The following is a 121,896-nucleotide window of genomic DNA, read 5'->3' as shown; positions in this document are numbered from 1 at the left end:
ATCAGAAAGCAGAGCAGGCTGAGGAAAGGGATCACAGTGGCAGTGCAGGGACAGTAATTGTGGCATGGCTGCCAAAAAGGCTGGCCCCCACTATGTTATATTATAATAATATACATCGGGGAATGCAAGTCTGTGATTCTGTAGCCAACAGGGGGATTTCCAGAGACACACACTTAGAAGTACCTAGCTACATTTTTACCTTTAGAAAATTCCCTTTAAATATACACCAGGGATGTGGATTAGAAACAGAATAACGCCTCAGCCACAGACAGCATCAGAGTAGGGAGCATTGCTGAATTTTAATAATTACAAAATTCAGATCTGTCAGCATATTCAACAAACATCTACTCCATATAAAAATATAAACATTCAACACATAATAAGAAAAATATATTATTTCAGGTGTTAAAGACTCTGGCACTTAATTGATTTTTTCTTTTTTTCTTAAGACTTGCAAAAACCGAGTTTCCATTCAAGATGCATGTTACAATTCCTTAAATAGCCAATGACTGCCTATGGGTTAAAGCGCAGTCTCAGTAGCCTTTGGGGAGGTGGCGAATACCTCAGGAACCTTGAACTGAGCCATAGAGACAATGGGGGAGATTTTCAAATGTACAGGGAGGACTAGAGATGGCCACCTCCCACTGACTTGCAATCAGAGTTAAATGTCCTTCTGGCTTTTAGGCCTTTGCAAATCTGCCCCAAACAGCTTGAATGATCACTTGCCGTGGCTTCAAAGGCACTGCTCCAAATCATATTGCACATGAAGTAAGAATCAAAGCCCATTAGACGTGGGCTTTCTTGGGCTAGTGATGAGAAGCGAATTTCATAGTTGAAACTGCTACATAAGTCATGGCCCAGAACGAGTCCCTCAGTATTCTCACCTAGAGACTACTGTCTGCTATGCCCAAGCTGATCTCCACAGCCACGCTGGACCATGTCAGAGACAGCCATTCACGGAGTGGGACTCAAGGTGTAGAGAGTTTTCAAGACCAAAGTCAACAACTGAATTACATCCAGAAGTAAAAAGAAGCTACCAAAACGATCTAAGAATTAATATAATATTTATATATGCATCCCAACCATTTTGCCCCAGATAGAGCTTCTGAGGAGCCCTCAAGCACAGGCCCAAAAAGATCACATTGCATTAATCTAAACTGGAAGTCACACAAGCTTAGAGAAGTTAGGGGCAGATCTGCAAGACAAGGGTGCATGTACCTGGCTAAGGGCTTTTCACAGTCACTGAGGCTTGCAAAGATTCTAGAAAGGTGTGAAGAACCAGGGTCTTCACTAATTTATATACTTGAGGGCAAAAAGGAGGAAAAACCCTCTTAGTAACATGGTCAGGAATTGCTCACTCTGCCATGGCCATGAAAGCTTCACCCTAGCCTCATCCCTGGGTGTGTTACACAGCAAAATGAAGGCCTGCCTCAATCCAGCTGGCATAGGTAACAATAGCAGCTGGAAATGATCAAACTTTAGCAACAGGAATACAAAACCTTCAGGGACTCTGGGTATATAAATGCTTCCTAATACTTGCTGTGTAGACACATCCCTTCTTCCAGCCTGGTTCTAGTGCACTGGTAATCTGATGTGTAGGCCTAGGGCCAGAAGTTACACATAAACCAGTTTAAGTGATCAGAAACTGGCTTAAGCCTGTAACAGAACAGAAGTTCAATGTACATAAACCAGTTTCAAAATGACTGAAACTGGTTTAAGATAAACCTAGGTGAATGTAGTATCAGACTTAACTGATTTGGGTCAAACTGGCTTATGAAACTTCTGTCTCAGACCCCTTTCTGATTCAATTTAAATCACAGCCCCCCAGCATTCTTTGCAGCCCTGGGCTGAGCTGGGCTGTCTGCTTCAGCAGAGAAGGGTTGGAGGAAGAGAGGAGGTAGGGGGAGGTAAGGACTACCCCCGCCCACCAAGCAAAGCCTGGGTGGGGGCTGGGGCCAGGGAGGGGGGTAAATTTCCCTTCCACCAAGTACAGAGCTGTCTTGCCCTGTTAAAACCTACTGCTGGCTGCAACTGTGGACTACAAATCTCAGAGGCACCTGTAAGCAGAAAGAGGAAGTGATGAGCAACCCTGCAGAGTCCTGCTGGTGTGATTCTGGGCTGTAAGTCTTAGGAGACCTTGGGGGCAGCAGGAAGAGGAAGCAAACACAACCCATGCTGGCTATGTGCCAGAGAGCCTTGCTTTAGCCCCCACCAGCTTCTGGCCTAAGCCACTGCAGGCATGTGGCTGCATTTCATGAATCAAAAGTGAATGTCTGTTCAGTTGTTTCTCACTTTAATCTCTGCAGTTTCTACTACCCTGCAAAGACTGAATCAATTCAGCCTTTGGCTTTTTGACTGTCTGTACTTAGCCTAGAAGACTGGGTGCTGAGTTGCCCTTGAGCACCAGTGCCTAGGGACTGAGGCCCATGTATCACTCTTCCCAGCATCCCACACATGTTAGAAAAGAAGTTTATGGAGTCTCTGACCCTCCTGCAGGCCTTTCTACCTTTCCCAGTGATATATGTATCTATAATCTGAAATGATCAGCTCCCCAGTTTTGGGATAACCCAAAGGCATTGTAGGTGACAGGAGATAATGTCTTTACATTTGAGTTCTGCTTCCTCTCTCCTTTGTCCTTGCAGTTTCATTAGGCTACTGTCTTTCATGACTGGAGCCCTGCGACAGACGGATACCAGACACTCTTCTGTCAAAGCCAAAGGGAGAGCTGGAGGAAAGCAGCAAAAAGGGCATGAAACAGAACAGAGCCCTAATCCCCAGTCAGAAGAAGCTGTAGCCCCACTCTGCTTAAAGTCTCCTGTTTTTTCTGACAACATTTACAATGAATTGGTGCTTTAACTGAGAGCAAAGGGGCAAGGGTGTGTGCAACAACAAAGGGGTTTAATGCAGCTGGGAGCCAGAGAGAGGGATCCCTGCAAAGAAAATGGAGTGCACATAGAGAAACTGAGTCCTTTGGCTAGTGGTGGACTTCATACAGTTCAACTTCCCCACTTGGTATGTGTGGGGTGGAGTTGGTTTCTCTACATTCTTAATGGCCATATGTGGACATAAGAACCCAGGCAGTAACTTTGGAGGTCATACCTCCTCCCATCTCTTGGCCATTTTCCTCCCCTCTCTTGGGGGCCAATTCCTCATTCTTGATCCCTCTGGGCAGAAGCAGTCCTAGGTGGGGAAAGTGATGACTCAGTCAGGACTCGTCTGGCTGGTGTTGAGCTGCAGTTTCATGCTGTCAGAGCTGCTCTGGGAGTGGGGTGACTTTCTGGCCTCCAGCACCATTGTCCAGTACCAGAGTAAAATGAGGAAGCCTATGGAAGAAGGATAAGATGGTGGGGGAGCACCCACCAAGCACAAGATGTCAGGAAAATGGACAGCACAGAAAACACAGGTCAACTGTCATATATATATAGAGAGAGAGGCCCACTTCCTCCTGCTCATGCCCTGCACAATAATCCCTTCATTGCTGTCACTTCCAATAGAGCACTCTAAGCACTCAGCAGCAGAGTCAGGCTAAGGGAGGGGTATAAGCAGAAGAGCAAGCTCTTGTTCATTGGCTCCTAGTGCCCTCATGTGGCTAGTAGGAATACAACATGGTCCTAGATCCTGCACACCCTCTCTCCCTTCTCACACACAAGAAGCCTAAAGGCCTTACAGGAGATGCACCCTGTTAGCATGGAGTGGGATTCTCTTTGTCAGCAATGAGCCCACTGCAAACTGGGTCTCCTCCTTTATCTGAGTGGGCAGGGGGAAGCTCCTCCTTGTAAACAACTTAGACTCCCGCACCTGGTACCTCAAAGGCCCATTGCCTGGGTTACACCTGGATGACTAGGTTGCACACTCACCTTGGAGGGAGTTGATGATGGTGAAGAGGTAGATTGTGACAAGCTGAAACGTTCCAGAGGAAAAGGAGAAAAAGGCCAGTGCCCATGGGAGACCCAGTACGAAGCTCAAACCGAGGAGTGTCAGGGCATGCTTAGATGTGTGGCCCCTCTTGTTCTGCCTGAGGATCTCCCGTATCATGGCAGCAAGCATGACTGAGTTGAACAGGAATACCAGGCTGAGAAAGCCAAGGTTCACCATGTTGTGGATCAAGGGTTTTGTGATCCAGCAGCTGGGGGGAGGAGAAAGGGCACATGGTTAAGGCCATGGGAACAGCAGCAGGTTAAGAATGGATCTGCCAGAATCTTAGGAAGACTCAGCTACTAGCACAGAGTTAAACATGGAAGGCTGGATCCGTAGCTGACATATACCAATATAGCTCCACTCAAGTCAATATACAGCAGTTACCCAATTGGTTAGTATTAACTATAGTGCATGCACAGTGCATATTTGAGAGCAGGGCGTTGCAGCAATTGGTTGTATCACCAGGGTCAAGGTGACTCATTTCCTAGTAATTTCCAATGACTTACATGGTTGTATTGGTAGATCTGTCCAAGGATTCAAATACTGCAATCTGGAATGGTCCGTAATTTGTCCAATCGGTAAGGAAGATCATAGCCACAAGAAAAGTAGGAAATCCTAGATGCCAAGATTAACATTAGTGAGTAGGCCTGTGCAAAACAGCTAATATTCGCTTCAGATTCGGCCAGTTCGGGGAACAGTGATTCGATTTGGCTGAATCTGATTCAGAGATTAGGCTGCTGCCGAATCTCCGAATCACCCAGGCCCATCCCCCGCTCACTCACGCAGCCAGGCAATGGCTGCCCCACCTGCCCCAGCTCCTGGCACTTTGAAAAAAAAAAAAAAGCCCCGACTCGCCAGGTGCTTCCAGGTGGCAAGGCAATCCCCACTGCCCCCCACTGCACCACACCATGTGGGGGGTTCTACACGAGCCCCCCTACTCCACCCCTCACTCTTCCAGTCTCTCCATGGCTGCGCCACCCAGCCCAGCTCCAGCCCTTTAAGAAAAAAACCCAACCCCCCTGGACTCACTGTTCCTGCCTGGTGGGGGGCAGGGGAGCGGGCGGGGGTGGTAGGGCCTGGCAGGGGTCCCCCATGATCCCCTCCCCTCTGTGCTAGCCCCTTCTCTCCCTCATCCCTACTTACCAGCTCTGAGTCCAGCTGCAGCTCCCTGCTGCAGTGGATGGGAACTGTCCAAATCAAAGCTATCCAAATCTTTTCCGAAGATTTGGAGAGCTTCAAAATCGATTCCGACCTTTTTATTGGTCCCCTGGTTCGATTCAAATTCAGGGATTTGGCCACCGAATTGGGCCAAAATCATCTCCAATTGAATCAGCACCCAAAGCTTCGCACAGCCCAATTAGTGAATTTCCCTAGCCCCGCTTTCTTCCCTTGGACTCTCCCAAAAGACTCCATCCCCCTTTCTACTTATAAGAAACAATATGTTGTTCTTTCATATCCTCAGTCTCCTTGGTGGTAGAAAAGTAGTAGTATGTGTGGTAGGGATGGATGGCACAATGTCTAGCAAACAAGAAAGCTACCTGGTGTACCATGCAGCTGTATGGTCCTCATATCCCTACTGCTCATGCATTTTAAGTCTGGCAGGTGTTACCAGATCATTTGTCTAGCCTCCAGGATGACACAGGCCAAAGAAACTCATCCAATAATTCTTGTCTTAAAGCTGGGCTGCAGTGTATCTTTTAGAAAGAGACTTCTGATTTTGATTTAGGAACTTCACATTATTGAGAATCGATCACACCCCTTGATAGGCTATTCTAAAAGTTAATGATGCTTATGCTTATAAAGGTGTGCCTTATCTCTACCTGAACTCCCAGATTTCACCCTGTTTTTGCTTACAAGAGTAAGGAGCCTTCTTCTATTAGAAACCTCCCCATTAAGTAATGTGATGAGATCACCACTTCACTATGGGAGAGAAGAGTCCCCTAAGGATGGCATATGAACCTTGGGCCCTGGTTCTAGTATTCTCTAGTCCCAGTGTCTCCTTCAAGCTTTTGGGCCCTGGCTCTCACTGTCACTTTGCCCAGTACATTCCTGACTCTTCCATACTCACCCCAGCCTACCAGACAGAGCTTGAGGATGAAATGCTCAAAATAGGAATTGAAGACCTCAACCACGAGCCTGTAGAGATTGTAGCCCTCAATACCCATCCATGTCAGGCAGCTCAGCAGGGAGAAGTGGAGGAAAATGGCACCAGTTTTACAGGCTGCTTCACTCCCCATGGAAGCCAAGTGTTCGTTGATGAGGAAGCTCACGTCCAGAAGGAAGATGGCCGAGAGCAAGTTTATGTGGATGCTTATGTTTACAGCATGGTCTCTATGCTTCTTCCTGGAAAAGGGAATGAGATCTTACCCCTGTGCCTAGCTAAATTCCCAGATCTGGCAGCCAGTGACACGCCATATGGAGACCCAGTACTTTGAATCAAGCACCAACCAGGGACACACAAGAGACCTGTGAGTTGGCGGCAGAAGCTGTGTGGTCAGTTCTTGATTCCATTTGTCTGTGACTAGCTTCTGAATGTTGTGGGTGTCTGCATTCACTCTCAATTCTCTGCAGTGGTCTTGGGGGTCACCTTGTCATTGGGATGCCTCATCTATTCTTTCCTTTGGATCATGTGTGTGGATGACATGATTTTGCCCAAAGATGCTACATAAGTTCTGAAGAAAAAACATCCCTTATTCTTGATTAGCCCCTCATCAATGCAGTAGCAAAGATCTATTTATGTCTGTACTTACTGTATAATTAAAAATGGCCAAGGTGATTTTCAAGATTATTAAAATGACAGGTCATTTTTGGGTACCCACATGGACATATTATAAAGGGGGCTGGTGTCGAGAAGTTGGGTCCTCAGCACCTTCTGGGAATCACTGTCCTTCCAAGTGTCTCAGGTTGGGACCCCAGAAATAGAACCATGCAAAGTCACTGGTCACTTTGAAAATCTTGGTCAATACTGTGTCTAGTGGCAAAACAGTAGGATGCTGCATTCATGGTGTAGTGTACTAGTCTAGTGGGAGTTCTCCATTCAGGCTGCTAGCTAATCCCCTCCCTTCAGCCACTGTGCTCTCTACCTGGAACGCAGGAAGAAGATGGTGAATACTGAAGCCACAGCAGAGATAATGCAGCCAATGTAGGTGATGATAGTCAGGTAATCCTTGTGGATATAGTCTATCTCTGGAGAGGACATCTGAGAATGGAGAGAAGAGGGAGGATGTATTAGAGGCCTCATGGGCAAGAGCTGGGGACTTTTTCTGTGACCATGTAGTGAAGATATAGACACCTAGAGGGGAATATGGTACCTACCATCAGTACAGCAAAATAGGTGAGGTGATTGCAACGGCAGGTTGTCTGTTCATTACCCTTCTCTGTGGTACAGCCAGTGTCATTCCAACTGCCAGAGCCATCTATGAATGAAAGGAGAATTTGCTGTTACTGGCATGAGCTTTCAGATAGTCAGCTCAGATCTATTTATTTTTATAGAAATTTGCTGATACAAGATGGCTGCCATAGACTGTGAAAAACTTGTAATGGGGCAAGGATGTCTCATGCTATGAGAGTGATAATCTAGGGACCATCACCATTCATATTCATGTGGGCAGAGGGGCCTGGGGGGAGATCCCTTGGAACATACATCAAGGGAAACAACCTGATATCGATTTCTTGGGATTCCTGTAAGTGCTGACTGCCTGAGATTGGATGAATATACAAGGAAGTATTGGTATTACTGTACAAGGCTTTGGTAAGATCCCATCTAAAATACAGTGCAGCTGTGGTCACCAATTTCAAAAAAGATGGATTTAAACTAGAACAGGTACAAAGAAACACCACTCAAGTGGTTAAGGGAATGAAGACCTTTTCTTCTCAAAGACAGGACTTTTTTATCTTAACAAACACAGATTGAAGGGGAATATAATTATGCTTTACAAATACATTTGTGGATTGAGGGATTCAACAAATACATTTGTGGATTGAGGGATTCCACTTGATTCAAGAGCAATTAGAGGTGACTAGATATTAGGCTAAAAACAAAATACTGGCACAAGATCAAATGGCTAGACACTGGCTATGAACACATTTTACACTAGCAATTAGAAGATTACTTCTAACTCTTAGAGGAGTGAAGGATTGTGATGGTCTCTTGAGTAAAATGGTGAGGATTTTTAAGATTTTAAGGTTGAGTCACGTAAGTTTATGGAATGGAAGGTGTAATAGGATAAAGAGTTCTTGGTTCAATAGTCAGCAGGTATGATGTATGGAATCAAATTACTGCAATCCCCACATCCAAGAATGGGGGTAACTGATATGTCTGTCTGTCCCATGATTCCTGGCTTTTGCTGATCACCCCTAGGGGCCAGGAAAGAATTATTTGCTCCTCATGAATGCTTCTGTCTTTTGGAGGATTTTATTGGCTTCTTCTGAAGGATGTTGGCTACAGCCAAGGCTTGGGGGATTTTTGACTGGCTTCTCTGACGCTTCTTCTGATAACATAGAAAACTCAGAGGTCCATGGCAAGTAGGTCTTGCTCTTGCTGATGGCCAAATCTGAGGTCAGGAAGAAATTTCCCTCTAAGTCATTTTGGCACATGCTAGGGTGGGTTTTGCCTGCAGTGTGGGGTGGCCATTTCCTAGGACCTTTTGGCTTATATTAACTATTGTTCTGTAAATGCATTGGAAAGGTGTTGGCAGAGCTCTTGTCACCCCTGCTTTTGTCCATGGCATACTGCAAGGAGTTTCAGGTACTGGTGTGTGTGTGTGTGTGTGTGTGTGTGTTGCACTGGAAATTTGAAGAAATCTTTGGGTAAATAGTTGTCTACGAATACAGGACACTGCACTTGATGGCCCAGGAGCTCTCTTTTCAATCCTACATTCCAATGAATGGCTGGGTTACAGAGGAGGAAAGACTAATCTTGCAGAGACTAGAAATGGTCATGTGGGGAAGATGGAGCTTGAGTGAATAATGCAGATTTGAAAAAGACAAAAGAGAAAGCAGATCGCTTCTCCTGTACACCCTGTCTTTTAATACAGGAATAAGTGGTCCTGGGATCAGGACAAGGCTCAATGCATTTTGAGATTTAGACAAATTGCAGTGATCACGTCTTCCCACAGTCACTCATTAATGCAATGCAGACTGTTAGATAAGGACAGATATTCATATGGTTGCTAACCAGACACTGGACTGATCCCATTCCCATACAAACCCATGATCCCTTGCAGGGATTCACAGTAGCTGGAACAGCAAGGATGTTAGAGTCTTGAGATTCAGATAGTAACACAACTGTTGACTTGGTCCCTTCTCCAACAGTCAGACTAAGGCACAGTCTACACCTCCAGAGTTTGCTGGCATAGCTACGTCAATGAGGGGAGTTGAAAGGAGAGGTCTTCTGGAGGTACTGTTTCTGCCATTTAGGGAGAAGGGGTAGTGGAGCTGCCAGAGACCCCACTGCTGACCCTACATGCTGTGTCCTCCTAGCAGACTCTGCCAGCAAAGCTGTGGAGGCAGCCCTGTAGTATAAACACCATTCACATCTATGCAGGCTGCAAACATGCCACCAAATCAACCCTTTAGCATTTTAAGCCTGGTGCAAACCACCTACAGAAGCCTGCAAAGCACCAGGGTATCTTTGAGATACTCACCGTTGGCATCCACACCCCAGAACACGCACTGTGGGGTCTCGTTCCTCTGAAACGAAAAGACCCTGGGCTGTGATCAGTGTGTACCTTTGAGCATAAATGGCACATGCCCCCAGTGGCTGGGGGGGCACAGCTGCACTGCCGCTGGCAGTGAGGTGGTGAGGGAGGAGGTGGGCGTGGCAAGCACTGACCATAGGTCATTGAGCGCCTTCTTGCAGGGGGTGCACCACCATGTGCAGGGGATGCAAGTGCACCTGCGTGCACCCCCTACGTGTCACCCCTGCCTTTGGGTTACTCATGGACAGGAAGCAGATAAAGAGGCAGGTGGGTCAGGGAATAAGGAGCTCCCAAGAAAAAAACCACTGGCTCATGTAATGTGGAATGGGGCCAGAAACCAAAATGAATCAGGGGGCAGTGGCACTGGGGTAGATGGTGAGTTGACAGGTCTGAGCCTCCCCCATGAGGTAAGCTGATTTTAGTGAGGCTGTTTCTCACACCTACCAGGAGCTGGTCATGGAAGAATGTGAGGACCACATTCTGTGGGAGGTGCGAAACCACAGTGTTTGCCACAGAGATGCCGATCACCTTTTCACCGAGGACACGGCTGCTGTTCTTGTCCTAGAATTCATACAAAAGGTGGTAACACTGCTGTGTGAAAGTGACACCCATCAAGCATGAACCCGGTGAGGGCCCCCAGCTTTTAGATGCAGAAGGCTCCGTTATCACCTTTCCCACCCCAAAGGCAATCTGCACACATGAGCTGCTCTCGTATGAAGGCTCTGGCTCAGCCAGCCAGGACCCATGCCCATCTATACCTATGCTGTTCATCACCTTCACAGATAATGTGGCAGCGACATAGGAGGTAGACACTGGGACACGAGATGACCTTTCAGTGATACTGGCAGTGGCCAGATTACAATCACCAACAGTTTATCTGCTCCAGTATCTGGGCTCTGGAGTTAGGACTGGATAATTCAGGGGAGGTGTAACTCCCACCCCATCCCATCTTACTGTGCAATCCTCTGCCATGTGGGTGGCAAGAGGAGGACACTGTTTCTTGAATACATCCAGAGATCACTGAGGCAGGCTCAAGGGGGAGATGAGAATAACAGACTGGAAGGACCTTGAATTTGGCAACACTGTTAAATAGTATTTATATGCAACAAGGCATGTGGTGACAATATTATTTCAGCAGAATTTCTCAGCAGCTTGTTAGGTATGGGGGTACAGGTATTAAGCTAGTCTGAATAGTTGGGAAACATGAGGAAACAAGGTAAAATAAGCAGTTTGTTCTCATCCTAGTTAGCCTGTTCTCAAGACACCCAGCATTAATGGGTGCATCTGCTCAGGCCTGGACTAGCCAGGGGTGCTGCCGGTCTGAACTGAGGAGCACTGGTAGAAACAGTAGGAACCCCAGCTGGAACAGTAGGTCAGGATGCTTGGGTAGAGCTGGATCAGAGACCAGGACGGGTGAGCAGGATGGTCTGTAACAGGTTAGAGTCCTTGCTGATTGGCAGAACAGATGAGCAGGCCAAGAACAGCAGAGGAGAGGCTATGGAGATGCTGTGGGCGGGAGCTACCATCAACATTCACAGCTCCATTTTCCACAGCTCTGTTCCCCCTCCCTTTTACCCATAAGCACCAGATTCATACACAGCCCTGACTCAAGCTGTCATTACCTGGAAAAGGGACTGGCTGTTGATTTCCACCAGGAGCACTCTGGTTTCAGCAGCCTTTCCTCTGCCCTTGGCTTTTGCAAAGACAACACTGGGCATATTCATTTCAAATCCACGAACCTTTTTACCCGCCTGCAAAAGAAAGCAAAGCAACTCCTACTATTAGATGAGAGAGCACATGGACAGAGTGGGTAGGCTGGTGGGTTTAACGTTGCAGTTAAAGCAATGATGGCAACTTGTTTTTTTGTTTTTTTTTAAATATATGAATATAGTTCCCATCTTCTGAGGGTATTTATGAGGGTCTTTATGGCTAAGACAGGCCTGAGGGCAGCACCACCAAGTAAGCTTGGGAAGGCTCCTGTCTCTCTGCATTGCAAATGCATCTGCCTGCCTTTTTGCCCCTTTTAAGATAAGGTCCCCTCAACTTCTACCCTCCTCCCTGGGATAAAAAGGGGTTCCCAAGCCTACTCCCTCAATTATTACCTCACCTCATGCAGGAAGTGGAGAGGAGGTTCCCTTGCCTACCCCTTCCCAAAACAGGAGCCTGGGGAGTGAGGAAAGGGGCTGCTCTGATTGTTGCCCCCACCCTCTCCACCTCCATGGCTAGCCTAGCTCAGGGCTCCTCAGAAAAGAAGTCATGCTTCTTGCTATCAGTCATGGATGCAGCAGTAGCCTTCCCACTGTGCTATTGATGAATCCCTATTTGCAGGATCCTGAGCACAGCATGCAGGTGGGCTCTGCTGGGACGTGGGAGTGAGGTCACCATGGGAGCATGAGAGATGGGACCTGCAGCTAAATCTCAGCCAGTCAGTGTGAGTGATGTTCCAGAAAGTGCTGTCAAAGCTGCTAGTGGCAGAAAGTAAAAGCCTTTACTTCCTTTTAGCTTCTTGCAATTGTAGTAGTCCCAGCATAAGAACTTCCCTTTAACTACATCCAGTGACCAGACACAGGATGCGGGTCAGCCTGGGATGTGGTCAGAATCCTGTCTCTGCTGCAGATTGTGGCAGCGATGCAGCCATCTCTATGAACCAGCATTGTGAGGCTCCTTGTCTGTTATGTAAATGTCTGACTTAGGCTGATGGTAGTGTGTGTGGGGGAGCGGGCTCTGTACAGCTTTATGATGCTGTAAGTGGGCAGAGATCATACAAAATCCTTAGTGCACTAACACTGTATCAGGAATGCAGACCAGATTCCAAATTGACATATTAGGCACCTAAGTAGCACTTGGACATCTAAGGATCTAAGCACAATCCTATTCCACTTTGTGTTTAAAAGATTTTTCAAGCGGTGGCTGAGTACTCCTCACTGCTTTACTGACTTAGTCCAGTCAAGGATGAAGCCTGGTAAGAAAAGCAGTGGCATTTCAGGGTCTTGAGCATAATCATACTTAAACCTTTCAGGTATGTCTATACCGTGTTCTCAACATGTCCTGGTAAGAAGGCTCCTTCTCACCAAAGCCATGTTGGGGACTATTCCTTGGAATACTTGAAAGAAGATCCTAGAAATGCCCTGGGAGTGGCTTCACCATAACTTACCAGGTTTGGAACATGGAAGTTGGAGTTGGTGAGTGGGGGGAATGGTTGGCAGTGTCATCTCAGTGCTCACTAAGGATGTGATGTAGTGAGATGTCTTTGTGCCATTTCAGTACTGCCTAGATGGAAAGGGATCTGGCCCTCCATAAGCAATGGAGAGGGAGGAGCAGTTGGAAACACATTCCATGCAGGTCTGCAAGCCAAGCAGTTGTCCCAGTCCATGAAATATCTACAAGTAGAGCAGTCTCTGAAATCTGACAGAGAGGATCTCATTGCTGGTCACTGGTGTTGGAAGCTTTGTGCCTACAAAAGCCTCTGCTCAGTCTCTGGAGTCTTGTTTGGGTCTCTGAGCGTGAACTCACTCCCTTCTCCTCCCTGGGCCAACCAGCACTCACCTCCCATTCAGATGTGAAGGAAAGATTCTGAGAAGCCTTGTTGGGTCCCATCTTCCAAACAATTGCAGATATTGTTGTCTCCTTGAAAGCCTTATTCTCTCCTTCAAACTGTACTTTTTCTAGCTTCCCTTCCAAATGAAGAAGTTTCCTGTTGTGAAGGAAGGAACAGGGGTATGTCGGAGATGTTAGGATGGAGAAGACCCTGCCAGTGTTCTGAGGGCTACAGTAAACTGAGAGAAGGCAAGGGCTTTGGTCAGTGCTCCCTGCCCCTGGAAAAAAAAAAATACTACCTTCTGGCATTTGAGGCTCTATAGAAAATGATGGCATGAGGCCATGAACTGAGAAGAGAGGGCATGGAGACATCTGTGTACTGTACTCACTTATATTGTGATCTGGAGCTGCCAGTTCTTCCAATGGGCATAATAGTATTCTTCATGAATTTTGCTAAGTTACTTAATTCATGTTCAATGTCATGTACTTGAACACCGTGGTCTATATTTTCAGGACCTGATGTAAAATCAAAGGAGACAAAAATAAATGCCATGATCAGCCAGGCCTTGGAAACTTCAACTGGTTGTACTTGGATAGGCCAAAGTTGGCAAGTACAGCCCAGTAAGGGCTGATGAGTTTTGGGGAAGATTTTCCAAGGAATGTAGAAGCCATAGGGCATGTCTACACGTGCATTTATGCCAGCTTAAATTTACTGTACAGTAAACGGGAATAGGCCACTGTCTACATGTGCAGGCATTGAAGTTCATTAACACTGTGTGTAAACTGACTTGGAATTAAAGTCAGTCCCCCCCACCATGAGTGTTACTGTGCAGTGAAGCATCTACAGATGCATTACTGCACAGTAACTAATTGGGCATAAACTTGATACCTGAATGATGCAGGTATCAAATTTACACTCAACTCGGCATAAGTCACCATATTTACTGCGCTGTACAGGTGTGCATGTGTAGACTTATGCCCATAGTGTACAGTAATTTCAGTTACTGTGCAGTATATGTGCACGTGTAGACATGTCTGTAGTTCCCTAGTGGGATTTTTGAAAAGCACCATAGTTTCAATGGGAGTTGGGTCCCTCTGCACTTCATAAACTCCCAGTAAGAGTTATTAGGTGCCTTCAGAGGCAGACTAAACTTCAGAGACCTGCTATTTTAGGGCTGAACCATTGGAGACCCCAAGAAGCCCCTGCTTTCTATACAGAGTGCTCTTCCTCTTCTCCTATCCAATACTTAGGGAAAGCTCCTGGGCTGCTCTCCAGAACATGGCATTCTGGAGGGCATCCCACCCTGTGACAACTCCCAGAGCTGGCAGGTTCTTGTGGGGCTGACCTATACTAGAAATTAAAGGATGCTACTGGTGTACAGAAGCATCCACTGAAGGCCCCATACAGCTATAAACTGAGACTTCCAGGGCTGCTGAAGCCAGCACAACTGGTCGTTAGACATGTAGCTAGGTATACAGGACATTTCAGATAGATAAGATGCTGCTTTATGGCATACAAAGCACTTGCAACCATCTTTTCTAAAGCAGTCACTTACTGCAGATGCTCAAGCAGAGATGCTTTGGGCCGGCTTTCCAGTGGCACTGAAAGCCTGCTACTAAGATGATCTTAAGTGGAAGGAGATGCCAGACAGCTTAGGAAATCAAGCCCAAAGTGTTGCATGTCGCACCCAGAAACAGAGGGAACCCAAACCAATGGCCAATTAAAAAAAAAAAAACCAACAACATTCTTGGCTTCTATACTGGTTAGACCTGGAAACTAATTACCTAACTGGAAACTAATTACATAACTAATTATGTTTCCTACCAGAGGCTCAGCTGTATTTCACATCACCTGGGGTTTCCCCATCCATAGATAGACTTAGCCAGCCCTGCTTAGCTTACAAGACTGAATACTACAGGAAAGTTGAGATAGAGCTGTTGATGGTTTTGCCTATTGAAAAGAATGTTGATTAGTTTTACCTTTGAAAGAGAAAGAGTAATTAACTGCATTGCTAAGATCATTCTTTTGACCCTTTTCATAGGTGTACGACACATTGAACAGTATGGGAATGCGAGACGAGTTCCTTGGAGGGTTTGCTCTTAGAGAGCGGAGGGAAGAGTTTACATTTCTGCTCAGTGTATAATTGCTTTTTCCATATGTGATGTTGAAAAGTCCACTTCTTTGATACCCATAGAGGCAGAAATGATAAATTCCCAAATGGTCTGGCAAAGGTTCATTGGTGTTGCCTGGTATAAATGGTGCTTTTATGATCAGTTTGTCAGCGCTGTTGTCAATGGTGATGTTCTCTTTGTGAAACTCGCCAACAAGATAACTTCTCTGTGTTTGATTTCTTTCGGCACAAAATTGGAAGTCCTCATCTTGGCTCGTGCTTCTGTTGATCCCTGTGTTACATAAAAGCACAGAAAGTCTACCTCAGCATAGGGAGCTCCATGCTCTACGTTGCCCCAACATTATACACCTCCTTAGTGCTCCCATGCTATGCTGTTCTATCAGTTATTATTTGTATTACAGTAGGGCTCAAGACACCCCAGAAAGACTAAGCCCCATCATGCTAGGTACTGCATAAAAGAAGTCTGCCCCCTCTGTGAAAATCTTAGAACTCCTATATATGTGGAAATCCAGCGTGTTGGAGCAGAGCTCCATCACATGTATAGGTACCCTACGTGGCTCTCATCACTAAGGTATACGAGTGCCTCACTATCTTTAACCTACCTCTACAACACCCCTCTGAGGCAAAGAAGTAAAATTATCCCCATGTCTGAGGTGGAGAATGAAGGCACAGTAAGACCCAGATGCTTGTCCAGGATGATCAAGAGAAGCTGGGACTAGAACCTGCTCTCATCTGGCTAAAGCCCTCCTCCATCCCATGGACTATGACCCTAATCCTGTGCAGCTACTAGCTCCTGAAGTGCTGTGTAGGAACACCCTGACATGTCCTGGAGTGAGGAGGCAATTCAGTCTCTGTCACTTTGGGTCTCAGGGAACTTGAAGTCCCTGTCCCTCTCTTGCATTGTCTTCACAGACACAGACACCCCGAGAGATCTCACCAGTATATTTCCAGATTTGGAAAGTGTGTGCCTAGCAAAGGCCTGGCAAGGACAGCCCCACAGAGAATCAGAGAGATGGCAAATCCCCCAGAATCTTACCTTGCAACAGGAACACAAGGGCCAGAAAGAAGAAATTCATCCTGGCTAGTTCTCTTTGCTCTTGATTTTCCTCAGTGGGAGAGCCTATGCTTTAGTACCTAGAAGGACATAAAAGTAAAGCAAGTTTTTATGCAGAACACCAGGAGTATATCACTCATCCTCAGTGCAGATCTAGAACAGACAGCAATGCCTGTACTTCTGTTTCTATAACCTCAGCCTTGTGCTTAGTTGCGGAATACCACCAGGTGGGGGGAAGTGACAGAGGCAGGAAATATAATCCTTTAATAGTCAGGCACAAAACTGAACTGTTATTCAGTGTTTCAAAGCTACCTGAATAGGAATATGGAGATACGGAACTACAGCTCCACATTTTCAAAAGTAAGTAAGACAGCCCGCCACCAGAGGGAGATCTGGGTTCTGAAAACCAGGTGAAATTTAATTGAGGAACAGAAACAGCTTCATACAATGAGTGAAACAAAAGAAAGACTGATCCTTTAAAAAGGTGAAAGATTATACTTATATGAGCCAAAGAGATCCCTATAGAGATGTCACAGGGCGGGGACCCAGGAGCGGCTGTGATCTCTCCTGGTGCCCCTACCGTGCCAAGTTAGCTATCCAGCACCCTCGTTCTCACCCGCTGTAGCCGTGCCTGGCCCCCAGACCCCTCTTCTGGGTCTTGCGCCCCACTGGGGCTTCTTGCCTGCACCCACACCGGGCTCCTCCCAATATTGCCCCCACTGGGGTTGGGACCCCCAAAACACAGCGCCCTCTCCGGCACCAGGAATCCCCACCCCCCACCGGGGAGCTCCTATGAGGCCTCCTCCAACCCCTTATAGCCTCACCCGGTCCTCCAGTGTAACAACAACCAAAACCATCAGCCAATCGGCCCCAACTCAAACTCTAGCCTCCTGGCTTAAAACATAAACCCTAAGCCCTCTGGCTCATCATTATTTCCATCCCTGCCAGGGCTCCTCTGCCTCGTATCCTCACCCATAAGCTGCTCAGGTCATCAGGCTTCCCAACTCTGCCTACTCCCAGCACAGCTCTCTCTTTCACAGCTGCCAGAGGGGAACTGCCCCCTTAGCCTCAGCCTAGGCTGTGTATATAAGCCAGCTGACCTCTGGGGTTGCGCCAGTAACCCACACCTGTCCTTCTTCAGGAGCAGGCACTTCATTGTCCTGCGACAAGAGGGCTGAATTAGCACTGAGATTCACTGCACCATGGTGCCTGCCAGCAAGCCAGACAGAGTGCATGTTTCATTGTAGTTAGTCACTGAACAAAGAAAGCTTTCTCCTCTTGCCTCTTACAGTTCAGCTTAGCATATATTATCTGCATCAGCAGCAGTAACAAAAGCAAACCAAAACTGAGAAGGTGTTTGGCTAAACTTAGTATTTTATTTTCAGGATTTTCATTTTTGTACTTCAGCGGGTTGGAAATGAAGAGCTAAACTGACAGCTAGCATGGATCAGTGGGACACTGGTGAAATCAACAGAGCATTGCTGACTACTGCCAGCTGAGGACAGTTTTGAGCTACTTTGGGTCTAGTAAAATGGAGTACATCAATGGAGAAAAATGTGAGGGAGTCACACTATCCATAAAGAAAAGAGAACAAGGTACAGACAAAATGAATAGCCTATGGATAGATGGAAGGAATGGCGTGTTCTCCAGAGAATGCATGAATTGTTAATGTTAGTGGACAGCTCTGGATGGCAAGTCCCTGCAGCAGCAGTTCTCTGTTTATCACAGAGCAGCCACATTTACACACACTGTCCTGCCAACAAGTCTTCATGCTAAATTAACAGGAACACCCTAGGGGCGAGAAGGGCAGTTTGGTTCCCATTGCCTGGTCCAGCCTTGGCTTCCCTTCTGCCAAGTCTGCCAGTTTCATCTGCAATTTGTGTAGCAGAAACTCTCATCATTGGGAACTTTGGTCTGGCTGCCCAACTTGTCCCATCAGCTAGTAACAGCAACTGGGTCCCCAGGCTGGACTGGGGCACCAGGATTTGATTCTCATTGAAACTAAGGCCATGTGCAGACATTACACTTTTACTGGTAAATGATCAGAAACTTGGAGGAATCTGACCGACCTGCCCTCTCCACCTACCAAAGGGTGAATGTGTGTGCCATTCACTGCCGATCTAAACTACGCCATTTACAGAAAACTATGCACCTTAAATTAATTCTGCCTTGAGCTTTTTGAATGTCTGTACCTAGCCTGAGGCATTTACACTTACCCATCAGGCTGCAAAAGTGACAGAAGGGGACCTTTGTATAAATGAGAATTGGATTCCTCTATTTCTCATTGCTAATATCCTAAACCAGAGATGGGCAAAATATGGCCTGCAGGCTGGATCTGGCTATTTCCAAGCCATTCTATCCAGCCTGCCGGGCCCCCTCAAATTTAGAAAATTAATTATTATCTTCCCCTGGCTGCCTGTCAAAGATGAAAAGGCACTAGAGGCAGCAGGACCCAGGGGGAGCCAGCAGCAGGACCCAGAAGCAAGGCCCGTCCTGCTCTGCCCCCCCTGCTACCCCCCCATTCCTAATACCATGCCCCCCGCCCCCCACCCAAGAGTGAAACTTAGCTAAGAATGCTGACAATGACCCTAGTCCTTGGTAGGAGTGGCAGAAGCATGGGGTGGGGGCTGGTAGGGGCTCTATGGAACTGAGCCAGGCTGTGCCAGCAGGGAGTGGAGGGAGTCAGCCCAGCTCCATAGAGCACCTGCTAGCCCAGGCCCCCTGCTCCTGCTGCCCCACCCTGGGCCCCCACTGACCCTGGCCCCGGCGCACCAGCTCAGGCACTGCGCTCCTGCCTAGTTGTTGCTGCGTTTCTGCTTCCTTGTACCTGCTACCGACACTTCCCCACTTCCCCCCACTGACACTGCTTGTCTCCACCCTGCCCCCCACCACCCGCCAGCCACTCCAGCATCATGTGGTTCCTGGCTGCATCACCAGAACCACAGGATGCAATAGGAGCTGGCCTGGCCCAGCCCCTGTGATTCTCTGCTGGCTCTATGCGGTGTCAACTGGGCCAACTCCTGCTGCGTTCTGCAGACCATGCAGCTGGGAAACATGTGGTGCCAGCATGGCTGGCAGGGCGGGGGGTGGGGAAGCAGTGGGCAGGAATGTAGGGAAGTGGTGGCAGACACGAGGAGGAAGTGTCGGTGAGTGGGCAGGCGGGTGCATGGGGCCTGTGCTGGTGTCCCAGGGCCAGGACCACAGAGACCCAGAGCAGGCAAGAGTGCTGGCAGGGGTTCTGTGGTGGCAATGAGGGAGAGGTATGTGTGTATGTGTGTGTTTGTGTGTATGTGATGTTTGTAGGGCAAGTCCCACATGCACGCCCCACCATACACACATGTACCCTCCCCTTGCACTGCCATAAACATGCACCCACACACCCCATACCCACACCCCCTCACACACTCCAGCCACCCTCTCCCTCCACAAGAGTAAGACATCATTTTAAGCTAGTATACAATCACTTCTATGTACACTATGCAAACACATGTAAGTCAGGACAAAAATATTTTTTGAAATCAAATTAATGAATGTTGTAGTAGACATTTGATTTTTAGACTATAATTTGGTATTTCTGGTTCCAAGACGACAAAACCCCTTGCTGAAAAGAGTACTTCCAGGGGCAAGAGGAGGGGCTTCTGGTGGCAAAGGTCAGGGGTTGGAGGGCAGGACTTCCAGTCCCAAGTTTCCAACCAGGGGGTGGGCGCCTGTCAAGGAGCGGGGCTGCCCATAGAGACCTCAACAGCTTGCCAAAACTTGCCCTCCACCTGAAATGATTGCCTGCCCCTGTCCTAAACTCATGAGTCCCCCTTAGCTATATTAAAGTCACAGAGCCTGATTTACACCAGTGCAAATCAGGTGTAACTCTCCTGGGGTTTGTGTACACAGAGAGGTTAGTCTGCAGTAAACAAGGGTACAAAATTACAATGCACTAGCTTCCTCAGCATGAATTGCCTTTGTGGATACTGTTAGGCCAGACTGACCCTGTAGCTTACTTGAGACTGAGGGCACCTACACATGTGCCTGACACCTACTCTGACACGTGCTAATTATCATGTGTCAGAGCAGAGCAGAGCAGACTCAATTAATTCCCCTTCTGCTAATTAGCATGCTCCAGCTGCCTCAGTGTCACATGTACCCAGTGCACCCACATTTCAAAATGGAGGTAAGGGCGCTTTAACTAAAACTTGTTGAACGAGCTTTAGTTAAAGTGCCCCCACCGCCATTTTGAAGTGTGGGATACTGAATACACGAGATTCTGCAGGTGCTTTAGTTAGAATGATTCCCAAGAACCGCTCTAATTAACTGCCCCACCCCCAACTGTGCAGCGTGTATAAAGACACCCTGAGTGTCCACATGGGGAGTTGATGTGGAGTAACTAATCTCATACCTGCCTTATCACAACCAAACTTCCCCCTGTGGAGAAACCATTGGGATCTGTGGAGACTCTGTAAAACTGGTAGCTCCATTAGATCCAGTGAAGTTCTTCCTTATCTAAACTGTGTTACTGAGGAGAAAATCCAACCTGTGGAACTTCTCATCCAGACATTAGAAAGAAGTCATATCTGTTGGTATCCCCAACAGATATGGTATCCCCAGTTCAGTAAGAACAGGAAAGTGGTTTTACCTCTGTATATGGATGGCACTGCTGAGACTGAAAATGAAAAAGTGTACAGTTCTGCTGCAGATGTACTAAAAGAGATGCTGAAAAACTGGAGAGGATGTGAAAAAAGAGCCACATAAACTATTTGACGGCTGGAGAAAATGCCTAACAGCAAAAGATTTAAAGAGCTCTTTAGTTCTTTCTGTGTTTATCAGAGAAAGTGACAGATGATTTGATTTGACAGTGCATACGTACTTTCTAGGGTTAAAATGCTGGGAACTCAGGGGCTTTTGAATGCTAGTGGTGAATGGCATAACAAGAATCAGCAGTTAGAAATATAGCAGAGAACCTCAAAATTTGATCTAAAATGCAAATTTTGAACATGGTGATTAATTACAGGAACAAACTGCAAAGGGTTGGAGGGTACAGACAGCTGTAACAACTGAACACAGTGTGCACATCAGGGGGATTTTGCTTTATTCTGATAATTCTGCCATATGCCCCTGTTGGCCTTCACATTGGCCTTCTATAACATCAAGAATAGAATTTGGCCTACGCCCTATAACCTCAGTCCTAACCCACTGGGGATTTGAAGTATCAATAATAGGAACAAATGATCATTCCATATACACATTATTTCTTGCATACTGCAAGTGTCATCATGCTCCAGTTCAGCCAGTGCTTCTATACGCAACATTTCTGCCACAGCTGTGTTTCTATGACTACTATGCTGCATTACATCTGATTTCTGGCTGGCTCCTATTTTTCCTTCCTCCTATTTTGATTCGCAGCAACCCTGAAATTATACTGAGACAAAATCAAGCACAAGAGAGGAACAGAATGTCCTGACAGCTGTGCAGTGGCTTATGCAAACTAAGCTGCTGGTTTCAGTCCCGATCCTACAGGACATTTAGCCACAACACAAAACCTGCTGCTGCAACTGGCTATAGTTTTCCTCTGGCTCTAGACAGGTTAGACTATAACTTTTCCTTCATAGGATTTTTCTTCTTCTTTTATGCAGCTGGCTATTGTCAGATTTGGGATTTGGGACTGGACTGTGCACTGGTCTTTTTTTATGCTCCTTGAAGGATGTTCTCTCTCTCTACAAGCTGTGCAACCTTATTGGTAACTTCAGCCAAGATGCCAAGTGCCAGTGGGCCATAGGGACACCAGCTGGTAGGTGCTAGGAAACCTTGCATTCCTAAGGGCAGTGAGCAATAGGAAGCCCCCTGTCCTCAAACTACCAAATGCCCTTTACAGGAAGACCAGCTCACGGATTCTTTGTCAGTTGTGCATGCCCGTTCATTCTTTTTTTCCTGTCAAAGAATGTGATTTTTTCCTCGAACACTTTTTCCCTTGTTCTATTGCTCTCGTTCTCCAAGGCAGCAAGGTCTCACAACAGGTTCTTTGCATCTTGTAGTGAAGCCTTGCTCTCAGATACTAAAACCAACCATCACAGTCTTGTTTATTGCTTGAAGTGCTGAAACATTTAACGTGAGTGCAACCTAAAAATGGAAGAGCAGAAGAAAGGAAAAGGGAGAGAAAGCAGTAAGCTACAGGCAGAAACTTTATACAGCCTGCTAGTTGATGGTGGGGGTTTAGGATTGTGACACCCCCAGAGAATATTACGGCTGTTGTTATTTTATTAAAGCAGTGGCCCAAAGCCCCAGCTGGGAATCATGATGCCAGATCCTCAAATTCCTAGATCCTCAAGGACAGAGCCCTGCCAGTTTGTTCTTTCCCTCACCTCCCACTCCTGCCTGCACAACATAGCTCAGTCAGTGTGTTACCTACTCCTTTCCCAGAATCTCACATCAGACTTTGCGGCCAGACCTCCTTTCCACATAACTAATATAAAACTTTGTTGTGAGGCTGTATTCATATTTTCTCGACTGATGTTCTGGGTGTGATTGGAATCCTGCTCACACTGGTGCAAATCAGGAATAACTCTCCACCTTGTGGATTATGTAATACATCATTACATAAAAATAGGAACTATATATGTATGTTGTTGCTGGTAACCTTGTATAAAGACAGACTTGCAAGGCCAAACTCCATGTTTTGGCTGATTTAAGCAGGAAAGCACTGAGTACATAAACTAGCTGAAATCCATTACCATAAAGAATGGCATTCAATGTCAAGAGTGAAAAAGCTGATAATTTATGAAGAGCCAATCCTAGTTAAATAGCAAATGTGGTATTATCTTCTTATAAAGTCTTCACTAATGGGGGCAGGTGGGAGGGGTGGAACTGTGGGCATCTTCATGATCCACCCCTTTCATTAACATATACTTAATCAAATTGTAGAAAGATGCATTCCATTAATTATTCTATATCTGTGATTGTAAACCTGGAGAAGACTGGAGGGGAATATTGTCGCAGAAACTGAACAACTAACAAGGACTCATGGGCTCCTGTAGTACTGTCTTCACCCATCCTCTCAGGGAAGAGTATGTTTTTGCATTTCCGTTGCCCGATCTGAATGCCAGTTAAATGTTTGTTTAGCTTTCCAATAAAACAGTCTCTTGAGAACAGACAGGAGTGCTCAATCTCTATTTCAGGGCCCTGCCCAAAAAAGTAAGTTCCCTTTGTCTCAGTTTGGGGACAAAGGGCTTCCCTGCAAACTCCATTGGTATCAGCTGAATTTTACTGGTAGAAATCCAATGAAATGGAAATTAGACCCATGCCCTCTGGACTCCAGTGAAATCAATGATAAAGCCTTTTGCACACTTCAGAAAAGCCAGGATTTCCTCCCTGTCTTGCATGAGGGGCCATCTGCCCTGTGGTTCACATGAGGATTCCCTGCTGTTTGGATGCCACCACCACCTTTTCGAAGCAGAATCACTAGCCCCTAGCTGAACCACCCTGCTTATAGCACCAAAAGCATCTGAGCCCTTGGCCCCTTGGATGTGCCTATGTCTCCCTTCATCTGCACTGCTGCTGGCAGGCTGGCTGTACCCAGAAGAACCAAGGCTTTATTATTAGTTTCGGAAAGAATGACTTGCACCCCCTGTCCATAGCATGATGGCACAGCATGCACATGAGGGATAAAGGGAAGAGGAATAGACAATAGTTAGGTAAGAGAGAAAATTTAAAACAAGCAAACCATGCCTTCAGCCACTGCTACACAGTGGTCTTTCTGACATTGCTAGTCTCCACCAGCACAGCAAAACCCCCCAGATTGCAAAATGTTCTGTTCAAAGAGCTGGCATTCCTGGACTGAAAGCCAGCAAAGTCTCCTTACTAACATGCAACCTTCACATGAACCAGATACTGCTTAACCCCTGGGGTGCATTACCCTGTAGGTTATTTTTAAATGCGTTTAATTTAGCTAACCACAAAGAAAAACAGTACTGATCAGCAGTGCAGACAGAAGCCACCCTATAGCAAGGCCACAGCTTGGAAACTCTGGCTTATTACAAGTGTCACTTTGCTTAATGCTGTCTCTCACCATTTTACTTTTCATTCCATCCAGGAAGAACACACATCAACTGCAGAAACTTCCTTAGCCTAACAAAGGGGTTTTGAACCCGAAAGCTTGTTTAAAAAATGTTCTGCAACTATTTAAGTTGGTCTAATAAAAGGTATCAGATTCACCCAAAGAACTTTGTCTGCCTATGTCTTTAGACCAACATGGCTACCACCTAGACCCCTGTCTCACTATTTGCACTATTAGCTGTGCCAGGATGGGAGGCACAGGACAGGCAAGCAGCTGTTTTGAAACAGTATTGGATAGGGAATGCTGGCTGTAAGGCTTTCCCAGGGAGAGTGCTGGGGGCAGGAATTGATCTGTCTGCTGAGTTCACATAATCTCTCTGGGTGCTTGCCCATGTTTCATCTCTCCTGTTACCATATTACACTTTTCCTGTGTCCACATGACAAAAATCACCATTAAGCTAGCTAAATAGCGTCTGTGTATCCATGTTGTCTGCTGATTTTATCATTTTAGATTTTTTTAACTGTGAAAATTTAAAACACCTCCGACATGTTTTATTTTTAGCTCCTGAATTTCTTCCGTGAGAGGTTTTTTAATCATTTTAAATTTTCAATGTGAATCTGACTCAGTCCCAAAAATGTGATTTTCCCTGCTTTGCAACTATTACGCCAACAGGTGCTGCTTGGGTTAACTCAGTAATCCATGGAAATCCATTGACTCTCTGTTGTAATACTTCAACAAGACTCCAGGGGCTAATCTTGCAAATTTTTACTGATTGATTTAGTTCAAGGTTCAGATTAATGAAAAATACAACTTTTTTGGATTTTAAAAAAAAATGTTCCCTGTGTTCGCATGTACTTCATGGCAAAGATCAAATTGTTGTGTCAGGCAGTTCAGCCCAATTAAAATTACTTTTTCCTGGACTGGGTTTTTGGTTTGGCAGAACTCATGGGGCAGGTCAGAAGTGAAGGGGACTGGCAGGGCTGGGAGGGTAGGGGTAACCCGGGTGATAAAGGTAATGATACCCCCTCTCCACTTGAAGGGGTTTAGCAGGTGCTAGTGTGCTATGGGAGGGGTAGCCGTTTATGGGGGAGCAGCTCTCCTCCTATGCCTTATAGAGCCGAGACCAACTGGAACTTAACCATATACCATTTAGGGAAAGAACAGGGTGAAATATAAACACATATGCAGGGGGCAAGGGGACCCTGGGAGATAATGGCACCCCCCCCTCCAAGCACCTGGGGCAGGGGGAGAGAGAAACCAGGGGAGCAGAGGGGAGTCACAGGGATTTTAGGTGAACATGCACATATAACAGAGACAAATAAAAAACAGACTTGAGGCGCAGGGTTCACAGGTTTCCCAAAATATGAAGCGCAGATCCCACAAAATTTAAGGCATAGGTATCCCAGTGGGGCAGGGTAAAAGAGGTGAAGGGAACCCACTCCCCAGTGGGGATTCCCTCTTGCAAGCACTTCAACCCTCTGGTGCTTTGGCTGGGAATTGAAACCAGGTCTCCCATGTGGCAGGCAAAAGCTACAGTGCTGACTCCAGCTCCAGGTTCTAGTGCCTCCAGGATCCTCCACGTGCTGTCTGCACACCAAGCTGCCTGGCTTCATGACCAGGGTGGGGGTGGGGAGGGGTTGGAAAGAAACCAAGCTGCCACCCGCAGCTCAGGGCTTTGATCCCTCCGGGACCCACTGCACACTGCTCCTGGGAGGGTAGGGGGCTGTGGATCAGGAGTGAAGGGCCCCAGCAGTGTATGATGAGGGCTGTGCTAAACTGTTATATGTGACCATTGCACCCAGCTCTGGGGTGTATCTCAGCCCTCCCCATATGCTGTTACAGCCGAAAGCTAGGGCTACCCCATGCCATGACTGTGGCACTGAGGGATACTCTTGGACACCCCTGACCACATGAGCTGGATCAGAAAGAATTTCCAGCTGTAATCCCAGCCCAAAGAACAGCTCAGTTCCAGGAAAATGAGAAAACTAGAAAAACCAGAGACACGGCATCTGGTGGCCCAAGAAAGATTTCCACCTTTAATGCCAGCCCAAAAGAAATTCCTTATTTGAGCCTGTATACTTAGTACAGTGGCCACGGGGAGGCTGTCAGTTGGCAGCCTTGCATGAACAAATCGGGCTTTGGGCTGGGCAAGTCTCTGGTCAGAGATGTCCAGGAGAATCCTCCAGTGTCACAGAGGCATGGTGTGGGGTGACCCAAGAAGAACTTCCAGCCATAATCCCAGCCCAAAACTGGTTCCTCATTCAAGTCCATATACTTAGTACAGTGGGCGTGGGGGGTGTCAGCTGGCAGCCTGGCATGCACAAACCATGCTTTGGGCTGGGCAGGACTGTGGTCAGGGTTCTCTGGGTTCGCTGTGTGGTGCACATGTTCCTTGACCTTCAGTAGAGGCAGGCAGCTTGAAATCCAGGAAGCCTGGGGCATCCCAAAACAGTGGCCACTCACTGTGAGCACAGGGTCCCACACAGCCACAGGCCTGGGCACAGTGGGGACTGGCAGGAAATTTTGCAAGTGAAATGTTTCTGGGACCTCAGAAATGTTGTGGGGTTCTTGACTGATGAACAGGCAAATAAAGTCCATGGCTCACCAAGTGCAAGTCATAAATAAGCAGGCTTTTGCCAATTCTGGGAGAGAACCCCAACACGTAGTACTGGATGCATGTGGTACAGGTCAGGTAGCTCTGGGTAATTAATCATGGAATAGGCCTTTGGCATACCAGAAGGTAATGCAGGAATGGGGATTTGTCTCTGTGGACTGCTTGCTAGGGCTTGGCTTCCTCTATTCCTAATGGGGTAAGCGACAAGAAAACAGTAATATTGCTGGCCCTAGAACAGTCACATCACAGAAATCTGCTTCTAGAAGAGGAAACTATATGGCTTATTGAACTGGGCTGGTGTCTGTTCAAACTCCTGGAAAGTCAGGTTCGGAAGTCTGCCTAAAGACACAGACTGTTGAGAGCTGTAATCTGAGCTGTGGGGGAACCAGAATTGACAATGAAATGATCCCTGAAAGTACAGGGATCAGGCAAATAGGGTTACTGTGAAATGCTGATAGGACAACTGCATTGTCAGATTTCAAGTCTCCCTGCAGAAAGCAGACCCAGCCAGGGTCCTTGGACTCTGCGGCGTAACAAGATGAAACCATGTCTGACTATATGAAAATAAAAATAAATAAATACAATTGCTCAATCAAAAAAAGCATGGTCACAGACTTTTCACACTTTGGGGTGCCTCTCACTTCCAACCTGCAGCCCCTGCCCCCCAGCCCTGCCAGTGCCCTCATCCAGGGGCCCAGCCAAAAATCAGCTTCATTGGAGCACTATTAATGCAGACAAATCAGTTCAAAGGGGGTCTGGATTTTTGGTTGTAGCCGTGTTGGTCTAAGGACACAGGTAGGCAGACTGTACTTCCAGGGATCATTTCTATAGTTGGTGACTAGAGAAATGTGTCCAAAAGTGATATCTTTTATTAGACCAACTGAGTAGTTGGAAAAAAAAGTTCTTGGCAAGCTTTCAGGTGCAGTCACCTTTTTCAGCCATGGGGAGTCTCTGCTGTTCTGAGACTCCCAGGAATGAGGGAAGCTAAAAGTGTAGCATGATGTCAGTGAAAATGTAAATAGGGTTGGCACTCCAGGATTTGACCAGTCCCTCAACTGGTTTTATAGGTTCTGTTGAGGAATCTTATGGTAATGTTTGGGAGGGGCAGGGGGATGGGAAGTGGTCCTCTCCAGTCCTACAGCAGGCACAACATAAAACATGATCATGCTTTACAGCCAAGCCACTACCCCCCAGGCCTGCTGGTGCCCCTCACCCCGCTCACTCCTGCTGGGGTGGCCCTACCTCTGGGATGTAACGTCCACATATAACAGTGCATGGGAAGGGCAGAGATGCGCCTAGCTCTGGGGTGTAGCAGCTCCATATAACAGTGTATGCGGAGGACTGAGAAACACCCCAGGGCTGGGTGCAATAGCCACATATAACAGTTTAGCACAGCCCACATCATTACAACCCAGAGCTGGGTGCATCACAGGACCCAATCCTTTCCAAGGGTGCGTGACTTTTCTCTCCCTGCAGTGGCCTGGGGGTTGTGGCATGAGCATGTGGGGGGGGGGGGGGTTGGTGTGGGCGACACCACCTACCCCTTCCAGCCCTGCCTGTGCCCCTCATTCCAAACCTGAAACCTCCTGCCCCACCAGCCCTTCCAGTTCCTCTCATTCCTAGCTAACCTGCAGCCCCCCAGCCTAGCTGGTGCCCCTCACTCCTGACCCACAGCCCCCTGCACTCCCAGAAAGGGCAGCAGTATGACTGTCAGGCAGACCAATGGCAAGCACAGTGTGGTCAAAGGGGGCAGGGACATGCTGGTGGGGGCAAAAATAGGCTTAGAAGGAACAGGAATACCAGAGAAGAGGGGCAAGCTTTGGGGGTAGAGGACAGGAGGGAGAACAAGTATTGAATGGATCTGGTTGTAGGCTGGGAGATATGACTGCAGGTGATGATCATCTGCCAATGCAGCAGTTAGAAGATTAACGATTAACGTGCAAATAGACTAAGTGATAAGAAAATTCCTCTCATTGAGCCTGGGCTGTTTCTTTCTTCACCTCAGCCTACACCATGCCCCTCCTGTGCAGGGGTCGGGGTGTTAGCTTATGCTGGCCACTGTGGGGGGGCGGGGGGGAGTTGGAGTAGGCTGATCATGGCCCCCCCAACTCCACTTTGGGGGAAGCTGTCCTGGGCATGGGGATACCCAAGGAATCTTAATCAACCTCAAAAACAACCTCAGGCCACCCCCATGCGGGTTCTTAGCTTTGGAAAAAATCCTGCTTTTTGACATGAGGATATAAATGACAGGAGACACAAGCAATGTTCCCTTTAAGGTGTAGCAATCCATGAGTGCTGCTTTGGTCCATGAGTGCGGCACTTTGATCCCGCCTCCCACTTTTGCTAAGCCTGGATCTGGACTACGCTAAGCCTAAAAACTAGAATCCTCATGTAATGGATCCTCACCATTATTCTCGGGGTTAGGGGACCACGAGGGGTGGAGTACCCTATAGGCAGTGAGGCTCCCATGCCCCCCTATAAGGGAGCATGGACACTGGATGTTGTCTATAGGCTTCATAGATTGTAGAGGCTGGAAGGGACCTTGCAAAATCATCGTGTCCAGCCCCCCTGCACCAGGCAGGGAAGATAACTGGGGGTCAGGGGACCCCAGGTTAGGGTTGGTCGGTTAGGATTAGGGTCCCATGGGGGCACAGGGGCCCCCTATAAGGGAGCATAGACACCCCCTAGACAGTGGAGGCCCCTGCAGGGGAAGCTGGGGCACCCTAGCAGCAGCAGGATCTCTATAGGAGGTAGGGGTGCCTATAGGCAGTGGGGCCCACATAGAGGCACCCTGCGGGCCCCGAGCCCCTATGGGAAGCAGGGCCCTACAGGCAGCACCCCCCGCTCACCCAGCTTGAAATGACCCCTGTAGCGCTCCACACTGAAGAAAGCACAGAAGGACATGGCTGCTCCCGGCTGCCCAGCCCGGCCCCCCACTCCAGCTCCACCTGCGCACCTCTCTGCAGCTGCCAGGGGCACTTCCGGACAAGGCAGTGCAGGCAGGCACGCGGGGCAGGCACAGTCCGGGCCGGGGGGGGGAGCTCCAGCTATGCGGTGTAAAAGCAGCTGAAAGGCAGGGAGTGGCACCGATCCGGCAGAGTAGCCCCAGCCCCCGCCTTGCCTTGGCACACCACAGCCCAGCTCCTCTCCGGGCGGGTGCGTGGTGTTAATAATTTACCATGCGGCATGGTATTAAATTGTGCATGTAGTAATGTTTCCATGATACCCAGATGTCAACACACAGGAGGAGGGGGAGGAGGAAGGGGAGGGGAGGGGGAGAGGAGGCAGCCAGACTCTTTGCATACCCATGTGTAGCCCTAAGTGTACCCCATACCCAGAGCCCAGTGCAACAAGCGTGCAGAAAAAGCGGGGGAAAGAATTGCTTTGGGACCTGGCTTGGGAAGGTGGGCAGCCCCTTTGGGAAGCCTGTGATACAGACCCCCAGTGCCAATCCAGGGTTGTGAGGGGGAGGCAGGCAGGCTCACTCTTGCAGACTTTTGCATGAAAAGATTTCCCTCCCCACGCAGCAGCGCCCCATGCAACAAGCGCCCAGAAAAAAGCGGGAGGCTTTGCAGGAGAGGCAGGCAGCACTGCTTATCGAACTCTTCTCATATGCCTCATAGCACATTTTTCTAGTTATAGCATAATAAGCTACTGTGTGGTAAACCACATCCACGTTAGTTTATGATGACTAATTAAGGAAGGAAGGAAAATTAAACCAGGAGCATTTTTAGCGGGTAAATGACAATTATGTGGACAAGTGTCCTCTATTTCTCTCATAGCCTTTCTTTTCTATACCTTCTCCCCTGTTACTTCTCTCTTGGGGCTCCTTTCTCTTCTAAGTCAGTGGTTCTCAACCTGTAAGATTCAAGGCACACCTCAAAAAATGCTGTGGGGAGGCATTGGTCTTTCACTTGTTTCTTGACCACAGAAAAATAATAGAAAATTATTTTGTTGCAAAGACTTAAGATCACAGTAGATTGAAGTATGTTAGACCCTCTGGATTCCTATATGAAGTCTTTGGGTTTATCTTGAGAATCACATGTAGGTGTCTGCACACCTAGCTACTAATAATTTGCAGCACTCCATGGCACCTTTAAAAGGATCTAGCATCACCCTGGTTAAGAATCACTGCCTTACATGTTCTTACATTCCCATGCAGTCCAACCCACAAACTTAATCTTCCTTCCTCTTCTCTTCTCTTTCCTCATTCTCTTTATTGTCAGGACAAAACTGTCCCTCTCTAGTTTTCATTTTTCCTTCTCTTGTCTAATATACAGCCAGCTTGCTAAATTCTCTCTCTCCATTTCTTTCTCTGTCCCTTATATTTGCTTCATCTTTCATTTTGGTTCCACAGGACTCCTTTTATACTAGGGTTCCCAAGGTTGTTAACCTTGTTACATATCAGCTGGTGCTAACAACAGCTGTGGGTGGGGGGATATTTCCAAAATTTTGCCAGGGCAGACACAACCTGTGGTGACTGAAGAACTAGTAAGTGATGATGTGAAAAGAAAAAAGATACTGACAGTGAGAGTCTACGAGTCAATTTAGATCAGGCAGTTTGTATGTATTCAGACCTGCTTAACTCTAATGACCAATTAATATTTGGGAGGAAGGAACACACTCAATACATCCTAGTGTTAATTAAAATAAAAGAACTCATGGTGAATAGCACTGATATGTCCAAGATGTCCTTGTAAGGAGGTGCTTGGTCCCTCAAGGGCTTGCAACTCAGCTGCAGGTGAAATAGTCTGCCTGGCTGAGAAGCTGGGAGCCAGCTGGAACTGATGCCCAGATAATGAGGATATAGCCACAGAAAGCCTTAAGAAGGCCAAGGAGGAATGTGGAGGAGTCCAGAGATAAAACTGTTCTCTTTCCTAACTTGGGTGATGATAGAGACTTTGGGTTTCATTTGCTTAGTGTGGCTTCAAGAACATTTCTGTGAAGAATAAATTGGTCTGAGAATGTGACAGCAGCACTGCCTGTTTTAGGTAGCAGGGTAATCAATCTGCTTCCTAAATACAACTGGGTCTTCCTGATCCTTCTAAGTAAGAATCAAGCAGAAACATGAAACCATTTAAGTAATACTTTCAGGGCTTTTGCTGTCTTTTTAAATGTCAGAGTGGTACATCCACTTTTTCTCAAAAATCCTTTCTTAGTTGATGTTTAGGGAACACTGGCTTAGTCCCAGATACATTGGTGCTGATTTTTTTCAGCCCATTATGCCAGGGTACATCCATTCTAGAATAATTCAAGTCTAGTGAAATGGGGAATACTTACTTACTAGTCAGAGGGGACCAGCAGGCACTGGGGAAGTCCCTGTTCCCCTGAGCACTACCAGGAGTGACCAGGAATAACGGTCACAAGCTGGCAGAGGGTAGATTCAGGCTAGACATCAGGAGGCGCTACTTCACTGTCAGGGCAGCTAGGATCAGGAACCAACTTCCAAGAGAAGTGGTGCTGGCTCCTACCCTGGGGGTCTTTAAGAGGAGGCTAGATGTACACCTTGCTGGGGTCATTTGACTCCAGTACTCTTTCCTGCCATGGCAGGGGATCGGACTCGATGATCTCCTCAGGTCCTTTCCAACCCTAGAAATTATGAAACTATGAATCAGGTTGAGGAATTGGGTTGTACCTCCTTTCAGAAGACTAATTGCATTGAGGGTGGGATTTTTAGTAGTGCTGTTAGATTCAATTCTGCTCCCAAGGAACCAAAGGGAATTTCATTGCTGACTTCTCTGAGAGCAATCAGGCAAGTGCTGAGGTTTCCAAAAGCACTCATGTGATCAGTTTTTGCTGGTCCCTTTTTCAGTGCATTTTGCTCTTAGGGTGTTTCCTTAGCCCCTTACATACTTGTACTATAAATACCTTTCTCACAGCTGACCTCACACTGAGAGCCAAATGCCCAGAACTGACTATCTACAACTTCTCCAACTTGTTCCATTTCCCTCTCCTGTCATATTCCTGACTTCTGGTCCTGCTTTCACCTATTATGCATCAAGACAGCTCTTAGAACCTGTTCCTTCAGGGGCTGCTGCTGCAGCAGCTTCAATATAAGCCTCATACCCTGAAATGGGGAAGGAAGATAACTTTGGTTCACTTGCTCCTTGGGCCCTTGTTGCTGCTCCTGTTGGATGCAGCTTGTTACTGAGACAATTTTGCTTATCACTGAGTGGGAGCAGGTCAGAAAAGCCTATTCCCATCCATTGTGTATGACACCTGGACTTCCCTGTTACAGCTTTCCCATAAGATTTGGTGTTACAAGACTGTGACAAAAGAAGTATCAGAGATTTGGAACTGATGCAGATGTAGATGTATGCAATGGTCCAGAAATACCACAAGCTGGGAAAGCTACAAGCAGTCAGTTCTGCAGGCAGTCAGCTCCTGCGGAAGTGGGGTTGGGCAGAGAGGCAGTATTTACCTTGTGTGGAGTGTTTGGGGCAGTTTGAATGCAGGGCTGTTAGCAACCACACCCTGAACTTCTGCAAGCCAGCAGTCTGTGGTCCCTGCTTCCTTCCAAGCTCTGTTATGCATCACAATTGAGGCAGGGTGTGAGGTATGCCTTGAGAAGAGAACTGGGAACAAGCTGTAGTTTTGAAGAAAAAATAACCTCAGAAAAAGTGCTTGGTTTTGGAGATGGTTTAAATCAGGGATGGGCAAAATATGGCTTGCGGGTTAGATTCAGCCTGCGAGGCCATTCTATCTGGCCTGCGGAAACAAATGTAGAAAATTAATATTTCTCTGCCCTTGGTTCGTGTCAAAAATGTCAGGAACCAAGAGCAGTAGGACCGAGGGGAAACCCAGCTCCAACAACAGCAGCACCTGCCCCCCGGCCCCCAGCTGGTAGCCCCAGCAGGGGTTTCTGGGCTGGGAGCACATGGCTGCCTGGGGGTGGGAAGCTCAGGTAAGTGGGGGTGGGGGACCCCAAGCAGGGAAGGAGCACAGTGTGAGGGAAGTGGCCTCTCCCTGCCCACGCCCAGTGCCCCATGCTGCAGCTGCTCGCAGCCCACGTGGGGCAGCAGCCTGTGCTCACTCTGGACAGCTCCATGCAGGCTGTGAGTGCCTGCAGCATGGGGCACGGGCTGTGGGGTGGGGGAGTTGCCACTTCCCCGCTGCACTCAGCTTTTCCCTGGGCTCCTTCTCTGCGCAGAGAAAAGCAGCCCCTTGCCCTCCCCATGGCCATCACCCCGCACTGCAGGTGCTCGCAGCCCACACGGGGTTGTCCGGAGCAGGCACAGGCAGCCCCAGGCTTGCTGCAAGCGGCTGCAGTGTGGGGCACCGGGCATGGGTTGGGGAGGGGCTGCTTTCTTTCCCCTTCCCCGTGTTTAGCAGCACCTTGTAGCCCAGCTCCACTCCCAGGCTGGCAGTGGGGCGGGTTACAAGCTGGTGCTGAGCGCAGGAAAAAGTGACCCCTCGCCCACTCCATGGCCAGCGCCCCACACTGCAGCTACCTGCAGCCTGCATGAGGCTGCCTGTGCCTGCTCCAGACAGCCCAGTGTGGGCTACAAGTGCCTGCAGCAGGGAGTGCCAGCCATGGGGCAGGCAAGGGGCCACTTTTGCCCATGCTCAGCACCAGCTTCTTCCCTGCTGGCAAGCAGGGGGTTGGGGCTCAGTGCTGCCCTCCGCCTGTACCGTGGGGCTGGGGGGCACTGGGTGTGAGCAGGCAGGGAGCCAGTGGGAGCATGGGGCCTGCACCAATGTCCCAGGGCCAGTGCTGGTGGGGCCCAGAGCAGGGTGGCAGGAGTGAGGGGTCCCAGCTGGCAGGGGCTTTATGGAACCAGGCCAGCTCCCCACTCCCTGCTGGTGCAGCCCACTCCGGCCCCACAGACCCCTGCCAGCCTGTGCCCCACTCTGGGCCCCACTGGTGCTGGCCCTGGGACATTGGTCCAAAGACTTTGGGATGTTGGTCCCAAGATGGTGACCAGGGGGCGGGGCACCTGTCAAGGGGCGTGGCTACCCATACAGCCCTCAACAGCCTGCCAAAACTGGGTAAGCAGCCCTTCACCCAAAATAATTGCCCACCCCTGGTTTAAATAGATTCTCTTAATTTAGGTGTTTCTCTGATTCACTGGAGCAGAGATGGGAGGAACCCTTTCTGAAGTTCCCCTCTGGGATGCCTAAAGTGGGGGCAGGGATCACTTGTGAGGGGCACAGGGCATCAGATGACTATACCATAGGGCAAAAGGACTAAGCCTCAGGGTCTCAAATAATTCCTCTGCCCAGCAGCTCCTTGTACTCATTCCTTGCTAAATTGGTGAGCAATGGGCTGAGAGAAGGAGCAGCCCTTCTCTGTGTTACCAGAACTGATGAACTGGGGAGCTGCAGAAAGGGGGTAGCAGTTGTTTCATGCTGCTCACAGACAGCCCAGGGGAAAGGGGCGGGGAGGTTGCATTTGGTGCTTCCCTCCCTGAAGGAGCATCAGGGAACTTTGACACCTTCTTTCTGGGCATTCAGTACTTTTTCTTCTTAAAGAGGCCTCTGTTGCATATGCCTTCATGCTAAAGCCAGGACAGGTCTCTGGTGACAATCCCAGTTGATTGTATGTGGGTCAGTCAATCCTAATCCCAGCATTTTGGACTTGAGTACAGGAGGCAGCTGCACTGTGTGACTGCCATTCTGGGACTTGACAATGATGCACGGGCACTGTGGATCCAGGGCAGGGCGGGTGCCTATCAATCTAGCTGTGGATTATCAAAACAGCAGTTTCACCACAGCTTAAAAAAAATATCAAGCTTTTAACAATTAACATTTCACCAAAACCGAAACCCCCAGGGATGGCCAGTATTTCCCTCTGAGAGGGCAATGTCTCTCCTGCCCAGAAGCAGCACTTTCAGCAGACTACCATTTTTCATTGTGAACAGAACAGTACATGAGATGTAATATATCCTGTGACAAGTTCTCAGGAGAAGAGGAGGATTATTTTTATCTACTCTACAATGTGGTGGCCAGTTATAGGAAAGGACTAGTCTCTGGCTCCAGAGATGGCTTCAGCTCTATTTTCCTATGCCCTTGTATCACCTATGCATGAGGTTGTTTCATCACTGTATAGGCACGTCAGTCTTGTTGGGAAGGAGGATGTAGCAACGCAGCTAAAAGTGCAGAGGTGCCTGGGGTGTCAGATGCAGGTTGCAGTGTGCCAGAACTCCACTGTCTGTATTGAGCCCTGAGTTTCTGTACCTACTACGTAGGAGGCTGATGAAGTACAGTTCATAGGCCCAGCTCTGAAAAGTGGTTTGTACATTCAAACAAGCACCTAACCGCAACACCAGAACTGAAGCCAACTTTCTACAGCTCAAAACACAAAACCTGCCAAGTATCTCCAGTACCCCACAAACTGCACACCAGAATCTATCAAAGACAACAAAACCCAAGTACCTGTGGGGGCACAGTCCTCAGGAAAAAAATACTCTGTATCCAGTCTCTTAGGCCTGATCCTAAGAGGGAACAAATGACAATGCAAACCACTTTTCAGAGCTGGGCCTATGGACTGCACTTCATCAGCCTGAAATTAAGGGGTAGACAAGAGGCTCCTTGCCTCAGTAGTGAACACAACCCTGTAAGTCAAGGATCAGAGTGAAGTGTCAGGTTTTATGTGGGCAACTCTGGATCAGGAGCCTTGTGAGTGATAGTCCTTGCTACCTGTGCCTGGAGAAACCTCCCTCCCTGACCAATGAAACCACTGGCTTTCTCTCCTCTGCTGCTTCTTCCTCACTCTTCCTGTCACGTTTTTTTCCTAGTCTCTCTCCCATTCAGTCTCTTTTTCCAGCCCAGTTTCTCTCCATGTGTTGTTTTTTACCCAGAGCTGATTCATCTCTTCATGTGCACCTCTTCTGCAGGAGCTGCAGAGGATTGGTGCTGCCTTGCTTCCATTACCCTATGGGCTGTTGCAAGGCTGTAGAATTGCTGGGCATAGGAGTGCCCTAGCTACATCCTTCTCTCTACCAGCCTTTCAATGCCTCTGTACTTACTTACTTATATGACAGGGGCTCGCAGAGGGGACGACAGTGTAGGGCTTGTCCGGCATCTCCTGTGCCAAATGGATGCTGAACCAGCTCCCGGATTCGCCAAGAAACGATCCCTCTCGGCTTCTGTGAGGTGGTTGTGGGCTTCTGCACTAGGGAGAATCCAACAGATCTACAGTGAAAGTTCAACTGGGACAGGAGAACTCTGACTTTGCCTGGTTCTCTGGAGGGTGTCTGTACAGCTCTGGTCTCTGATGGAGGGCTAAGCTAGCCCAGATTCTGGGGTCACAGAGGGCACAGAAGCCAAACTCCATGGGCCTGGTTTCTCCACAACTCTGCACTGGGTGCATTCCTATAATACAGTGGGTGTGAGACACTGCTGAGCCAGAACTGTGACATTTTGCAACCCCCACCCCCCCATGCATTTTGTACAATGCTACAATGTGAAATCAGTACACAGCTCTGTGATGGTGGAGAAGTGTGTCCCAGGGCTGGGGAGGGCCCCCAAGCAGCATGCATAGGATGCCACTTCATACTAAGAAGAGCCCCACATGCTTCTTGAGTCGCTCCTCCCAGCCCACAAACTTCCATGACTGCCTGGCACCTACTAACTTGGGGCTGGCTGCTCGGCATGGCACTGCTTTCCAGTTCTGGGCAGCGATATATGAATTTGGCTAGAAGCACCACAGTGTGTATGGACAGGGAAACAGCGGCACGAGGTAGCAAAGTGACCTGCCTATAGTCACCCAGCAGGCCAGTAGCAGAATTCAGAACAGAGCCTAGCTCTCCTAAGTCCCAGTGCAATGTGCAGCCTGCTGTCTGGTGCTGCCATCTCAGTGCTGTTTCTCCTCTCACTGCTCCTCCAGGCCAGGCTGTCTTTGCTTTTCCTTGGGCTGGGCTGGTCTCTCCCTTCCCCACTCCCTTGTGTCCCAGGGTGTCCCCTCATCTATCTCTCGGCCCAGGCTGTGCTTTCCTAAGGACAGTCTGTCCCCTGAGCTCAGAGCAGTCACAACCAGCACTCTGAGGCACCAGCTGCCAGCCTGCTGCTATCTAGATTAACATGCAGAGGGTGCAGCTGTGCAGCCTCGTATGGGAGTGCCAGACCGTTAACGTTTCCTTCTCCCAGAAGCTTTGCTGTTCTTAGAGGGTCTCTGCTGCCATGCAATGCCACTCAGTCTGAGGTCTGTGCCCCCAGCCCGCAGCTATTTCACAGGCTCAGACAGGACAGATCCTTCCTCCTCACTCTCCACAAGGCCACAGTAGGCCGTTTTCTGTATCCTGGCATCCTGAAAAATTAACATGGCCTCTTCCTTCTCACAACAGAACAGACAGCCTTATCTCTCCTCTCCTCCCCTCCCAGTCCACAACTGGGGTATATTTAGCACACACCTCAGCCTGCTATTTAGTTGCTTCAAGGACTGGTTTAGAACAATAGGGCATAAAAGTTCCTGCTTAGTCACAAGCAGACAGAGTACAGCGGGGTCCCAGGGGGGATTAAGTAACAAGAGGAGATGCAGGCTCGGATGCAGCCCCTCCCTCCCTGCCTTCCTGCCCCCAGCGGAATAAGTCCTGTGCTGCAAATGCAGCCCTGTAGCAGGCTGGCATCCTGGGGCCAGGCAGAGGCAGGGGCTGCTCATGTCATCTTTAGTCTGTTCTCATCTCACACTCGGTGGGTAGAGGTCGTTTAGCCTGGGAGGAGGCCAGCCACAGGTCTGTGCACCACCTCAATCCCACTCAAAATGTAGTCTTCTGCATTGGGATAAATTACACCCACTGAGCAGTGTCTGAAATAAATGAGCCTACTGGTGCAGTAGGGGTCCAGTTAGTGTGAGGAAGAGTGACAGGCTCTTGTTTCATATAACTATACATTTGTAGTGCTACAGCAAGGAATGTAACCGCCCAACGTGCAGGGTGGCAGCTACCACACAGAAAGAGACCCCCATTCTGCCCTCACTCACATCAGAATAAGTCAAGGGTAAGGACAGGCATTACAGATCCTGCAGGCGTCAGTGAAATTCCAATCACAGGACGTTAGCACCGGGCTGCCAAATCTCAGGCTCTTATCACAAGTCTAATGATCTTTAGAGTTTTTTCTTAAAGCCCCAGCTCCCAGCTATTACAAGGAATCTTCAGCCTTCATTTAAATGAAGTTTTCCATCCTCACAGTTACAGGGAAACCATTAGGGTAGTGGTTCCCAAACTCTGACAGACTGCATACCACAAATTCAAAATGATACAACCTTAAATACCATCAACAAATTTTCAGTTCAACCTTAACTACCACCAGCAAATGTTTGTCATATAAAGTAATTATCATAAATCTGTTAACAGATACCACTGACAAGTTGTCTACATACCTCTGGTGGTACCCATACCACAGATTGGGAACTACTGCCTGAGGGCTTCAAAGCCAGGAGGCAAATTATTGCCAAGTTGCCTAATGCTGCTCTGGAGGGAGCAAGGAAATGACTTATTTTTTAAATTCATTTTAAATTCCTTTAAAAATTATTCTGGTACTTTTAAAAATGTTATGATCTTGGGACATTTGAACACAGGGTGGGCAATAACACTGGGCTGTGGGTTTCATTTACCTAACTTTTTTTTTAATAGAGGTAACTCAGCAGGCAAGTGGCAGGCCAGGGATAGAACCTTAGTCTCCTGAGTTCCAGTCTAGGATAATATCTGCTGACGGGCCTCATAAGCTGGATGAGGAAATAAGTTTGTACGTATTCATTAAGTACTTTGAAATTCTTGTTTATTCTATAAATAAGGGAGAGGCAAGTGCCTTTATCGTGTCTCTTCTGAGATCCAATAATCGCCAGTAGAGCTGCTCAAATTTTACTCAGTGAGTTTGTCTTTTTATTTTTGCCTTCACAGAACATTTTTGGACCAGGCCTTAAATTTGCATATTTTTTGGAACATGCAAATAATCACAAAACAGCACAAGTGAACAAATGGCAGCTTGTGCAGTATGAATAATGTTGGCATTTAAATGTCAGACCAGGCCATTCAAGTTGCTAGTGGGCTGGAGGCACACTCATTCCATTGAATTATGCAGGCAGATTTTCAAGTGTCATACCCTGAATGACTCACAGGCACCTGAGTTGAACTGGAAATTCAAGAATTTCCAAAATATTTGTAAAATATTTCATTCCAACGTTCAGCCAACTCTAGCTTTTATGAATGCCCCATGTCATTAATATTGGTTTCTGTCTGAGAAGTGTGTCATGCATTATAGGCAGTGACATGCACATAGATACAGCCCACAGTTTGACTGGTATAAAAAATAAAAAAGAACAGACAGGTTTCCATTGAGGTTCAACACAATGTTTCTTGCAGACAGTGAGAAACCACCCATTGTCTTTGTTGGGAGCTGGCTTGGGCTGCTAATTAGCAAATGATAAGAGGCATGGAAAGTCATGCTTCACCTCCTGTGCTGTGAGCAGCACATACAGCGGAAGAGGTCAGATACAAGGAACTCTAGGTGCAGGCAGTTGGTGTCTGTGGCTTTTGAGAAGATGTTTGGTAAGAGTCCTTGTCTATGCACTGAAATTTTAGAGATCTCATTTCCTAAAATTCGAATAAGTGCATTGTTTAAAAATGCACCATTGCTTTCATCTTCTTTGAATGTGGAACTCCCAGCATTTTGCTAAGTGAGTTGTAAACACCATAGCCACTCTAAGTATGAGAAATGGAGTTGACTGTTGTAATTTCAAACAAGCAATTCTGTCTTCCACATTCTGAGGGGAAGAGACCTGACTTCTGTTCTTGCTTCTTACACAGCTTCCCTCTATGGGATTGGGCCAATCTTAATCTCTGTTTCAGTTTTCCATTATAAAATGGGGAGATTCCCTCCCTTTTCCTGCTGTGTCTATTTAGATGATAAAATCACAGGGTTGCAGGTAGCTTTACTGTGTGTATACACAATGCCTGCACAATGGGGTTGTGGTCTCAGTTGGTGTTTCTAAACTCTACTAGATTACAAATAACAATAAAGGATCTTTAATGAATTTACAGGGATAGATGACATTGTGTGGTGATAGTGCCTCACTAATCATTTGATATGCTATCGGAGGAATGGACTAGACAGACTCTTCCATCTTTGATTTTTTCATCTTCTAATTTGCAATGTAATTTTTTTAAGTGAACCAAACCAGGAAGTGACAAAAATAGCACCCCACTCCATGCACACATACAATCATCCATATTTGTCATGCTATGGCCACATGAACAGTAACATTATAGGATGAGCCCTGTGGGTTGAATTCAGCAGTGACTGCAGTGAAGATTTTGCTCAGGTACTGAAGTAGAATTATCAGCCATACTGGTTCATCTACCCACTAGACCTGCCCTACCCTCTCCTGTAAGATATGTTCCCTAAAGTTGGGAGACAGGGGCCATGAAAATAGTAGCACAAGGCTGGCTAGTCAGTGTCTTCCAGTGCTTACCACACTGTTGGGTCTCAAAGGGCTGCTTTTTGCAATGATCATTTTAAAAATGACACAGCAAATACGGCAGCATCTGCTGAAGTTGTGCAGCCATCATTAATGCTCAAATATCTCTCACTTTTAGTTCTCTAAGCACCTCCTGTGCGAGACTATTTCACTGAGGATCTGGACAAACAAGCAAGTTTGTCCAGGGGGCAGGTTTACCATGCCTCAGCTGCTCTGTGGTAACTGTACATGTGCCTATTCTTATTTTGCAGTAAATGGAAGTTAACTCAGAATAACTCACCCCTCTTTCATTCGGGGTTAGATAGTTGTAGTTTAACTTTCACCTATCACAAAGTAAACGCAAGCGCACTAATGGTTGTCATGGGGCAGCTGCCCTGTGGCAAAGCTCCACACCCAGTTAACTTGCTGTCATTTATGCATTTGTTCATACCCTGAGTTCATCATGCTTCTGTGCACTACTGCACCAGTTAGTACGATGTAGATCCCTCTTCGGTTTAGATGTTATCTAACAATAGGTTTTACCATCCCTAATCTGGCCAATAAAGTAGAAAAGAAACGTGACATAGCCTACCTTAGAATAGAACAGAACTAGCCTTCCCCTGGCTTTGTGACCTGGGTAGCGCTCCTCATAAATTGTGTAGTGTGCAGTCAAGCGCCTCTGTGAGAGATTTCTGGGGGGAAAACCTGGGTGCTATGAGAAAGGGTGTTGATGAGGCCTCTGACTTTCTGTGCTGTTTAATAGAAGCAGTTGGACATGAATATCTTGAGCTGGATCTGTCTGAGTTATCAAAGATGCTGTGACACTTCCTTATCAATGGGTATTAGTCTTGGTGGGTTTGGCCAACTTCCAACTTTTGTGTTCTCCTTACCTAAAATTCCCCTCTGGTTTAATAATTTACAAAATTCTTCTTCCTGTCCTAGACAGCTGGAAAGCACTGGTATGTACTTTTAAACAGCCACTGCTATTTCTTCTCCACTGGCACCTTCCTGAGGTGGAGCTATGAGGAAAGATGTAGTGAAGTGATCCATATCTACACATGCATAACACAGATCTAGGAGCTGAAGCCTTAATATGCAAGTGATCCATATTGATACATGTAGTATATATACTGGAAGCTGGCTTGGGCTGCTAATTAGAAAGTAAGAAAGAGATGTGGGAAAGAAATACATACAGCCTTACCTCCTGTGCTGTGAGCAGCACATGCAGCAGAAGATGTCAAGTATATGGAAATCTAGGTACAGACACTTGGTATCTCTGGCTTTTGAGAAGATGGTTTGGTGTCTATGCACTGAAACGTTAGAGTTCTCATTTCTTAAAATGCAGATAGGTGGGGTGCTTAAAAACACTGCATTGCTTTCATCTGCTCTGAATGTAGAAATCCCAGAATGCTGCTGTAAAGACCACAGCCACTCTAAGTACTAGAAATGAATTATAAAGGAAATAATTGCTGGCCATACCTTCCTACCATTTCTCTGTGTGTGTGCGTGCATGTGTGTGTGTGTGTGTACCGATATATATGTAAATGTGTGTGTGGATGTTTAACGTTTTCTTAGGTACTCATGGATGCACAAAAATGCTGTTTGTCTACTTTCTTTGAAAGAAAAGAGATACATAAATGCCAGTCACTGGTCAGTAATGCCAATAGGAACTTATATTTGCTCATGCAGAAAAGCAAAAAAAATCCCAAATACCACATCCACACACCCCAAAACCAACCACAGGATGGTTCTGGTGGCTTAAACTAGGAATCAGGATATCTGCCATGTATTCCCAATTTTGTCACGGAGTTGACATGTGTCGCTGGACAAACTACCTGTTAATCACTGTATGCCTCTGATATCCTATGCAAAAGACAAGGATAATGTAATGAGCCTTGTGAGACCAAGTGTTACCATCACCCTGTGGACTCTTGCAGGAGATCTCTTGAGAGAGTGTGTTCCCAGGTGGAACCCCTCTGAGTATATGCGTAGGTCAATAGTTTGGAAAGAGGAAGCTCTTTATGAAGCAAGCTTTGTTTTCCTTTCCTGAGCTGAATCATGGCCAAGCCCTGTTCTCTACTTTGTCTCCTGCTAGGTACAAAGGCACCCTTGTTCTGATCTTGGAAGTTGCAGGTTTGGCAAATCCAGGGAAACTTCATTTGAGTCCTTCCCCTTTCCTCACAAAAGTGTGTGATCCGGCTCTCACTTGGGTGGATGTTAATTAAGGGTAGTACCACCAAAATCACAGGGGAAATCAGCATACAGTATCTCAGGATCAAGGTCCAGAGCTGTCTGCATGAAACTGTGGAACCTTTGAGGATATTTGCAGTATTGCACACAAAACCAGGCCCTGTAAATGTTCTGGGGCTGGGTTAAACCAGTCCTGTTGTGCTTTATCGGCTTCTTTATAGTCTGACCAAGCAGATTGGATGTTTGTGGCATTTCAGTGAATGTGAAATTCTTAGGGAATGGCATAAACTCATATGACACCCAAGTACAAATGGTAATGTACCAGATGCCGCTGAGTATGGAGTGAGTCATACAACCTGGGGCCATGTATCAGACCCCACAAGAGCCTCTGTGCTCTTCAGTACAAAGAGAAAGGCATCACTTGGAAAACCTAAGATTTCCTTTGCAGAGTGGAAGGGAGTGGAGGAGGAAAGGGGATTATTGTTCCTGGGATCATTGACTGGCAATGCTGAGTGTTTGTCACAGCTATGATTTCAGTGACAAAAGCACTTGTGCTGCAATGGGCTGGGGGAAATTTCCCCAAGTGAAGATGATCTTCACCAGTCCCAACATACGGTGTGCCAGAGGCAGGAGAAGTGTATTAGGATGAAATGGGGTCTCCTTAGCACATTCTCCTGTGAAAAATCTGGGTTGAAGGAAGGCAGTTATAAATTCGACCACCTCCAGGGCTGCTCTAGTTTATGTTGGGAGGCCACTGAGTCCTGAAGCAACCCCAAGTCCCATCATCTGTGAACACAACCTCAACCCATTCAGCACCATGCAAGTCAAAATGGGACAGGGTAAAAAGATGGCTTTGAAAGTCTCTGACCCAGAGTTGCCTGTGCATCAGTCCAGCCCCAGTAGTAGCCTGGGGTCAGGTCTCTGCCTTTCTGGCTACTCTGCTATTTCCACAAGAGACTTGCTAACCTAACTCCATACAAGTCCTGGGAAGTGGAATGTGATTTGTAAATGATTATACACGCTTAGTTCATTATTAAGCTGCTTTAAGCATTTTTGTTGTAAAAGAAAACGAATGGCTTTTGACTCTTGCCATCATTTCCCATGAAAAACAACTTAATATTCATTCCAATTTTGTGCGCCATGTCTTTTCCTTCTTTATTGTTATAAGTTTTGCATTATTTCCCTTTTTTACCATCTTTAGTATTGGGATAAGGGAGCATTTCACAGACAGGTCGCCAATCCAAACACAAAGCAGGTTAAAATGATCAAAAAGTTTCTACCGTGTAACAGCTGTTCAGAAGCTGATGGGAAAGGAGTTGGCGGGTCTTAGACCACTTACTAATGAACAGGTGTTTGTTTGATGAAAAACACCACCCAAGTTGGCACTTTTTAGTTCCCTTGTTGGTGGTCTTAAAAGAGCAGCCAAAGATTAAACAGCCATGGAGGCAGAGCTCCTATCTCACCCTTTGGTTAGACTTCATGATCTAGCAGCAGCTTCTCTGCTGTTTCATTATAAGGAATGGTGACTGTTATACAACTAAGGAAAACTATCCATGGCAAAAGTCAGTGCTGCTGCAAGGTTTTGGAGATGCTAACACCCTTGAAACTAGGAGTTGCTAACACTCTCGAAAACATCAGCAGAAATTTCCCAACACGGCCACAGTTGTTTACAAACCTGTTGCTTTCGGAGTTTCTCCCTCCCCAACCCAATGCCTGCTCCCGTCTTTCCAAACTGCAGGATTAAGTCTTGGACAGCAATCAACTATGTAACATTTATAGGCATGGCTTGATTTATGCAAGAGCTACAGATCACAGCTCCAGTCACAGCAAAGCAAAGTGTCAACGAGAAGCTCTCTCCCAGCATACTCTCTACAAGGATCTGAACCACGCTGCTGGAACTCCTGAATCCCAGCCCCAGGCTCACAATGTCCCTCTCCTTTGTAACTTCTGGGTCTCTGGGACGATTTGTGTACCTTATGGCAGCTGTTCCTAGCAAGGCACTGCAATGTACAGGACATAAGAAAAACAAACACCAGCTATGTCCACAGTGCTTTGGAGCAGAGACCCGAGCTGGTCTCAGTTTCTGCTTGTCTCCTGACTTCCATAGGTAGTTGAATGCCCCTTTTAACCAGCAGCACTAGAACTAGCAGATCTTAGACGGACTGCTCTGTGTGAAACCCAAATGCTAGCTCAAACTAGTAGAGGCCTGCTGAATTTTTTCATCTAGAATTCCCTTCAGGCATGCTTTGGGAAAAACAGTGTTCCACTGAGGTGAGTCATCTGCTCTGAAGGGAAAGGTTGAGGAAGAGTGCTCATCTGAGATGGAAGCAGGAGGGAAAAATGCAGTCCCTCTTGTTAAGTCAGGGTGTGGGGGAACCCCAAAGGGCTCAGAGAAATCTCAGAGTGAGGGGCTCTTTGGTGCCAACAGCCCCTGACAATTAAGCCTAGTATGACTAATCAACACTGTCTGCTGAAGTGAACTCACAGTACAGTCATAGAAACTGGAGGTGGATGAGGCTGTCCATAGTAGGGAAAAAAATTGCTGCTAGGACTGGGCTATGTAGTCAGATCCTGCATGGCTGGACCAGACCATCTGATGACCAGCTGGAATGTGTGTAATGCTCTTTCCCAGCATGCATGGGCAGCAGGTGTGGCTTTGGCATGCTTGCCTGGCTCTGTGGTTAGGCGCCTAGTGCTCCCCATTAGTTGCTTGCACAACTGAGCCTGGGGGTTGTGGGAAGCTTTTTCTAATTTCATTTGTGTTTGTGGTGTTGAATAGGATCAGCTGTGAGCAGCTGTAAGTGTCTGGGGCAATTGGAGGATTCACAGCTCAGTAGTAATGGAGTTCATCCTGACCCTGGGGCTGGTCAAGCAGATTGAGTGGAGAAGGAGGACTGAACAGATTCAGATACAAGTGGAAACAGAGGTTCTCTCTCTAACACTGTCTGCATTTTCATTCCAAATACAACACCAGGAGCTACAGCTACCGCCATGCACAAGGTAGCAGGTTAGCTGGCAGTAATGCTGTGAATGTCCCAGCGTGGGAGAGAAGCCTGGCGCACCTCTTTGCGAGAAACAGTGTTGCATGGTGCAGGAGCTGAGAGGGGGCAGTCTCCAGCACCGGCTATGGGATCAGTGAAAATCTGTCAGCTGCCCAGCCATGGCGCAGCAGAGCAGCCCCCTCTCACCTCCTACCGCCTCGGAGCATCCTCATGAGCACTGCTCCCGACCACCTGCCAGCCCTGCAGCACTGCCGGGGGCAGTGCGGTATATAGCAGGCTCCCGCGACAGTCCCACCGGAGGCAGGGCAGTCGGCACGCTCGCGGCCCTCCCTGCTGCTAGCCCTGACGGCAGAGCAGAGGGGCAGAGGTGCCCCAAACGCCGCCGTGTGCCCAGGGCAGAGGTGGGGTGAGCTGGGGGCCCGGGCCCTGCGGCCGGGGACATTCCCTTCCTTGGTGGTTTCCCGGCTCGAGGGATCGGGGAGCTGCCGCGGCCGGGGCCGAGCCGGGGCGCTGCCCGGGACTCGCCCCGCGGGGATCCGCCTCGCCCCTCGCCTCCCCTCCCCCCTCCCGGCGAGCCCGGAGGCGCGGGGCAGCGCCGAGCAGGCCGGAGCGCTCCCTACCTTCTGCGCCGCCTTCAGCCGCGCGAGCCCCGGCTGGGGAGGCGTCGGGGGCGGGGAGCGGAGCCTCCTGGCGGGCCCGGCGCCGAGCGCCGAGCAGCACTTCGGAGAGCGCCCGCCTCGCGCTCGGCCCCGGACCGGGCTGACGGGCGGCGCTGGAGCCGCCGGGGAGCCGGGCGGGCGCGCCGGAGGCTGGATGCCAGCGCCAGGGCAGCCGCGTCGCCGTCGCCTGCCGCTGAGCCCAAGTGCCCGGCAGGAGGCGGGAGCCCGCCGGTCCGTGCTGCTCCCGGCCCAGGGGCGGGGGCCCAAGGGGGAGGATGCGAGCTGCCCGCCGCAGGCTTGGGGTTGCCCGCCCTGCTGCCCTCCCCCGGGGGCTGCATGGCCCAGCGGGCAGGATCCGGGGAGGGAGGGAGCGCCACGCCGCCAGGGCTGCCGAGCTGAGGAGCCCCCTTGTCATCCGGGCGCCACCCCCGCCGCTGCCATGCCCCGGGCGGCCGTGGTGGTGCGGCTCGCCCTCCCACGGCGGGGCCCAGCCGGCAGAAGCCGCTCCTGGCCGGAGCTGGTGCGCCCCGCACCCCGCCGTGGGCACGGACATCTCGGGCACGGTTATTGCGACCCCATCTGCTGATGTTGCCACCCGTTTGGGGTCAGGCCTCCCAGTTTGGGAACCGCTAGACAGACTAGAGGGTTTCCTAATAGGCTGGGGGCTGTGCTGCTCAGTTGGAGGTTGATGCAAAGAACAAATAGAACTTCTTTGGTATTTGCGTTAATTTGCTAGATCACACACAATTTGATATATATTGTGTAAGGAAACAACCAACCAGGCAAACATAACCAACAGGGTTTATTTCCTTAGTCTTGCAGTCACTAGGAGAACAGGCTCTGTTGTAGATTCACAAAACAAAACCTAGCCTTCAGCATCCTGAAAATGCTCCTAGGGCCTCACTGAAAGTTATTTCCATGCCTGAGTTCATGTTCATCTGAGTTAACCTTGCCACACTTGACATTGCTTGTACCTAGAGATAAGCACTCTGCAGAGCTGTGGTGTAGGAGCTACCAGGAGCCTGATCCTGAGGGAAGCAGAAAGAAAGAGCTTGCTGGTGAGGCAGGCCTGGTGCCAACAGGAGAGTGTGCGAGGAGCAGGATGGTGTTCCCAAGGGCAGACACGAGGAGTGGGTATAGTTGTTGAAGCAAAATGGAAGAAGTAATGGAGGGGCTCACTGTCATGAAAGCTGCCAGAGAGGCATTGGAAATTAAGAGAAATTAGAAGGACCAACATAAATTGACATGAAGGCTAAAATAAAATGAAGACACCTCTCAAAGGGAGTTGAAGCTCCATCTGGAGGCTTAGTGGGACGGACTGCCAGATGATCTGCCAGCCAAAATTAAAGCTTTGTTGCAGTAGCAGTTACAAAGAGCCTAGATAAATTTGTCAAATCCATCTGATCTCCACAGACAGGTGAAAAACCTAACCAGTCACTTGATTATGTGGTCCAGGGTTACCCAAGGAATAGAATAAATCAAGCACATTTTTGCCAGCTTAGAGATACTGGTAGAGATAAGCTGCAGCAAGAACTTCCGAAGCCAAAGATCACTATGAGGAGGAAGACTGCAAATCACATGAGCTGTAAGGTTGAGGAATTAGGTTAGTTAGTGAAGTGCAATGAGATGCAACATTTACAGTAATTTTTCATCCCTCTGCTTATGTGATAAAACCCCAGGATCTGTGAGGGAAAGAGGTCTGTGGGAGGCTTACTTTGTTCAATTTAACATGAAGTACAGACTACAGAAGTGGGCGGATAAATGTAGGGTGCTGCACCTGGGGAGAAGGAATCCACAGCATACATACAAGTTGGAGAGCTCTTCCCTTGTGAGCACAGAGGTGGAAAGGGATTGAGTCCAAGATGAACATGAGCCGCCAATGCCAGACCGCAGCCAGCAAAGCCAACCACAACTTGTTGTGCATCCAAAGATGCATCTCAAGCTGGTTCAGAGAGGTGATACTCCCCCACTATGTGACATTGGTCAGGCCACAATTGGAGTACTGCATCCAGTTCTGGGCACCACACTTTAAGAAGGATGTAACCTGCCTTGAGAGGGTTCAGAGGAGGGCCACCCGCTTGGTTGGAGGGCAACAGGGCAGGCCCTATGAGGAGAGGCTGAGGGACCTGAACCTGTTCAGCCTCAGCAAACAGAGGCTGAGGGGGGATATGGTGGCTGCCTACAAACTCGTTAGGGGAGATCAGCAGCAAATAGGAAGGGTCCTATTCCCCCCAGCAGCACCTGAGGTGATGAGGAACAAGGGCCAGAAGCTGCTGGAGAATATGTTCAGGTTGGAGATTAGGAGGCACTATTTCACTGTTATGGTGGCTAAGATCTGGAACCAACTTCCTAGGGAAGTTGTCATTGCTCCTACTTTGGGTAAATTCAAAAAGAGGTTGGATGAACACCTGTCTGAGGTTGCGTGATCCCAGTGTGTGCTCCGGCCAGTAGCGGGGGGTCAGACTAGATGATCTATTTAGGTCCCTTCTGACCCCTAACTACTATGAAACTATGAAGAAAGAGGGGAGCCCAATCTAGTTTGTGATATTTTGTAGTGATTGGAAAAATCATTATGCTTGCTTGGTAAAACCTGGGAGATTGGCAATAATACATAAATGAAAGGAAGCTATTCAGTTAAATGCTAATATTGTGCAAAAAATGGTCACAGAAGAAAGATATTTATAAAGTGAAGGCTAACTAGGACAGAACCTTTCAGGTATTGTCCCTTTTTGAGGAACAGAGAGACACCAAGTTGGAAATTTTCTATGATTCTATGAAAGCAAAAGTTGGAGTTATTGGATCATCTCCATGGTTCTTTTCTTTCAGTTTAGCCAGATGAGCAGTGATAATGGGAGTTTGGCTACTTCATCTGTAATAAGAGCTGTGAAATGCACTGGCTCAGATGTAGCACTTAGTAGGCCAGATGTTAGGAAATTGGGGTCTAACACTGAACTGCTGGGTTGCTGTCAAATAGCAACAATGATAGTGAACATGCAAACATCCAAAACCAGCCTCTGGAATTTGAGCAATACATGTATCTAGCTGAGAGAGTGAATGAGTTCCTAATCAGTTTGGATTTCCTTATGTCTAATAAATACCAGGAAAGGAGGCTTGCAAATTCAGTTTGTGGAAATTCGTTCTAAAGAAATGGGCAAGAAGGAACAAGTGTTTTATAGGCAACTGGTCTGCACTGAGACTTTAGCTCACCTCTAGCAGCAGAAACCATAATGAAATCTATGTGTTGTGATGACATTTCAGTGAGGAGAAAATTGAGGGTACCTAAGACCTGTTTTGAGGCCAAACTTCCCAGAAAAGAATTTCCATTGACAAAAGCAAAAACAAGCAACAAAGAAACAAACAAGCAACCACCCCCAAAAATGGAGATTGTGTAGGACTGACAATTCCTCAGACACTTAAAAATGTACAAAATGTATAGGGCTCTGCTCCTATTATAAGTTTCTTTATGAGTTTGCCAGTGGTACCAAAACTAATGTATAGGTTGGAAGAGAAAGGAAAAATACCCCCTAGTTACCAGAATGTAATTGAACATTTAGACTTCAGAAAGATTCTTGTGACTGCTTCAATCTTTATCCCTTTCATTTCAACACAAGAGTTTTTGCTTACAGACATGGGGCACATTTAGCAAAAGGACATAACAGACAGCCCTCTAAGAAGGTATCAGAAGAGGTAGTTTCAGTTTGGGCAGCCCCAGCACTGAGAATGTAGCTGTAGGAGCTGAGGCTGGAAGAGTTAGGACAATAGTGAATTCTCCACTGGAACAGAATGTACAAAGTCTGCCCCAACTAGCTGACTTGCCAGACAAAATGCATATATCGCAGGCATCCGTTGAAAGCAGCCTCTCCAGAATGGCTGGAAGGAAATTGGGCGGGAAAAATAAAGCTCCAAGGAGATTTGGACAGGAGTTAAAACTGTTTTGGGATGGTGCCAGGAAATGTCCTAACTACATAAATAGTTACAATGTGTAAACAGATTTAAGTGTTAAATTATTCCTTTTATTTTTTGTCTGGAAAATAAGTTACACAAGGAGACATCATCTTAAACTCTATCAAACATGATAGGAAAAGCTAATATACGGGTGAATATGTGAGTTGTTGTTTTGCTGAAATAGTTGCCATACCGTGGGGGAGAGGGAGTCACACTTTGGATCAGAGCCCTTGCTAAAGCCAATGTCAGGCACCCTTTTTCAGACAGCAGAGGAAGAAATTAAGCCTCCTTAGGTAATAACACAGTGAGGGCCACTGCCTGAGAAAACAGGCCACATGGTGGATGTCAACTAAGTTGTGTAGACTGTTTGCAAATGTGAAGTGAGAATATTGGTTTATACGGTCAGAGGTTAGAGGCAGAATGTCAGAGAGGAGCTGGCAGCACGACCCTGAGAGGAAACAGTCAGAGCTTCTTGCACACTAAAGTTGCTAGAGAGGCAGACTTGGGGGTTTCTGCTCAAGGAAACTGCCTGTTGTTTATGTCTGTTATATCCAAGGGATCAGGACTTTTCTTGCTTACATATTTTGTCAATAAGTAAGATTTTGTTTTTAATGTGCTTGCCTCATGTAACTGATTTCTCCTCCCAATGCAAACAGTCCTGCAAGGCTGTGGTTATTGATTAACTGCTTGGTTTTCACACAAAATACTCCCATAAACCCAGACTCAGGCACAGGCATGGGCGAACCAGGCAACTGCCTGGAGCCCAGACAGAAATGGGGCCTGAAAAAAAAATTACAATTTCAAAAAAAAGTTTTAGTATTGCACGTATATGGGACCAGCAATGTTATCAGTTGAGAAAGAACTTACAGACCACAATACCACATATGTGATAAAGACTTTTGCAACAAAAAAAATTATCTCTGGTGAAGGGGGGCCCAATACTAAAAGTTCACCCAGGGCTACCAAGAGCCAAGGTATAGCACTGCAGAAGCCTGCATGCAGGTTGCTCTCTAGGCCTGTGCTTTGAGACAAATTAGGGCATTAATCTCAAAGAGACAGACTGCTTCCTCTGGCTCAGAAACATCTTAACATAGCATCCCTTTCTAGCCTGCTTTGAAGAGCAGCATACACATAAGTCTCAAATGAAACCAAGAACTGATACAGGTCATTGAACAAAAATGGGCCTGGCTGTGATAGATATGTGAAGTAATCTAGACAGGGTGACTCAGGTGTTCTGTTTACCCTTTCTCAGAATAGAAAGAAAGAAAGAAAGACTTTGACTTTTAAGAGATGTTTATTCTGTGGAGGTGAGAAATAAGGGGCAGTAGAGATCATGTATAGGTTGGCCCGAAGATCTGGGTCTCAAGGTCAAGGCCTGGGTTCATGGCCTGCAAGGCCTGCTTGCACACTGTAGACAAAAATAAGAAAAAACACAAAGAACAAAAACAAGTATGTACATATATACAGTTCTGCCAGTGGGGACGCCTGGGAGGCCTCAGGACATCAGGGGTTGGCCCGCATGGACAAAGCCTGAGGTCTCAGCTCCCTGGATGCGCCCCTGCAACCTGAGCAGCTGGTGGCGTCACAGGGCAAGGAGCAGGTGTCCCACCTCGACTCAGCACAGTGCCCCCTCGACGGCCCAGTGTTCCCCAAAGGTGGACATCGTCTGCCGGAGGACCAGCACGCGCTCAAATTAAAGGGAAAGCAGCACCAGTAGGCGGAAGAGGTGAAGGGCGTGGTCCATCCCAGTCCTGGGGGGCCAGTTTCACCGGCTCTTCACGGTAGCCATCTTGGCCTGGCCCACCAGGAAGCTGGCCAGGCTGACTGCGGCCCGCTCGGTCGCCGGGTACGGGAAGGAATAGATGTAGGTGTCCTCTGAGAAGTCCCAGCCCAGTGCCTGCGGCAGTGCCCCAAAGGCAGCAAAGAGCAGCCGCAGTTGAGGAAGGCATGGAAAACGTCCTTGTCCAGCACCCCTGGGCAGAGGGGGCAGGCCGCTGAGACCACCAGGTCCAGGTGGCGCACAAAGGTGCCAGTGGCCAGGATGCCATGCACCAATCTCCACTGGAGGTCTCCGGTCTTCTTGGCGGTGGGTGCCTTGCACAGCGTGTGCCACACTGGGATCCCGGGCAACACCAGGCACTGCTGCCACACGGCGTTGGGATGGCCGGCCAGTACCTGGGCATGCAGGTGTGCACCACCCACACGTAGTCTCCTGCAGGGCAGTGTGCCAAAGGGGCAGCCCATGTTGCTTCCGGGGGGGCACGGGGATCCTCAATAACGTGTTGGGCTGGTCAGCCAGCTCACTGGCCACTGCTGGAATGACTGGCAGTGGAGGGAAGGCATCATCTGCGACATCTGCAGTGGGGAGGGCCTGGTGAGGTAGCCTTCTAGGGCAGTCGCTGCTTCTGTCAGGAGGGCAGCCCAAAAGGCCCGCAGAAGCCGGCCCATGGTGCAGACGGAGCGCAGTGCCAGCCGGGCAGCCAGGGGTTCAGCTGACATCCAGCCCGACTGAGCAGTGTCCAGGAGGTGTCCCAGGCGGGTGGTGTGCACCTCGATGAGAGCAGCCATGAGGCTGGCGGAGGCCAGTCTCAGCACGACATGCTACAGGGCTGGGTTGTGGGCTCTTGAAGCAGTTGTGGGAAACACAGGCACCTGGCCTGGGGACAGAGATGGAAGGCAGCTCGCCAAGCCCACACCATACTGTGGAAGAACGGGGAAAGGACTGCCCCATTCAGGAAGGTGAGGTCTAACATAAACAGCTCCTGGTCAAAGCCAAGGCCCCCCCACTCGGTGAAGGAACCAGCATGCCATCTGCCACCACAGGAGCTGGTCCTCGGCATACAGGAGCCGCTGGAGGGCTTGCAGGCAGTAGGCAGCCACCCTGCTGGCCAGGTCGATCAGGCCCTGGCCCCCCTCGGTGGTGGGCAGGTAAAGGGCAGCTCATGGGAGCCAGTGGTGTCCATCCCAGAGGAAGTCCACTAGGAGCTGCTGCAGTCTCTCGAGTAGCTCCGGCAGAGGGTCTGGCACAGTGCAGCGGTGCCACAGGGTCACTGCCACTAGGTTGTTGGTGATGAGGACCGCATCGTGGTAGGAGAGGGCAGACAAGAGCTAGCACCAGCACTGGAGGCAGGCCTCCACTCCCTCCATCAGGTCCTCTCAGGTGCGGGCTGCAAAGGTCGGTGGCCCCAGGAACACTCCCAGGGCTTTGAGGCCTTCTCGGTGCCAGGTGAGGCCCCCCAGCAGGTCTGGAGGTGGTTTGCTGGCCTGCGTCCCAAGCAGGAGTGTGTCACACTTGCCCCAGTTGATGCAGGGTGATGCGGCGAGCTCGTAGGTGCGTTGGCAGTCCACCAGGGCCTGCACACCCTCCTGGCTGTCCAGGAAGACTGTCACATTGTCCCCGTATGCTATCAGCCAGATCGGGGGGCTGGTGATCAGGCCTGGTGCCAGTGGCAGGGTTAAGCCGGTCAAGCAATGTCACAGAGTGTGCAACAGCGGTTTGATGGCCAGGGCGTACAGCATGCCCAAGAGGGGGCAGCCCTGGTGTACGCTGTGACACACCAGGAAGGGGGAGCACAGCATGCTGTTCACCTTGAGCAGGCTGGAGGCATCGTGGTACAGGACCCAGAGTGCTGTGAGGAAAAGAGGCCTGAAGCCAAAAGCCTCAAGGGTGCCGAGCAAGTACTGGTGGTCGATACAATCAAAGGCCTTCTCCTGGTCCAGGAAGACCAAGCTGATGTGCAGGCCTGGCACACTCCACAGCCATGAGCAGGTTATGCAACAGAAACAGGTTGTCCTGGATGGTCCTGCCCGGCACACAGCAGCTCTGCTCAGGCCTGATAATGGAGACCATGACGGTGCAGACATGGTTCACCAGCGCCTTTGCCAGGATCTTACAGTCGGCGCACAGAAGGGAGTTCTTAAGGCAGCCAAGGTCCCCGGTCTTGGGCAGCAAGGTGAGTACTGTCCGGCGGCAGCTGGTTGGCAGAAACCCGTCAGCAAGGCTGTTGTTGAAGACATGGAGGAGGCTGGGCCCAAGAAGGGGCCAGAAGGCTTTGTAAAATTCCATGGGCAGTCTGTCAGGGCCTGGGGACCTGCCCAAGGCAAGTCCCCCCACAGCAGCCTTGAGCTCTGCCGGGTAGAGTTCGCACTCCAGGGCCTCAACCTGCGAAGAGTTGAGGTGTGGCAGGTCCTTATGCAGGTGCTGAGCGGCCTCTGGACAAATGGGGTCAGCTGCAAACAAGTCCTGATAGAAGGCGATGGCATGCCCCTGCACTTTGCGTGGGTCCATGAGCAGCCATCCGTCCAGGGTCCTGAGATGGTCCAATGTCTCTGCCACAGCTCACCGCCTCTCCAGGCTGAAGAAGAAGCCGGTCGGGGCGTCGGCCTCTGTCAACTCCTGGCAGTGGGCATGTACCCACGCACCATGGGCCATGCCCTCTGCCAGCTCCCACAGGCATTTCTTGCAGGACTGGAGGCTCTCAAGGAGTGCCACATCATTGCCTGCATGGAGCAGGGCTGCCTCAAACTCCTCCACATCCTCCTCCAGCTCCTGAGTGCAGCAGTGGATCTCACTTGCCACCAGCTGGGAATACTGCTGGCAGAATGCCTGAATTTGGATCTTCCCCATGTCCCACCACAGCTGCCAGGAGGAGTAGTCTGCTCGCGTGGCCTCCCAGCTCCTCCAGAGGTGGGCGAAGCAGTCCCTGAAGTGGGTGTCCTGCAGCAGGCTGATGTTGAGGGACCAGTAAGGGGCCCATGTGCGTGCTCTGCCAGGCAGGCTCAGTTCGCAGCAGACCAAGGCATGGTCCAAGAGGCCCGACAGGTTGATGCAGCTGCTGCGCAATAACAGCAGATGGTGCTGGGCAATATAGATGTGGTCGAGGAAGGCCATGGCGATCCCACTGGCACTCATCTCTGCCCGGGTATATTGGCGCATGTCAGCGTGGAGGACCCACCAGGCATCGATGAGATCCGCCACCTCTAGCACAGTCCGCAGCTTGCGGGCCAAAGGCAGGTGCGGCTCCAGCCCCATCCAGCGCGTTGACAGTGCAGTTGAAATCCCCGCTCACGAGGAGCAGGTCATTGTTCTCACTGGCGTCATGCAGGAGGTTGCCCAGGGTCTCTAAGGAGGCTACCCTCTCTCTTCCCTTGGTGGGCATGTAGATATTGACAAGGAGCAAGCTCTGGTGTGCCAGGGTGATGTGGACAGTCAGCAGCCGGGGATGACCTCTTGTGCCACTGCTGAGTCATACTGCAGCTGCAGCGAGAGGAGGGTCGCCACTCCTGCACTGAGGTTGGTGCCATGGCTTAGAAACAAGCGGCCTCTCCAGGCAATGTGCCAGTCAGCTTGAACGTGCACATTGCTGTGCGTCTCCTGGAGGAAGGTGATCACCAACCGCTTCTGCCGCAAACCCTCCAGGATGGTTGTCTGCTTCACCAGGTCCCTGCAGCCATTGGTGTTCAGCGAGGCAATTGTGGAAACCGCCATGAGCAGGAGAATAGAGAGGAAGAATAGACAGGATACAGGTGGGAGAGGAGGTGATAGAGCAGGGCAAAACCACAGAGACAGAGGAAGGCCTATCCTTGCCCTACCCTATTCCATGGACCCGCCTCAGCCCCACACCTCCCTCACCCGGGTCACCAGCTTCTCAATCTGGAAGGCATGTTGAAGCGTGCCTGGGTCCCAGCGCATGAGCCTCGTCACGTCACTAGCAGCGTGGACAAACTGCACAGGGTCCGGACACCATTGCTGGATACTCTCTGCCACATTCCTCTGGCCCTTGGTCTGCTCTAAGAGCTTGAGGAGGCCTCCATAGCTGGGGGCCAACCAGGGAGGGTTCTCCAGCAGGAGCTGGATGTTGCCGATCAAGAACTGGTAGAGCTGTACTCTGGGAGGGGATCTACCGGTGAGACTGGTGAAAGTGCCCTCAACGGCCAGGCTCCCCAGCAGGCCCTCCTCAGTATCTGGGTCGAGGACCATCTCTGGGAGATTGATCCCCACTCGCTTGGGGGGGAAAATGTCATCCCACTCCCGAGGCTGCTTGTGGCGCTTGGAGGGCAGGCACTCCATCTCCTCCGCATTGGCCTTGGTGGACAGGAGAGTGGGCGGGAGGGTGGCAGGACCCTGTGCTGTCTCCTGTTCCTGATGCTGGGGAGGCAGGCACTCTTTCCCTGCCTTGCCACTCACAGGCCCCACGAGCTGGGATGGGGGCAAAGCGTTGCCAGACGTCTCTGGGACACCCTCAGTCATGGCCTGAGGTGGCGGGTTTTCCAGGGGGGCAGGCAGGGTGGGGTCAGGTTCCCTGGCTACATTTTCCCCGGCTCTGTCAGAGGCAGGCCCCAAAGGGGTAGGGGCTCCTTTAGAAGCTGCCTTTTGCCTCTTGCTCTTGGCTTTCTTGAGAGCAGTTGGCACCTCCCCCATAGGGGACAGGGCAGGCTGCTTGGAGTTTGCCACCTCCAGGTCCACCACCTTAGCTGAGGCAGGGGTGGAGGGGAGATCTTGGTTGCTCCACCTGATGGGGCCCCAGCGCCTAAGACACTAGCTACCCTGGGTGGAACTGGGACAGGGAGGGACTGGGAGGACATCTCAGCTCCTCCACAAGGTGAAACCCCCACACTGGGGAGAGGCCCTTCAGGCAGGGGGAGGTTAGAGAGTGGCTGAGAGCGGGCCACGGTCACACCACTCGGTGAGGCACTAGCACTCGGGCCACCAGCTGTCCCAGAGCGGACTAGGGCAGGCAGGGGGCCAGGCGGACCCCCCAGCCCCTCCACTGGGAGGGGCATCAGCCATGACAGGGGTGGGAGAAACCCAGGAGGACATTCCAGGCCCCCCCCCAGGTGACATGCTAACGCCAGAGGGGTCGATCCCCCCGGATGGAGCAGGGGTGGAGGGGGGCTTGGAGGATCCCCCAGCTCCACTCTTTGATGAGGTTCCCATACCAGAGGCGGATGCACCATCCCCCTGTGCAGATGCGGCAGCTGGTGCCCCGGTTGACTGCCCCAGTGATTACTGGGCAGCCAGGTGGGAGCTGCCGCCGCAGTGGCAGCATGAATTCCCGCCCTGGGAGAAGGAGACCACATAGGGCCTCCCATCCACCACGGAGGTCATGGAGAGAGGCAAGGTCTGGGTGCCACCCGTGAGGCGCATGAATGCCTGCCTCTGAAAGGACAGAACGTGCCTGAGCCTGGGGTCTCTGCTCCCCATGGTCAACCTGTGACAGGGGCTGGTGAGGACACCATAGCGCTCAAGTACTTTGGTGAGGTCTGGGTCTGGCAGGTGTGGGGGAACTTTGGAGGCCACCATTTGCATTGCCAGGGTCTCCAGGGGCATAATCAAGTAGTGGATGCCTGAGATCTCCAGCCCCGCTGCACACACCTCCCTCACCACGCTGGGAGAGCTCAATTATATGAGGGGCACTGAGTTTACCAGGGAGGTGTACCAGATGCTCTGGTGTTCCAGCAGGTCTGCCAGAGCTCTGGCACAGGCCTCCACCCTGACGCAGAGAGGGGCGTGAACCCACAGGCTATGGCTGAGGGGAAGGTCCGCAGAGACTTCCCTGTGCCAAGTGCCCTGGCTGTTGGCAGCCATCCCGGGCAGGACAGAGTTAACTCTCCCACAGAGGCTGCTACGGGGGGCGGAAAAAAGCCTCAGACAGAAACTAGGGACTGAGAAGGGGCTGAAAGAGCCCCAACATTGGCTTTAGGGGAGGCAGAGCAACCCTGCAGGGGCTGTAGTCAAGCCCTAAGGCAGGAGGAGATGGCAGAGACCAAGGTAAGGGGCCCTGCAGGGGGGAGGCAGCAGGAATCAAAGGGAGAGCACAGGCTGGGGGGGGCAGAGGCAAACGAGGCTGCCAGAGCCCAGGGGAAAAATCTCAGAAAGTGGGGGAAAGGGGCAGAGAGGGGGTCCCCAAGCACAGGCTGGGGAGAAGCAAGGTTTGGGGGGTTGGGGAGAGGAACGGGGGGGTCAGGGAGTGGTGGGGAATCCGCAGAAGGTACCTGAGCTGTAGGAGCTCAGAAGGGCTTCACCTGTCAGCAGCCATCTTGTAAGAAAGAAAGACTTGACTTTTTAGAAATGTTTGTGCTGGGGAGGGTGATGAATGGGGGGCAGTAAAGACCCAACAGGTTGGCCCAAAGGTCTGGGCCTCAAGGAAAAGGCCTGGGCTCATGGCCTGCAAGGCCTGCTCGCGCTCTAGAGAAAAATAAAAGAACAGGGGGCAAAGAAATGTATACTTGTATACATATATACATTTCTGCCAGTGGGGATGCCCAGGGGGGCTTCAGGACATCAGGAGTTGGCCCACACGGACAAAGCCTGAGGTCTTAGCTCACTGGACCTGCCCCTGCACCCTGAGCAGGTGGTAGTGTCACAACACAAGGAGCAGGCATCTCGCCTTGACTCAGCACAGTGTCCCCTCGACGGCCCAGTGTTCCTCAAAGCTGGGCACCGTCCACTGGAGGACCACATGCTCGAACTCAAGTGAAGGGTGGGCCCTTACCAGCAGGTGAAAAAGCTGCAGGGTGTCATCCATCCCGGTCCTGGTGAGCTGGTTTTGCTGGCTCTTCAGGGTGGCCATCTTGGCCTGGCCCACCAGGAAGTTGGCTAGGCTGACTGAGCCCTGCTCAGCCACCCAGTACAGGAAAGAGCAGATGTATGTGTCCTCTGAAAACTCCCAGCCCAGCACCCAAAGCAATGCCCTGAGGGCAGTAAAGAGCAGCCACAGCCGGGGCCAGTCAAGGAAGGCATGAAAAACATTTTTTCTATGCCCCTCCAGAAGGGGCAGCTCACCGAGGCCACCGGGTCCAGGTGGCGCACAAAGGTGAAAGTGGCCAGGATGCCATGCACCAATCTCCACTGGGGGTCGCCAGTCTTCTTGGCGGTGGGTGCCTTGTACAGTGTGTGCAACGCCAGGTGCTGCTGCCACATGGTGTTGGGGTGGCCGGCCAGTACCTGGGCATGCAGGTGTGCACCACCCACACATAGAGTCTCCTGTAGGGCAGTGTGCCAAAGGGGCAGCATCTGGCCTGGGGACAAAGATGGAAGGCAGCCTGCCAGGCCTGCACCATGCTGCAGTAGAATGGGGGAAGGACTGCCCCAGTATGAACAACTCCTGGTCAAAGCCAAGGCTCCTCACCCAGTGCAGGAATTGGCACACCAGATGCCACCATGGGAGGTGGTCCTTGGCATACAGGAGCCGCTGGAGGGCTTGCAGGCAGTAAGCAGCCACCCTGCTGGCCAGGTCGATCAGGCCCTGGCCCCCCTTGGTGGTGGACTGGTAAAGGGCAGCTTGTGGGAGCCAGTGGTGTTCATCCCAAAAGAAATCCACTAGGAGCCACTGCTGCCTTTTGAGCAACTCCGGCAGGGGGCCCAACACAGCGCAGCAGTGCCACAGGATTGCCGCCAACATGTTGTTGATGATGAGGGCCTGACTGCGGTAGAAAAGGGTGGGCAAGCACCAGTGCCAGTGCTGCAGGTGGGCCTCCACTCCCTGTGCCAGGTCCTCCCAGTTGCAGGCCACAAAGGCCGGCGGCCCCAAGAACACTCTTAGGGCTTTGAAGCCTTCCCGGCACCAGGCAAAGGTCCGGGGGGGACGTGCCAGCCCACATCCTGAGAAAGAGGGTGTCACTCTTGCCCCAGTTGATGCAGGCCAATGAGGTGAGCTCGTAGGTGCACTGGCAGTCCACCAGGGCCCGCACATCCTCCTGGCTGCCCAGGAAGGCTGTCATGTCATCTGCGTACGCTGTCAGCTGGATTGGGGGGCTGGTGGCCGGGCCTGGTGCTGGTGGCAGGACTAAGCCAGTTAGGCAGTGTTGCAAAACGTGCCGCAGCAGTTCAATGGCTAGGGCATACAGCATGCCCGACAGGGGGCAGCCGTGGTGGATGCCCCGATGCACCGGGAACAGGACACACAGCATGTCATTTACCTTCAGTGGGCTGGAGGCGTTGTGGTACAGAAACCAGAGCGCCGTGACGAAAAGAGGCCCGAAGCCAAAAGCTTTGAGGGTGCCGAGTAGGTAGTCGACCCAATCAAAGGCCTTCTCTTGGTCCAGAGAGCCCACGCTGACGTCCAGGCCAAAGAGCTCCGCAGCCATGAGCAGGTCATGCAGAAGGAACAAGTTGTCCTGGATGGTCCTGCCTGGCACACAGTAGCTCTGGTTGGGCCCAGTGACAGAGACCATGACAGTACAGAGCCGGTTCACCAGTGCCTTCACCAAGATCTTACAGTTGGTGCACAGAAGGGAGATGGGGCGCCAGTTCTTAAGGCAGCCGAGGTCCCCCCTCTTGGGCAGCAAGGTGAGCACCTCCTGACGGCAGCTGGTCGGCCAGGTCCCGTTGGCAAGGCTCTCACAGAAGACACAGAGGAGGCTGGGCCCAAGGAGGGGCCAGAATGCTTTGTAAGTTCCACAGGCAGTCTGTCAAGGCCCAGGGCCCTGTCTGAGGCAAGCTCCCCCACAGCAGCCTCTAGCTCTGCCAGAGAGAGCTTGCGCTTCAGGGCCTCGGCTTGTGAAGCTGAGAGGCACAGCAGGTCCTTATGCAGCTGCTGAGCAGCCTCTGGGCAGGTGGGGTCAGTTGCAAACAAGTCCCAGTAGAAGGCGACGGCATGCCCCTGCACTTTGCATGGGTCTGTGAGCAGCTGTCGCTCCGGGGTCATGAGATATTCCAAGGTCTTTGCCTTAGCCCGCTGCCTTTCCAGGCTGAAGAAGAAGCTGGTCAGAGCTTGGGCCTCCGCCAGCTCCTGACAGTGGGCACACACCCTAGCACTGCGGGCCACACCCTCCGTCAGTTCCCGTAGGAGTTTCTTGCAGGACCAGAGGCTCTTGAGGAGTGCCACATTGTTGCCAGCGTGGAGCAGGGCCACCTTGAGCTCCACCACATCCTCCTCCAGCTCCTGGGTGCAGCAGTGGATCTTGCTTGCCTCCAGCTGAGAATACTGTTGGCAGAATGCCTGGACCCGGATCTTCCCCACATCCCACCACAGCCACCAGGAGGAGTAGTCTGCTCATGCAGCCTCCCAGCTCCTCCAGAGGTGGCCCAAGCAGTCCCGGAACTGGGTGTTGTGGTGGATCAGTAAGGGGTATTCCTGCCCTGAGCCACTCACCCCACTGTGTCTGATCACCTTCCAGGCTCCATGTGCCTCCCTGGGGGCACCACACATCTGGCCTCCCTTCCTGGAGCACACCCACTAGCCTGGAGGTAGAGCTGCCACCACCCAGGGATGGGCTTGATTCTGGGAAACACAGGCTTAATAGCCCTCAAGGGTACTTGACTCACTTGAATAACTTGGGATGCTTCCCTCAAACAGAAGCACAAGTAGTGGTCTCCCTTAGTCAGCTGAACCAAGGGGACCCCAAGGCATAATCTAGGCCCACTCCCCCGTCTCCCACACTAGGTACAAAGGATAACTTAATTGGTTACAAGGAGTAGGGTTGGAATAGGGTACAGAGTTGAGTAGTATCAGAGAAATCCCATAAAGCAAACAGCGTGGCCGGGGTAGCCTTTGATCATGCATCTGAGTTGCTGCAAGCTATATATCTAGTTAGATCTCAGGTAACCTACTCACAAGTATCATCCAGAGGCAGGTGGAGATTCCCTCTGGAAGCAGGCAGTTCCTTGATCATGAGTTTTGAGAGAGAGCAAGTTTCAGATGGTCCAGCTCTTTTCTCTCTCTGAGTTTTCCTCATGGCTGCTGCCCCTTCCTCCTGGGCAGTCCTTAACTGCAGGGGACCTTATGAAAACTCTTTTAGTACAGAGATTGTGAAATTTTGTATATTCTGAGCAGGATTTCCCACCTCCTACAAGGAGGCATTTCACTGGAGCAAATTAGTGAGGTTCTGCCTAATATAAATTACATCCTATTGGTCTTAATTTTATGACCTCTTTTCAAACAATTCTAGAAGGCTCCAAATGTACTTAACAAAGTTGCAAGATGTGTAAAATAGTGGGGATGACTGAAACATCCTGCTTAAAGAACATGAAAATCACCCTAGTCAGTGTCTTCAATAAGAGGATACTGCTGCTGTCCTCCCTGTAGTAGTACCCAGTGGCTCCCAGTCAGGACTGGGGCCTTTTCTTCTGGGCTTTATATGAGTCAGTCCTTTCCCTAACTAATCCCCAGTTCTACAGAAAACAAAACAGTCCAGGACATGGTGTGGGTTTTTTTCATAATGCTTTAATTATAAAACACTTAAGGAGCAGCATCCTGTGAAAGGATCTGTTCAATAGTCTTCATTTCCATCCTTTGGTTCTGAGCTGGGAAAAGATTCCTCCTCCCTGTCCTTCACTCATTCTGGTGGGTTCTGTAGTCCTTAATGTGTGCTAGAATCTAACCTAATGGAATCAGGAAGAGTAAGAACACCACGATCAATCCAATGGCTTGGTCCTACCAAAGGGAGAAACCAGGGGGTCAGCAGGGTCTCGAGTGGCCTTCCCTGTGGAATGGAGCTGAACAGTGATATGACACTTTCCCACCAGAATTTAAGGTGTAACCTGTAATTAGCTTAAGGAAATGGTTCCTGTTGGCCCAAACTGCCTGCTTGCCTTACATTCTTAATCACTGTTGACTCAAAGTCATAGCTTTGGAAGTGCAGGGAAAGTAGTAGTGACTTGGATGAGGGGTTGGAAAGCACATTGTCCAAGTTTGCTGATGACACTAAGATGTGGGGCAAGGTGGACACACTTGAAGGGAGAGAGAGGCTGCAACTAGATTCAGACAGACTACAAAAGTGAGCAGATGAGAAAAGGATGGGGTTCAACGTAGGCAAATGCAGTGTGCTACACCTTGGGAGAAGGAATCCACAGCATACATACAGGCTGGGGAGTTCCCCTTTTGAAATCACACAGGCAAAAAGGGATCGTAGAGTCATTATTGACTCCAGGATGAACATGAGCCGCCAATGCCAGACCGCAGCCAGCAAGGCCAGCCATACCTTGTCATGCATCCAAAGATGCATCTGAAACCGGTCCAGAGAGGTGATACTCCCCCTCTATACAACTTTGGTCAGGCTGCAGCTGGAGTACTGCATCCAGTACTGGGTACCACACTTCAAAAGGTATGTGGCCAGCCTGGAGAGGGATCAGAGGAGGGTCACCTGCTTGGTGAGGGCAGCAGGACAGGCCCCGCAAGGAGAGGCTGAGGGACCTGAACCTGTTCAGCCTCAGCAAGAGGAGGCTGAGGGGGGACCTGGTGGCTGCCTACAAACTCATCAGGGGAGATCAACAGCAAATAGGTAGAGCCCTTGTCTCCCCAGCATCACCTGGGGTGACAAGGAACAATGGTAATAAGCTGATGGAGAATAGGTTTAAGTTAGAGATCAGAAGACAATATTTTACAGTTAGGGTGGCCAGAATCTGCAACCAACTTCCCAGGGAAGTGGTCCTTGCCCCTACCTTGGGCAAATTCAAGAGGAGGTTGGATGATTACCTGTCTGGGGTCTTGTGAACCCAGCATTCATTCCTGCCTGTAGCAGGGGGTCAGGCTAGATGATCTGTTCAGGTCCCTCCTGACCCTAGCTACTATGAAACTAATAGTAGTCAAATGGTGAGTAAAGAAGCCTGTTGTATACATGAGGAGAAACAAGGAAATGTGGGAAATTCCAATGGTTATCAGTCGCTTGGATTAGACAGGTTAATATCTACATTTCATGCCCAGGCTGGCAGCTGTGTGTTGGTGCATTTTTGTACTAGTGTTTAAGCTGGTAATCAGAGTAATCCTCAATCTATCATCTCACTGTAGCTCAGGGGTGGGCAAAATATGGCCTGCAAGGCCATTCTATCCGAGTGAATTTATCTGTCCTTGGTTCCTGTCAAAAATGACAGGAACCAGGGGCAGTAGGGCCCAGGGGAAGCCCTGGTGGGCTCCTGCAACAGCAGGATCCCCCCAGCCCCGCCCCCCCGCTTGGAAGCCCCATGGAGGGGCTTCTGGCCTGGGACCATGTGGCTGCCCAGGCGCAGGAAGCTCAGGTAGGGGTGGGGTGTGCGGAACGGCAGGGGAGGAGCTGGTGCAGAGTGTGGCCCGTCCCTTGGACGGCATTCCCTACTGCAGCTGCTCGCAGCCCGCACGAGGCTGTCCTGAGCAGGCACAGGCAGCCCCATGCAGGCTGCGAGTAGCTGCAGTGCAGGGTGCCGGACACCAGGTGGGGGCACTTTTCTCTGTGCTCCACACCAGCTTGTAACGCAGCCCTGCACCAGCTCTGGGCTCATCCATCGGGGCTGTGCATGGCGGCAGCAGCTGTAGACCCCCTGCTTGCTGAGCTTGGGCAGCGTTTGCTGCTGCTGCCTGCCTGGAGCTCATGCCATGGTAGGCTGCAGTGCAGCTGCTGCCGCCATGCGCAGCCCCAACAGGCAATCCCAGAGCTGGCGCAGGGCCCAGGCTGGCAGCAGGGGTGGGTTACAAGCTGGTGCTGAGTACAGGAAAAAGTGGCCCCTCACCCGCCCCGTGGCCAGTGCCCTGCGCTGCAACTGCTCACAGCCTGCATGGGGCTGTCTGTGCCTGCTGAGGACAGCCCCGTGTGGGCTGCAAGCAACTGCAGCAGGAAGCACCAGCCATAGGGTGGGTGAAGGGCTGCTTTTCCCCGTGATCTGTACCAGCTCCTTCCCTTCCAGTGAGCAGGGGTTCAGAGCTGTGTGCTGTCCCCTGCATGTACCGCAGAGCTCGGGGGGCACTGGGAGTGAGCGGTTACAGGAGCCAGCAGGAGCACAGGGCCTGCACCAGTGTCCCACAGCCAGTGCCAGCAGGGCCCAGAGCAGGGCAGCAGGGGTATAAGGTTCTAGCCATCAGGGGCTGTATGGAGCCGAACCAGCTCCCCTCTCTCCCTGCTGGTGCAGCCCAGCCCAGTTCCACAGACCCCTGCCAGCCTGCGCCCTGCTCTGGGCCCCACCGGTGCTGGTCCTGGGACATTGGTCCCAAGACATTGGGAGATTTGGTCCCAAGATGATGACCAGGGGACAGGACACCTGTCAAGGGGTGGGGCTACCCATGAGGCCCTTGACAGCTTGCCAAAACTGGGTAAGCAGGCCTCCGCCTGAAATAATTCCCCACCCTAGATGTAAGCCATGGCAAACTGCTCACATCCTTGTAACAGGTTATTAATCAGTCTTTGAAAAGATGAGGGGAAGTTGCCCATACAGAACAGTAAAACAGTAAACTCATACAGTCTCATGGGTGTGGTAAAGGCAGACTTGGCTATGGCATACAGATCCAATGCCATTTGCCAGAATCCTTGGACAGATTGAGAGTAGAGATGACCTTGGATGGGCCCAGGTGATCAAGTAAAGAGCTCATCACGGGCATAGGGTAAGCAGCAGAGGTGGTAATAGCATTCAGCTTCCGGTAGTCCACACAGAACCGGAGGGACCTATCCTGCTTCCAGATGAGTAGCACCTGGCTGGCCCAGGGACTCACTGAAGGCTGGATTACTCCTAACTCTCTCATCTCTGTGATCTCTCACTTTATTTCTTGCATCACCTTCACATTAACTGGGTACGGTCTGGATTGGATAGGGCAACAGCTGCCCATGTCTATAGAGTGTACTGCCAGGTTCATTTTACCTGGTTTGTTGGAGAACACTGTCTCAAAGTTCTTGAGTGCTGCAAGCAGCTTGTCCTTGTCCTGGGAGGGAAAACGATCTGGCAGATGGAGTTCCTTCATTACTGCCTCTCCATCCCAGTCACCATACATGACCAGCTCCTCTGGATCGTCAGGTGATCCTTCTGAGGAAATCCAGAATACTGCATCACTTCTATTAAAGTATGGTTTAAGCATGTTCATATGTACTATTTTAGCCTTTTTTCCCCCCTCCTGGTCACTATGTATGTTACATCATCCAGCCTGTCCAGGATGACATGGGGACATTACCAAGCTACTTGCAGCTTGTCTGTCTTTAATGGCAGGAAAACCATGACCTTATCACCTCGTTCAAAGGTACATAAGTGATCCTTCTCATCATACCAGGAACTTTGCTTCTTCTGGACCTGGGCCAAGGACTCTCATGCCACCTTCATCATATCAGTTAGCTTCTGACGAAAGCTGAGTACGTATTCTACCATGGAGGTCTTAGTGGAAGAGATTTTCCCTTCCCACTCTTCTCTTACCAAATTAAGAGGACCCCTGACTTGCCTTCCAAACATCAACTCAGATGGCAAGAACCCAGTGGACTCCTGGGGCAAAGAAAAAATGCAGAAGTTTCTCATCCCAGTCACTGGGGTTATAGTCCACATAGGCCTTTAGCATACCTTTCAAGGTCCCACTGAACCTTCTTACCAGCCCATTTGTCTGAGGGTAGTAAGCTGTGGTCTTGAGGTGTTTCACCCCACAGCACTCCCATGGGCACTTCATCACCTCCACCAGGAAGCTCCCACCCCTGTCAGCCAGGATCTCAGAGGGAAAACCCAGCAGAAAGAAGATCTTCATCAGGGCTTCAGGAACTGCAGGTGCCTCGGTGGAGGTCAAGGCAATTGTCTCCGGGTACCAAGTTCCGAAATCCACTAGAGTCAGAATGTATTTCTTTCCTCTACAAGTCTTATGCCTCAGTGCACCCACAATGTCTATACCCACTCTTTGGAAGGGTTGATCAATGATAGGGAGGGGCTGTAGGGGAGCCTTTCTCTTGTCCCCACTTTTGCCTGTCCACTGGCACATTTTGCAAGATCTGCAGTAGTCTGTCACATTCTGGGCAATTCTGGGCCCATAAAAGTTCACCTGCAGCCGCTGGTCAGGTAACCAGCACAAGGTAAATCATGAGCCATGGAAAGCAATTGTTGTCTGAACTTATGAGGTACTATGAACTGGTGACAGGGTTCCCAGGTCTCGGCATGGTTCTTTGGTACCCACAACCGATAGAGGAGTCCCTTATCCCAGACCACCTGTTCTGTCTTATCTGGGGTGAGCGCTCTTTTGCTCCTGAGCCATCTGCCAGAGTTCCTTCAAGCTGGGGTTCTCTAGAACAGAGGTGTCCAAACTTTGTGAATGTGCAACTGGATCATGAACTTTTTATCACCCAGTAGGCCAGTGAGCCATATTCAAAGACCTCACAGGAAGCAGTATCACATCACCCCCCTGAAACGAAAGTACAGTGTTTACTTTTGTTTCCTGTCACAGCATCTCGGGTCTCAGAAAACAGCTTGGAGGGCTGCATGGTGGCCCGTGGGCCATATGTTGGACAAGCCTGCCCTAGAACCTCCTGCTTGAACTCCTCTTGCCTGGCTAAGCAATCAGCAGGGAGCTCTGGTGCTCCTTTAAGGAGTGCACCTTCACCCTCAGGGTGTCCTCTAACTTTTCCCCAAGAGTCTCAGTTTCCTCTGCCACTGACTGACCAGACTCCTCCCTGGGGCTGTCACTTAACCCAACTTTAAGGTCGCTAGTTTCCTCAATGGCTGGTGACTGGTCACATTCAGAGGGAGTCTGAGTCTCTCCCTTCTCCCCCTCTGCCCCAGTAACCAATTGGCTGACCAGGCCCTGGGAAATTTCTTCTCTTCCCACCTTAGCCTTTCTGCTCTGTTGATGAGTCAGCACATTAACATGGTAGGGCTCTAGGAGGTGGTCCTCCTCCCTTTGCAGGTATTCTAGCTCCAAAACATCACATCCCACCAGGATGGGAACAGGAGCCCCTTCCAGCACTCTTAGTTCTATGCACATCCCGCAGCCTCTCAACTTGATGGGGAGATGGGTTACCGGTACCTCAAATGGCTGGGCCCCCACCCCTTGAATGGTAAGGGCTTCCCCGGGACTGTAATTGCAGGTGAAACAAGGTTGGCCTTGATTAATGACACACTGGACCCTGTGTCCAGTTCCCCAAAAAGGGTTCTCCTGTTTACCATTATATTAGCCCTGAGGATGGCCATCACCACCTCCTTTGTAATCCTGTAGCGACAGGTACGCCACTCACAGTAGCTCGGGTCTCCCTCCTCACTGCTTACAGCTGTTGCATGTCCACTGGGCTGAGGATGGATGGGGTTCTGGGCCATTCCGGTCATGCCATTAGAATGGGAAGTCTGCTGCTTCCTGGGGGCCTGCATCCGAGACATTGCGGAGAGGATCCCACAGCTCCTCCGGCCCACAGACCACTACGCCATGCTCCTTATTCACGTGGGCACCAATGACATGGCTCGGAGCACCCCTAGCCAGCTCATGAGGTGCTACAGGGATTTGGGAGCGGGGCTTAGGGGTCTGGGAGCTCAGGTGGTGTTTTTGTCGATCCTCCCAGTCTCAGGCTATGGGCTGAGGAGGGAGAGGAGGATCCATGCAGTGAACCAAAGACTGCGGAGCTGGTGTCATTGGGAAGGCTTTGGCTTCCATGACCACAGCCCGCTCTTTGGCGAGAGAGGCAGTGAGCTGCTGGGAAGAGATGGCCTCCACCTCTCCCCCCTGGGGAGGAGGCTCTTCTCAGCCAGGCTGGCTGACCTGCTCCACCGGGCTTTAAACTAAGCCCGCTGGGAGATGGGGGGACTACTGCCACTGCTGGCCCACTGAGCAACCCTTGCAAAGCCAGCAGACCAAGGCACTTAAGGGAGCCCACCCCTGCCCCAGCCCTGGCACAATCTGTGGGCAAGGCAAGAGCCCCCAAGGGCACACTTGCCTGCCTGTACACTAATGCCAGGAGCCTGGGCAACAAGCAGGAGGAGCTTATCCTCCTGCTCAGTGCAAAGAATTATGACGTCATTGGGATAACGGAGACCTGGTGGGACTCCACCCATGACTGGACCGCGGGTATAGAAGGCTATACCCTATACAGGAGGGATCGTGTTGACAAAAGGGGCGGGGGTGTAGCTCTCTATGTGAAGGAAAGCTACATGTCCCTGCAAGCTGATGCTGGCGACCAGCATGGACAGCTAGAGACCCTCTGGGTAAAAATTCGTGGGGAATACGGCACAGGGGACACAACGGTGGGAGTCGACTACAGACCTCCCACTCAAAGTCCTGAGCTTGACCAGGAGTTCACCTGGAAACTGACTGAGGCCGCTTGCTCCAGGACCTTGGTTGTCATGGGTGACTTCAATTACCCGGACATCTTGTGGGAAGATCACTCAGCAAACTCCGAGCGGTCGCAAAGCTTTCTCTCGTGCGTGGATGACCTCTACCTGACTCAAGAAGTCTATGGGCCAACGAGAGGCAAAGCGCTGCTCGACCTGGTACTGGCTACGGGGGACAACCTAATCGGCGACCTAGTGATCGATGGGAAGCTGGGTGACAGCGACCACGAGCTGATCACCTTCACCATCCGCCGTAAAGCTGGCAAGTCAGTCAGCAACACAGAAGTCCTTGACTTCAGAAAAGCCAATTTTGACAAGCTCAGGAGGCTTGTCGGTCAGGCCCTCAGGGACCATGACCCCAGGGAGATGGGAGTTCAAGAAGAGTGGTTGCTTCTCAAGGAAGCGATCCTCAATGCACAAGCCAAATGTATTCCAACACGGAGGAAAGGCAGCAAGAAGGCACAGCAGCCCTCCTGGCTCTCCAGGGACCTAGCGGACCTCCTGCGGCTAAAAAGGAAAGCCTACAAAGGATGGAGGACGGGATTCACCTCCAAGGAGGATTATTCTGCGCTGGTCCGGTCCTGCAGGGAGCAAACCAGGAAAGCCAAGGCTGCAACTGAATTTCAACTAGCTTCAAGCATCAAGGACAACAAAAAGTCCTTTTTCAGATATGTGGGGAGCCAGAGGAAAAGCAAGGGCAACATTGGACCCCTGCTAAACCAGATGGGGCAACTGACAACTGACGCCCTGGAAAAAGCCAACCTATTAAATAGGTAATTTGCGTCAGTCTTTCATCGGTCCCATGGGATGCCCATGCCGGCTATGGGACAGGGAGATCCGGGTGATGGGGATCCCCTACCCTCGTGCTGACCTCGTGAAGGAACACCTTGAGAAGCTGGATACCTTCAAGTCAGCCGGCCCTGACAATCTGCACCCCAGGGTACTCAAGGAGCTGGCGAGTGTCATAGCCTAGCCCCTGGCACAGATCTTTGAAAACTCCTGGCGCTCTGGTGTAGTGCCCGAAGACTGGAAGAAGGCCAATGTGGTGCCGATCTTCAAGAAAGGGAGGAGAGTAGATCCGGCTAACTACAGGCCCATTAGCCTGACTTCTATCCTGGGGAAGATCTTAGAAAAGTTTATTAAGGAGGCAATCCTTGATGGACTGGCCCAGGCTAACATCCTAAGGGATAGCCAGCACGCGTTTGTTGCAGGTAGGTCTTGTTTGACCAATCTCATTTCCTTCTATGACCAGGTGACCTATCACCTGGACCAGGGAGAAGAGATTGACGTCATATATCTTGACTTCAAAAAAGCTTTTGATCTGGTATCCCATGATCACCTCTTGGCCAAACTGGCCAGTTGTGGCCTTGGCTCCACCACGATCCACTGGCTGGGAAACTGGCTCCGTGGTCGGACCCAGAGGGTTGTAATTGATGGCAGTCACTCATCGTGGTGCCCTGTGACCAGTGGGGTCCCTCAAGGCTCTGTCCTGGGACCCATCCTGTTCAACATCTTCATTAACGATGTGGACATTGGAGTCAGGAGTGGACTGGCCAAGTTCGCCGATGACAGCAAACTTTGGGGCAAAGCATCCATGCCAGAAGATAGGCGGGTGATCCAGGCTGACCTGGACAAGCTCAGCAAATGGGGAGACGAGAACCTCATGGTGTTTAACACCGAAAAATGCAAGGTTCTCCACCTTGGGAGGAAAAACCTGCAGCATCCTTAGAGGCTCGGCAGTGCTACGTTGGATAGCACTACAGAAGAAAGAGACTTGGGGGTCATCACTGATCACAAGATGAACATGAGCCTCCAATGCGATGCTGCGGCTAATAAAGCGACCAAAACGCTGGCTTGCATCCATAGATGCTTCTCGAGCAAATCCCGGGACGTCATTCTCCCCTTGTACTCGGCCTTGATGAGGCCGCAGCTGGAGTACTGTGTCCAGTTTTGGGCTCCACAATTCAAAAAGGATGTGGAGAAGCTTGAGAGAGTCCAGAGGAGAGCCACGCACATGATCAGAGGTCAGGAAAACAGATCTTACGATGATAGGCTGAGAGCCATGGGACTCTTTAGCCTGGAAAAGCGCAGGCTCAGGGGTGATCTGATGGCCACCTATAAAATTATCAAGGGTGACCACCAGGATCTGGGGGAATGTTTGTTCACCAGAGCGCCCCAAGGGATGACTAGGTCGAACGGTCACAAACTCCTGCAAGACCGTTTCAGGCTGGACATAAGGAAGAATTTCTTTACTGTCCGAGCCCCCAAGGTCTGGAACAGTCTGCCAGCGGAGGTGGTTCAAGCACCTACATTGAACACCTTCAAGAGTAAATTGGATGCTTATCTTGCTGGGATCCTATGACCCCAGCTGACTTCCTGCCCTTTGGGCAGGGGGCTGGACTCGATCTCCCGAGGTCCCTTCCAGCCCTGATGTCTATGAAATCTATGAAATCTATGAAACTGTGCAATTAAAGTCCCCACCCAGGAGAAGGTCATCATCATGAAGGACAAGGAAGGACTTGGGGACCTTCCATTCTGTCCAGCCAATGGGTTGGATCAAGGTGGTCAAGGGCCCCAAGGCCTGCCTCACCAAGGTCCCTGACCCGGTGGAGCTTTGCAACAGGTACGAACTTGCAGCCCCAGCAGAGCCTGCTAAGTTGCCAGCTCCCACAGGCAACACATGCTCAACTGTAGCTACCGCCCCTGCTCTCCCTAAGACAAAATGCAAAGTGTTTGTCATGGGAGACTCAATCCTGAAGGGAACGGATGGGGCAATCTGCAACCCTGACTCCTTGGTCCGGGAAGTCTGCTGCTTCCCGGGAGCCCGTATCCGAGACATTGTGGAGAAGATCCCTAAACTCCTTCAGCCCACAGACCACTACCCTATGCTCCTTATTCATGTAAGCACCAATGACACGGCTCGGAGCGCTCCCAGCTGTGTCATGAAGCGCTACAGAGATTTGGGAGTGGGGCTTAATGTGTTGGGGGCACAGGTTTGTTTTCCTCGATCCTTCCAGTTTCGGGCTACAGGCTGAGGAGGGAGAGGAGGATCCAGGTAGTGAACCAAAGACTATGGCGCTGGTGTCATTGGGAAGGCTTTGACTTCCATGACAACAGCCCGCTCTTTGGTGAGAGAGGCAGTGAGCTGCTGGGAAGGGATGGCTTCCACCTCTCTGCTGGGGAGGAGGCTCCTCTCAGCCAGACTGGCTGACCTGCTCCACTGGGCCTTAAACTAAGCCTGCCGGGGGACTGGGGGACTACTGCCACTGCTGGCCTGCTGAGCAACCTTTGCAAAGCCAGCAGGCCAAGGCTCTTAAGGGAGCCTACCCCTGTCCCAGCCCTAGAGCAAGCTGCAGGCAAGGCAAGGGCCCCCAAGGGGACACTTGCATGCCTGTATACCAATGCCAGGAGCTTGGGGAATAAACAGGAGAAACCTGTCCTCCTGTTCAACACAAACAATTACAATGTCATAGGGATAACAGAGACCTAGTGGGACTTCACCCATGATTGGACCATTGGTATTGATGGCTATACCCTGTACAGGAGGGATCAAGTGGACAAAAGGGTTGGAGGTGTAGCTCTCTATGTCAAGGACAGCTACATGTCCCTACAAGCAGACATTGGCACCCAGGGTGGATGACTAGAGACACTCTGAGTTAAAATCTGTGGGGAACACGGCACAGGGGATACAATGGTGGGAGTCTACTACAGACCTCCCTCCCAGAATCAAGAGATTGACCAGTTCACCAAGGAATTGGCTGAGGCCATATGCTTCCGGTGCATGGTTGTCATGGGACACTTCAACTTCCCAGACATCTCGTGGGAAGAGCACTCGGCCAAATCTGGATGGTCGCAAACCTTCCTCATGTGCGTGTATAAGCTGTATCTGACTCAAGAAGTCTACAGGCCAACAAGAGGTAAAGCGCTGCTTGACCTGGTACTGGCAACTGGGGACGACCTAATCAGTGACCTAACACTGGAAGGGAAGCTGGGTGACAGCAACCACGAGCTGATCACCTTTACCATCTGCTGAAAAGCTGTCAAGTCAGTCAGCAGTACAGAGGTCCTCAACTTCAGAAGGGCTGACTTTGACAAGCTCAGGAGACTTGTTGGTGAGGCCCTAAGGCAGTGGTCTCCAAACTTTTTTGATTGCGCATCCCTATCAGTAAAAAATTTTTGAGCATGCACCCCCAGTATATGTCGCAATACGCTGAAACCAAATGAATGAGTGAGGGCGCCACTGTCAACCCCTCTGCATTGTGGAACTCCCACTCTTCCGTCAGGATACCTCGCATGTTGTACATGACACGTGACCGTCTGACATACGAACCGAAGGCGCCAGTGTCAATCCGTATACTAATCCGTATACTAAATATTAGTAAAGCTTAATTTCTTTCTTATTTTTTTAGATAAAAAATAAATATAAATAGAAGTTCTAATATTTTCTTCCTGCACCCCAATGGATCATCTTGTGCACCCCCTGGGGTGCACACACCCCACTTTGGAGACCACTGCCCTATGGGACCACGACCCCAAGGGGAGGGGAGTCCAGGAAGAGTGGTTGCTCCTCAAGGGAGCAATCCTAGATGTACAAGCTAAGGCTATTCCATCTCAGAGGACAGGCAGCAAGAGGGCACAGCAGCCCCCTTGGCTCAACAAGAAACTAGCAGTCCTATAAAGGATGGAGGACTGGATCCACCTCCAAGGAGGAATATACTGCACTGGTCCGGACCTGCAGGGGCGAACCAGGAAAGCCAAGGCTGCGATGGAACTCCAACTGGCTACAAGTATCAAGGACAATAAAAAGTCCCTTTTTAGATATGTGGGGAGCCAGAGGAAAAGCAAGGGCAACATTGGACCCCTGCTAATGTCCAATGTCCCTCCCAGAAGGGAGAACTGATGACTGACGCCCAGGAAAAAGCCAACTTACTAAATGGGTACTGTGCGTCGGTCTTTCACAAATCCCATGGGATGGCCCTGCCCATTATGGGACAGGGATGCCTGAGTGAGGGTGGTTCCTTGTCCTCCATAAATGCTGACCTTGTGAAGGAACACCTTGAGAGGCTGGACACCTTCAAGTCAGCTGGCCCTGACAATTTACACCCTAGAGTACTCAAGGAGCTGGCCTGCATCATACCTCAGCCCCTGGCATGGATCTTCAAGATCTCCTGGCACTCTGGTGAAGTTGGAAGAAGGCCAGTGTGGTGCCTATCTTCAAGAAAGGGAGGAAACTGGATCCAGCAAACTACACGCCCATCAGCCTGACCTCCAGCCCAGGGAAGGTCTTAGAAAAGATTATCAAAGAGGCCATTCTTAATGGACTAGCTGATGGCAACACCCTGAGGGATAGCCAGCACAGGTTTGTTGCAGGTAGGTCTTGCTTGACCAATCTTATTTCCTTTTATGACCAGGTGACCTATCACCAGGACAAAGGGGAAGAGATTGATGTCACCCGCAAGAACCACAGGGTTTGGGAGGGATGACGAGGAGGCAGGCAGAGAGGGGGGGCCCTGCTCACTAACCTCATCTCCACATGAAGTGGTGGGAAGGTCTGGAGGGGGTAACAAGGTCTTTTAGAAGATCCCTTTTTTTTTCTGGGATTTGCCCTTCCCAGGAGGAGGGGGCCAAATCTTCCCCTGAGGGAGGAGGGAAAAGTGGGGCCAGGCCCACCAGCACAGACTCCAATGAAACGGGAGGTGACTGGGAGGAAGGTTCTTCCCCACCACTTGACAGAGCTGCTGCACCAGAGGTGGATGAGCCACCATCGGGCATAACCACAGGAGGGTCCGCTGTGGCCGGCTACATCTTCAGGCACTAGGTAATCAGGTGGGACCTGCTACCACAGCGAAGACATGAGGTGTCCCCAGTGGTGAGGTAGACCTCATATCGCTGCCCATCAATCATGAAGGACATGGACTGAGGCAAACCCTGACCCTCCCTGTTAAGCAGCATGAACAGCTGCCTTTAAAGGACAGGACATCCTGCTCAGGCACCTTGCTGCCAAGCAGCAGTCTATGGACTGGCTCTGTAACCATGCCATAAGGGCATAGGTGGTTAGTGAGGTCATTGTTTGAGAGAAATGGAGGCACATTCAAGGCTACCACATGAATGGTCAGTGTGTCTAGATGTGTTGTGAGGCAAAAAACACTCCTGACTGACACCCCCATTACCACAACCTCGTTCACTGAAGCAGGGAAGCTCAGCAAGATGATGGGGACTGAGCTCACCCAGGCAGCATGCAGGACATGCTTGCACCTATGAGAACCCTCACAGCAGCAGCACACTCCTCCACTCCAATGGAGGGAGGGGCATGAAGCCAGAGACCAAAGGTCTGGTCCAGAGGGGCTGAAGCCCCAGCAGTGAACGGCTGGGAGCTGCCTTCAGCCATTCCAGTGAAAAAGGGTTAACCCTGCAAGGAACCAGCGGCATGGGGAGCCCTCTGCAGGCAGGGAACAAAGATACTGGAAACAAACAAATTAATCCCAGGGGACAGAGAATGATAAGCAATGGGGGGGGGACAGGGTAGGGAAGGGAGGAAGGGAAAAAAACTGACGAAGGGGGAAAGGGTGACTGTAGGAGAAAAGGCTGGGAAAGGGGAAAAAAGGCAGGGAAAAGTAATGAAAAGTGGGGGGCTATCATGGGAAAGGGGTCAGACTGTCTGAGGGAGAGGAAACAAAACCAGAGAAGGAAAAAGGCCCATAAAATGGAGAAGCTCTCAGAGCTTGAGCAGACACGCCTGTCGGCGGCCATTTTGAAAGAAAGAAATGTAATAGAGTTAAAAGGCAATGAATTAAAAAATTATAAAAAGAAATACACAATAAAATATTGACCTGTGGAACTTACTGCTACAAGGTACAAACAACTCCCAGGAGATCAATTAGATGGAAAAATGGATAGCACAGGGGTCTCAAAGTTCAGCCTGTGGAGCAGTACTATCTGGCCCACAGGACTAAAATCTGGCAGCAGGGTGAGAGACTGCTGCTCCCCAGTAGCAAAATTTCCAGCCCCATGGGCCAAATGTAGAACCATGGGGTTGCCTAAAGGCTGGAAATTTGGTGGTTGAAAGAGGAGGCTGTTACAGGAGCCACAGTAACTAATGCTGCTACCACTCATCCTATCATCACATTTCTGGCTGTTCATGTCACAGCTTCATGCTCCAGATTCAGCCTGCAGAGAGCCCCATGCTACTCATTTTGCACTCCCCCCCCCCAAGATACATTTATGTGGAACACAGGCAAAATGACATGGCTGGGTGCCTGGTCCTGTCAGAGCTGCCACATATAGGGGCAGTAGCAACTTCCATTTGCTGTCATGCTGCTGGCATAATTCTGTGGCTACAACAGCCACCATTCTTTTCCTGTCCCCCCCTGCCAATCAGTCCCCGGGGGGCTGCCACATAACCCCACTCTAGTTATGCTACTACTTTGGAACATATATTATAAACTATGTATAGACAGGATAAAAATCTATGTTAACCAATGCATTTAAGATGTAATTTCCCCAGAAAGCTGGTGGTTATACACTTATATTTATACTAGCCAATTGCTTGTCAAGAATGACAGTGGAGGGGGCTGGGCCGTTCCCCCGCCTTCCTGCTCCCCCTGCTTTGGGCTGGGGCCAGGGTATTCCCTCCCCCACCACTTTGGGCCGGGGCCAGGGCCGCTCCCTGCCTCACCCCACCACTTTGGGCCAGGGCCAAAGCCATTCCTCCCCTCCCCCCACAACCACCGCTTCAGGCAGGAGCTGGGGCCGGGGCCCGTGACCGCGGTGGCACTTGTAGTGGCAGGGGGGTGCAGCCACTAGTAACCCCCCCTCCCCTTGCTGCTCCCCTCCCTCTCTTGTTCCCTGATGCCTTCCCTCCCCACTGGCTGTTGTTGAGGGGGGCGGGTACAGGCCCCTGGCTCCAAGGAGCAGACGGGGGAGGGGGCAAGGCCAGTGCTGCTGGCTTTGCCCCCCCATTCCATTACGTCCATTATGGCAGCACGCCAGTCCCCATCGTCCCCCTCTACCTGCAAGGAGCACACGAGGGGGGCAAGGTCTCCCCTCTCCCCTCTGGTTCCTCAGTCCCCAGTGTCATGGTAGTGCTCTGCTGTCTGTCCCAGTCTGTTTAAGGTATTCTGATTGGCTGCCGAGACAGCCAATCAGAGTCCAAATAAAGTGTTACAGACAGACTTAGGCTTTTATAATATTAGAATTATGCATACATACACATATTACTATTGTGGCCAGAGATTTCTGCCTGGACTGGAGCCCCTCTGGCAATGTACTGTAACATATCAGACAAAGAGAAGGGCAGGGGGTGTTAATTTTGTTCGTTTGTTTGTTTTAACCATGTTACCCTCAAAGGTGAATATGTCAAATTATTTTTTAAAAAGATGTTCTGGTAGAAATTTGAGTCTAATGTATCAGGTAATCAGTGCTGAGGTAGAGTGAATAGTCAGGAGAAAATATACACTTTTATATGTACTTTTACTATTACTATAAAAAATACTTTTCCTAATATACGGTTTAAAAGAGACATTTTTTATTACTAGAGTCAGATCAATGACCATTGGTCATAGGAGGATGTCATTTTTCTTTGTCCTTCCAAATCCAACTACATTAATTACTCCACTGTTTGCTCAATACCGCTCTGTATCTTATGCACACAGGGACTTGGGGAGAAGCAGTAGTTCTGCAACTGTTGTAATCCAGACCTAGAAAGAGACAGAAGGCAGGTCAGTGTGGCACCTTACAGACTAATTCTATGAATGGACTATTTATCCATTTATAGCATCTGCTGAAGTAAGCTGTAGACTGTATAAGGTTATGCCTTTCTGAATGACTTAATCATTTAGGTGCAAAAACTGCAGTGGCTTTTCACTCCCTGAAATGACTGCAGGATTGGGCCAATGAATTTTAAACTAAAATACTATTTTCTTCACTTTGGAAAGTCCCTTTCAAAAACAGTCCTCTCTTTCCCCTCATGTATTCCTCCTGGCACATGTTTACCAGAGGGCCATGTCTATTCTTTTATCTGTCAAGCATCATGTTGATAAGGGGCAACAACACTGGTTCATAAGCAATAAAGAATGCTTGACAGATCCAAAGAATAAAGTTATTTTTTTATATACGGGGCTCATCACAGTATGGGCAGGAGTGGTTCCACTTTATCTCTACAAACCTGCAGTGGTTCTCAACACTGACCTAGAAGACCCACCTGTTAGGGTAAGAGGAAAATTTTCTAGACATCCTTGGGCTCTGTGCTGAGAGTGCTATGCAGTTTCTCTTAGTGCAAGGTGTGTTAGTGATATCATGAGAGGTCTACTGAGCAGGATACATTTATTTGGTTTATCAAGAGCTAGCTGATAAAGATGATGTTATAATTTGCATGATATTAGTGCCTGAACTCAGCTGGATTTGAAATGAGAAGCATTAGGATTGGAGCATTTAATTATTGAGACAACAGTTGTAACACACTCCAAATGGGGAAGCTTGTATTCTATGTGAAAAATGACATTCACAACTTTTTTCATCCAAGGATCTCAAAACACTTTACCAACAATGTTTAGACTGTAGGTTTACCATATTTCCAGTTCCAAAAAAGAGGACAGCTGTCACGTGGGGGGAGAGAGGAGTATACAACGGGGGGGGGGAAGTGATATGCTGATGCCCTGCTCCTGCTGATTCTGTTGCCCCTCAGTCCTGACCCACAGACCCCAGCCCTGCCAGTGCCCCTTATTCCCAAACTGCAGGACCCTGCCCCCCTGGCCCATGCTGGTGCCCCTCACTCCCAATTCATAGCCCTCCCGTCCCTGCTGGTGCCCCTCACTCCTGATCTGCAACTCCTTTGTACTGCTAGTTCCCTGCTCCACCTGGTGCCCCTCACTCCCAAGCCACAGCCCCCTCAGCCCTGCTGCTGCCCCTTACTCCAACCCACAACTCCCTTCTCCTCCCAGCCTTGCCCCTCCAAGCATAGGCATCAGCCCTGGTGCCACAGGACAAGCCATGCAGCTCCCTGCTGCTCCAAAGGGCTTCCTACCCCTCTCCCTCTCTCCCTTCTCCCACTGGAAGGGGCATGTGTCAGGGCATGCTCCTTCCCAGCCTTGCTGCAGCCCCTGATCCACCTCCCTCCCACCACACAGACATGTGGACACACACAGACATACATACAGATGCACACAACCCACACCCTCCACAGACTTAAGTGTATCCCGCTGCTGGGCTGCTCCCATGCCCTGCCTGGCTACATCCTGGCCATGTCTGTGTGCACCCTTCCACCACCCACAAGCAGCTCCTTGCTAGGGCAAGCTGAGAAGTGCCAGGAAAATCTTTGAAGCTGAGCTGACCAAAACCCCAGACATTTGATCATATTTAAAAAAACCCACCCGGCCAGAGATCAGAGGATCTAAAAAGAGGACATGTCTGGAAAAACCTGGATTTATGGTAACCCTACACAATGGAAACCTGGGCTGCAGACATGCAAAAGATTGTCATGTGCATTGTGAGCCAGATTGTATCTACCTGCTAAGTGTCTAAATCAGCTCCTATTCCATTCTGCCCAGCCCCTGATAAATTGTTGATGCAAATGGTGGGCAAGTCTTTAATACTTTTCAGAACTTAATCTTAAAGTTAGGATGAAGACATTACAAACTTTGATACATTAATAGCTTTTAGGGACTTGATCAGAATGTAATAAGATCACATTCAGCCATATTGTACTCTCCAACCTTCCTCCAATAACTGACAGCTAGGCTAAGTACAGACAGTCAAAAATCCTAAGGATGAATTGATTCAGTCTTTGCAGTTTAGTTTAAACCACAGAGATTACACTGAGAAGCAGGAGAACATTCACTTGTTCCCCTTCCTTGCTCCAGCAGAGGGGGTGTGGTCAAGCTCCAGCCCTGTACAAGCACACTGGAGGGTGGGAGTTTAAATCCCCTCCCTGGCCCACAGGGGACCCCTTCCCAGGTCTGCTTGGGTGGAAGGTGGAGAGGGGCAGTGCCTGCCAGGCTTCTGTCCTCCCTCCCCTCCACTGAGTTCCTGTTCGAAGCTGCCAGGCTGAGAAGGGGGTGCATGGGAAAAAAGCATAAAAGCTTGAACAAGAATAGTCCTGTCTCTGAACTGAGTGTGTATTGAACACATGAACTTGCAACCCCAAGCACACAACAAACAACAACCAAAAATCTTTGTCAAAGCTAGGATAAAAACACAGTGATAGCACACACAACATAGTCTAACTTAAAGTGTAAACCAAGAAGACAAGAGAAAGTCTTGAATAATTTCTATGTGATCCTGAGGGCAGAGTGTCTCCTTACAGCCAGGTATTCAGAAAGTTCTTTTTGGGGATTCAGCAGGTAGTCTCAGGTGTTGGAGTGGAGATCCCCATGCTCACAGGTGGCAGGGGACCAGTCCCTCCAGCCCCAGTTCCCCAGCCTCTTCCTCCTCCCCCATCGCCTGCGAGAGCTATGGGGAATTATGCCTCCTCCGGCCAGGGAGCAGAGGGGTGGGGCCAAACCTCCTTTCTGGAGCAGACAGCACAGCCCAGCCCTGGGCTGCAAAGCATTCTGGGATGCTGGGGGCTGTGATTTAACTTGAACCAAGAAGGGGTCTGGGACAGAAGTTTCATAAACCAGTTTGACCCAAATCAGCTAAGTCTGACTTTTATTAATAGATGTTTAGGATTGTGACTCCAAAAAGATGACAAAGCCAGTAGGGAAACACAAATTGCCTGAGTGAGGGACTAACATTAGAGGGATGGGGGTGAGGAGGGGAATGCAACTAGATTACAGAAAATATAATGTTAGCCAACTAAGCCTGGGGTGGGGGTAGGGGTGTGAGGGAAGGGGAGGAAGGGGGTTCGTGATGCTAAGAGACAAAGAGGATAGATGCACACAAACCTGTACAATGGTGGAGGAAGTAGTTTGAAGACAGTTTCTCAGTCTATATAGAGTCTCATCACGGGGGTCCTCTTCAGGTGGAGCGGTGTCGTCTGTTGCTGAAGAATCATCTGGAAGTGAAGTCCATTTGGTGTAGAGTGGGGGTTCAGGCAGTTCCCTCGGTCTGGTCTGGCAGTGGTTCGCCTGGTGGGGTTGGAGTACTGGCGGTGGCCCATGATGTGTTCCACATAGATGCCACGGGACCAGCAGATGGTGTTGGACACTATGAGGCAGCGTATCAGCTTAGCGTAGCAGCAAGACACACGGCAGGCATGCAGGATGCTCTCGTTGCTGGGGTCCCAGGCTCCGAGCGTTCCCATGATGAGCGCATCAGCCATCATGTTGTAGCCATGGCCCCTCAGGATGCTGGCTAGTGGAGCATACTTCTGCTTGTGAGCTTGGTCATCAGTGGAGACTTGGCACCAGGTCTCGAAGGGGATTGTTATGTCCATTATCACAACGTTCTTGGCCTCTTCATTCGTGATGATGATGTCAGGTCGCATCTGACTCTCGCAGCCCGGGACGGTGCGGTTCACGGAGATCTCCCCCACTGCGGCTGGGATGACCTTCACCAGGCAGTCCTGGACAGCATAGTGGTGGAGCTGCCAGGCTCTGGCATGTGGCTTGCAGCTGCACAGCCCATGGGGGAAGGTCTCTATTGCATAGCTGCACCATCGGCACCTCTTGTCCCAGACTGCCCTGTTCAGAGGCAGGCAATTGAGGCGGGCACAGGGGGGGAAGTGCCAGTCTGCAAAGCGCGTGAAGCTCCCACTGGGCATGAAGTGGTTGCTGGAGTCTCACTTTGAGGTGACACCAAAGACCAAAGTCCCACTTTGAGGTGACGTCAAAGGTCAGCTTTGGCCCTCAGGTTGCCGGCATACTTGTTTCAGATGGTGTCCTTCAGGAACCTCTCCAGGAGGGTCCTCATGCGGGGCGTCACAGTGACGTGGTCAGTGTGCAGGGCTGGTTGCAGGGAAACTCCCAGCTCCTGGCACGCCTCGGTCCAGGTGCAGGCACAGCTGATGTGCTTTCCAAGGCAGTGCATGGCATTGTGGGCTCAGCTCCACAGCGAGGCAAAATCCCCACCGTCTCTGCTGAACTTGCCCTCCAGTGAGCCACTGAGGAAGGTGGCCAAGTCACATCCCGTCGCCTGTCTTGTGATCCTCTGGCGTGTGGTCTCCTTGAGGGCTCTGGCAGTGATGATACTTACCATTGGGTCTGGGCAGATCAGGAGGAGGAAGGCGTGGGTGACTACCGCAGTGTCACAGAGGTCTCCCATGTGTGGGATGTTGGCACCTCCCTCCCGGTAGGGGATGTGCAGGATCTCGTTGCTGGCCGTTCATGGCAGGTACAGCCACTTCTTCAGCAGCCGTTGGATCTTGGCATCTGTCTTCTTGAAGGGGGTCTTGGGGACCACCAAGCCTCTCAGGACGAACGCTACACAGGGGATGAGGAAGGTGTTCACCGCATCTATCTTCTGCAAGGGAACCCAAATCAGTTAAGTCTGATACTACATTCAGTCAGGTTCATCTTAAACCAATTTCAGCCATTTGAAGTGGGCAGAACAAAATAGGATGCAGTTTAACAAAGATAAGTGCAAAGTACTGCACCTAGGGAGAAGGAATCACCAACATTCTTACAGATTGGGAGATGACCTTCTAAGCAGAACAGCAGAGGAAAGGGATCTCGGAGTTGTAGTTGACTTAAAGATGATCAAAGAGGATCAAAGGGGGCAAAAGGACGCAAAAGCACCCATGGCTCACCAAAAGCATACAGGAACATCTCCTAGCTGAAAAGGAGGGGTACACCCAATGAAAGGGTGGGGCCATCACCAGGAGGACTATACCTCGGTTGCTTGGGGCTGTAGGGGGGCAGTCAGGAAGGCCAAGGCAGAGATGGAACTGGGACTAGCTACCCAGATCAAGGACAACAAGAAGTTCTTTATTAAATTCATAGGGGGTAAAAAGAAGGTACCGGGTAATGTGGGGCCTCTGCAGGACACACTAGGTAATCTGTGCATCGCACCAGACAGCAAAGCTAAGCTATTTAATGATTTCTTTGCCTCAATTTTTCTGAGCAGGGACTGGATCACCCCCCCCACACACACACTGGGGTCCCCATAGGTCCCAGGGGAGGCGCACGTAGGCCAAGGATCAATGAGGATCTAGTCAGGGAACTTCTGGAGGGACTAGACATATTTAAATCAGCTGGTCCGGACGATCTCCACCCGAGTGCTGAGGGAATTAGCAGAGGTCACAGCGGGACACCTGGCATGGCTTTACGAGCACTCATGGTGCTCTGGTGTGGTGCCAGAGGACTGGAATAGGGGCAATGTGGTTCCCATTTTCAAAAAACGGAGGAAGGAGGACCCAGGAAACTATAAGTCAGTTAGTCTTACCTGGGTCCTAGGTAAGCTTTTTGAGAGAGTTATCCTGGCGCATGTCCGCGAGGAGCCAGCAGGGGAGATTATGCTTAGGGGCAACCAACACTCATTAGAGGCAGGTCCTGTCAGACCAACCTGGTGGCCTTCTATGTCCAGGTCACAAAATCCTTAGATGCAGGTGTCACAGTGGACGTAGTCTTTCTGGACTTTAGGAAGGCCTTTGACACTGTCTCTCACCCCATTCTCATTAAAAAACTAGGGGACTGTGGCGTCGACACCTACACAGTCAAATGGGTCACTAACTGGCTGGAGGTCCGCACCAGAGGGTGGTGGTGGACAGGTCATTTTTGACCTGGAGGGATGTGGGCAGTGGGGTCCCCCAGGGCTCAGTCCTTGGGCCTACACTGTTCAACATCTTCATCAGCGACTTGGACAAGGGGGTGAAAAGCACCTTGTTCAAATTCACAGATGATACTAAGATGTGGGGGGAAGTGGGCACACCAGAAGGGAGGAATAGACTACAATCGGAACTAGACAGGTTACAGGGGTGGGTGGATGAGAACAGGATGGGTTTCAACAATGACAAGTGCAAGGTGCTGCACCTTGGGAGGAAGAACCAGCACCATACCTATAGGCTGCGGAACTCCCTTCTCATCAGTGAAGAGGCAGAAAAGGATCTTGGAATCATTATTGATGCCAAAGCAAACATGGCCCGACAGTGTGGGGATGCAGTCAGGAAGGCCATCCATACCTTGTCATGCATCCACAGACGCATCTCGAGCAGGTCCAAGGAGGTGATCCTCCCCCTGTATGTGACACTGGTCAGGCCGCAGTTGGAGTACTGTGTCCAGTTCTGGACACTGCACTTCAGGAGAGATGTGGACAGCATGGAGAGGGTCCAGAGGAGGGCCATTCGCGTGATCAGGAAGCAGCAGGGCAGGCCCTATGAGGTGAGGTTACGGGACCTGAACCTGTTCAGCCTCCACAAAAGAAGGCTGAGGGGGGATCTAGTGGCCATTTACAAACTGGTCAGAGGGGACCAGCAGGCATCGGGGGAGTCTCTGTTCCCTCGAGCACTCCCAGGAGTGACAAGAAATAACGGTCACAAGCTGGCAGAGGATAAAGTTAGGCTAGATATCAGGGGGACTACTGCACTGTCAGGGTGGCTAGGATTTGGAACTAACTTCCAAGAGAAGTGGTGCTGGCTCCTACCCTGGGGGTTTTTAAAAGGAGGCTGGATGAACACTTTGCCGGGGTCATTTCACCCCAGTAGTCTTTCCTACCATGGCAGGGGGTTGGACTTGATCTGCTCAGGTCCCTTCTGACCCTACCATCTATGAAACTATGAACATGAGTTGTCAAGGTGAGAAAGTGATCAATAGAGCTAACCACACTCTATCATGCATTAACAGGTGTATCACAAGTAGGTCTAAGGAGGTGATACTTCCCCTCTATGCAGCATTGGTGAGGCCGCAGCTGGTATATTGCATCCAATTTTGGGTGCTGCACTTCAAGAGGGATGTGGATAACCCTGAGAGGGTCCAGAGGAGGACTACTCATATGGTTAAGGGCCTACAAGTAAGGTCCTATGAGGGACCATAAGAGAAGGCTGTGAGAGGATCCAGTGGCTGTCTATAAATTCACTGGGGAAAGCAGCAAGGGATAGGAAATAATCTGTTTACCAGGGTGCCCCTTGGAGTAATGTAACCCAGGCGGTACTCCAAGAGGTACCCCCTCTCCAACTGAAGGGATCATAGCAGGTACACAAGCACTGTGGGAAGTGTAGGGACTCTCCTCCCCCTTACCCATATACCTTTTAATGAGAGAACAATAGTGGGAACATAACAGGCATAAATCAGGGGGTACAGTGGACACTACAATGCCCCAAGGGGACAGGATTCAACAAAGGTTAGACACTTACAATCATTAACAAAAGGCAGGGTTAACAAAATATAAAACACAAACAGCAGAGCAAACAATACTGGTTGGTGAGATATAAAAAAAAGGCACAAAATACAAAATGTCAAATGACAAGGGAAATATAGGGCTTAGGTACCTGGAGAGGAAGAAAGGGGGGAAACACAGTGGCCCTTTTCCACTTCAAGAAGAATTGCTTCTTGCTAGCTCACTCACCCCAGCTAGAACTTGAACTCAGATCTCCTACATGGTAGGCAGAAACACTGCCACATAGCTACCAATACTAATAGTATGCTAAGCTGCTAGGGGTCTTGACCTTCCTGGAGCCCCAGCCTCACATCGAGCTGCCTGGCCTCTGATTGGAGGAGCTGGAAGCAGCCCTAGGAACCTTGCAGGTCGCTGCTCAGCTGCTTGCTGGAGCGGGGGAGCCTCTCCTGCTGGCTGCAGCCTCTCCCAGGGGATCCTGGAGCCCAGCGGGGGCCTCTCCTGCCGGCCACATGCCGCACTGCTGAGGGTCCAACTGCTGCCTGCAGGTCCTGCTCCTTCAGGCTCTTCTGGGGCAACTGCTCCTGCCCCGCTGGCCCAGCTCTTTGAAGCTCCTTCCTGGTGGTCCCTCACTAGTCTCCCTTGAGTCAGCCGCACTGCCCCTTTTATCCCCCTCCAGGTGACCCAAGGGGCCAATCAGGAGACATGGAGAATGAGTCTCTGGGGCCTGATTGCTGAGGAAAGGGAATCCCAAGTCCTCCAATCATGTTTTACCCCTTCAAAACCACTGGGCCAAATCATTACCAGATTGGTGAGGAAAGGGAATCTCAAGTCCTCCAATCATCTTTTGCCCTTTGAAAACCCCTGGGCTAGGTCACTGCCAGCTAGCCCCTCGCAGTAACTAGAAACAACAGCCACAAATTGAGAGAGCACAGATTTAGACTAGACATCAAGAAAAACTTCTTCACAGTGCGGGTTACCAGAATCTGGAACGGGCTTCCAAGGGAGGTAGTGCTCTCCCCTTCCTTGAGGGTCTTTAAGAGAAGACTGGACCAACACCTGGGTGGGGTCATCTGACCCCAGCACTCTTTCCCAGGACAGGGGGTTGGACTCGATGATCTACTGAGGTCCTTTCCAACCCAAAATATCTATGAAACTGGTTTATGTGCACTGAACTTCTGTTCTGTTACAGGTTGAAACCAGCTTCTGATCACTTAAACCAGTTTTTGTGTAACTTAATATCCCTAGCCCTAGAGAAAAACAGGAAATCCATGGTATCTGCAGCTTTCATCTTCACTGGCTGCGTCTACTATGAGAAAGATGGTTTTAAAAACAGTTGCTCTCCTTGGGAACCATCCGTTTCATAAAGTGACTTGTTTTGGGCTTTTCGGACAGGGCCAAATCATGTTCTGAACAAGTAAAAAGCTACTAAGCTGTAGCCCTAGCTTGTGTCAGCGTTTTATAAGTCTACTGCAGAGTGAAGCAGGCCCAGGCTCTAGTAGCCAGATGCTGACAGGCCCAAATACTGTTATTAATTAATTTCTTCATTGTTTGAATCGTGCCTAAGAACACCAGTCAGGTTTTAGTTTATCAGACCATATCCAAACAAGTAACACACAGAGAGTCCATACCTCAGAGCTCTCACTCCAACACACAAAAGGTGTGTACCTGGTGAATAAATGAACAGGGAGGCTGGACAAGGTAACAGGAAGTGACATAACTGTCTGTCTGAGCCCTGCCAGACAGTTGTAATTTGCAGATTTTATGGGAAATAGAATGTACTGCGGCTCTCCAGTGATCCAGGGCTTGCCACATAGAGCAATATAAGGAATTTCATCCTTTTTTTACAGTGCCAGTTGCTTCCAGGAGAACCTGGAAGTGCTGCAGCCCCTTGCCAGTTTTCTTCCAGCTTTCCTTCCAAAGTGAAAAACTAAGAAGGTGCCAGCTTGCTCAAATGTGATTTTCTCCATGGGCCAGGTCATAAAAGTGGAACACACAGGAAGCTAATAGAGAAGAGTGTTAACAGCATTACTGAACTTTAGCCCCATGACACCAGCTCAGGATTGCAAAGGGCTCTTATACTGTGTCATATGGCAGAGGTTGGAAGTCAGCACCCACTGAATTTAGTGGCCACTGTTACATTTAACTGCTTCTGGAAAGAAGAAGAGAGAGGTCTATGCCAAAACCATCTGACACTTTCTATATTGTTGGAGTTAACCAGGACCAAAGTCCTCACTCAGCCATTGCATTTGATATGGTATCTACACAAGATTGTTGGCTGAACAGCTCTTCTCCTAACTGGGTTTTGCTAGGTCTTTCTTGTGTTACTGTAGGTATCCCTGGGTAGATGTTGCCAGCACCTCTGGGACTGTCAGGATGACAATGCTCTAGCTGTTTCCTAGGTTGAAGGAGACTGCTTAGCTGTTTTGTGGTGATACTGCTTGCATTGTTTGATTTATACAAGTACATCCATTCCCGTGGGAAAGAGGAACTTCCTGCAACTGACTGTCCCCACCAAGATTTCCTAAGGGGTTTCTGAACACACTGGCTGCCAATGTGTGTGCCGCTGTGACTGATAAGACACACAGAACCCATGCATGACCGTGAAATGTGCATCGTCCTTTGAAGAGACAATTCTTTCTCAGAGAGAAAACAGCAGATGCAACAAGATGGCTTTTCATCCCACCCAGTCACACAGTTGGCTCTATGTGCCTCAGGACATAGTTGCCCACATGGGAATAGATCAAGGCCAGTTGTGTTATGCATTTGTGTATGGAGAAAAGGTGTATGGGCGGAGGAGGACTCAGCTTGAGGAGAAACATAGGAGGACGTGAGCGGGGATTCATATTCACATTTCTCTGGCTTCAAGAACATTCAGATGCAAGGATTTGATTCAGACCCACCCATCCTTAATGTAATCCTCAGATTTCAAATAAGCCTGATCTACTGCAGCAAGATAAGCCAATATCAATGTGTGGGGAATGAAGAAAAGCCGTGGCATTAGCCTGAAAGGGTGCATGTTTGAGGGAAAGGCAATTGAATTAGAAGCCTTGGGGACTAGCTTGCACCTGTTCAGCAGGCCCAAACTGTGCCCACACAGCTAGGTGATCCCAAATCTTTCAGACAGCCCTAAAATTCATTGTGGGACTGTGGGTTCTAATGCAGTCTGAGTGCAATCTTGCATCTTGTACCAGCCCCCTTAGCCTCCCTGACCCAGGGCAAGGCTACTCTTGCTTCAGCTCAGCACCCTGACCCCCCAGCATCTCTGACCTACAGCAGGGATGCTTTTTGATCAGCTCAAGTCCCCCCTAGCATCCCCAACTCAGGGCAAGGCTCTAGGCTGGGTGCCCCTGCAGCACTCCTCTGACCTCCTGTTCACCCCTATCAGCCACATCTGGTTCTCCAGTATAAAGCTTAAATCACAACATTAATACAAGCCACTGCTTCACAACTGAAAACATACCCAACTGGGTTGTTTCTTCACTACAGGCAATCAACTCCCCTTAGCTCTCTCCTGGCAGCTCCAGGGAGCAGCTCAGGTGCCTGCCATTCTGCCTGCTGCAGCCATCTCACCCAGGAGCATATCTCCCCTGAAGCATACAGGGCTAAACTGTTTTCTCTGGCTCAGGCCCTGAAGCCAAGCTCCCCTTTCTGTCACCTGCTTTCCTTCAGCTCCACACTTCTCTTTTCTTCTTTAAGGGCCAGCCTCCACTCCTGCAGCTGCATCTCCATACAGCCAGCTTAGCCTGCTGCATCCTCTTAAAGTGGCAGGAGCCCCTTGGCTCCCTGTTATAGTCATCTCTTCTCCCCTTACATTATGCCCAAGTAACAGGGTTTGGGTCCCCTGTTACACCTAATAACCAGGGATCCTGGTTTTCTCTCATTTAAAAAAATCCCCAAATCCACATTTTTCCGTGATTTAAATGAAACACCGCTAGTATATAGATATATAGAACGTCATTTCATTTAATCATGGAAAAATGTGGATTTGGGGATACTTTTTCTTAACCGAAAATTGGAGATTTTTTTAAATCAGAGAAAACTAGGATCCCTTCTGATAACACAGAGATTGTCAAGTCTTTCCAGTGTGTGTATGTGTGTTTCCCCAATGGGCAACTGAAAGATGCTCTTCTCCCCATAAAAGCATCCCAAAGATTCAGCCATTCTGACTTGCTCCTTCATATGATATGTCTCCTGCTGACTCTTAGTAAGAAGGTCCCTGACATACTTAAACACGAATGCATTCCTCCCACTTCAGATTAGTTCATTCCAACACCTACTGTCATGTGTTTTATCCTTTTCCTATCTGATAGCTGGATCCTCCTAGTAAAGGCCAAGGCAATCACTCATATAAAAACTTCATGTTGTTATTGCTCCATTTTCTCTTCTGCCTGGGCACATATACATGTTCATTAATGCACCTTAAATAAACTAAATGTGCAGTAAGTACTAACTAAATGCGCAGTACCTACTGCACAGTAGTGCTGGCATATGATTATTTGTGATGCTTAATGCGCATTAGCCTAATCACAGTGTACAGTATGCTTTAAGCACGGTTTTTAACTGCCACACTACTGTGCAGTGTTATTAGACTGATGTGCAGTAAGTGTCTTGTGTAGAGATACCCCCTCCCCACCCCCATGTTTAAGTCAGTGATTCCCAAGCAGGGTGATTCTTTTAAGGGTGCCATGGGGTGCTATGAAATGTTAGCACTGTTAGGTGTGCAAACACCTACATGTGATTCACAAGAAAAACCCAGAGATTTCAAATAGGAATTCATAGTCTCAAAAACATCCTGACCTGTTGTAGTCTTTCCAAGGTCTTAGCAACAGAAGAATTGCTCTATTATTTTTCTGTAGTAAAAAATGAGTGAAAACTAAGAGCTGGCATTTTCAAAGGGGTGCCTTGAGTCTAATGAAGAATGCCTTGAGTCTAAAAACATTGAAAACAAATTAAAAGCATTTCTTCCTACTAACGGGTACTTCCCGTCAGCTCCATTCAACATATAAGCTTGTACTGGTGTTTGCTTGTAAGTGAATGGATAAAAGCTTCTGACACTACAGCATGGAGTACATGCTGCATTTACCTTCAAGCCGCATTTATCTTTAACATCACAACATTGATCCGGGCCTTTATCTTCATGTCATCATGACCAACTCACTGCTGTTGTTGCCCGGTGGGGTCAGGCCAACTCTCAGGATCTCAATATTGTGCTGTTAGACAGGAGGATGTGACACAATTGTACATATACAAAACACGCAAATCAGTTAGGTGCATATACACACACACGCCCATCCAAATTAGCCTAGGAACATGCATACCTATCATCAATTCAAGCACATACACTATACACCCCAAAAGTTACACAAAAATCAATTGTTCATACCCGCACACTCAGTACACATACACAGATCACCAATTCGTATATCATGCACACAGTGACATACACATGTACATACAAATACATATATACATACACACACCAGTTCACCCACATACACACAGGTAAGTTCCTAACTTGGATGGTACGGTATGTATGTGTGCTTGGGGTACCTGGGATACTTGGGGGAAGGTTAAGGTGAGAGAGAGAGTAAAAGTTGCCAGAAACAGGATTAGAACCAGTGGACTAGAGAGAAACTGATGCTTGGGTTTACTTAAGATCAAGTGGCCCCAGGGTTATTTGAAGTCACTGGTCAAAGAGGAAAAAAAGCCTGGTGGCAAGGAGGAGACAGCCAGAAAAGAGAGAGAGGCAGAAACCTAGAAGCTTGGGGCTTGAAACTGAGGCAGACAGCTGAGATATTGGTGGGGGGGGGCAGAAAAGTGGTGGCAAGGAGGAGACAGCCAGGAAAGAAACTGAGGCAGAAACCTGGAAGCTCAGGGGAAAAGGCAATGGGGATAAGAGAGTGGCAAAGAAACAGGGGTTTGGAGGCAGAGAGGAGCTCGGGACAGGTGTTGGAGGTGGCGGTGAGCCAGAAGCAGTAGGGGGAGAAATGAGACAGAAGTTAGAGGGTCGAGGAGTAGAGACTGGAGCAGGGCCGAACCATAGTAAAGCAAAACTCAACTCAGGAGTCCAAGTAACAGGTTTATTAAACAGACAACACACAACACAGCCCTATGAAGTTATTGGTTCACGCATACAAGCACTCACAATGGAAGCAGGAGAAAGAGACTCAGTGGAAGGGTTGAAGTCCAGGTGGGGAAGAGAAGCGAGTCCAAGTCCTTGGTTGAAGAGGGAGTGGGGGTGATACCTACCTATCCAGGCTGGAAAGGGGTCGTTGTCCAGAGTGGGGTTGCCAGCAGGGCCTCTGGGTGGAGAGGTGATGTGGCATGGTGCTGGTCCAGATGGAGAGGGCATTCCAAAGAGTCAGTCTTCACTGCCCCTTTTTATGGGGCACACTATGTCTGATCTCCTGTGGGGAGGGCCTATCCAGACAAGGTCAGTCCTGTTCCAGAGGGCTCCAGGTGTTCTTAGTGAGCATATGCAGCTTTGACACAATGGTGGTTTGCGTCATCTTTTGTTTCTTGAATGTTGAGGGTGGGTCCAATGGCTGCGTCGTTGGTCCAGGTATTGGTGTTGATGGTTCAGTCATTCAGAGGGAGCTATTTTTAGACCTACTGCTATTGTCTCTCAAGCACCCTCATTCATCCCCATTCATTCAGGAACCAAGTTACATAGGAAGGGTAAGTGTGAGTCATGAGTTACACAACCAGGCCTGGGGACAGGATAGAGGCTTGACAAACAAAATGGAAACTTGACATGACTTATGCTAACTTACATATGTAGGCCTAAATCATATAGTATCAGTAAAACAGTAATGTAGAACAGTAAAAATCAATATAAATATAATAATTACACAATATAAAGAAGGAGAAAAAACAAAACAAATACAACTTGATACCAAAATAAAATGCTGACGCTTATCCTATGTCTTAGCTCACTTCTACTTATCTATAGGGAATAGAGAGAGAAAAAAAGTCAGAAATGGTTGGGGAAGGGGAGGGAATGCATTTTAAAAGAAACAAAACTGTGGGTTTTGCTACATTGTGACTTAGGGAACACTTTAAAGCTGCCTGCCATTAAAAAAAATTAAAAGAACCACTTTCCCCTATGTTTTCAACTTGCTTTCCTAAATAGGAACAACCACAGTTATCAATCATCAGAGGTCATCAGATTTGGATAAGACCTATTAAATCACTCAAAGTGTACTTGTTAGTATAGGATATGGTTCCGTGGTAGAAGATCAGTCACATATACATTTTAAACAATCCAGTGTGCTCTAGTCTTTTGTGCGTATTGGCAAGAATTGGTCCTACAGAGCAAGAACATTTCCCTTTTTTTGTGTTTGTAACTTTGAATAAACTGGCAGATATTAGCAGTCATTAGGGCTATGCTAGTCGGCAGCAATCCTATCTGGCTTCAGATCCATCCGCTTCAGATGGCTGCAATCCAATCCAGAGCTCCAGCTTGGGTTTCCGCCTTGATCTGACTGAAGTGGTTCCTAAGCTTCAGAGCCGCCTCAGAGATCTGGCCATAGGGTATAATGGGGAATCAGTGAAAGGTCTATAACTTTATTGTTTTTGGTATGATTTGGTTGAAACTTGCAAGAGTGGCATCCTCTGCTAAGAGCATGAAGGCTGCCAAGTTTCAAGAAGATCGGTGCAGAGGTTTAGGGAGAACTGTACCCCAAATTCATGAAAACCAAACTCATATCATGGCTATGTGTTACAACACAGGGGGCTGAAAACTGCAGGAGTGGTGGCCTCTGGTGAGGCCACAAAGTCTGCCAAGTTTCAAGAAGATCGGTGCAGGGGTTCAGGGGGAACTGCACTCCAAGCTGCTGACAGGCAAAACTCATGACACAAATGGCCCCGTTTGTGTTAAGGTCCAGCGAGCTGAAAACTGCAAGGGTGGCAGCTCTTGCCGAGGCCACAAAGCCTGCCAGCTGTAAGTGTGCATCTTAGAGCAGGCCTGAGGAAGCTCTGGGCCCTGCCAGGTCGCAAAGCCTGCCAGCTGTGTGTGTCTTGCTGGGGCAGTCTATCGTTTGGGGCCCTGCACCCCAAGCTGCTGACAGGCAAAACTCGTGATGTGGGCGGGCGACACTGTGTGTGTGTTAAGGTGTACCCTTCCTGGTGCTGGGGCCTCTGCACAACATTGGCAGTGTGCCCCACTGAGGCCTCCTCCTTCCCTATAGCCTCATGCCCAGTCCTCTGCTTTACACGACAACAGGTACAATCACATAGCTGGCTCAACAGCAGTAGGATCAGCAGCAAAGTTACCCACACAGAACTGTCAAAGAGCTTGTTGTTTTGTAAAGAAATTGACAGGAAAAAGTAAAGATGTGTTGGACATATGATGTTATTCATGGTGTGTGATGGCTTATCTTGTGTTTTTATGTCTGTGTGTATTATGAAAAAAAAGGAGTACTTAAAAAATATATCTTTGGAAGCTTTAGGGTTGAAAACCCCTTTGTCAGGCTGAGGAGGTACCTGCAGTTGGTCCTGGGTGGAAAGAATAGTAAAGAAGCCAGAGGCTGGCCTGGCCCCCAATGCAGGCAAGAAAGCCAGTCAGTGAAAATGGAAATGGAGGTATCGGGGGGGAGCATCCAAAAAAACCCTCTGAAAAGTGGTTTGCTGTCCAGCTTCTCGAGCATCAGGTATGTGGAGTTCCACCGAGTCTGCACATGATTCTGTGCTGCAGGATGCTGAGCTCTGCCTGTTTCTCCCGCAGCATCTTGCCCCCTTGATGCTGCAGTGGAAGTAGCCCGCCACCTTTGAAGTGGATGAGAAAGCATGAAGACTCTACCTGAAAATTAAACTGTGCTCTCTCCCCGGGCAATCTCTGCTCTAAGAGGAGCAGGCACCTTAGTGCCCTGTGACAGTCACTATGGTGGCAGTGTAGACAGTTATATCAGCAAAACAATCCACATGCCTGTATGGCTTATTTTCTTCAGTGAGCTGGTTTAAGCCATGTTATCAAAAGAATTCCTGTCTCTGCAGCTCCATTAGCAGTCTTTGTTGCCATGGGTTTCTCTTCTAAGTGCAGATAAATGTTATGGTTCTGAATCATAGTGGTTCCAGGTCTTCTCGCTTTAGGTTTCCTTTACCTCTCACTTTTCATGATGATTTGTGGGGAGGATAACTAGGCCCTTGCTTCTTCACTGCTTCTTTATAACAGAAAAAGAGATCCTGAGAAGGTTTATTTATTTCTCTCTCTTTCTTTAGAAATTTGCATATTGTTTCTTTTAGAAAGCGTTTGTGGGCTACTAGAACGCTGGTAGAATTTTTAATATCATAGCTGCTGAGACAGTAAGTTTGAGAACAGATTATTTTTCAGAGTGTTTTTTCAGTTATTTAGTTTTGCTCTCTGTTCACATTTAACAAACAGCTGAAGGGCAAAATCTCCATAGTAAACATGCTTGCATCCTTTGTCAGGCTGTTTGCAGAACTGGAGTTAGTAGCAGACTCAAAAACCTAGGTGCATGTTCTCAACTATAGAGGAGGATTGTGACAGCTAAAATTATGTCTGTGTGATAAAAATGCTTGCTGAAAGCTCTGTGAAAATTAGACCAAGTGTTTTTCTGTCATTTGTTCAGGTATTAAGCTATATGTTGTTGTTAAGAGCCTAATTAAAGTCAAAGAGTAATGAGGCCTAGGAAATTTAGCAAGACCTTGTAGAAGTAGTGGTAGGCCTTCTGGCATAGTAAAAATTAACCTTATCAGAAGATTGCAAAGCTTGTACTGCTATTGGTCAGCCCTAAGGAAAGTGCAGTGGGAGAAGCTGGATGGCTGTAAATTGGATGGCTTACAGCCATTTGGATGGCTGTGATGTAAAAAAAATCCCGGTTTGTTTCTTTGGAGGCTCAATGAATATTAATGATCCTTCAGGCACACATTGTTGGTGATACAAAAGGGTATATATTTGCAAATAGGGTCAGAGAGAGAGACAAAAGATCAAACGCTCTGCCCGCGGGGAACACTCATCAGCAGGCTTTTATCCCCTCTCTCCTGAGCACGTGTACAGAAGCAGGAACTCTTACAACTCATTTCCGGTTCATACAAACATGCATGTGAATACGTCACATCATACATCGCATGTGTATTATAATTAACTACTTAAGTATGCGGGGCGGATAGGCTTATATGTATTAGCTTATTACACGTGCCCAGAAAGAACTTGAGGTTACGAAGGGTTTAAATTCAAGGTCAAAATCGCAATTATTTTTACCTAGCCTAAGAAATGTGGGAGCCAGGAAAGAAAGTGTGGTTTAGTGTAACAAAGAGATAGTAAATTTGCAGAACAAAGAGAGAGTGATACCTTAGTACAAAGAGCCCTTAGTAGCTTTTTTTTTTTTCCCTTCAATCTCCAAACCCCACCTCTCCCACCAAGGAGACAAGGAGAGCTAAGCAGCTGTGCTTCTAACAACACTATTGATAATGCATTTTTAATAATATTTCTAACAATATCCCCCCTCAAGATGCTTTCTGCTCTTTATTTCATTTGGGCATATCAAGATAATTACGAGGAATTTTTCTGAGGACCATGACTTTTGCTACAGTCTGTGCTTTTAAAGGGACTGCTGCGACCTGCATTCCTTCTACTGTGGTGGTTATCAATCTAGTGAGACAAGGAATAAGGCAAGGAATAAAAATCAAACCAGTCAGAGCACACAAAAGCACAAATCCTACTTTTTTTCCACCAGGGTCCTCCAAATAATTGAAACCACCAGTCCTTATTCCATGTGGTTTCCCACGTTTGTATTGGTACATGGGCTATTTTCCTAATCTCTTTGGCAATCTCTAAGACCGCTTTTCCGTTGTCATCTATTTGGAGGCAACAATTAGAAAGGTTGAGCTTTCCGCAGACTCCGTCATCCTCTGCAAGTAAATAGTCTAAGGCCATCCGATTTTGGTATATGGCTGCTCTCATCTGAGAACTCTGTCGGGCCAATAACTCGAGAGCAGTGGCAGTCTGGTTAGTAATTATTTCCAAGACTGCCTGCAACCTGATGATTCTATTTAGCATATATATGGGTGTCCGGTACCCCCAACTCCCATCATTAGCCCATGTAGCCGGTCCATAATACTCAATAATCCTCTGAGGAGGCCACTCATCCTCCTTCCACTTTTGGGAGCCACCCTGTGTCAAACTTACATCAATACTTCTCTTGGCCCTTTTCCAATCATCATACAAAGAGACTCCCAGCTTATTTCCAACCTCAGACGGTAACAAAAAGAAAGCTGATACAATTACTCCCATATAGCAAGTTCCTGTCCACCCTTGTGGTAGTATTGTATAGGCCCGTCGTCCACAAATCCAATAGTATCCTCTTAAGGCCCTATTTTCTCTATTGGTGGCATTTGGAGGGGCCCAACCATAGGGCATCTCGGGAAACCCCAAGCCTCCTTCTGGACCCAAAGGACCAGCAACTGCGTGGCCTCCTTTCATGGAACATTCCCATAGCCCATCCTGGTTCTTGTCTGTACAATCTGTCCGATCATCACTTCGATTTGTGGCACTCCAATACTTACTAAACCACACAATTGTTCCATTGGGATGCTGCCACACTAGCCGATTATACCCTGGGCTATTAGGATAATAAAGCCGTTCTAATTTTGTAATGTTCATCCACCTTACTTTTAAAGTCCATATGCAACGGCTGTGTCCCAACCTTTTTCCTGTACCATTATTACTGATGCAATACTCTCCCAATGCCACTTGGGAAAGTTCCCAACTGTGGTTCTCATCCCATTTTTGACTAATTTTCTGAGCTCTGATTAAGCCGTCTCAGGCGCACTTGGAGATCACCAGTAGGTTCACACCTCCACTTGCTGGCTTCTTGTCCCAAAGACGACTCAGCTTCTAGAGTGAGTTCGTCTTGGGAGTTGTTGTCCTCTGACGCTTGTGGATGTCGTTTCACACGGGTATGATGTATCCAACGGTCATGGCCAGCAATCCTTACAGCGGTGTGGGTTGTTAGAAGTACCTGGAAAGGGCCACTCCACCTCTCAGTCAAAGGTTCCTTTTTCCACCGCTGCACCAAGACCCAGTCTTCCGGGGAGAAGTCATGTACCGGTACGTCTAAAGGCAGGAGCTGAAAGGAGGCTGCATACCTGTGAAGAGAAGACAAGACAGACTGCAAAGCAATAACGTACATATGAAGTTCACTATTACCTAATTCAAAAGTTACATTTTCTCGCATCCCAGGAGGTAAGACTCGAGGGGGCTTGCCAAACATAATTTCATATGGGGTCAATTTGAGGCCCCGTCGGGGAGTGTTTCGAATGCTAGTAAGAGCGAGCGGCAGTGCTTGAGGCCACTTAAGGCGTGTTTCAATACAGATTTTGGTGAGCAAAGTCTTTAAAGTCCTATTCATGCGTTCCACTTGTCCTGAACTCTGTGGTCTCCATGGTGTGTGTAGTTTCCAAGTAACCTTGAGAGTTTGCGCGACTTCTTGAACCACCTTTCCCACGAAGTGTTGTCCTTGATCCGACTCAATGGACTCAGGCAGGGAATACCGTGGAATGATCTCCTGCAACAAATACTTCACTACTGTAGCCGCAGTGGCAGTTCTGGTGGGCCAGGCCTCGACCCAACCAGAGAGCTGGTCTACCATGACAAGTAAAAACCCGTGATGTCCGGACCGTGGGAGCTCGGCAAAATCAATCTGCCATGCCTGTCCAGGGTATGCTGCCCAGGGTCTACCTCCCATTGGCACAGGGGGTTTCCTTCGAGGGTTTACTTTCTGGCATGTGATGCACTTGGTAGCAATGCGCTGAGCTTCTACATATAGCCCTGGGGCTACTGCTTGGCGGATCACTAGATCACCCATGGCCAAGCCTCCCATATGGGTTCTTGCATGGAGCTGTTGCAGCACCTCCCGAAGCAATGGCCTGGGTATCGTGACTTTCCCTCCTGGTACTATCCACCACCCCTGGGAGTTCTTTTCTGCACAAGCTTTCTGTGCAAATTTATCTTCTTCAGGGGAATACTGTGAGACTAAATCTTGGACGTCTGGCCATATGGCATGGGACATGGCCTGCTTGGATACCCCTTCCGCTTCTCCCCCAATAAATGCAGCTTCCTTTGCTGCTGCATCAGCCTTTGCATTTCCAAGCTTATGCTTTTCCTCAGCAGCCTTCCCATGGGCCCGCACATGAATGACTGCTACCTCTTTAGGCTGGTGGAGTGCCTCTAGTAGCTTATTCCCAGAGGCCATAATGAAACCCCTTTCTTTCCACAATAGTCCGTGCGCATGGACTGTAGAAAAAGCATAGCGAGAGTCAGTGTATATATTAACCCGCTGGTCTGTCCCCAGCTGTAATGCTCGGGTGAGCGCAGTGAGTTCCGCGGCTTGTGCCGACCATGAGCTCGGCAATGACTCCCTCCATACTACCTTATCCAAGGTTACCACTGCACATCCTGTTCGTCTTTTTCCATTGATGACAGAGCTGGAGCCGTCTACGAAGTATTCAACATCTGGGTCCTCAATTGGGTCCTCAGCAAGATCAGGTCGCACCTGCATAGTTTGATTCAGGACCTCAAGGCAGTCATGCGTCGGTTTCCCTGGCTCCGGCAGCAAGGTTGCAGGGTTTAAGGCTGTAGTATGTTTGAAAGTAAGTCCTGGATTAGAGAGCAAAAATATCTCATACCGTGATTGTCTGGAGGGGTTAAGAAATTTCCCTCCCTCAGTCCCTAGGATCTGGGGAACTCCATGAGGAGTGAGTATTTCCATATCCGCACCTATGACTATCTTCTGGGCTTCTTCAACAACCACTGCTTTGGCTGCCACAGCCCGAAGACAGGCTGGCCACCCGAGTGCAACTGGATCTAGAACCTTTGAGTAATATCCCACGGGTCTCCAGGTCGGGCCTGATGGCTGTGTCAGCACCCCTGATGCAACCCCTCGATTCTCATGAACATACAGTTGATATGGCTTTTTACTATTTGGGATGGCCAGGGCAGGGGGCTGGGTTAATGCTGCTTTAAGCAGATCAAAGGCATGCTGCATTTCTTTATTCCATTTCCATTTAGTGAGACTCTCCTTAGTCAGGGATTCATACAGTGGTCTAGCCTTCCCACCATAATCTGGTATCCATAGTCGACAGAACCCAGTTAGCCCTAGGAATGCCCGCAGCTCCTTGGGTGACTTAGGTGGGGTTAGACCTTGGATTGCCTGTATGCGATCTGCACTCAGGGCTCTGACTCCTTTTGAGAGCTTATATCCCAAAAATGTGACTTCAGGCTGACATATCTGGGCTTTCTCTCTAGAGACTTTATATCCTTTTTCCCCCAGAGTATTTAGGAGTGACCTGGTGGCTTCCTCGCAGAGCTGCAAGTTTGGGCTTGCAACTAACAGGTCATCCACATACTGGAGGAGAGTCACTGCGGGGTGTGATCCCTTCCACTCCTCCAAGTCCTTCTGAAGGGCAAGTCCAAAAATATGAGGGGCTGCTACGAATCCTTGTGGGAGAACTGTCCACATGAGTTGGGCTTTATGGAAGGTGTCTGGATCCTCCCATTCAAAAGCAAACAATTTTTGACTCTCTCGGTGAAGGGGAATGGAGAAGAAAGCATCTTTCAAATCTAGCACTGAAAATATTTCAGCTTCCCCCGGTACTTGTGTCAAAATCGTGTGAGGGTTCAGGACTACAGGATGGTCTGAAAGGACCTTCTTATTTACTGCCTGTAGGTCTTGGACCAGTCTGTATGAGACCCCATCTGCCTTCGGCACTCCAAGAATGGGGGTGTTATAGGGTGAGGACCCTTCCACTAGCCATCCGTACCTCTTGTATTTCTCTATTAACGGCTTGAGTCCAGCTCTGGCCGCTCGGCTGAGTGGGTACTGCTTTACCCGAACGGGCCCCTCCCCATCCTTGAGTACGATCCTTACCGGGGAGACGAACTTAGCTCGCGCAGGGGTTCCATCAGCCCATACCGAGGGGTCTACTCCAGTCATGTGATCTTCTGGACTTACTGCAGGGCGTCGGTCCTCCAGGAGAGCCATCTGATAGTTCGAGCTCTGCTTGATGGGTAGCTGGTCCACCATCTGATCGTCTCTGAAAAAGATCTCAGCTTGTAATTTTGTGAGTAAGTCCCGCCCAAGGAGTGCAACCGGGCAACTTGGAGAATACACAAAGGAGTGCTCGAGCAAATGGTCCCCCACTTTGGTGAGGAGTGGTTTACAAACAGGGAGTCTGGTCTGTGTTCCCTCAATCCCTTCCACAAGTACATGCTGTTCACTAGTTCCTGCACAGGGGTTTTTTTCTGGAATCATTGAAAATGTAGCCCCAGTATCCACCAAGTCTTCAAAATTTTTGCCACCAACCCTAATGGTTACCATGGGATCTTCTCGGGCTCCAACCCGAAGGGTAGTGGTCTTAGATCCCTGTCCCCTTCATTCTGAATCCTCACCCTTGTCTTCTGCCCGCATGAGGTGACCTCTTGGTTCCCTCTCTCTCTTCTCCTTCAACTTCGGGCATTCCCTCTTCCAGTGTCCTTTCTCTTTGCAATAAGCACAAACATCTGCTCCCACTCTTTCTCCTTTCCCCTTCTGTATCCCAGCCTTTCCAGAGTTCCCTCCAGTTATAGCAGCTGCTAGTGCTGCCATCTGTCGCTGAGCCTTTTTATCCTCCTTGCGCTCCTGCACTTGCTCACGATTCCCATACACCTTATATGCAATTTCCACCAGTTCTGAAATCGGTTTCCCAGCACCTCCCTCAGTTTTTTGTAACTTCTTACGGATATCAGCAGCAGATTGACCAATAAACATAAGATTTACCATACGCTGGTTATCTGGGGCTTCTGGATCCAGATCCAAAAACCTGCGAAACGCCTCATACAGCCTCCTAAGGAAAGCTGAGGGATCCTCCTCTCTTCCCTGTCTCACTTCATACAACTTAGACAGATTGGTAACCCGAGGCACTGCCTTTCCCATTGCTTCCACTATAATTCCCAGATACCGTGCACTCAGCTCTCTGCCTTCGGCAGTATGATTATCCCATCTCGGCTCTTCTACAGGGAAGGTATCACGCAGAGTACGACCAGCAGCACCCTCTGACTCAACTCTGGCTGCCGCAATACGTTCCGCTATTCCCAACACTAATCTCCTCTCCTCCGGGGTTAGGAGGGTCTGGAGCATCATCTGGACATCAGCCCAAGTGGGTCGATGAGTCTGCCCAATAGATCGAAACAGGTCCCTCATCTTTTCAGGGTCTTCACGAAAAGAGGGGCTCTGATTCTTCCAGTTAAATAAATCTGAAGTGCTAAATGGGGTGTAGACAAAAGTTGCATTGCCTCCTTCCCCAATAACCTCTCGCATCGGACAGTTCAGCACGGGCTGTGACTCTACAGGCTTGCGCAAGTAATAACCGTTATTCCCTGATTCAGATGAGGCACTTGGCTGAGGCTCACGCTCTAACTCATTAGGTATGCTTTGGTACGTCGGTGGTGGTCTCTCTAAGGGAGGGGGCGGTGGTGCAGAAGGACTGGACCCCAAGGAGGCATCTGACTCATCTTCACTACCCGACAGGGCAACCGGAGCACGGGTCCGGTACTCAGCCAATTCAGAATCCCCCCCCTCATTAGACTCAGGAAGTACAGGCGGCACCCCCCGAGTCTTAGCAACCATCACATGAGACTTTGCTAAGTAATTCTTAATCCAAGGTGGCTGATTTTGAACCACCCACAACCAACAATCAATATAAGGAAACTGATTCCAATACCCATTCTGCATAACAATTTCATGGATAGCTATCACTTCTTTTAGCACAAAGGATCCTTTCGGGGTCCAGTGGACCCCAAATGTTGGCCACTCGAGTTGACAAAACTTAATTAAATCACCTTTTTTCATTTTTACTCCGTAATCGGCCGGCCTTGCAAACTTATTAAAATAACGTAATAAGCACCTTAGAGGGGTATCCGTGTTGTTTTCTACACGGGAGCGACCCATACCCATTTTGCCCACAAGAGTGCGCCCAAGGCACACCAAATACCAAAAGACCTCTTAACAGCAGATGATTTACAATGAGAGCTAAGCCTAAAGTTTCTCAGCAAACATACACATCCTTTGTTTTGGATCCATACACCAGATTGGGCAAAGGGAATTCGTATACTCACTCAGATACCCCAGAGATCTCGATCCAAATCCCAAAATGTGTACCTGAAGACTCCAAAAAAACAAAATTTGCATAGGAGCCCTTAGTGTTCCGGATGTCCCAACTCACGCCTCAAGCCCCCCCTTAGGGCGAGCCAAAAAGAAAGGCTCGGCGCGCACCCCCCCGGGGGGGCAGAGACGATGCGCCGACGAACTCCGGAGTCAGCCAAAGAGCCCCACGTTGGGCGCCAGGATTGATGTAAAAAAAAATCTCGGTTCGTTTCTTTGGAGGCTCAATGAATATTAATGATCCTTCAGGCACACATTGTTGGTGATACAAAAGGGTATATATTTGCAAATAGGGTCAGAGAGAGAGACAAAAGATCAAATGCTCTGCCCGCGGGGAACACTCATCAGCAGGCTTTTATCCCCTCTCTCCTGAGCACGTGTACAGAAGCAGGAACTCTTACAACTCATTTCCGGTTCATACAAACATGCATGTGAATACGTCACATCATACATCGCATGTGTATTATAATTAACTACTTAAGTATGCGGGGCGGATAGGCTTATATGTATTAGCTTATTACGCGTGCCCAGAAAGAACTTGAGGTTACGAAGGGTTTAAATTCAAGGTCAAAATCGCAATTATTTTTATCTAGCCTAAGAAATGTGGGAGCCAGGAAAGAAAGTGTGATTTAGTGTAACAAAGAGATAGTAAATTTGCAGAACAAAGAGAGAGTGATACCTTAGTACAAAGAGCCCTTAGTAGCTTTTTTTTTTTCCCCTTCAATCTCCAAACCCCCCCTCTCCCACCAAGGAGACAAGGAGAGCTAAGCAGCTGTGCTTCTAACAACACTATTGATAATGCATTTTTAATAATATTTCTAACAGCTGTAAGCATAGCCCAGAAGTTATAAATTGGCTAGCACATCTGGAAATCATTTAGAAGGAAGATGCATTTCTGTAAAAGAAGCTACTGATTTAAGATTAGCTGCTTACCTGGATTGAGTGGGCCCGTGGATCTCGAGGAGCCCAAGGACTGAATACTAGGGTCCTTCCTGCAACCCCTCAGACAGCACTAACTGGGGACTCCTGACTTTGCTGAGTTTTGTGGAAAGAGAAACTTGTCGTACATCAGGCATCAGAGGGGACTGCCAGTAAGTTTCCAATGCAAATTATTATTGTCTGTCATTGTAGCCTTATTACTATGCGTAGTCATGTTTATGTTAAGTTAATAAACCTTTCTTACTTTTCTACCCCCAACCACACTCTCAATCCCAAACCCTCCACAGGTGGCTGGGACAGAGGATGAAAACCAACACTGGGTTTCACAATGTGGGTTACATTACCCTGAGTAGGAGTTTCGATACTTTTTGGGTCACTGGAAGCACTTTGTACTAGGCAGTAAGCAACCACCAGTGCACCTCAGGGTGGTAGATAAATAGCAACTTCATTCTGCAGATCTCAGTTAACTAAGGCACAGAGACGCTGCATAATGCATCTAAGCCAGACTGTCAGCGCTGATTAGGCCCTAGAAGTCCTGACTCTTAATCTATGCTCCAACCTCTGGGTAACATATTGCTGTCTAACAAGTTCTGTTTGGCTATGGTTGCTATTGTAGAAATGAAAAACAAACATCATGTGCGGCTTTGATTTATGGTCAAGGCAGCGCTTGAGACCCTGTAGAACAGTATCTATAGGAGTGACTTGAGTCCCAGGACACTGATTTTAAAGATAGGATATTTCTGGTCCCCAGCCTGGTTGTAATCAGGCTTGATGGTTCCCTACTGGTTGCTCCTAGCTCAACAGCTTCTGCTGGTTTGCTAGCACTCAGTGTTCATCACCAGTCTTGAAGGTCTCTAGCTGTTTGCCCCTGGTTTCACTGACTTTCTGGTTGACACAGGCTGTGACATTCCCTTTAGATTATAAACAATCACAGGTGGATTGGATATGTAATACCTACACACTTAGGTTGTGTATGGCAAAATGTGTGATTTTGGTTGTGTATTGTCGGGTGGGGGTTGTGTGCTTTTTTATGTGGGCAAGATGACTCCTGTTGTTCTGGCCATGTGCTCTGCACATGGAAAGCTGGAGCCCTGTACCTGGGCAAAATGTGTAAAATCCTCTGGCCTCATTGGCCAGGGGAAGCAAAGACTTTTCAGGTAGATTGGTCAAGAGAAAGACTGGAGTGTGGTACTCCCTGACTGGACAAGGCCAGGGTGATGTCATGCAGAGGGATATAAGGTGAGTTAGGCTGGTTTGGGGAAGGGCAGAAGCTGGTAGGGGTTGCTGAAAAGTAAAGTCTCCTCCAAGAGAGAAGGAATTTACAGATAGTGAAAGGGAAAACTTAGGTAGAGGAAAGACAGAGGAAGAATTGTCCCAGTGTCTGGAAACTCCTCCCTCCTCATTTTCTCCCTCCTTTTCTGAGGTTTTAAGGGATTAATACTGGGGAGCAGGGTACTGATTCCTTGGCCTGGCAGTTTTAAACAGGGTTGAAACCTGGGAGCTTCTAATCCTGCCAGCTCTGGGCTGTGGTCATAGGCAGAGGGAGAATAAAATATGTGTAGTGGCGGGGAAGGGCTGAGCACATGTGTGCATGCATGTGTGCCCCCTCATGTGGGAAAGTCTGTGGGGGAAGGGGAGGTGGGAGGGGAAAGGGCTGAGTGGGGGAGGGAGATAGTGGGGCTGGGGCTGGGGATGGGCAGGGATCAGGAGGGAGCGGAGCGGAGCGGAGCCGGGCCCAGGATTGTGATGGGGGCTGGGGCCAAGGCCTGCTGCGCCCATGCAGCTGCCCCTTGCCCCACACCTAGGGTTGTTGCCTGGTGCTGGCACCCCCCCCGATGAATCCACCACCCCCCAGGCCCACACTGGCCCCAGCTGCCTCCCCGCACCGGCCCCACCCTGCCCAGAGGGGCCTGGATCCAGGGGCCAGAGCGGGGTCAGACTCAGCTGCATCACCGGGCCGGAGGGGATGAAGTTCCCAGGACCCCTGCACCTACCCCAGAAGGCTCGGGGAAGGGGTGGTGGCTCACACTGCTGCATGCAACCTGGGAGTGCATGGGGGCACGTGCCTCCGGATCTGCACAGGGCAGGGCAGGGCAGGGCAGGGCAGGCTGCTCCTGCAGGCTGGTGCTGGTGCCAGGCTGTTCCTGGCAGGGGGGTCAGGCTGTGCTCAGGGTGGGCGCTGGCAGCACTGGGAGGGGGTTCAGGCAGGCTGTGGCAAATTTGGGGGTGATTGTAGCTCCCCCCTCTCATTGCCTCCTCCCACAGCCGCCACCTCCTGCTCCAGCCCACAGTGGCAGCCTGTCCTGCCCCATGCAGATCTGGGGGCACGTTCCCCCCATGCCTCCCAGGGTACATGTAAGCAGCAGGAGCTGCACCCCCCCCCCCCCGGATGAGCCATTTGTGGCTCAGTCCCATGCCCCCCCGGCTGTGCAGTGCCTGCAACTCCCTTAGCCCCTGCCCCACTACCTCCCCACCCCTGCTGCAGCTGCTGGAAGCCCTCAGCCAGGGTGCCTTGTGGTCCTACCACTTTCCTGCGTTTGGGGGACTAAGCCCCACTAGCCGCCCCCCCCGCTTCTGCTGCATATGGCTGGGGTTGAGGTTTGCAACTTTCTGCTTCCAGTAGAGCTGTGTGACCCAAACTAACTGCAGCCAACTCCTAGAGGGTACTCCTGGCTTTTCCCCTTTGTTTCTTTTGATGGTCCTTTGCACCAGCTAAGCTGTGTGGTTGGGCCAGCTACAGCCAGTAGGGCTGTGCAAGACTTTGGATCCAGACCCGCTTTGGATGATCTGGCGTTGAATTGGCACTTCCGGGGTGAAGCGGGATACAAGCAATGGTGTCTGGAGCAGGTCGGGGGGCATCCAAAGTGCTTTGGACCTGCTTCAGATGCTCCGGAGCCACTTTGGCCATTTTGAGGGCATTAGAAGAGGGAGGGGGAGTGGGGGGAGGGATGGAGAGTGGTAGGGGGGAGGGAGGGGGAGCGTGGGGGGAAGACTGACATCTGTAGGTAGCCAGTGAGAAGGATTTCTCCCTGGCTACCTTTCCAAAGGTAGCGTCTGTAGGGTGGGACTAAAAAAAGTATAAAATCCCCTGTTTCCAGCCCTTCTGTGCCATTTGCAGCTTGATCCCTGTCAGCAGCCATGTGAGAGAGGAATACTGTGACTGAGACCTGCCTGATGCATTTTCATGTTATAAAGGAGTGGTTAGGATTTAGCTTAATTTAGCTTAGTTTAGCTTAGCTATTCAAGTCAATTATTAATAGTATTACAATTCAATTTATTTGTTTGAATTTATATTTGTTCCTTTTTTTTGGAAACTTTGCAAAAAGAAAGGTGTGTTTTCCCAGCCAGTGTGATCTATCACTGTGCAGGGAGGCACAGATTGCTTGCATGAATGCACGCACGCACATAAACAGACACCCAGAATATAGAAAAAAAGTCACAGCAGAAGAAGACAGACAGCTATTTACAGAAGAGCAAGACACAGATAATATATTGAGACACAGGAATACACGCAAATAATTTAATTTGCAGCACGACACCAGATACACAATATCGTAAGAGCCAGAAAAGACACAGGAATAGACACGAAAATAATTTCATTCACAGCACGACACCAGATAGCACAGGAAAGATCAATATGAAGCATTCTGGAAAGGCAGTGGAAAGGGGCCACTGTGTTTTCTCCCCTTTCTCCCCCTCCAGGTACCTAGGTCCTATATTTCCCTTGTAATTTGACATTTTGTATTTTGTGCCTTTTTATATTTCACCAACCAGTATTGTTTGCTCTGCTCTTTTGTGTTTTCTATTTTGTTAATCCTGTCTTTTGTCAGTGATTGTAAATGTCTAACCTTGTTGAATCCTGCCCCTTTGGGGCATTGAGATGTCCACTGTACCCCTGATTTATGCCTGTTATGTTCCCAGTATTGTTCCCTCATTAAAAGGTATATGGTTAAGTCCCCACTGGTGATCTGGCTCTGCTGTATAGTGGGAGGAGAGTCCCTACACCTCCTACAGCGCTTGTGCACCTGCTCTTATCCCTTCAATTGGAGAGGGGGTACCTCTTGGAGTACTGCCCGGGTTACATTGGCATCCACTGTTTGGCACACAGGCTGCACCTAATAGTGAGGGATGCCTTGGAGAGGGACAGGGCTGTCAGTGACGGCACTGCCACCAGTATTGCTACAAGCCAGCTGATCTTGAAATGCAGAATGGTGGTGGGCTACTTCCATTGCAGCAGCAAGGGGGGCAAGATGCTGTAGGAGAAACAGGCAGAGCTCAGCATCCTGCAGCACAGAATCACGCAGGACGTGCAGACTCGGTGGAACTCCACATGCCTGATGCTGGAGAGGCTGGTGGAGCAACAGAAGGCCATTCATAAGATGGCCTTGCTTGGGGAGATAGGGATCACCGCCCCCCTGAACAGAGCTGAGTGGGGTACCATCTCCCAGATGCTGGTAGTTCTCAAGCCCTTCCTCAAGACCACCGAGACCCTTAGCACCGGCGATGCCTTCCTCAGCCAGGGGATCCTTCTAGTGAGGGAACTGGAGAACCAAATGGAGAGGTTCCAGGGGATCAGTGTTCCTGGCTGGGGCAGGCCGCTGTCACCAGACGTGCAGGCACTTGTGAGGCGGCTGAAGGAGGGCATCAGGAGACGGCTGGATCCCTTGCAGTCCAATACGGTCCACATGATGGTGGGTATGTGTGACCCAAGGGTGAAGGGGAGCATGTGCACTGGCAGCCCAAAAACCCTCGATCACTGGATGCAGGTGCTGGTGAACAAAGTTGGGGAGGCCAAAGTGCAGAGGCAAGGGGATGTGGAAGAGGAGGATCCATTTTCCCATGCCAACTTTCCCAGCACCTGCACCAGCACCAGCCACTGCCAATGTGGGCCATGGGCATGCCTTCGATGCTGGGGTCCAAACGCACCAGGCCCCAGCCTCAGGCAGGTAGTGCCGAGGCTTCAGTGGCTACCTATCTCACTGAGAGTGTGGAGCCACTGGATTGCAACCCCTTGGCCTACTGGGTAAGCCGCAGCCAGATGTAGCAGGATCTGGCCACGGTTGCACAGCAACACCTGTCCTGTCCACTGACCAGTGTTTCAAGCAAGAGGGTGCTCAGCATCACTAGGGATGTTGTGACACCCCACCGCACCTGCTTGGATCCTACGTTGGTGGAGCAGCTGGTGTTCCTAAAGGTGAACCTCCCGCTGCTGGGGTTCCCCAAGCTCCACGTGCAAATGGACTGAGTGCCACCCTCCTCACTCCATCTGCACCAATTTCCTTTTTTGAGGTTTTGAAAAGCCAAGTAATGCCCCACTCTCAGCTGGAGGGGGCATTAACTGCATCACCAGCCAGCAGGGGAAGAACATGTCCCTGCTGGTCTCAATCCCCTGCCAGGACGAACTTGGAGGTATGGGATTGGGACTATGGGGAAAGAGGAGGCCCCAGGTCCTGGGCATCACCATTAAAACTGCACCCTGCCAGGGTAGGGAGGCCTGGAGGGACTGCTGGTGGTGTGGCAGTCCCATAAATGCCAGGACCAACGATCCCCTGGTGAAAGGTGGGAAGGAGGCGCCATAACTTCCAGATAACACACGCATGCACAAAGTCCTGGCTGGGGAACACCCAGACCTGTCATGTCTTTGACAGGCCTGATGCTTGCTGGTTGCAGTGCAGTTGTGAGGCTCCCGGTGAGCTCAGCTTAGCTGCCCGGGATGCCAGCTTTAGGGTTGAAAACCCCTTTGTCAGGCTGAGGAGTTCTGCAGTTGGTCCTGGATGGAAAGAATAGTAAAGAAGCCAGAGGCTGGCCTGGCCCCCAATGCAGGCAAGAAAGCCAGTCAGTGAAAATGGAAATGGAGGCATCTGGGGAGGGGGACGACAGGCTGGGGTTGGGGAAAAGGGGCAGGTAGCAAGCAGCTAAAAGTGCAGAGGTGGTGTCAGATGCTCTGAACCCACAAAGGAATTTTGCAGGCTGTATTTATTTTTTTCTTCCTGGGCACATGTGCAGAAACAGGAACTCTTACAGCTCACTTCTGTTTTATACAAGCATACATGTGGTTACATCACTACATACATCGCATGTATAGTATAATTAACTACTTAAGTATGCAGGGAGGAGAGGTAAATATGCACCAGCTAATTAAGCATGCTCAGAGACTACTATAGGTCATCAAGAGTTCAAACCCCCCCCCCTTTCAAGGACACAGTCAGTTGAATTCCAGCTTCTGTAATCTGTATGAGAAAGGCTAGGGAGAAGCTGGGGGAGAGTCTGCGATTTAGCATAAGAAAAGCTGTGGCAAGGCTGGGAAAGGAAAAAAGTCCTTGGCAGTGTTTCTTTCTTATTGGGTGCAAGATGCAAGCTGTGCATTTTTAACAATACTCCATTTCTAACACAGCCACATGAGTTATGCTTTTAAGAATTTGGGGTACAGTTTCTCCCAAACTTCTCCACCGATCTTCTTGAAACTTGGCAGGCTTCATGCTCTTAGCAGAGGATACCATCCTTGCAAGTCTCTTCCAAATCAGACAAGAAACAACAAAGTTATAGATCGTCCATTGATTCCCCATTATACCCTATGGCTAGATCTCCAAGGCGGCTCCAAAGCTTTGGAGCCGCTTCGGCCTGATCATGGTAAAAACTTGGTCCAGAGCTCCGGATCGGATCGTGGCCATCTGAAGCGGCCAGATCCGAAGCCAGATCGGATCTCTGCTGACTCGCACAGCCCTAAAAGCCAGTAATCAACCTGGCTCTCTTCTGAGTTTGTCTTGCAGTTTCCATTTCAGTAGGCCATATAATCCAGGCCAGAAGTTTTAGGGTATGTGCATGCTGGCTGGAGCCACAGTCACTCCTCCCAGCTCCTTCCCCACCCCCGCCAGCCTCTATGTGGGAACAAAGATTGACACTGGACCACTTCTCCAGGAGCAATGGAGCCACTTCCAACACAGAAGGACCCATGCTCTCAAGCAACATCCCACAGCAAAGTGAACCCAAGGAGTAGCTAAAAGGACTCTTTGGAGTGGGCCCCCCATTCCAGCCCATTGCTGAGCAGCGGGTATAGGCCCCCAGAACTATCCCCAAGCCCCAGACTGCCTGGGCATGGGTGAAGACTCTACCAAGAGGGTGCCACCTATAGACTTTGCTTTGTAGTTAATAGTGTTTAAAATTATATCGTGTAGGGGTTGTTTTTCTTTTTTATTCTCTGTAATAAATTTGTTTTTTGCATTTACACTGCTTGTGAGGAGGGGGTTTTGTTTATATGGAACACCCCAGCAAATTTAGTGTTCCCAGATTTCTGGGTCAGGGCTTGAGCCACTGGTATAATTTATAGGGTACCCTGAAATGTGAATCTGGCCCTTCTTGTTGCCAACCAATGCCTGGCAGAAGAGTTACAGATATAAAGTCCATCCTGTAGTTTTACTTTAAGCATACTGTATTAATTAATTAAGTGAATTGTGTAACCTCAATTAGTTGACAAACTGCTATGTTGTAATTCACGGAGTTATTCTAGGACTTCCATAAATCACTATAGGCCAGAATCACCATTGATTTTTCAAACTTGATTAGTGTAGATATGGTAATTGTGTTGGGCCAATGACCTCATCCATGCTGGGAAGCTCTAGACAATGGCCTGATGCATATCAAAGATAAGGCTTCCTCTTTAGTAATTGATGGAGCACTGTGTAACTAACTCTGACTGGCTCTCAAAGGTTCAGAACACAAAGAAACTTCTGGAAGCTTCCATGCCTTCTGTCTAGCATCATTTCTACATAAACAAAATACTTGGGTGCTTACTTTGCAACAGACTTTTGTTGCCCTGTGGGGTCAGGCCAACGCTCAGGATTTCAGTATCATGCTGTTAGGCAGGAGGGCGTGGTGTACAATAACACACATATAAACACACAAATCAATTAGGTGCGCGCACACACACACACTACCAACTCAGGCACATACACATCCAAACCAGCCTAGGCACATGCATACCTATCACCAATTCAAGCACATACACAAACCAAAAATTAGACAACAATCAGTTGTCAATAGCCACACACTTCGTACACATACATGGGTCACTAATTTGTATATCATGCACACAATGACATATATATATGTATATTCACCAGTTCACACACCTGCCACCCACCTACACATAGGTGAGTTCCTAACTTGGATGGTACGGTATGTATGTGTGTGTTTGGGGTCCTTGGGATACCTGGGGGAAGATTAAGGTAAGAGAGAAAGTGAAAGTTGCTGGAACCGGGATTAGAACTAGTAGATTAGAGAGAAGCTGGGCTGAGGAACTGAGGCTTGGGGTTACTTAAGGTCAAGTGGCTCCAGGGGTACTTGAGGTCACTGGTGCAAGGGAAAAAGCCTGGTGGCAAGGAGGAGACAGACAGGAAAGAGAGAGAGGCAGAAACCTGGGAGCTTGGGGCTGGAAACTGAGGCAGACAGCTGAGATATTGGGGAGGGGGCACAGATAAGTGGTGGCAAGGAGAAGACAGCCAGGAAAGAAACTGAGGCAGAAACCTGAGTGCTCAGGGGGAAAGGCAATGGGGATAAGACAGTGGCAAAGAAACAGGGATTTTGGAGGCAGAGAGGAGCTCAGGACAGGTGTTCGTAGATTCATAGATATTAGGGTCGGAAGGGACCTCATAGATCATCGAGTCCGACCCCCTGCATAGACAGGAAAGAGTTCTGGGTTCAGATGACCCCAGCCAGATGCTCATCCAACCTCCTCTTGAAGACCCCCAGGGTAGGGGAGAGCACCACCTCCCTTAGGAGCCCATTCCAGACCTTGGCCACTCTAACTGTGAAGAAGTTCCTCCTAAATCTGCTCTCTGCTAGCTTATGGCCATTATTTCTTGTGACTCCCAAGGGTACCTTGGTGAGTAGAGCCTCACCAATTCTCTTCTGCGCCCCCATGATGAATTTATAGGCAACCACAAGGTTGTCTCTCAGTCTTCTCTTGCGAGGGCTGAAGAGGTCCAGGTGCCCTAGTTTCTCCTCGTAGGGCTTGGCCTGCAAGCCCTTAACCATATGAGTGGCCCTTCTCTGGACCCTCCCCAGGTTATCCACATCCCTCTTGAAGTGTGGCGCCCAAAACTGCATGCAGTATTCCAACTGCGGTCTGACCAGCGCCTGATAGAGAGGAAGTATTACCTCCTTGGTTCTGTTTATCATGCATCTACTGATGCAGTTAGCTTTTCTGATGACTTCGTCACACTGATGACTCACGTTCATCTTGGAGTCCACTAGGACTCCAAGATCCCTTTCCGCTTCCGTGCTACCGAGCAGGTCATTTCCTAGGCAGTAGGTGTGCTGGACATTTTTCCTCCCTGGGTGCAACACTTTGCATTTCTCCTTGTTAAATTGCATTCTATTGTTTTCTGCCCATTTGTCCAACCTGTCCAGTTCTGCCTGTAGGTGTTCCCTGCCCTCCAGTGTGTCCACTTCTCCCCACAGTTTTGTATCATCCGCAAACTTGGACAGAGTACACTTCACTCCCTCGTCCAAGTCACTGATAAAGACATTGAAGAGCATAGGTCCAAGGACCGAGCCTTGCGGGACCCCACTACCCACTCCCTTCCAGGTCGATACCGACCCATCCATTACCGCTCTCTGGGTATGACCCTCTAGCCAATTTGCCACCCACTGGACTGTGTAATCATCGAAGTCACAGCCTCTTAACTTGTTCACCAGTATGGGGTTGGATACCGTATCAAAGGCATTCCTGAAGTCTAAGTAAACGATATCAACCCCTACTCCTGTGTCAAGGTGTTTTGTAACCTGGTCATAAAAAGAGACTAGATTAGTCAGGAATGATCTACCAACTACGAACTTGTGCTGGTTTCCCCACAGAATAATTTTTCCTGCTGGGCTCTCACATATATAAGCCTTAAACTTTTCAAAGACTTTGCCAAGGATGGAGGTGAGACTGACTGGCCTATAGTTGCCTAGATCCTCCTTCCTCCCCATCTTGAAAATAGGGACTGCACTGGCCTTTTTCCAGTCCTCTGGGACCTGTCCCATGCACCACAAGTGCGCAAATATACTTGCTAGTGGCTGTGCAATGATATCAGCCAGTGCCTTCAGTACCCTCGGATGGTGTTAGAAGTGGTGGTGAGCCAGAAGCAGGAGAGGGAGAAATGAGACAGAAGTTAGAGGGGCGAGGAGCAGAGATTGGAGCAAGGCCGAACCATAGTAAAGCAAAACCCAACTCAGGTGTCCAAATAACAGGTTTATTAAACAGACAACACACTACACAGCCATATGAAGTTATTGGTTCACACACACAAGCACTCACAATGGTAGCAGGAGAAAGAGACTCAGTGGAAGGGTTGGAGTCTAGGTGAGGAAGAGAAGCAGAGTCCAAGTCCTTGGTTGAAGATGGGTTGGGGGATGATAGCTACCTATCCAGGCTGGAAAGGGGTTTTTGTCCAGCAGGTGTTGCCCACAGTGGGGTCACCAGCAGGGCCTCTGGGTGGATAGGTGGTGTAGCGTGGTGCTGGTCCAGATGGAGAGGGCTTCCCAAGGAGTCAGTCTTCACTGCCCCTTTTTATGGGGCACACAACCTCTGTTCTCCTATGGAGAGGGCCCATCCAGGCAAGGACAGTCCTTTTCCAGAGGGTTCTAGGTGTTCTTACTGAGCATATGCAGCCTTGGCACAATGGTGGTGTGCCTCATCTTTTGTTTCTTGAATGCTGAGGGTAGGTCCAATGGCTGGGTCGTTGGTCCAGGTATTGGTTTTGATGATTCAGTAATTCAGAGGGAGCTATTTTTAGACCTACTGCCATCATCTCTCAAGCACCCTCATTCATCCCCATTTATTCAGGAACTGAGTTACGTAGGAAGAGTAGGTGTGAGTCATGGGTTACACAACCAGGCCTGGCCTAGGGACAGTATAGAAACTTGACAAACAAAATGGAAACTTGACACGACTTATGCCAACTTACATATGTAGGCCTAAATCATATAGTATCAGTAAAACAGTAATATAGAACAGTAAAAATCAATATAAACATAATAATTACACAATATTAACAGGGAGGAAAAACAAAACAAATACAACTTGATACCAAAATAAAATGCTGACGCTTATCCTATGTCTTAGCTCACTTCTACTTATCTATAGGGAATAGAGATGGAGGGAAAAAGTCAGAAATGGTTGGGGAAGGGGAGGGAATGCATTTTAAAAAAAGAAAGAGAGAAAAATGGGGGGGTTTGCTACACTTTAAGATGGGCTTGTGATGCCTCACTACCACTCTGTGATCCCAGGGGAAAATGGAAAGAAAGTTTAGTGAAAATTTCTATCTTGCAGTTTTGGATACTTCATTCTTTCCGTCAAAAAGTGCTAAAAAACTAGTGCTATGTTAATGAAGTTCATTTTGCATTGTCCGAACAGTCCTGTAGCAATGGTTGGATGTGCTTGCTTGTATTCAGTCAGTTCTGTAGATCTGTGCCACAAACAGCCATGTATGCACCATCCAGAAGTGTCTGTGGGCAGCTCTGCTATTATGTTCTGTGCTCACAATACTTCTTGGAGCTATTTTTATCTGAGGGAAAGTCTGATTATTGTCCATTTGCACCTTGTATTCATTTCGCAATGACTTTTGGTTCCTTTGCCTTTGCTTTCCACCTATCAAATTCCTATCCTTCTCCTCCTTTGAAGTTAACCCATGACCTTTCCTTTCAAAGTAAAGCACGTTGGCAGTGCAGTTGTGGTGTTGTGTTGTGTGTCCAGAATAATGCAGTGAATAATTCCTCATTTAGTCTGGGGAATGACTGGCCACATCACTCACTTGTGTGCCACTGGATACAGAAACAGATGCTTTGTAAACCAGACTAATCTGATGATCTAGTTATTCTAGTAGACTCAGAAAGGACCTTTGACCTCATTAAAATCTTGGTTTAGATGGGCCACGAGTGCAAATTAAGTCTGGCCACACATGCAAAGTAATTATCACACAGTTAACTAGTTAATTTTGCAATTAATTTAGACCAGCCACACATTTAAAGTAATTAGTACATGATAAAAACAACTATCCAGCTATAAAAAGAAGCAACCAGCTATAAAGTTAGTGCTTGAAAATCTATAACAGATTGATAGCTGGTTTCTATCCATCTTTTATTTGATGCAGGGCCCACACTGCATAACTACCATGCTAGAGACTGAGATCAGCAGCTAGTTAATTGGACACAAAGAAGTCAGCCTTTTGGGATGCATCATTTGAGAGAAAAAGAGGCATGTAGGCTCTGCTAGCTTGAAGATTTGAGGTCTTCCCAGAGACTGTGTGCCCACCTAGCAGAATGGCTCTTTCCTGCCCCTCCCCACACCCTTCAAGACATGTGCATATAGGCAGCATGACTGGGGTGTTGCTATGTGTGCAATGCACCCCAACAGTGCATTGGGCTTCTCTATTGCCATCTCACACAGCAGACCAAATGGGAGGGAGAACCAAGAGAAATTGTAATACTCAAAAAGAACCATGAGTGACATCTGCCTATGTTTCCTCCTAGCTAAGTGTTATGTGGACTGAATTAATTATTGCATATGCCAGTGAAGTAGAAGTAATCTTGATTCAGACCCAAAGTGCATTTCCTGCAGCTAAGAGGAACTGTTCCAGCCTGGCAGGTTACTGCCTCTGAGGAGTAGCAAGCTAAGACAGAACGGTGTCAAAACAGTACACCATGAAGAGAAACAGAAGAGAAAGATAGAAAGCACCTCTTATTCAGTGCAGAAAAAACTGGGCTCACCCTAATGGTGCTGGGCAGCCAGTGAAGTCTGTGGGAGTGACAGCTGCTCGGTCTGCCCCCCCCCCCAAGTCAAATCCTCTTTGCCATCTCAGCACATTTTTTTAAACTAGGTTGTGGTTGGCAGGGAAGAAAGTAGCTGAGAGGTGCCAGCTTGTCTGCCAACAAGCCCCAGCCCGCCACCTAAATTGGCACTGCTCTGTTGAAGTCAAGTGATTTACCTTCAAGCTACTGATCTGGCTCAGAGGAAGTACTGGTTTGTCTGTCCAGAGGATTTAATGTCTGCTCTCAACCACCTGCGTTTAGATGAGTTCCTGGGTACTTTCTCAGAAGTACCAGCCTTCCTGTCCTGTTGTCCCAGCAGGTACATTACATAGGCATTCAGTGCTGGAGGACAGCTGTCCAACCCTGTCTGGGACTTCATAGTGAATCTCTGAAGAACCAAGTTTCTGTTGTCTCTCTCCACAACAGAGGAGTGCACAAAAGGATCCTTGAAAGAAAAGGCATCATGATCATAGTAATTTTATCCTGGGAAGTACCATGGGGCCATTTTGTGGGCATACATGTGGGAGAGGACTGAAATTTCAGGCACCCCATTGTGAAGAATATTGGCCAGAGAGTTTTTCCCTAAATCCCATGGTATGTTTTGTCAGTATTCATTGGGGTTGGACACCAGCCCAGGATAATGTGCATCAGTTACCCAGGCTGTAAGGTCCTTGGGGCAGTGGCCATGATTAAATATAAGTGTGTTCAGCCCCTTGTACAATGGCTGTTGATTAGGACCTCTAAGTCCTACCACAATACAAACAAATTATAGGATATAACAGTATTTTTCTGGGTTGCTGTGGAGTTTTGGGAGCCTTGGATGGCAGGTGCTATGGAAGAGGAGTATCTAATTACAGTTGCAGTTCATTGGTTTAGAGGTGGACATATACTACATAGTTGTATGGGAATTCCTGCTGCTGAATGGTAAGATTAGTGACTTTGGATTCAAGACTGATTTCTGTTCTCAGCTCTGCTACTGACCTGCTGGATGACCACAGGCAAGTCACCTCCCTGCTCTTCTGCTTGTGCTCATGTGTAAAATGGGGATAATGCTGCTTCAGTGTATTTACTGTAGAGATGACAGTCAGGGTTTCATAGCTAGGATGGAGTTTCAGGCATCCGTCACTCAGAGTGGAGATTTCTGTAGGAAGAATACAACATACCTGCCTTGAATTTACAGCACCCACTCTTTCAACACATCATGAAGCACACCATAGCAGGTACACCATACACTGCATCCATGAGGTAAGGTGCTTTCCTATAGGCTGAATCCACATTGCAAACATGGACTGCACTCAAGTCACTAAAGCACCCTATATGTAATGCTTCTCATAGTCATTAACTGCAACCGATCAGCATATTGGAATAATAGTTGAAGTATTATCATAAGTCAGGTGTTGATCATTGTGGCTATATGAACCACTATCGTGCGGTTCTGCAGTTCTTCAGAAAAGAACCTAATAAAGATATGATCCCCAGCCACAGGGGAAGCATATCATTATTTTAAAGCAGTGGCTGGCTTGTTTAACAATATCCAGGGCATTAGTTTCCTGGTTTGTTTTCATTTTTCTTCTTTCGTGGAAGCAGTGCAATTTTCTGTGGAGACTTGCTGTATTTTATAGTAGTGAGAAGCTCCTAGCTCTGATGTGAGCCAAAGCTGGGATGAGGCACACGGTAAGATGGAAGATAATGCGATAGAGAACAGAGAAGGGAAAGCCCCTCAGAGAATAGTAATTGTAAATAACTTAGTTCAATACAGGAGCGTCCAGAGTGTTTGGTGTAGCTGAGTGCACAGCATATCAGACCGTCAGCCAGATATTCCAAAGAGTTTAGAATCCAAAACGTACTGAGCCTCTTTGAAAACATGGCCGCTCAGTTTGTTGCCTAAATGGGAGCTCAGTAGAACAGGCTAGAAGTTAATATTTCTATTTTGTGGTTAAGTCGGGGGGGGGCGGGGTGAAGCAGGGGGGACTTCAGGGTATTTTGGATGGAGGGTTGACATTCTGAAATTTACTACAGAAAGGAAATTTAGCTCAGAGATTTTTTTTAAATAAAATTGAGCTCTCCAGCTTAGCTGTATTTAAAGAATATCAAAACTAAAGTAGTATTTTTGAGCTACTAAATCAACGAGTTTATTAAAATTTATTAACCTGCAAGTCACTCACATTTCAAAATGAAAACTAGTTTTTAATTTTTAAAATGCAACAGTTTGAAACTAATATTTCCCTATGAAATGTGTTGAAACAGTGCTTTCCCTGCAATCACTTTTGATGGATCTGTTTTCCAATTTAAAAAAATTTTGAAAAAAATTTCCCAATTGGGTGTGATACTGAACTACTTTGTAAAGTGCCCTGAAATCAATTGATGAAAAGTGCTGTGTAACAGGTAGTATTCTTTTTTTTAAACAAACCGTTTGGCTTGTTGCACATTAGGGGCTTAAAAGTTGCTGGGTTATATATTAGTTAGTATGTTATTTTAAAAGACAATTTCTATGCTTATGTGGATAAGCCTCTAAAAAGAAGTTGTGTGAGCTGATATAACACATCACATTGCACCCTTATTCTAAGTCACCACATCCATGGTGTGACAAGCGTGGAGGCCCCTATTCCAGGAAGTACAAAGCAGCCATGGTTAAAAATTTGACCCTATATTCTTGGTGTTGAAATTTCCACATTTGTTAAACAGAAGAGATAGCTACCTGCCATACATGAAGATCATAAAGCCTAAGGAGATAGTGTTAATTATCTCTTTTTAATACAATGATGGCCACAAAGATACGCCCAAAGTAGAATAGATTGTGGGTGTAATGTCTTGGTTTAAAAACCATTAGCGCAAAGTTTGAGGAAGTATGGTCTAGTATTTACATTGACCTAGAACTGGAGAAACTAGTAAGCTCAGGCTTCTAGGTGTGTGTGTAGATGAAATGAGAGGCATGTGTGCACAACACTTTAAAGCAGGTTAAATGCTTTTGCACTGCTTTGTGTTGGTGTACAGGCTGTGGTGCCCCTTGGGACCGCCCAAGCTGGGTGCTTGTGTGCAGGTGCCACAGGGCGGAGACAAGCACCAGCCCCCCCACCCTACCTGCAGCCCAGAGACCACTCTGCCTGCCCGCAGCTTGCCCTTCCTTTCCCACCGCCGCAAAGGCAGATAAGACATGGGTGTACTTGGGGGGAAGGAGGAGGTACTAAGCCGCAGCACAAAAGTATAGGAGTGGATATGGGCCCCCGGGCCCAGCCACAAATTGTGGCCCCCCCAGACCCCAGTCACCCCTGGCTGGGGTAATGCACCACTGTGGCCATTTTGTCAATGTTCTGAAGCCCCACCAGAGTCCCACTGATTTGTACATACAGCACTTTAGCTAATTTGGTCCTGGTTAAAGTGCAATTAATCATCTTCACATTGTCTTAACACTAAATCACAATGGAATTTTCTTCTGATAAAACACTGGTTTAAAAGCCTCCGACATTCTGGCTCGGGAGCTGTTGGGCACCTTGCAAATACACTGTGGATTTAAGGAAAACTTTTTTTAAGCTTTCCTATGATCAGCTACATTCAGTTGCCTGGCAAGCAGCTGGCAGGCCTAATCTCAGCTCAAGATGCAACATGAACACTAGTAATGATGAGTGGTAAGGCCCATTGAATCGCTAAACTGAGCTGGAAAGAGGAAACTACATGAGAAATAGGTACGCTGACTTGCATTTAAAAAGTTGGTGTGCCACATACCACTCTTGATTGCTGGCTGTGAATGTAGGAACAAATTCTTTGTGGGATTAACCACAATTTAGCAAGCACTCTGAATTTTAATAGTTATAACTGCAGTGTGTAGCTGTATAATCATAAGTTGCCTTCATTACAAATGTCTTAATTCATTCTTATTGTGTCTTGCTATGGCATGTGAAATACATATTATGACAAGTCATGAAAATACTGACTACTGATAATGGATACTTATGGATAATGGATACTCATGTCATTATTACCAGTCCCCTTGGAATGACAGATTAATCTGATTTTACTTTTCTTAGGATTAGTAGTTATTCAGTGTTGCTATTGCAAGGTAACACATACCCCTAATTGCTTACATAATCTAGGATGCTTGGACTACTTCATAGAATTTATAAAGCCATGTTCAGTTACTAAAGAAATGTGTACCCTCCCTTAATGAGATCAAGGCTGATTAGCAAACCTCACTATTGTTGGAAAAAATAGATCTTCAACCAGTTAGGCTAAAATGCTTTTTCCTTTTATGACTGTTCTATCAAGCTCAGCTCACATGGGGACAGGTAATTTGATCATCTGATTCTGTTGAATTAATTTGTCATCTTGTGTACCTTAGATTGTATTCCTGGTCTTGGAATAGGTGGAGGGAAATGTCTGTAGCATTATGGACCATTAGCAGGTGTACATATATGCTTCCTCCAGCTTGTTAAAAGAAAATGCATTTGAAGCATTTTGTGCATCTGTGTTTGGGTGCCCAAATCTGCATCTGAGTGACAGGGTGGAAAGATCTGGGTAGCAAGTTTGAGGTAATAATTAAATGCCTCTCCCATTGCAAACAATAAAGGCTGTGTATTATGACAAGGTACCTGCTGAGAACAGCAGTAAAAGTGGGAGGGGAAGAACCTGTAGGAAGAGGAATGGAGAGGAAAG

General features: G+C 49.2%; 1 protein-coding gene, 1 long non-coding RNA gene and 1 pseudogene across 10 annotated transcripts; 1 reads left to right on the top strand and 2 right to left on the bottom strand.

Annotated features, from left to right (window-relative positions):
- Window positions 1-274: 274 nt before the first annotated feature.
- On the bottom strand, window positions 275-47,499 carry ADGRG1 (adhesion G protein-coupled receptor G1). 9 transcript variants are annotated; one of them, XM_090062804.1, is made up of 16 exons: window positions 47,203-47,499; window positions 36,968-37,109; window positions 22,218-22,448; window positions 16,323-16,420; window positions 15,135-15,557; window positions 13,544-13,670; window positions 13,164-13,311; window positions 11,240-11,368; window positions 10,062-10,178; window positions 9,564-9,609; window positions 7,234-7,334; window positions 7,002-7,117; window positions 5,987-6,261; window positions 4,425-4,533; window positions 3,858-4,126; window positions 275-3,323 (listed from the first exon to the last, which is right to left on the bottom strand). In XM_090062804.1, the coding sequence occupies exons 4-16, from the start codon at window positions 16,360-16,362 to the stop codon at window positions 3,202-3,204; spliced, it is 2,022 nt and encodes a 673-aa protein (XP_089918930.1). In that variant the 5' UTR covers window positions 16,363-16,420; window positions 22,218-22,448; window positions 36,968-37,109; window positions 47,203-47,499; the 3' UTR covers window positions 275-3,201. The 9 variants fall into 9 exon arrangements, with proteins under 9 accessions (XP_089918930.1, XP_089918935.1, XP_089918931.1 ...); XM_090062809.1 differs by having other exon boundaries at window positions 22,395-22,448; XM_090062805.1 differs by having other exon boundaries at window positions 36,968-37,104.
- LOC149857344 (small nucleolar RNA U3) lies at window positions 27,796-27,887 on the top strand (annotated as a pseudogene).
- Window positions 47,500-63,397: 15,898 nt separating the features above from the next.
- LOC149857342 (uncharacterized) lies at window positions 63,398-78,237 on the bottom strand. Its single transcript, XR_016444313.1, has 3 exons — window positions 78,160-78,237; window positions 66,731-66,892; window positions 63,398-63,511 (listed from the first exon to the last, which is right to left on the bottom strand). It is a non-coding gene; the product is annotated as an uncharacterized LOC149857342 (long non-coding RNA).
- Between the last annotated feature and the right edge of the window lie 43,659 nt (window positions 78,238-121,896).

Source organism: Crocodylus siamensis, chromosome 9 (genome assembly GCF_052110815.1).
Source record: "Crocodylus siamensis isolate JL-2025a chromosome 9, ASM5211081v1, whole genome shotgun sequence".
In the NCBI taxonomy this organism is placed as follows: Eukaryota; Metazoa; Chordata; order Crocodylia; family Crocodylidae; genus Crocodylus; species Crocodylus siamensis.
Note: the sequence above shows the minus strand (reverse complement) of the source record. Positions and strands in the feature narration are given on the sequence as shown.

What these genes read in the sequence shown, in the direction of transcription:
- ADGRG1 (XM_090062811.1), bottom strand. Translation starts at nt 16,362, where the DNA reads ATGAATTTCTTCTTTCTGGCCCTTGTGTTCCTGTTGCAAG. An exon ending in CCTTGTGTTCCTGTTGCAAG is followed by an intron (nt 15,558 to 16,322) that starts GTAAGATTCTGG and finishes TATGTAACACAG; the next exon opens with GGATCAACAGAAGCACGAGC. An exon ending in ATCTTCTTCCTGCGTTCCAG is followed by an intron (nt 6,262 to 7,001) that starts GTAGAGAGCACA and finishes TCCCTTTTCCAG; the next exon opens with GAAGAAGCATAGAGACCATG.